The sequence below is a fragment of the Haliotis asinina genome, chromosome 6 (genome assembly GCF_037392515.1).
Source record: "Haliotis asinina isolate JCU_RB_2024 chromosome 6, JCU_Hal_asi_v2, whole genome shotgun sequence".
Taxonomy (NCBI): Eukaryota; Metazoa; Mollusca; class Gastropoda; order Lepetellida; family Haliotidae; genus Haliotis; species Haliotis asinina.
This window is the reverse complement of record NC_090285.1, coordinates 18,111,532-18,227,653: the sequence shown is the minus strand read 5'-3', so window position 1 is coordinate 18,227,653 and position 116,122 is coordinate 18,111,532. Positions and strand designations below refer to the sequence as shown.

Below are 116,122 nucleotides of genomic sequence, written 5' to 3'. Positions count from 1 at the left end.
GCTCGTTTCGCTCGCATATAAGAAGACAGGTCACAATCTCTATGCTGCGCAACCCTATTTGCGCTACATTTTACCTATGGTCCAACTGAGCATAATGTTCTGATGATCTTGCCGACATGTAGTAGTGATTGTATGTGCGCTTGAAACACTTTTAGGAAATCTAATCATAAATCGCTAGGAGTTTTAAAACAATAACATTACATCTGTATAACTAATCAACGTTAATTTTTAACATTGGGCGTATCTTTCACATTTCCGTGAATATTTTAGCCTGACCTTATTGGTCATTCGTATATTTTTCAGCGAATCAGTCAAAATTCCCATTTGGGTGTGACAGCAGGGTTGTACGAATGTCCAATATTTTAAAGTTATTCTTGAGTGTCTACTCTGGGATTTACTGTACTTTGTTTCTTAAAATAAGTTTTATTCACGTTTTCGATGAAACAAATTTCGGTTGTAATTATCAAACCCTTTTCAGGAATTTAGATGTAGGGATGTGGTAATGATAACGTCAGATTATATCTTATATTATAGCTATATTTTGTTCGTTCTTTCAGGTGTATCAAGTTAAGGAGGTTTATATCTTAGAAATAAATAAGCAAATAAAAAAAAAAAAAGAATAGGTTATCGTTCCTGTTTGAAGTAGTTCTGATGTTCCTACGCCAATATGAAATCCTTCGAGAGGGGCACGAGTTGATGTTCGGCCAGTCCCGTAATACTACGAGTTGGTCACGAATGGGAGTGGGGCTAAGGACAAGGAAAGGAGACGTCACATCCTGTTCTCTGACAACCCACGGACCGACTTAAAGCCGTTTAGGGAAAAACGAAGACACATGAATATATTAGTTTGTAAATTTATTTCTCAATATTACACCAAAAATACAAACACATTTCAAACCCATTATATGGGGATTTTCACTGTTACTGGCTTCGTTCAAAGACAAGCTTAAGCAGCGATATCTTCAAGAACATAAATACACCATTAAAGATGCAGCATTGGACGGTGTGCAAGGAGGCTTTAATGGTGTTTGTGTTCCATTTGAGTGTTAACTTGAATCGGGCGTTCTCCTAGGGTTGATTCCTGCATCACGGGCCATCTGATAGAACACACCTTGCTTCTGGATGAGTTTCTCGGGAGAATCAAACTCTTTCACCTCACCCAGATCAAGAACCAGAATCCTGAAGATGGAAAGCGGATTACAGCAATATTCGCGACCATTTATGTTCTTTTTAATCCAGACATGTTGAGCACAAGAAAAATACAGATGTTCTAATGGGTATATTATGGCCAAATCGGACGTTAAATTTCGTTTCGTGCGTCTGCGTTCAGAGAACAGACAGATTTAGAGATCCCCTTTCCTTTTACTAAATTGCTCACGAAAGATACTCAAAGGGGTTTAGGCATGCCCATACCAAATGTTGTTTTATCAAATGAACACACTTATCGGACATTTCTAGCTGCGATTACAAATGATTCTGCAGGTATTAACTGTGGCCTGGTTAAGTCACAAATGTGTAGGCAGAGAGCAGAGTTGCGCCCGGCACCAGCACAGTGATATTACCGCGGGTTCAAATCCCGTTCACTTAACTGCTAGTCCGTTATTCGACAACATAAGGTATACATATAAAATATAATTCTAGCGTCGTGAATATGTGTGACGTCATATCGTGTATCAACAAGGAAGCATTGAGACAACAAATATATTTAATGAATTTACCGGTCGTAATCCATGACCGTGTTGAGTCTATGGGCGATGGTCAGCACAGTGCAGTCCTTGAACTCTGACCTGATGGTCTGCTGAATCAGGTCATCAGTTTCCATGTCAACCGAAGCTGTGGCCTCGTCCAGAACAAGAACCTTGGCTTTTCGGAGCAGTGTTCTGGTCATACAGAATAACTGTCGCTGCCCAACACTGCCAATGCGTCAAAAATAAACCCATGAATGTTTACACTCCACACATTAAAAATAATTCCTTATTCGCAAATTCAACTGAAGCTCTACAAAACTACTGCGCAAACTCCCATCTCAAAGACGTGACGGAAATAATTCTCGTGGGTTCCAATCCCGGCTCTCCTTAAAATGTTTTAGGTTTTCTAGTACCATATACAATGGTCCTGGGATGCAACAAACCCCACCAAAACCTAACCTGAAGTTGCTCCCTCCTTCCCCACAGTCTGTGGCCAGTCCATCGGACAGAGATTCCACAAAACCGCGAAGATGGGTGTGGTCCAAAGCGGCCAAGATATCCTCATCTGTATACAGGTCCTCCGGGTCAAGGTTCATTCTCAACGGACCAGTGAAGAGGAAAGGGTCCTGAAAAGGAGTATGTTATCTGTTGTCTAAACGCTTTCTTCTATTGAACTATATTGAGGAAGCTTTTCGCTTACTCTGGGTTCATTGTAGTTTCGTGTTTGTGAAGAAGTAAAATTAGTTTTTATCGGTGGAGTATTCTCTCTTTTACAGGCAAGGATCTCCTTGTTATTAATTCAATTATTAGAGCAGTGTTTAAATTGACACAGATGCAAACCTGTCGGTCTATTTTTCAACAAGAAAAAACCCTAAAACAAACTAGGTTTTTGAACACTTTACTGTTTGTAGGCATCTTAGTGAAATACATGGCACAAACATGCAATACACCGAGTACAGGTAAACTGAAGGTACACGTGTTGTGTTTGGTTATGGTGCCTTAAATACCCAAACTGGCGACCAAACAACCTGTCTGATTTTATGAAATATTTTTTATTAGGGATAAAAATATCTCTCTACCAGACCACTTTTGAAATTGGACCTATCGGGCTGGTGGGAATTTTAAAGGCTCGTAGGAGTGGCCTTTTCTCTGATTGTGACACATCATTTTGAACTCAAGGTCTAGAGATAGACGCTAGTTTTACTTATTAATTACAGTTCTTGGTGATCAATAGCCCGTGTTTAATATTGTGTTGTCTTCTCTGATTACAGTGTTTTAGTTTTACATGCTAGTTTTATGTTCATATTTGTGATAGTCTAGTATTTTTACTGTCCATTGTCGACAGGTGTTTCCATTTTATCAAATGAATTGTTCTCATCACGATATGGCTACAATACTGAAGATGTGACGGTAAATATTAATTCACTCACTCATTTTGATATTCCACGTATTCGATTGCTGATGCGTTGTGATGTGCGCAAAACGCTATTGTTCAGGGCAAAGTTCTACTCAGTCACTCAAAGTTATACTCACTCAGTCCAGGTAGCATACCTGTGGTATGATAGCAAGCTTTTCCCTGAGATCATGAAGTCCGATGTCAGCAATGTCTACACCGTCTAACAAAATAGCGCCCTCTGCTGGCTCCACCAGACGGAAAAGGGAGAGCGTCAGGGAGGATTTACCCGCTCCTGTTCTGCCTACCACACCTATCTGTAATTATATCACTGTTGTTTTAGAGCACATACGTGATTCAATATAAAATTCTCGAAAAAGCAATTTACAAAATTATGAACTCTCCTCAAAGATTACATTTACTATGACGTGAACATGTTTAGATTCAACATTCCACCAACCTTCTCTCCTCCTCGTACAGAAAATGAAATGTTTCTCAGCACCAGGTCCCTGTCAGGCCGATAACGGAGGCTGTAGTTCAGAAATTCAAGCCTGCCTTTGTTAGGCCAGTTCATGGGGACTTGCCCCTTTCTCAAGGCTGCCTAAAATACAAGGGAGCGTTATTAGTCTCAACGATGATTCCATACCCACAGAAAAGGGGTCTATGAGTAAAGGATCAAAACCGACTCCGAGGTTTTGGAAAAGTAGGCCCGCGGCAGATGGAAGTTGGGGAGGCCGAGAGACCCGACCCGATTTCCAGAGGCCAATGGCATAATTTAAAAAAAAAACGAGGGGGGTGGGGGGAAGGGGGGGTGGGGGTGGGTTTGATCCAACCCGTGAACCGACCAAAGATATACTTGAGGTGTAATTTAAAATATTTGTTGCTTACTCTTGAAATCAGCTGCGATGCGACTGGCAGCCGACACCTTGCCTTGCACGCGTCTTGCACGTGCTCCGCCCAAAACGTTTAAAAACGCTGTAAAATTATCGGAATCACACACACGACGCAAGTAACACACTGATTTCAAAACATTGAGGAAAAGCTATCATAGGCACTTGATGGTTCATATGAACGATGTGAAAGACCCCTAATGTCAGGTTAGATCGTGACTTCATCCACAGGCGCACTGTAGCTCAAACAGGGTTGCGCAACAAGAAGAAAATAACCAGTCTTCTTATGAGCGAAGCGAGCAAAGGTTGGCAGCGTACTTTACATGTCAAAATAAAATATCGCCACCATCAATAGTACACACCCATTTCCTCCCTTGGAAAGGGAAGTACGTTGCCATCCTTTGCTCGTTTCGCTCGCATGTATGAAGATTGGTAATTTTCTCCCTGTTGCGCAACCATATTTGAGCTTCATGTAATTATACTCACACACACACACACGTCCACAGATGGCTTCAAGGATGAGCCATCCAGATTAACTCATCCCCGATCGTTTAATGTTGAAGCAAACTGGAGTCACCCAGCACATAGAACTGCCTGAGTTATCTCCATTGCGACACATGTCGCGTTTTTGGCAAGTCGTGTTTTTGAAAGATGACAGAGCTAACATCGTTTAGTCTTAAGGGCAACATAAATCATTGTTGATTGGTTGTCAATGTCAGGTGTATCATTTATGCCATTTATTTTGTATTGTGATGTGTGCTGGGAGTGACGACAAAATGGACAAGAACTCACTTCATTTGGCTTGCTGATATACTGCTGGACTCTGTCCATGGACATCAGATTGACCTCCACCTCACTCTGGGTAATGACCATGAACCCCAAGGAGGAGTTTATCTAGAAAAGGTTCATAATTTGTAAATGAGTACTAAGGCAAAGGTGGTCTTCGGTCTCATAAAAGGTTCGGAATGATGAAAAGAACAAAACGAAATAGCTAGAAATCTGTTAGGAGCTGTTTATCCTCAGGAAACGTTACTGGCAATACTAAATTAGCAGACCAGTCTGTGTGTATTAATTCTGGAATTAGCGACCATTTCGAATTTGCACTTGGCCTGCGTTTTGATACTAATATTACATATCATGAACGCACGAACAAATGTGAAATGCATTCTCAAAGTCAACACATAGCAGATATTTGCTGCAATACCAAGTTACCAAGTTACTACAAATATACAAACGTTTTCGAAATACAAAATGAAAATCAAAGAAATTACATCGAGTGAAAAAGCCGTCCCCAGTCCAACCAGAGCACCGGATTTGATACCCTTGGTCAGATTCCGTAGGAAGGATGTCGCACTACAGATGACGTTGCCAACAACCAAGAGGTGTATACCCATCCACCTGAGTACAATTGATTAAAACAATAGAAACACGAAAAAAAGTGTGAAACAGTAGCTGTGATTGTCAAAAAATTAGTCGAGGAGTGTTTCAGGCAATGTTTATACAGAGCGTTAATGCAGATGTTCCTAGATCTTTGTTCGTATTTACAGATTATGTCCAGTGACTACGTTCACTGCTACTGGTTGTGTGCACTGCTTCTGTCCAGGGATTGTGTTCACTGTTTGTGTCCAGGGTTTTTGTTCACTGCTTGTGTTATGTCTTATGGTGTGCATGTCTTGTCTATTCCCTCATTGTAAAACCGCTTTAATATATGAAACTTGGTTTCTGAAATCAAGATCCGTATCAACGCAAACCTTCGAATGAAGCATATAATTCAGGTTCTAGTCTGCTTCAGCTGCCCAAACGGCAAATAAAGCTTAAGGAGATCAGTACGTTTTAGTTTGACATGGTGTAGCTGCTGGAAACTCCTATCAAACCAATTGTTTTGCACTGAAAAAACCCGCGAAGGTCCGGGTTAGAATACTGGCCTTTAGTAACCTATGCTTATCGTAAGAGGTGACAAACGGGATTGGGTGGTCAGGCTCGCTGACTTGGTTGACAGGTCACATCAGTTCCCATTTGTGCAGATCGACGCTCATGCTGTTGATCACTGCCTTGTCTGTTCCAGACTAGATTGTTTATATACCACCGCCATATAGTTGGAATATTGCTGAGCGCGGCGTAAACTAAACTCACTCACTCACCTTACAAAAACAATTCTCACCTGTGGGACAACAGCTGGTAGAAGGCCACCCTGTTGAAGTTGTCTATACGGTTTTCAAGCTTACGGATAAATCTATCTTGAACCCCGTATGCCCTCACCACCTCCGCTCCCATTACCGATTCTGTGAAGTGGCTTTCAATGGGTGACCGTGTTTTGGATTCCAGATTCGTCAGCTGAGACGTGGACTTGGAATGGTACTTCTATAGAACAAAATAATCCACATACCCACTATGATATAGAAAATAACTGGTAGCGGAACACGTAGTAGAGAAAGAAGGACAAGTTGCAGTGAAGGTCCGGGTGTAGGTGGGATAAAAACATATGATTTAAATCATTAATTTCTGTGTTTACAGACATATGCATTTATCTAATTGTATGCTGAATACTTTCGATGCCCTGAAATTGTGGAGCATATTAGCCATCTTAAATGGTCGTCACCCTATTATTTATTCATTAATATGTAGCTACATTTCACTGTTAGTCCACATTGCCACTTCACATTTGTATATATCAATGTGAGATAGCTTCGTGGTTGGAGTGTTTCTGGTGTCCCCTGCAGTTTTGTTGCTGTAATATTGCTAAAAGCAGCGTAAAACAAAACTCGATCACTTACCTGTATATAGCAGTAGTAGTATGTCAGTGGTATGATGAGCACTATAACATGAGGAGAGCTGTACACAACAGCAACCAGAGACACTGCTACGATAGCCACTGAGTCAAACCAGAACTCAAGGCCAAATGGCAGGTCCCCGTCGATCTTGTCCATGTCACGTGAGAAGCGATTGGTTATTCTGCCGATTGGTGTTGTGTCGAAGAATGCCATTGGAGCTCTCAGGATGCTTGTCAGCAATTTGTGATGGAGGTCTCTCGAGGCCTTTACCACACCAATGGTTGTGACAGAAGTGTATATGAGGATGCAGAACGCTGTAAGATCATGTTGAGACGTAATTTTAGACGTGTCATTGGCATTCTAGAAGTTGACGACTATTAACATGATACTCTTATGAAAAACAACGTCTGTAATTTACTATGGTTCGTTTTGTTTGCTTGTAAACGCTACACTCAGCAATATTCCAGCTATATATCGCGGCGGTCTGGATCACTCAATCCAGTGATCAGAATCATGAACATCGGTTTACGCAAGTGGGATACGATGACATGTGTCAACCAAACAACCAAATCAGAAAGCCTGTCTACCCGATCCCGACAGTCGCAGAAAGCATGGTTTGCTGAAGACATGTCTACCCCGGATCTACTGGTTCAGGGGTAACAAACTACAACACAGACAATCATTAACCAAGCCATTAACAAACACAGCGTACTAGTAAGCATGGCAGGGTTTAAACAACCCCCTGTATGTTAACATTTGTTAGTCACCATTTTATCATTGACTCAGCGGCTATTCAGTTAACAGAGGCTTTCCCCATTCTCTCCATTACATTCAACTTTCTAAGGAGTTACTCCAGGCATAGTTTCATGACATGTGATTCCGAGGATTACAGACGCAACACTCCACAATCAAGCTTCCTTTGACAATACATTCGAAACAACCCTGTGCCGCTACCGCTACTCGTCAGCTGTGAATCAAGCACAGGGACACGCGTGACCATACGCTCAGCTCCCCAAACCAGGAACACGTGAAACCGGAAATTCTCATGTCAAAACATTCTCTCCACCTCATTTTCGCATTGCAAAACAGCAAACTTACACATGGCTAGTCCAAGTCCGCTGTAGACACTCAGATATTGCATGTTGGTCCTCCGAACGTCCTCCTTTGTTGTCCCATTGGTGAGGATACCGTCTCTGACACTCTTCAGCAGAGGGTCGTCCGTCCACTGAGTCAGCCAGATGTTGCCCTCCAACCAGAGGATGTAGTACAGACCGTAGGACGTCACTGTCAACAACATCTGCCAGTGGCCGTAAGCCCTTGCATAATCCAGAAACAGACTCCATGTCCGCTGTAGTGTAAAGGGATACTCGTATATAGACAGGGCGATGGACTTGAAGGTGAGAGTTTCTTTTTGCAAAACAAACAAACAAACAAACAAACCCACAAAACAAAACAAACAAATAAAAAACAAACCAAAAACAAAACAAACAGAAAAAAAGGAAAAAAATACATACCATTTGATAAGTATATATCTTAAAGGATTTTTTTCTCTGTTGTGATGAATAACAATAGGATAACTAATATAAGAAATAGGCTTGACACGTCTTTGTGTTACACTCAAAATCGTGTTTAAATCTTCAATCAATATGCTGCCCTACCCAAGACTGCCTGTGTGAGACTCTGTGATTCGTACTAATACCTTTCCGCTAACTTCCACCGACTCCTCTTCTACAATTATTTCCCCACCAGATTGCAGGTTATCGTCAGAGGTAGACAGATGTCTGGAGCTCTGTCTTGATGTCTTCATGTTGACCTCTTGAGATATTTTTGGACTGGCGTCAGTTGTTACTGGTACATCCTCGCTAAAACATCATGGTCAGGTACATCTGTTACCACGGTGTCGACAAAACGGTATTGGCGTTAAAATTTCGAACGGATACAAGATATAAACGTTCACAGGAACTTAAATTTGTGTCATTCGCCTCAGGGAAGACAAGGACGGACTAGTGTTACCCACTGTGGAGGGTAACTAAAACACCCCTCCAGATCTAGCTTACCTATTCAGACGAATCAGCTTTGTTTTCAGATCACTGTCTATGTCGTCGTCTTCGCTTTTCTCCAGATCTAAAACGAAGTATAGAATCACATTATAGAATAGGCCTTCAGCAACCCATGCTTGCCATAAAAGGCGACTATGCTTGTCGTAAGAGGCGAGTAACGGGATGGGATGGTCAGACTCGCTGACTTCGTTGACACATGGCATCGGTGCCCAATTGCGCAGATGAATGCTCATGCTTTTCATCACTGGATTGTCTGACCCAGATTCGATTATGTACAGACTCATATAGCTGAAACATTGCTGAGTGAGGGGTAATACTAAACTACATTTATATAAATGCTGAGAAGTTTAGAACCATTACTACTACAATTATTACAATAAGTGCTGCACAAGGTAGTCTTCAGATGATTTTACAGGTGCATCTACGACTACGGCTGTGACCACTATTTACTTCACCTTCGACACACGCCCTGTTGTCTTCATAGTCTGCAAGGTAAGATCGCAGCACACGCGTAAACACACCGTCACCGTTGAGGAGGTCGCTGAATGATCCCGTCTCTGCCACTGTGCCGTCTCCAAGAACGACGATGCTGTCAACGCCAGGCAGGTAACGGACGTTGTGTGTTACCAGGACTCTTGTCTGCAGAATCAATATGTTTGAATTTCTTCACTGATGTTTGAGCTGTATTAAAGCATGAATCCGCTGGTTTTTAGATTTACGGGTGACTTACTCATCACTTCATCATATTACTATCTTATTACCTTGTCTTTTAACATTCCCTTTGCACCTATGACACAGTCAAATATATGTTTCCCCACATGACTGTCGACAGCACTGAGTGGATCATCCAGCAGATAGACATCAGCATCGTTGTAGACAGCTCTGGCTAGTGAGACTCTCTGCTTCTGTCCTCCACTCAAGTTGATACCCTGGTGACAAGACAAGAAACAAAGTAAACCCCACTACACAGTAGACAATGCAAAGCTTTAGCTGGAGACATTCTCTTCTTCTGTCATCCCACTCAGGTTGATGTTGACAAGACAAGAAACAAGTACAAAACCCACTACACAGTAGACAGTTCTGGTCGCAGACACTCTCTGCTTCTGTCCTCCACTCAGGGTAATGCCCTTGGGACAAGATAGGAAACAAATACAAAACCCGCAACACATTTAACAACATAGGCTAGAGACGTTCTCTGCTTCTGTCCTCCATTCGTGTTGATATCCTGATGACAAGAAAGATAACAAACAAGACCTGGTGGACACAAATCAGAGCAGACGCCTCTGGCTAGAGACACTCTCTGCTTCTGTCCTCCAGTCAAGCTGATACACCGATGACAAGATCGGAAACAAATGTAATACCCATTGTGATAGTTACTTGGCTGGAGATGTTTTTAGATTCTTGGAATACCAACAATTAATCACAGGTTTTGAATTCACCGGATGTTTCGAAAACTGCGTTGTAAGTCACTCACCCTCTCCCCTATTTCCGTCAGGTCCCCTGCTGGAAGCATATCCAGGTCAGGTGTCAGGGCACAGCACTCCACCACCTTATCATACAGCTGCTTGTCCATCGGCTTCCCGAACAAGATGTTGTTCTGCAGGGTGTCGTTCTGGATCCAGGCTTGTTGGGACACATAGGCAACACGACCCTGTAAGTGTACAGTGCTTTGAATAGCGTTGACAACGTACAACCTATGACTACAAACAGACTGCAAATTCCAGAAATCAGGCTAGTGAAGCAGAACGCAGACCCATTAATTTTCTGCCTATGTGAGAATGCATATCTTGCAAAGCAGATGATTCAGACCGACCTAACAATGTATGATTCATTTACTTTCGTAAAATATTTCCTGTAAAATGTATGTTTTTTTCCTTTGAGTTCCAACACAAGAAAGAGAAATACCTTTCTCATTACTTCATGTCTTGGGTGTAATAATTACACCTCTCTGAATACGTACATGTTAAGTAGAAAGCATGTATATATAAGGTGAAACGTGAGGTAGTGTTTATCGATGGTTTCCTGAATGAAACGGCTCTCAAATGAATGTAGAAGGTTATAAGATTTGTGATTGATGTTGATGTAATCCATGACATGCATTGGCAAAACCAAAGGCCAGAACTGTGACGCTTACCTGGACATTGACCTGGCCTTCAACCTTCTGGATCTCGCCTAGGGCAGCTGCTATCAGTGAAGATTTTCCAGCCCCTACATGTCCAACCACAGCCACCAGGCTTCTCTCTGGGATGCTCAGATTCACACTGCGAAAGACATCAGTAATCATCACGACAAATATTGAGGGATACATGTTTATTGTATACGGGTGGAAGAGGTGGCGCTGAAAAGGTTCCTGGGAATTTGGGCACGAATAATACTTTTAGTAAATGAATAATTTTGGTCCTCATGTCATGTTTTCATTACAATAATCCATCAAGTTCAACTGAAAGTGGTTTACGTAAACATGCTAAACTTCTCATATTTTCCACCATAGTCAAAAAGAGAAAATTGCTTCTTGAAGAATCCAATGACACCCACCATGACCTTAACCCACATGTCAAAACCCTTTTCTTTCCTTGTAAATCTCTGACATCCTAAACGCTTGCAAATTAACAATTTCAAACTTATTTTTGTAGGATACGATAAAATAAGATATTTATTATTAGCACACATATCAAGGCAACAAGGCGCTTGTGTATTTCCTTGATCAACGTCTTTTTTTCTGGCATTCTTTTGACCAAGTCGACTCATTGGGGAGTATTCAACAAGTTCCCGTTAGGCGATGTGAGTTATCATACAGTCTCTTCCTCACAAGATACCCATGTACAGCTAGGTAAACTGGGACACATTGTCACAACATTTGGTTCAATGATACTGCACGTGTCTAAGTGTCTGCATGTGTTCGTGTGTACAGCACACGAGGGTTAGTGATATCACTTAAAGAGCGTGCAAGTAATGTTCGCTCCAAGGTTTTAACTGGTCTTAACAGGTCTCTTTCGGAAGGCATGCGTAGTGTTGTGCTCCCTCGAGCTACAAATACACTGGACAAAATAAGTTAGGAATATTGGATTATTATGACTGATGTTTTATCAGTGTGTCAATGAAAAATACATCATCATTCATAATTTGGAAATTTACATATGTCCCTAACTAGTTTTGACCAGTTTGCTTACTTTATCAGGCAGTCAGTCCATGCTTGTCGTAAGAGACGACTGGCGGGATCGGGTTATTAGGCTCGCTGACTTGGTTGGCATGTCACTCTATATAACGGTAATAATTAAAAATAATAGCGCTTACTATCCACCTGACCAGTTGCTCACTGGACGCTGTTATCAGAATTTGATGATTATTACCCCGCATAACCCAAGCTGCCAGTGAGTCACTAGACCGTTAATAGTCATATGACTTATCCCAGCGGGTACCCATTTTCCGATGGGTGAAGAGAGGCAATTTTGAAAACTTCCTTGGCCAATGTGAGACCAGGTGGATCACATATGCTTCGCTAACCCAATTTTGTAGATAGATGCTTATGCTGTTGATCACTGGATTGTCTGGTCCAGACTCGATTATATATAGACGCCATATAGGTGGAATACTTCTTATTTTAAACAACCAGCCAACCACGTATTTCAGGCACATTGTGTAAAGGGCGGGTAATAGCCGGAGAGCAGCACAAGCTTAAGCTTCTCTCAAGGAAGGGACACGTGAAGGTCCCGGGGTAGAATAGGCCTTCAGCAACCCATGCTTGCCACAAAAGGCGACTATGCTTGTCGTAAGAGGCGACAAACGGGATCGAGTGGTCAGGTTCGCTGACTTGGTTGACACAGGTCATCGGTTCCCAATTGCACAGATCGATGCTCATGTTCTTGATCACTGGATTGTCTGGTCCAGACTCGATTATTTACAGACCGCCGCCATATAGCTGGAATATTGCTCAGTGCGGCGTAAAACTAAACTTAAGCTTAAGCTTCTCTCAAGGAAGGGATCCGTGAAGGTCCCGGGGTAGAATAGGCCTTCAGCAACCCATGCTTGCCACAAAAGGCGACTATGCTTGTCGTAAGAGGCGACTAACGGGATCGAGTGGTCAGGTTCGCTGACTTGGTTGACACAGGTCATCGGTTCCCAATTGCACAGATCGATGCTCATGTTCTTGATCACTGGATTGTCTGGTCCATACTCGATTATTTACAGACCGCCGCCATATAGCTGGCATATTGCTGAGTGCGGCGTAAAACTAAACTCACTCACTCTCTCAAGGAAGGTCGATTCATATGAATGGCCCATTCATATACTTTTCACAATTGTTTTGCCCTTTCCCCCACATGGAATCTGTATCTGATGATAGTCATGACTCGACATGTATGTATTGCTGAATGAGTCGACAGAAATAATCAGCAGCTGCAGTTTACTTACGCTTTTAATGTTGGTTTGGAACTGTCGTCATCCCAAGAAAAGCTGGCATTCTCCATTTTAATAGCAATACCTACGGACATATGAAGTAGCGGTTAATATATATTAGATGCCTTTAGGTATGTATGTTGATAGTTAATATATGCAGTCTAGTTGGAGATGCTATTTGTATTTGGCCTACCATTGGAGTGAGAAGTTCGTTCCGAACTCGCATCAAACTCGTCCTCCTGTAGAAATGTCTGCAATCTGCTGACTGAAATACTGGCCTGAAAAATGAGGAATCAGGGATCAGTAGCCTGTCGTGAACATCATATGATGGATCAACATGGATGATCTGCGTGGTGCTGAGCATCCGATACTCATACTGTAAGCGACAAAACCAAAATAAGTGAGTGAGTAAGTGAGTTTAGCTTAAGGCCGCACTCAGCAATATTCTAGATACACGGCGGTATGTAAATAATCAGGTCTGGACCAGACAATCCAGTGTCAACACATCTGCGAACCGATGACGTATCAACCATTCAGCTTGCGTGACCACCCAATCCCGTTAGTCGCCTCTTACCACAAGCATGAGTGTTCTAGTTCGCTTCTAGCAATGTTTTAGCAATACGTGTATCCAGGTGAGTTAAACCAGAAATGGGGTTGGGGGGTGGGGCTTATTCTGTGATGCTGAGTCAGCAATATTTGACTTCACTAAAGCCACCTTAAAACTATCGGCCAGAACATCCAGTGATTGATGGTGTGACATCGGTGTCACGCCGTGAGGGTACGATGACACCCAGTCACCGAACCGACCACCCAATCCACAATGTCGCCTTGTAAAACAAGCAACGGTTGATGACGACCTTTATCCTTACAAACAAAACACACCAGGATACGACATGCATTATCACGTGGGCCATGATGCGATGCGGTGTAACTGTGGTAAACTTGTAGTTTACCTTTGTGATATCATACGCAACTTCGGGCGTCTGGCTAATTGCGAATCGGAGAAGATTTAGAAGTGACACAACGGCGAAGGCAGATTTCGGAGACAAAATACTGTCTCCGTTCATGTAGTAGAACCCGCAGAACATCACCACCGAGATCTGGCGACAAAGTCAATGTTAGCACAGGTTGAATACAATAATTACTGAATGAGTGAGTTAGTGAGTTAAAACTTAAAGTCACCCTGTCAGTATTTCAGCCATACCGTGACTAAAACAATAAATAGATTAACGATAATGAAAGGTAGATCATACAATCCTGTTAACGAAGGAAAAATAAGATAACTAGAATATCACAGATATACATGACTTTTTGTAAAACTAGTAATTAAATTTAAAATTAAACATTTTAGCTATAGGGGACAACACAATATAAAAATATATATGTTGGCTAGAGGAGGCAGATCACCATACTAGGGTAATATCTGTGAAGAAAATGCTTTTCTTTATGATTGTCTTTGTCTATAAGGGACAACACAAGGCCATAGATCGCCAATAACTGAAGATAGATCATCACCGGCCGAGGGACTTTGCGTCATGATTATTGAAGGAAAGTGAGTGAGTTTTACACCTAAATCAGCATTATTTCAGCTATATGGCGGCGGTCTCTACATAATCGAGTCTGGATCAGACAAGCCAAGGATCAACTGCATGAGCATCAATTAGGATACGATGACATGTGTCAGTCAATTCAGCGAGCCTGATCAACCGATCCCGTGAGTCGTCTCTTACATGACGCATGGGTTACTGAAGGTCAGTTCTAAACCGGATCCTCACGGGTATTGAAGGACACTGAACAATGAGAATATACATGTAACCCGGCTTTCTACGTAACAACACGTACATCACACAATACAGGAGCATGGTTTCGAGGGGCGGCGAACAGACCAACGAAAAAATATATGACATTCCTTCAACTTTGGTTTTAATCTTTATCATACTTAAAAAGCGATTTCCCATAAGATTGGCACACGCAGTGAGAGGCACCAAACGTTTACTAAAGCGACTATCGATAGCAACACTAGTATGCACTATGTACATGGAACCAAAGCACCCCTACTGAACACATTTCAGATACACCTAATATAAAACAAATGTAAAGGATAACAACTTCTTAATGTGTTTATTCCGACGTTTCTGGACTAGTTTTTGCCCCTTCTTCATGTGATTGGGAGATGTAACTGTCGATGATGATGATGATGATGGTGATGTCATTGTTGTGTGGCACATTTCAGTTGGTTGCAAAACTAGGGCCACCTGGGCTTTATTAAGTTCCAGGAACATACCACATAAGGGGATGCATTCCAGCAGAAGACTGTGAAGGCTCGGAAAATGTACAGACGTCTCAGAACCGACAGTTCCTTGTTCCTGATTGTATCAAGCTTGTCCCCGAAACACTTCTCCCAGGCAAGAAGCTTTAATACCTTAAATAACAGGCACATAGTTCCAATGCAAAACATGTTTTCGTATGTGATTGAACTTTAAACCATTTTTGAAAGTATCTCAGGGGATGCATATGCTTTAAAGAAGTTTTAAGCAGTTCTTTTTTATTTTTCCAATACTATTAGTACACGTGAAACTATTTGGTTGTAATAAAATGTAGACCTCGGAAAATGGACTGTGTCAATATTGTATATGTGCCAAGGGTGAGCATGTGTTATGACGTCGAGGCTCCTTGCCTACCTTCATCCCCGTAAGAACTTCATTCAACAGCTTTATCTTCTCGTCCTTGTTATCGGCGTTCTCGTCGAATAGAGCCCGCATTCTTACGGCGATGTACACGTTGATAGGCATGATGAGGACGACAGTGGCCAGTCCAAGCCCAGCTGCTGGACCAAGGATAAAGAACAGTTGGTAGAAGACCAGGAGGAAGTGGAGAGGAGTGTACATCACTTCTGTCAGGTGGGTGAGATGGTAGGCGATGGTGTCAGCGTCACTGGAGAGGTAGTTGGTCATCTCACCTATGGAATACTTCTTCCGTGACCTCCAATGGAGATTCATTGCCTTAAACAAAGTAATTCAGTATTATATATTATCTAATAATATTAAAACACAAAATTAAGGGAACCTGAACTTTCAGTCTGAATGGGAAGTAAAAGTGTTGACAAACTTTTCAAAGACACCTTATGAACGCATCGTATGGGATGGTTCCATGCGCATGCATGGAGTGTCACTCTTGGTTTTGACGGGTTTCAAGGTCGCAAAATCACTGTAGACCATCCTTGTGACAATCACTTTGCATCACACATTTGTTGGTGTTCGTTTCTAGCCGTTGTTTTTGAAAACGGAAACCGTACACGTACAAATTTTATGTCATACACCAATCACCAAGAACGATTTCAGTACAACTATGGTCATAAGGAAGTGCCAGTGGTGATGCATTCATTCATGATGGCCATATCAACATTCACTGACTCCGATATGTGTCCCAGTTGTTTGAGTCGTAAATTAGAAATGAAGTTCACTTACTTCTTCTTTTTTGTAAAAAAACCCCAATAAGAATAAGAATAAGTAAAAAAAAAACCCGGCACAGCTTTAATTTCATCACGCCCCTTCCATTCCCACTACTCTCGTTCTTGGATCCGCCAGTACAATACTATGTTTACAAATGCGTCCTACGGCAATTAAAACATGCTACCATGACGTTGTGAAACTGGTTACTCACGTTGAAAACGAAATATATCAGTATGTATCTTCGTATATCAAAGCATTTACGTTATGTGTGTTTTGAGTCTACATACATGGGTATTAAATGCTTTATTAGTAGACAGTAGATAGGTTTGTCTAAGCTATCACAATATACTTGAGCGCGTTTTTCTTGCAATTGTTTGACGTACCTTCTTATAAACAGAAGACATAAGGGATGAGCGTATATGGATCTCGAGGCTATGGTTGTTGAAGAAGGAGTGTTCAAACAATAGTCCCGCCGTCATCAGTAACAGCAGGAGAACCATGGACAGCAGCATCCCCATCCATGGACTGGAGTCGGGGTCATCGGTTGTGTCGATGAGGTAGCTAACATGGAAGTAGTTGTTATGCATTCATAATGACGTGACACAGTGGTTGAGTATCTGCTTGAGTTTGTTATATCTGTGAGCAGACTGTACATGAAGCTGCTTGGTTAAGTAGTTAGGTTATTTCGCGAGCAAGATTGATTTGGGAAAAATGCTCGAAGTTCAACATTTTTGAAATTCATACTAATACTAAAAACAATACTAATACTCCGAGCTCAAGCCTCACACGCTTGTAAAATAAATTTGGACTTGAAACGTTTGAGAAAATCTATGTTGGACAGTCGTGTGCCTTTATTGAAGACTGGGCGTTAATGTTCATAGTCCAAAACCAAAGCAATTGTGTTTCGATTTATGAAAATAAAATAGCAAGAAAAAAATGTATATTCAGGAATAAATGTCAATATTATTAATAGATATGAGCATAAAGTTTGACATGAGATTAGTGAATATATTACCTACCTCATGAAGAAAGGGTTTGTTGTCCAAATGATTATATACTGCAGGAATCTAAGGCCCATCGCTTTGAAGAACTCTTTCCAAAACGTTTTGATTATGACAATCCACAGAGAACGGGATTTGACTTTCGGACTCGGCTGGGTGATGACATCATGTGTTTTATGTTTGACGTGAACATGTTTGACTGTATGTTCTGTGGTTTCCTTTCTGTGGCGTATATCAGACCTGGGCCCCGTGGCGCTGTGATGACTTGATGGAATGTCTTCTGTATGAACTGGATGTCTGAAATACATGCTGAAATTGTTGTACTCTGTTTAAAGATCTCGAGGCTTCAACTAATATATAATACAAACTGAGGGGCAAAAGAAACTATTATACTTCCCAGTCATTTGTTTTCTTTAAAAACATAGCTGAAGATAAACAATACACTTTTACACGGATCTATTTTATAAAGCGTACGTACTTCCCTTAATACGCACCTGGACACTATTGTTTCAAGTGACTTCTAGACCCGGCGCTTATTAGACCTTTACTGTGTGTAATTACTATCATTGTTATTGAGCTTTTTTACGGGAAATAAGGTAACTTGCTTTATAATTACTAGTATTTAAGAGTTTTTTGGCTTCAGGTCCAATCGCCTCCATGCTTCTAATCTGGCTGATATTGTCCCTAAGGTGAAAAGTCTCCCCAGAATATACACTTGTATTATTCAAGATGAACTTTATGCCATTAATCTCTTTGTATTTTGGCAGTTCCAAATGACCAATGAACATAGCTGTATTAAGTTAGGAGATACGTCACCATGTGGATAATCCGAAATAATTGTACATGTAGTGCTTTACTTCATAGTTAATGCGGAAATCGAGCTTTCAATGAATCTTTAACTTAAACACATTCTATGTTGTCACCGATCAACGTTAATAAACTGAGATACTTTCAATTCAAAACATGTAAAAGAACACTCGTGTACTAACTAGTTCAGTGCACAGTTTTGAACTGCAGAGTCGGAAAATACATTCCATTAGTGGCAACCGTTAACGTTTCTTGGAATTTAGAGGTGTGGCCAGTCTCTCTAATGGTAAACAACCAAATTCAGGGGCCACTAAAGGACAACTCGTTAAGAAGGTGTGAACGTTGGAGCCAGTGTGGGACAACTTGCTAATCTGCTACTATGAGTAGAAGACAGTACAGACAGATGCTGGTGTGGACAGTTAGGTATTTTCAGGGTTTCAGGAATAACAAGAAGGGAAACAACAATGGCACAGTAGCGTGGCGCTGTCGCCACGCAGGTTGCCAGGAAACTATCACTACGCAGTTGGTAATTAAACTGACTGGATTAAGAGGGTATACGTTATACCGTCAGAGCCAGGCAGTGGCAATATATAGGAAATTAACATGGTCCTATATACTGTCATTGCCTGGCAAGCGTCTGTAAGCGCGCGTGGTTTCAAGAAGTATTGACTCATACGGTGTAGCGTATACACTGAGCGCTCAGAACCGACCCCGCCAGGCGGCCTTTCGCTAAACTGATTCATTGCGGTGTGACTTAAGTGTTCCCACACTGGCCTCTCTTAATCCATTGTGTACTTCATTTCCAGACATGGTTAGACATGATGTGAAATATCATATATTGGAGATGAGAGTACCGAATTTGCGATGTCATTACAGGAGCAAGTCTTATAGAAGCAAGTCTCTAACAGACGGAGGTATGATGAAATCGACCTCGACCCCAAATCATCTCACGTCCTTCTCTCTAAATTTCGGCACCCATGAAGAGCCACCTCCTCGTGGTGGGTGCTGGGTAACGCTAAGTGCTCTTCTCCCGTGTGGACCAGGGACAGAATGTGTCCACAGCACCCCATTGCTTATCGTAAGAGGCGACTAAATTGGGCAACCTGTTTGCCGTGGGTTGCGTCCCGTGTCGGTGGAGGACGGGATCCTGGTGGTTGAGGGCAGATGGGCTTTAAACTGCGTTCCATTTGCCCAACACACCACTTTGGCCCTTACTTCACCTAGACGGGTGGTAGAATCGGCCCGATTCTATCAATCGGCTGGTCACGCCAAGCCCTGTTTATGGACTTAATTTTTGTCAATACACTAATCTGTATGGAAAATGTGTTACTTTTGGTCTTGGCAGAATTGTTCTCTAAACATGTTTATGATTTTGATGCATGATGTTTTGCACTTTGCCTAGAGTCTTATGCCAGAAGGCGGTGGCTCATGGGCCAATCTGGTAGATGTGTTATTAATAACTCTTCTGCTGGAGTATATCATCCGAGTATCCTTGGTGCTGCAAGTTGGAGACCCACTTGTTTTTAGCATTGTCCTTGTGATACTCCGTGGTGGGTGGGGAGCTCGGATGACGAACTATTGGAAATTAACCATGGCTTATGAAAACCCTCCTAAAAAACCAAACGACAACTAGACACTGATCCAATTGATACTGATCAAAGACTGCCCACGTCAATTGAATACTGGCCACGATTTCTTGTAATTGAAACTGTTGACAAGACTCCATTAAAGTTGAACCCTTTTGCCATATCCAAGGGTATACAGGGCCTTGCAGGTGATGTCAAGAATATTAGACGTTTGCGTTCCGATGCTTTGTTGGTTGAATGTGGGAAAAGGCAACAAGCCACAAACCTTATGAACACAGAATTGTTTGTCGGCGTTCCAGTCACGTTTACGGCTCATAAAACACTGAATACGAGCAAGGGAATCATCAGAGATCGTGACCGATTGTTTGCGGATATGACAGAGCTTGACATCATCTTTGAGATGAAAGATCAGGCTGTACTCAATGTAAAACGTTTCACAATCCGGAAGAATGATGTTGTAACTAACACCAATACTTACCTGTTCTCCTTTTCCTCACCAACTGCTCCAAAATCTCTTAAAGCAGGTTATTGTAACATCAATGTGGACATGTACATTCCAAACCCTTTGCGGTGTTTTAAATGTCAAAAGTTCGGTCATGGCGTCAATACTTGCACATTGTCTGTTGTATGTGCTCACTGTGGCGAAAAGACACATACAACAGAAGATTGTGACAGTAATATTTAAAAAATGTACAAACTGTGCGGGTGACCACTCCTCCTACTCTAAAAGTTGTCCTGTTTGGAAACATCAAATGGAGATAAATAGGATAAAATTCACTCAAAACGTTAGTTTTGCGGAAGCTAAAAAGCTAGTTCAAAGCTCAGAACATAAGGAGAGCTATGCTTCTATCACCAGAACATCGTCAGAAACAGTAGCCGCTAAAACAACAACGTCATCTGTATGCTGTCAGACAAACCTGACCTGGGTTAAAACGGAACCTCCTCTGATATTCTCACCTGCAATATCGACCCAAACAACAGAATCAGTTCCTAGTACATCTCAAAGCCAATGTGAAACATCCTCTGATCTTAACGCATCATCTCAGCCTACAAAGTCTAAACAACTTTCTAAAAGCAAAGGTACAAAGCCAGATTCTTTGAAAAAACCTAGTGGTAGAGCACCCAAAGGGTCAGACAATAAAATCAATTTATACAACATATATGGATCCCTTGAGGACATGGACGTGACTGAAAACGTCCGCTCCAGGGCACACAGCTTGTCGCCCGCCAAAAAGGTACGGGGAAGATCCCCAATAAATCCTCCCAAACGATAGATTATATCCTATTATACAATGGAACTGTAGGGGACTAAGGAATAATTCCATGAATTACAACAGTTACTTTTAATCCAAGATTTATCACCCTCAGCGTTTTGTCTGCAGGAGACATTTGAAAGAGACAGATGTTCTTAACCTACGTTCGTTCAGTGCATACCATTGTTTTTCGCCTAAGGGTGACAGGGCCACTGGAGGGTCTTCCATTCTAGTTAAACAGAACGTTATCCATAGCCCAGTTACACTTACTACTAATCTTCAGGCTGTTGCAGTGCGACTAACTTTGCACGTTGCGTTTACATTATGTTCTCTGTATGTTTCTCCGTCTTCAACGTTTCACAAACTCGATCTTCAAGCTCTATATGATCAACTCCCAAAGCCCTGCATTATTATGGGAGATTTAAATGGACACAACCCACTCTGGGGTAGTGCAACAATAAATGGTAAAGGTAAAGTACTGGAGGAATTTTGTTCAGATAATGATTTATGTATTTATAATGATGGCTCCAATACATATTTACATCCTGGTACAGGAACTTATTCTGCTCTCGACCTGTCAGTCACAAATTCAGAACTACTAAATGAATTCGAATGGTCAGTCCACGATGACCTCTGTGGAAGTGACCATTTTCCTACTATACTAAAATCTGTAACTCCATCTGATGTTCCTCCATCATCAAGGCGGAATTTTAAAAAGGCTAACTGGGCTTTATATGAAACACTGTGTGCTGAAAAACTTAAAGCTGAACTTTTTATTGACGTTCCAGATGCTATTAAATGCTTTTCTGATGAACTGAACTCCATAGCTGATGAATGTATACCAAAGTCCTCTGCAGTTCCACATATACGGAAACCATGGTTCAGTGAAGAATGCAAACAAGCTAGGAAGGCAAGGAAAAAAGCAGAACATTATTTCCGTCGCCATCCTATGGTTCATAATTTAAATAAATTTAAAATTTTAAATGCTAAAGCACGGCGTACTTTTAAACAGAACAAACGCCAATCTTGGCAAAATTATGTATCCAAAATAAATTCTCGGACACCCATGTCCAAGGTATGGAACATGGTCCAGAAAATTAAGGGTAAAGGTACTAAATCTAGTGTCCATCATCTTAGACATGGAAACCAATTGCTTACTGATAAATCAGATATTGCTAATAAACTGGGTGAAACCCTCGCTAAACACTCTTCCTCTTCTAATTATGTACCTAAATTCCAAACGTATCAAAGACAACAAGAAAAAAGAAGTATTAATTTCAACTCAGATAATGGGGAAGATTATAATGAAACATTTTCTATTCATGAACTCCATTCTGCTCTTGATCAAGCTCATGACACTGCTACTGGAGCTGATAACATACATTATCAGCTCCTGAAGCACTTACCAGAGTCCTGTTTAGAGGCACTCTTATCTATTTTTGACGATATTTGGACTTCAGGTAAATTTCCGTCTTCATGGCGTGACGCTATAGTAGTACCAATACCTAAACCTGGACGTGATCATACTGATCCGTCTAATTATCGACCTATTTCACTGACTAGCTGTGTTTGCAAGACCATGGAACGCATGATAAATAATCGACTTGTTTGGTACTTGGAAACAAATAACCTTATCACTGATATACAATGTGGTTTCCGTAAAAACAGAAGCACTGTCGATCACTTAGTGCGTTTGGAATCATTTGTTAAAAACGCACTAATTAAAAAACAACATGCTGTGTCTATCTTTTTTGATTTAAAAAAAGCATATGACACAACCTGGAAACATGGTATTTTAAGAGACTTACATGACTTCGGTTTCCGAGGTCGTTTGCCGCAATTCATAGCCAACTTTTTAAATGATAGACAATTTCAGGTCCGCGTGGGATCTACCCTGTCTGATCATTACAATCAGGATCAAGGTGTTCCACAAGGCAGTATTTTATCTGTCACACTTTTTAGTATAAAGATAAATAGTTTATCTAAAGTTTTAAATGATTCCATTGATGGTTCGTTATTTGTGGATGATTTTAATATTTCTTGTCGTGGTGAAAATATGAATACCATAGAGCGGCAGTTGCAGTTGTGCTTAAACAAAATAAATAAATGGTGTCTTGAAAACGGCTTTAAATTTTCTAAATCCAAAACTAATTGCATACATTTTTGTCGTAAATATAAACCACATAAAGACCCTGAACTATCTCTAGATGGCACTCCCATTAAAGTTGTCAAGGAGGCCAAATTCTTGGGATTAATTTTTGACTCACACCTAACGTTTCTGCCTCATATTAAATCTCTGAAAACTAAATGCCTGAAAGCACTTGATTTGTTGAAAGTGGTATCAAATTCTAAATGGGGAGGTGATCAAGCTACCCTCCTCCATCTATATCGATCACTTGTCCGTTCTAAACTTGATTATGGCTCCATCGTATATGGTGGAGCCTGCAACAGCAACGTACAATTATTAGATTCTGTTCATCATCAAGGTCTAAGACTTTGTCTTGGGTCCTTTAGAACCTCTCCTGTTGACAGTCTGTATGTTGAATCCGATGAACCATCTCTTACACAACGCCGTATAAAATTATCTTTACAATATATAACAAAGCTATACTCTAACGAATCTAACCCTGCATATAACTGTGTTTTCAATCCTCTCTACGAGGACTTGTACAACAAAAAGTCTTCTCTTGTTCCGCATCTCGGGCACAGAATTAAACCCTTTGTTTCTTCGGCTGGCATTGAGCTGGAAAACATAGCTCCTTCCCGTCTTCTTTCTTCTCCTCCTTGGCAGATGGTTAAGTCGACCTAACATTAACTACATTTAAAAAATCAGAAACTAATGAATTACAATACAAACAAGAATATCATCAATTGAAACATAAATATAGCAATTATAAATAATCCTTATTTACAGATGGGTCCAAGGACGGTGGCGCAGTGGCTTGTGCCACTGTCATTGGATCCAGAACAATATCTTCCAGATTACCAGATAATAGTTCTATTTTTACAGCAGAAGCTAACGCCATATTAACAGCTCTTAAATATATTCAAAGACATCCTAAACATAAACAGTACATAATCTATTCCGACTCTCTTTCTTGCCTTCAGGCTATTAAACACCTAGCATGTAAACATCCACTTTTAATAGAAATTATTGAACTTTATAACTATCTTGCGACTGGCCAATACGACATCGTCTTCGGTTGGTTACCCAGCCATGTTGGAAGCTGTGGTAACACTTTGGCTGACCTTGCTGCTAAGGCAGCGCTCAACAAATCTGTGACACCACTTCATATTCCCTATACTGATTATAAAGCTACAATTAGATCTTACATCTGTGATCTGATGCAGAAGAAGTGGGACACCCAAGTAGGTATCAATAAATTACATGCAATAAAACCATATGTTGGTTACACCTACTTGGGTTGTCGGTCCAGATTTGAAGAGGTCATACTACGACGATGTCGTATTGGCCACACTAGGTATACGCATGAATATCTTTTGAAAGGTGAGGCTCCTCCGTTCTGCATCCCTTGTGATGAAATCATCACGGTCAAGCATGTCTTACTTGACTGTTTTGAATATTCCATCACAAGGGACAATTATTTTAAATCAAGAACTATGAAGGACCTTTTTAGTAACGTACGTTCTCATTTAATTATTGCATTTTTAAAAGAATTGAATTTATTGACTGACATGTAAATAAATAAGTATTTTATTATTGGAAGTTCAATTAGCAGCTACGATTGTTAGTGGCTGTATCCTCGAAGGGGGTTGAAGTACCGTAAAATTATTGTCCTCCTGAGAGGGTACGTAAGTCCCAAAACGGTTTAAGTCAGATTGAATCTTCCACTTTTTTTAATCGTAGAATATGTGTCATTTTAATTTGTGGCTAATCTTGCATACAGTCGCCAACAGCTGAGGGGATGGTGTAAATCCAGCCAGGGACCATGCAGGTAGCAGAGGTACTGTAAGTCCCCATGGTCCCTGGTATGGTGATCTACCCTTTGTTGTTGGCGATCTATAGCCTGTTTTATATTGTACTGTCCAAATAGTGATACTATCATGTTTTAAGTTTCCATGCTAGTTTTAATACTAACTGTGATAATCTAGTGGTTTTACTGTCCTTCGTAGACAGGTTCTTCATAATATCCATATGTATTCTTTTTGTCATGTATGTTCTCGTCACGATATGGCTGCGATATTGCCGATGTGACGTTAAATATTAACTCACTCACTCACTCACTCTCTAAATTTCTTTTTTACTCAGGTACTTCCAACGTGGCCTTTTAAATGTATTTTCTTGCTATAATACACAACAACTTATGGGCATTTCACACGTCTTAGATACAATGGAGGAAGCGGGGGCAGCTCTATACTTAAAGCTTCCGCTCGGGTACAATGAAAACTCGGGTTCGATTCTCCATATGTGTGCAGTCCATTTTAGGTGTCCTCCGCCTTGATATGGCTTGAATGTTGCTAAAAGCGGCGTAAAACCATATTCACTCACTCACATCCATTTAAACCCTGTGAAAATCACTACAGGCGTTTTATGCAAAAGGTACCCAGCTGTTTCAGGAATAAGCGTTGGTGAAGTCAAGATAATTAGTTTTTCAGTAACATAACGTAACATTAAAACATACAAAAGCAGAAAACAAGCTCGGTATAATTTAGTTTTTCCCCCTGTTTAAGAAAAAAAATCAAAGATGATTGAACAGACAAACAGAATTTTGTATACTTGAATAACGCTTGCTATAACTGCCAGATTGACCAATCCCAGTACCTATGATGTGTTTACCTTGAGGTTCTTGATGTTGACGTGCCTTCTGAAAGGATTCTTTCGAACTTTGGACATACATTCTGACACTTCTCTCTTGGGTTCATTCCCCAGAGGGTGTCCTCCGTTAGTGTTTCTGTATACGCTTTCTTTAATAAGCTGCAAATAAGATAACATAGTATTTTATGCACACATTTCTGAAGCTTTTACCATTTCTTTATGTAGGATTCACCCAATCAATAGTGATTCCCGTCTGACTTGGTTGATGCATGCTATCATATTCTAGTTGCGAGGAAGAATGTTCATGATATCAATCACTAGGATGTCTGACTCGATTTTGACAGACGTCCTCCATATTGCTCAGTACGACGTTAGTAAATATACAAACCTACGAATTTGATCAGTTCCGTAGAAATGTCTCACTGAATTTAGTTCTGTGCTGAAATTTCAGCAAGAATTACTTTTAAGCCAGACATTGCAGAAATTATGCTTTATTGCTGAAATAAGATTATTGCACTTGCCACAGTAGCTTGTCCTGAATTTCTACATGCTCTAATTTTTATGACATAATCATGATGATGAAAATATGATAAAATAAATCAACATGGAATTTGATGTTAGTGTTTTCCGGACTATTTATCGAAAAGTGATCAACAGCCAAGATATATAACCCTACTTTATTATCACTGCGAAATTTAATAGCTACATTTTAAGCAGATATGAAGATAAACCGTAAGCAGAAATTATCTAGTAGCCCACGGACAAGTAAGATGCCATTATTTGTTTGCCCGGAATGAAAAATGACTTGTCCCGGGCTTCGGGCGATGGATTTTCTGAACCACTGACTATACCTATATTAATTGCTAAAAATATCACTCATCTCAACATGTATAACAGTTATATATGTTTAATATATGTTGACATATTGACGTACCCGTTAGACCACAAGAAGAAGAGTCTGGACAACTTCGAGGCGTTGACCTCTGGACACGGTGTCGGCTGCAGGACAACAAATCTGACCATTATCATAACTACACACATGGTATATAAAATGTGTTCCATCTTAAAGAAATATGAAAGGAATTAGAGATGGGTTTGTATTCATACATGGATGGTGGGGGTAATATAGCCGCTAAAGCGTTTGTTTGTCACGAAGAAGATCTGCGTTCGATTTCTGATATGGGCACAGTGTGTGAGGCACATTTCTGGCGTCCCCCGCTGTGACATTGCAGAAATTGTACTTAAAGCGGCATCAAACGATACTCAATCACTCTTATAACCACGATATGAACGTAATAAATACAAAAATACTTTATCTGGATGTATTGTTTCAGTGTATATGAAACTACCCCCGAATCTTGTACCAGACCACAGGGTTGAAGAAATTCACCCCTTACAAGCCCCACTGGAAAGCCCCACATTTCTGGGATCCCCAACCATGATATTGCTGAAAAATAGATAAAACCAGGCTTACGATGGCTCGCAATAAACGGGAAGAAAATGTATGTTTTATGAGTTTACTTTAAATGAAGAACTTCTACAAACTGATAATCCTGGACATATTGGACCTACATCAAGTTCACAAAGAAACTCGCCATAGTGGCACAAAAGTCTAGCGATCGTATTGTGCAAGTTTTAATCTTTCAGATCATGTTCAACTTTTTTTTTCAGTCGTCACGTCCTGTCACATTAATTCCATCATTCTCAAAAGCCAGTTTAAAGTGAAATCGATTTCAAAGTACATTGCTTTGAAAATCCCCCACCCCTCCCGAAAATGTATTAAAACACAGTTGAAACTCTCAAGAAAATGTGTGAAAATATGACTGGGCACACCTTCTTTCTGGACTTGATATAGAAGTAGTATTTTTTTCATTGATTTCACTAATGATTCTTCCTGGATTCTGTTTATTCCAAATGTTATTGACAAATGTCAATAGCATGTGTAAAATATGAAAATGTGATTAGTTTAAACACTCAAGACACCAGGGAAGCTACAACAATGTTTTATGGAAAGATCTATGGAAGACAATTTCGTATCAGTGGCAAAAATTATTTTGGATGTCATTTGAACCACCTTGAAAACCATCTTTGTCCGTTCACGTTTACATCATCCTTGGAAACCTCGGTGGGGGTAGCCTAGTGGTTAAGTCGTCCGCTTGTCACTCCGAAGACCCGGGTTCGATTCCCCACATGGATTCAATGTGTGAAGCCGATTTCTGGCATCTCTCGTCGTGATATTGCTAGAATACTGCTACCAGCGGAGTAAAACAATATTCGCTCACTCACTCACTTCCTCACTCACTCACTCACTCACCAGGAAACCTCAACAAAGCCACCGGACTGTTTTATAGTTTTAATGAGGACTTGCTATTGTTCACGTACTCAGTTTATTTGAACTGGATATCTTAATTTGCTCAAAGAGATATCAATTTGAAAGTCGGCGTGCTCCTCTGCCATGCGGATATCAGATTCGTATCTCCGTTGTTTACGTTTGTAGATTCATAAAATGAAAACAAATAATTGGAGCCACATCCAAATTTGACGTTCTGCCCTAGAAAATGGACACAATGTTTGTGATGTTTAGATCAGTCAAAGTGTCTTCATCTTCTAATAGCTACATGGTGTATTTAGGTAGGTGTGACGATACGTATCGCGATATGTTCGAATGATACGATGCATTTCAATACACATCACGATATGCTATCTTCAGTTAGTTTCTGCAGAAACGAATATTTTGCTATCACGTAACAGACTGAGTGTATAAATACTGACATAACCGTCAATTTCTAGTGTCAGTTAACAATTTTGAGGTCAACGCTACGATACGAAAAAAAGTATCGATATATCTATCGTTCGATAAAGTAGCTTTAGTAATTATCTGGTTACATCACGATCGATCGATATTTCAGAATAGATCCCGTATAATTGTACGATTCGTTATTTCGAGGCCACCGTGCTATAGCGTGGGTTGTTTTGAATGAAACACCAGTTATTCATTTACACATTATTTCATCCTTGCCCTAGCAAATGCTTAAATGTCAGTCGCCATAGACACTAAACACAATCAGTTTAGCCAAGGTCGGAGTCCAGGAAAGACACGTACTATTTTTAGACAAAACTGCTATTAATAGAACGTTCGGAAATTCCCGAGTTAGAATGATACCATAACGGCTTGCCAATAACTGGTAGGGGTGTCATCATCGTTTCCACATATATTATATAAGTGAAATCGCTAGCTTAATGCAATGTTCTGTCTACACTGCAGCTTCCTAGAATGAAACTATAATAAACACTTGTTAAACAAAGCGTACCTCTGGTGGTGTATCTGTCATGTCAAAGCTCTACGGGAATCTCCCGTCAACATTCCTGTGTTAACAGCGGCTACAAATGAAGCTTCACGTATCTCATGAGCTGTTTATGGTGAACATCGATGTCCCGGTGTTGTGCAATGTGGGTCACCGAGTGAGCCAGACCCTGCTCGGAGGTGTGTTGACGGACGCTGATAACGACGGTGTCATGGGAAATTTGTTCCTCATAACATATCCTTCCGTTTAAAAAGACGTTTGTGGAAACGGCGACCTAAAATCTACATATTGTCCTGTTTCAGTGGGAATTCCAACTGAATTTCAACGCACTGCGATCTATTACACTACATGTGAATATTGATTTTCCAAGTTCCCTTTGTGAGACCCATCTCTGCTTAAACCACGTACATGCGCATTGCACATAACACGCCAACCGTTATAAATAGATTTGTAATAAATGAAGTTAACACTCTTGCCTTGCAACTTTCAACTAGGTATTTTTTAGTTGGGGCTGTTGTCTTATGTGTGTACGCATGTGATCACCAGTTCTAACGTAAAATAATAAATCTTCAAATTTATCAAGCATATTACTTTTTGCGATGTTTAATTACGTATTACTCCGATATCCGAATTTTGTTTTTACTGAGCTCTTTTTAATCCCGATCGACCTACCCATGTTCAGAATTTGGTGGCTACAGGAAACATAAAATAAGAAAAATGTGATCTTTATTAGCCCGATTCACAATCACCTAGCACGCTGACCGCGTCAACAACTATCACGTTAGGTTCACTGCTGGTGCGTCCTTCACATTACAGCTGGCGAAGGAAGATTGAATCGGCTTCTAGTAAATGAGATTCTTTAAAATGTACACCATCGATACAGGGGGCGAAACAAGCAAACAGTATCTTCTTTGTTATGTATGATACAGGGGTCACTTAATATGCGTTCGCACATTGCGACTTGTAGTAAGAACTTGTAGCATGCAACATAGTCGCAATTAAGAGAACGCCCAAAATCGTAACAATCTGACATCGCATACAATTAGTATCAGCTTAGTTGTAAGACTAATTCCTTCTGCAAGTCGCAAGATCTTGGCCATTCAAATCGCTTAGATCTTTGTTCACCTGAGAGTGATGTCCTTTTTGTTTATGCTGACATCATGTCGGAGACACAACCGAAAAATATTGACATTGCCAGAGAGAAAACCGAACCTATAGACTTTCACTTCATTTTTAGTGACTACGATATGTAGACTAGCATAAACGCTACCGTATCTATTTCACTCAACTGTTCCATGTTGCCGAGTCTTTTGCGAGAATCTCGCGAGATGCGAGTAATATGCGACTTACACAATATGCGGTCACGATCTTTGATGGCACTACAACTCGTATGCTACAAGTTGTTTCAGAAGTCCGCGGGAACGCACCTTTGAAGAGATTTGCGTTCAGAAAATGATGTGAGTGAGTGACTATTGTGTACGCCGTTTAGCAGTATAGCAGCTATATCACGGCGGGGGACTGCAGAAATGGGCTTCACACATTGCGCCCATGTGAGGAATCGAACCTGGGTCATCGGCGTGTCATACGAACACGTTAACCCTTAGGCTACCCGTCACCGCCTTCGAATATAGTATGATAAATTCCGGACTACATGACGGAAATAATCTTTTTGAAATCCGGGGATAGAAGCGTCTTCCACGCATCATATTGTCTGTGAATTGGTATTTGCAAGTGGGAATGCAAACTTACCTGGAATTTGGTCAAGGTGTTTCATCTAAAGTTTCGCGTATATCAATAATTAATATCGCGTAGTGGTTAACTGACAAATGTGCACGTCAATTAAAAGACACAAATAAAACTGCTTCATCCGTTTTCATATGATGATCTAGATTCAGTTTTAAGAAATCTTCAGATGACTGTATAATAAATTGGATTGCTCGACCTTTCCAATAGTCTTGTTCCCGTGTGAAGGTGAATATGTGGCATGTCTCCGCATGTATTTGGTGCAAGTGTTGCCCGGGAAAGGATCTGTTTAACTTTGCAGGGTCATCGGTACCGTGACCACCTGCAACATGAGCTTTTGACATAGTGGTTATCGCATACCGGGCTATGCTATTTGCTATTTGTCACTACGGACAGATTTCCCAGTATGCTTCTTGTTTAACGCCAAAACCAGCAATTTTCAAGCTACAGGCAGTGTTCCGTGAATAACCCAGTCTACAAGATCTATGCAATTGGGATTCGATAACATGTGTCAACTATGTCAGCGACCGGCACCACGCGATCCCTCCAGTCGCCTCGCACAACAAACACGGATTGCTGAAGATCAGTTTTATCCTGGATCTTCACTGGCTGATTATGAAACGATCTTGTGTTACAACTACTCGACTTTATATTAAGGACCCGTGAAGGCACCGCGGTAGAATAGACCTTCAGCAACCCATGCTTGCCATAAAAGGCGACTCAGCTGGTCGTAAGAGGCGACTAACGGGATCAGGTGGTCGGGCTCGCTGACTTGGTTGACACATGTCATCGGTTCCCAATTGCGCAGACCGATGCTCATGTTGCTGATCACTGGATTGTCTGGTTCAGACTCGATTATTTACAGACCGCCGCCGTATGGCTGGAATATTGCTGAGTGCGTCGTAAAACTAAACTAACTCACTAACTCACTTTATATTAAGATTGTCTGTGGACACACAATCTGTTAGCGTTTATGTCATTTTGATTAATATAAGTAATAGTTCTTGGTTAAAAAAACTAGAAGACAGTAAGTTGATGTTTCAGATTCGATACAAACAATATGTCGAGCACGCCGGGTTTCAGACAGATAAGCTTTATCCAGATAAACAGACGAAAAGAAGTGCTAGCTTCAACAAACAGGCGATGTTCTTCAGTGCCAATCTTTATTTCAAGCAATGAAGCACATGATGATTCAATAACGTAATTTATACTTGGGACAAAGTATTCAACAATGTACCATATCGCCTCTGCTGAGTCCGATGACAATAAGCATTCTAATGAACAACCAGTCCATGTATTCCTAGTGTTACTCTTGTGTATGGAACCTTGTTTTGTTCCTTTAATGGGCAGTGTTTTTGTATCACAAAAAAATCAAGCCTATAATGAGAGACCGTTTTTGTACTATGAGGCCAATCCTGCGGCTTTGGCCATGTTGAAGAAGATGCTGTCAGGCTGTTGCAGAAGGGAGGTGGGTGTGTCAAACTCACACACACAACCGTTGTCAAGGACCAGGATCCTAAAGACCAAAAATAATACATATATAATTACATAATGAAGTGGATACAAGAATAAATTCGTGTATGATCTCGACATGTTCGCAGGTCCTAAATAAACAAAAAAAAACCAAATAAATTAAATAAAGAATGATCATGGATTTGTTTTCCACCTAGTTTCCACTAGTGGTTCTCAACGGCGCTGTAGGGAAGAGTGTTGAAGATTAGAAAACTCACAGAACTGGAAATAATAGCAGTGTACACAGTTGTATTAGAGTAGCTTTGAGAAGGCAATTTGGAAAAGATGAGGTTTTAATGCTGTTTTGAATGCAGACATTGATGATAATAATCTCAAGAAAACTAGCGGGTTATTCCAAAGAGCTGGAGCTGTTACTGCCAAGGCTGTCTGTCCCACGTTATTTCATGTGCTTGGATCGAAGTGGGTGTGCTGTAACGTGTTAGCTGATAGGCTAACTCGGATGAAGCTGACCTGTTGTGTCCCAAGCCAAGTAGGGGCGAAACGTTCATTCTCCAGCGGCGAACACGCTGTCTTCCATCTCGCCGGTGTAGGAGAAATCGTGATACAGCACTGAACCACACTCGCCTCCAGTTTCTAAGTTTCAAGTTCGGGGCCCCGCTTCACAAAACTCTTGTAAAACCACGACTATCGTAAGTCAATGTTACGACACAGGAGGTACGATTAATACGAGAAATTGTATAAGATTTCGGCTTACGAGATCTTTGCGGGTCCCGGGTCCCGTTTCACAAAACTCTCGTGGGCGTAAGATCTCTCGTTTAAGTTTTCTCGTAGCCATTGTACCCACAATACTGTAACACAGGAGCTACGGATGCTACGAGAACGTTAGGCTTACGAGAGCTTTGTGGGTCCCGGACTCGACGGACCATAGAAAGCGACTGCGCCAATGGAGATCTCTCAAAACATGGGAGACAACTGGCTTTCTTGGCCGAATCCCCTCTTCATGCAATCCTTTGCTGACAGTTCTCAAACCAGGGATGCGTTGTGCTGTCTTCAGGACTGTGGCAAGACGACAACACAAGTGATAACACAGCCCCGATGTAGCGTCCTGGACTTGGATCGTTACTCTTCTTCAGCCATCTTTGGCATTATTGGTCTGCAGGAAACGATCCCAAAGACGATTTGATTGGTGGAACTCAGTCGTGGCATGATGGTTTTCTCTTTCCCAGACGTTAAGTCCAACACAACGTTAACTTTTTTGTGATTTTTCGCTTTCCATGTTTTTCTTCTTTGACGAATATTTCGTCAAACGCCTCTAAAACAATCGGAAAACTTAACATTGTCGTGTTTTGGCACTGAGGCTGATTAAAACGAGGCAAAGATGACGTTTTGGAAAGAAACAGTACTATTGCCTTCTTCCGTAGCTACATGAATCTAGTAATTCTCAAAATCACCTACACGTTTCTATTTTCGAAGACTGTACATGAGTAAACGAAATAAGATTTTCGTTTCACCTGTCGTAGTCCATGATGGTGTTGAGTCTGTGGGCGATGGTCAGCACCGTGCAGTCCTTGAACTCTGACCTGATGGTCTGCTGAATCAGGTCATCGGTTTCCATGTCAACAGCTGCTGTAGCCTCGTCCAGAATGAGAACCTTAGTCTTCTTTAAAAGCGCCCTGGCCAGACAGAGGAGTTGCCGTTGACCAACACTGGAAAACGTATAATAATTTAGAAACTACTGTTTGAATAACCAAAACTATTTCAATTCTACAGGCCTTGTGAACTAGCTGGTGAGAGTAGATTTGAGCCAAGGACACTTTGTACAGTTTTGCTAAAATGCCAACTTGATCCTGGAGTAAAGTTTGACGCGATGAAGATCTTGGAAGTTTACGTCTGTGGTGATACCATCAAGCAAACTTAGACAAACCTAGAAACATACTTCGGGCGAACACACAGCCATTGGTTCCAGGAGTTAGTAAGCGACACAACTCGACAGAACTAAGGTGCCTTAGGCGACTGGGCTAATATGTAGCATATCAAGCGACACGTGGCATCTATTTCAAATCTACATTGTGTTTTTCTGCGTGTAAGGTTGTTGTTGAGTAGTCCAGTTTCGATTCTTCAGATCGGTAGCCCATTGCTGGGGTCCCCCGCCATGATATTGTTTGAATATTGTTAAAAGCGACACGCAACGAAACATACTCTTTTGAAGAATCGAACCCGGTCTTTAACTGTAAGTCTCTGTCTGTCTCTAGTTAATCAGCAATGAAAATCGGTTCTGAAAATATCTGGTATTTCCAACCTCATATTGTCTCCGCCTTCGCTGCACTCGTGCTCTAACCCTTCAGGAAGCGTCTCCACAAACTTCTTGAGATGCGCGTGTTCCAATGCCTGCCAGATATCACTGTCCGAGTATTGGTTGAAAGGATCAACATTTCCTCTCAGACTCCCCGCAAACAATACAGGGTCCTGAAAACAAAGATGTCACGGTCAGAAAATGCTATGACGAATACATGATGTACTCTATTTTTCAAACTGATACCAAAAGAAAACATAGATGACAATCCATCTACGAAGACAGAAGTTTTGTCATGAATGATTTTCAGCAACATTCCATCTACGTGACAGCAGCCTGTAAATAATCTTCCGCGATTATTGGACCAGACAACCCAGTGCAATCCATCAGCGTGAACAACGATCTATGATGAGATACGATAACATCTGTCAACCACGTCCGCGAGTCTGACCATCGATTCCATTAGTCGGCTCATTCGACAAGCATCGGTTGCTGAAGACCAGTTCTAACCCGAATCTTTACGGGTCGTCTTTAATAACACAAAAAGACACCAGTAGCTGACTTCAACTGGGATGTTTCCTTTTATCAAGCAACATACCTGAGGAAGCAGTGTGGTGAGTTAGTTCCGGAAGTCATGCAGGTCTACCTGAGAAAGTCCGGTGAGGTCATGCAGACTTACATGAGAGAGTATGGTGAATTTGGTCAGAGGGCATCAAGACCTACCTGGGGTAGTGTGGTAAGTTTGCTCCTGAGGTCATGCAGACCTACCTGGGGTAGTATGGTGAGTTTGCTCCTGAGGTCATGCAGACCGAGTGTACTGACGTCAACGCCATCAATGTTGATCTCTCCTCCCGCAGCTTCTATCAGCCGGAACAGGGACAGAGTCAGGGAGGACTTCCCAGCTCCCGTCCTGCCTACGATGCCCACCTGGGATGCAACCCAATAAACATTACATCACTTACTTCAATTCTTGCAACACGGTTGTTATTATTATGTGACGCATGTGAAATCAAGCCAAGAAGCGATCACTATTAAAGGCATAACACACAGAGCCTATCAATTGTAAGATACTAGGTCAGAGACTGCCAGGAACATGAACAGAGACATAAAATGCTCCTCAAAATGTTTGTTAATAATTTGCCTACGTCGAGTAATACAAGATTGGTTGTTTGGGTGTTGTTTAGTGTGGCAATCAGCAGAATTCAAATGTTTTCAGCCTCCTGTAAATAACCGAGTCCAGATCAGACAATCAAGTAATCAATAGCATAGCCCTGAAACTACGCAGCTTGGGATATGATGACATGCGTCATTCAAGTCAGTGAGACGGGCTCCCAGATCCCGTTGGTCGCCTCTTACGGCAAGCATGGGTTGCTGAAGCCCTTTTTTGAGCACAATAATATAGGAACATTTTAAAGAGATTACAGTCCAACGAACGTCACCACACAGACCTGTAGTGTGGGCAGCGCTTTCCTGAGGATGTTCAAGTGTAACCGGTCGTTCTGTCATCCCACCCTTCCTTTGTTATCGTAATGTACTGGCTAGAATAAACAATGGGGCTATAAATAAGACCCACCTTCTCCCCGGAGTTGACAGTACAGGTTATCCCCTTGAGAACCAGGTCTAGTCCTTGTCTGTACCTGGTAGAGTAGTCCAGGAACTTTACAACACCCTGCTGGGGCCACTTGGGATCTGGCCGTCGGTCGGGTAGGCTCCACTCGGCCTTGTAAGGAGAAGGGATTTGATCATCGGCTTGCCTCTGAATTCTCAAATGAACTACTGGACAAGTTGAAGCAAAGGGGTCTATTATTTCAGTCAAAGAATACTTCTGAAGGGTGGAACAGCAGATATGCTGTGCAGTTACACATCACGGCTCGGAAATAGCTCACTATATCACATGATACTTGAATTTTCCATTGATTGTTTTGTGTATTTTATTATTGAAATTAACGACCATTAATCAACTAGAGCATGGTGTTGATAATGCAGTAAGATGAGATTAGAGGCAAAGGTAATCTAAACGACCAACGGCTCTTAGTACAGATTGTAAACCAAAAGTTACTGTGTTCTGTAATCTGATTGGTTGAAAAACATGATCAAATGGTATTAGATTCCCGGAAACTGCCAGACTATTGCACATCACTGACACGTAAACAATTGGTTTGTTGTGTCATCAACAGTGGTGACGTCATTCAAATCATATTGTGACGTAAAGTTAGAATGACGTCACAAATGACCAACTCCAGATGCTACCATGGGAACCAGCTGAAACGGGTAGCTGATGACTCTTCACTGCTGTACCCCTACTCGATGTAAACGAGTGCAGACAGTAAAACCCCTTTGGATTACTTTTTTGTTTACAATGTCGATAAACATCATGTGTTGGCCCATTTCCGGGTGTTATGGAGTATTTGAAGCACGGGAATATTTCTTTTATCTCCCAAATAGCGTCCCGGGGTCAGGGCTAGAAGCCTTGGGTTCTAGTCACGTACGTCCGGATAAATATCGCCCGTATGTCAGCTACATCGTAGCTTTCAGTGACTGAACTGCGTTTTTCAGACTTAACTCGTTCACCGGTAAAGTTTCTCAAAATCAAATGGAAAAAGTGAGATGATCTCAGTACGGAAAGAGAGCTGGGGTGACAGGGTTTTGTCCGCCAAGTAATTTCCTTGACAACGTGGGTTCGCAAATTGTTTACTCAATCTGAGGCCAAAGTCGAACTCGTGTTCTTTCGAGAAATCTATTTTGCTGCGTATTTCTCAAATTTGGGTAAAAACTGAGATTGAAGTTTCCATAGAGAAATCGATGCTGGCTAACCCAGGTTTTGCATACCTCCGATTCTATGTGACTGTACTGGTCCACCCTCTCTACCGACACCACTTGGGTCTCCACGTCCGATAACATCCGCACTAGCCAGTTGAGGTTGCTGGTTATCTAAGAACAGAAACATGTGTTGCTGTGTCATATATGTCCTCGTTAAAACCTACACATAATTTTTTTTACTAGTGGGTTTTGGGGGATTGCCACTTCAGGCTTCCTAGCATGCCAGGAATGGAACACCTTTGTATATAACAGAGACGCTAGACTAAACTTACTATATAATTGAAACATGGTTTGGAAATACAGTAATAGAGCTTTTCTCCACTCTTTTCACAATAACATTTCGTGAAGATCCGGGTTAGGATTGGTCTTCAGAGGGGTCTCCGAAGACCGCCTTTAATCCAGATCTGAACAGGTCCGTGTGCTATTTATGAAATCTTTATTACCATGCATAACAACCATAACTATCAATTAACAATGCTTCTGGAAATGCACCAGTCCATTTGAACTCAAAATTCAATCAATGTGCATCTATCAAACCCAAGACCCCAAAAATGAATTATCTTCACCTCTGAGTCATGTGTCATAATTTTGTGACGCAGTTGTAAAAATATATATGTGTAACACAGAGGCTCTTTGGTGCCTTTGATTTAATGACGTGTTTTATCCTCAAGTGAAAGTTTCATTTACTGAATAAGTTTTCAAGGTTTTATATTTTCACTCAATCAGCAGAAAAAATAACCAAAACAATAGTGTCATGTCAATGCTTTGGAGTTAGATATCAATTAATTGCGAGATAAAGATGGTATTCAAGTACAGAAGAAAAATATTGCTGTCTTGTGCAAATATTCCGGAGAGAAATGTTCAAACAATGAGAGAGTAGCCAAAATCCTTATTTCAATGTAACACGCTACATGTCATATTAGCGGTTGTGGTAAATGTAAACATAGATTTCATGTTTCGTGATTTTTGAAATTTGCATTAAATTATCAAATCTTCTTAACAAATTATGAGAACTCATGTTTCGAGACTGACATGTTTAATTTTAAAAGAAATATATATCGTTGAATTTGAACACCTGTAAAGCGTACGACACCGACAGACCCACGACGCCTCCCGAGAGAGAGTCACGTGACGACACAGCAAACATGGAGGCGGCGAGCACGATGACATTGCCCATCAGCTCCAGACGAAACGCAAGCCATCTGTTAAAAAAAATGCATACTAAAAAGTCAGTGTAGTTGAGAAACCCGAAGTTCCATGTCACGAAAACCACAACTACTGAATGTTTATGTATTAGCAATCGTTCAATTTCGGAAGCTTCTTCAGGGGATACAAATGACCTCATCGTAACACCATCAGTACGTAACCAGATGTGTACGATGATCGTGGGTTGGAATCAGTGATTTACCGTTCACACGCATCAGGAATTCTGTCCAGAAAGTAGCACTCCGTCATCAATAAGCCAATGACATAGTATAGTTTTGCTATAGGTCGTAACATTGCGAACACTTTATGGATTGGGGACTAAACTTGTGATCCACAAAGTGTTCGTAGCCTTACGATATTCGTAAGCCTATGAAAAACTATAGAGCTACGACAGGACGTAACTTTACGAACACAAGTGTTCATAGCCTTACAACATTCGTAAATCTATAATAAACTGCAGAGCTACGACAGGACGAAGGCTTGTGGATCGGGTCCCTGGTCAGTTACAAGCGTTTCTACACTTCTTTTGGCAGGGGCTAATAATGGGTATGTAATCTTGAAACCTATCAATAAACTATGTCATATCAGTGAAATAGTTATCACCATTGTGCTTGAGACTCAAGAAACCGACGTTCAGGTGTGCATGTTACGCTCACGTTTATTGAAACAACCTACCGTTGAGCTGAGAAAGAATAGGAGGAAAAGCACTGGTTCTTGTCTACTCTGTCCTCAGATGCCCTGATAAATCTGGACTGTGCTTGAAATGCCCGGATGACACTAGCCCCCGATAGTGTCTCCCCAAAATGGCTGTATATCGGGGAGCGGGTCTTAGACTCAATCCGTTTTAGCTGCCGTGACGTACCAATGTAGAACACCTGTTTATGTGTGTGTATAAGTTTGTGGTTACAAAGGGCTTTTATCCCACAATTAACTACATAGGAATGAATTAATACCTATTAACACTTATTGCAAACGAATCATCTAGATGAAGAAAAGTATGAGACTGAATTAAACGAAGAACTCGATCACTTCTTTCTTGCCCCTTGTCGCGCGTAACAACTTTCGGCAATGAATGATTTCAAAGTAGGTCAAATAGAGAAATGGAAAACACTGACAGAACTTTAAATCAAACAAAAATTCTTTATTTTATTTGACCTATAATATCTCATCAAGAGGTCTTTGTAGTTCCAACTGACAAATATTCCGAGAAAAGGACTAATCGATACGAAAGTAATATTGGCCCCAAAGTGCCAAGGATGCTCTGTACATACCAGAATGAAGTAGTAAAGAATGAAGAGCGGGATAACGACAGTCAGGAATATGGGCGTGCTGTAGCTGATGACAATCACACAGCTCAGTACCATCAAAAACGTGTTCATTCCAATTTCTATCAAGTGGGATATGCGTGTGTCAATAGCTTCAATGTCCTGAGAGAACCTGTTGGCGATTCGACCGGTTGGTGTTGTGTCAAAGAAGGACATGGGCGCTTTCAGTACATTCACCAACATTCCGCTGTGTAGAACACGTGCAGCGTGAACACATCGGAAACCCCACATGAAGGTGAAGGTCAGCATGGCAGCAGCTGGAAGTGGGACATACATATTACATGGAAATTCTACGATGGCCTAAATAAGAGAGAGATCATTACCAATATGATCCCTCTTCCACCACGGTGCAGTTTGTGTATTATCATAAGTCCGAACTTGATATTACTGATGGATTTTTCTGAGTGAGGATTTTCTGCCGCAGTGAATGAGATTAGTTTTATGCAGCTTTCAGTCATATCCCAGCAATGTCACGGCGGTGGGCACAAGAAATAGGCTTCGCCCATTGTACTCGTATGGGCAATCGAACCCGGTATCAAGCGAACACTTTAACCACGAAGCTATCCTTGTTACAGTAGCAACAGATGAACACTCATACTAGCCTCTTGGCAGCAGCAGCAACAATTACTGGAGCTGCTACCAAGAGGGTAGTATGAGTGTTGGAATCTTTCAACTAGTTCACATAGCCTTTGTCTCGAATGCATCTAGGGACCAGTTCGACATATTAGTTGAATCTAAAAGACGTTTCATAAAACGTTTCATCTGTCCACATCAATGAAGATGTCAGTGATGATCATATCTAATCATTTGCTCACCATTTTCTAGCGCTGAATTGTTAAGGTAGTCGATTATCGTCAGTCTGAGGTTTATGTTCTTGACTCTAACATTTGCTGTCACATGGCGACTGTTGGTCACTATCGCAGGGGTGTATACACCGCCGTATGTTTGACACTATATCTAGGACTCAAACCTAGCATGTGACATATCTGGGAGTTGTATGGAGAACAGGAGGTCAGATTGCCAGGGCAGTGGTTTCACTGACTGCCCTAGCCACTTAGACCATCGTATGCCTCTGAATATTATCTTTACTTGACCTATCAAGTGAGACAAATGAGGAATACTGTAGTTGGCAGGATGTATATTTACCTTGTAACGCACCGAACGCTCCGTAAATTCCAAGGTAATAGTTGTTCATGTCAAGCCTCTGGGAGCTGTTTGCAGGATAGAGCGTCAGGTTGTTGAGGTCAGGGCTGTCCGTCCACTGACTCAGCCATATGCTAGACGTTACAGACGCGGCTTGGAAGATGACGTATAGTAGGAAACAAAATATCAGGAAACCAACTCCAACTGCTCGGGCATAGAGACCATATACACGCCATGGTACCTGGACAAGGATCATCATCATCATCATCATCATCATCGTCATCATCATCATCATCATCATCATCATCCTTTAAAGACAAAGATCTAATATACAGGAAAGAAGATTCGGGTCATCCCGGTACAATCAGACTGGTTAGGCTCAAATTCAGCTCAGGACCATTGTCCAACATACTCACCTTGCCTTCCTCAACTTTCTCCTCCTCCACTAGTTTACTTTCTTGTATAACATCCTCCTTTATAGCCATTTTTCCTTTCTTCATTTCATGACTCTTCTCTAGTGATTCTGTCAGTGATTGGCTACAAATAGACAGTTATCCCAGATGTTCTACATCATTTTATCCCTATCTTAACTGATCTAGGCGTAATCGATATGTTTTCACATCCGCTTTATTGATATTTCTGGTCAAAATATAAAACACACAGGTTCTAAAAATATCGATCCCATTTCGCATATCTACTACAAGTAAAAACACCTAATATGAGGCCGTGTATACATCGAGTGGTTTCTACTATTACATTTGTGAGTATGTCTATTCAACGGGAAAGCTAATGGCAAGCCAACAGACTCATGGATCAGTGATAGAATGGATAAGAGAACCAAAGTGTGTTAAGAAATGTTTTACGAGGTACTGAAATGTGTATTAAAACTGTATTAAGTTCCTTCAAATTCGTTTTCTGGTTCCACGTCACTGATCTACTCACAGTCGAGCTCGTCTTGCTCCTCCTTCAGTGTCCTCTTCTGATGTCACTGACTCCAGTCTTTGAAGCACCTTGCGTTTCATCTCCAACTCTGAGCAGGAAGGTGTGTTTAGAAGACATTTTGCTTACAACCAACTAAATACTCGAATATAACCATCGACTTAACATATCAACCAATTTTGGAAACAGGAAAAAAGTGGATCGCGGTCTTAGCCAATGCTTGAGAGGTCCTAGAAAGAAAAAGATTCTTAAGGGAAAGAGTTATATCATATAATTTATGAATGACGAGTGAGCTCATATTACAGCAACACATGCTTTAGGTGCTGTAGTTCAAATGAGTGATGTGGCCTCACCTTCTGGGTCATCACCATTGTCATTCCAGCTGTCAAGAAGGTAATTTTGCAGGAACTGGGCAAAGGGTCCGTTATGCTGGAGAAGCTCCTCGTACGTCCCTGTCTCTGATATCTGACCACTTGTCATCACAAGGATGGAGTCTACCTCTGGGAGCCAGTGGATGCCATGAGTGACCAAGACACGAGTCTAAGCAAACCATACAAACCTTGTTTTACTAAGACACAAATATCCGTTCAGTAAATCTGATCGATGAAGACGTTTAATATGTTTACAGAAATGACAGGCTTTCTAAAAAATACCTTGTTTGCAAGAAGTCCCTTGCTACAAATGAGCTTATCAAATATGTGTTTCCCGACATGGCTGTCCACCGCACTGAGTGGATCATCCAGCAGGTAGATGTCAGCATCGTTGTAGACAGCTCTAGCTAAAGAGACTCTCTGCTTTTGTCCACCACTCAAATTGATACCCTGGTGACAAGATAGGGAACACACATAAACGCACAACGCAGAAGACGGTAGATAGGTTTGGTTATAGACATTCTCAAGATATTAAACGGATTAAACACAAAAGACATAGAAGATAACACTGGTTAGTGACGCTCTCTGTTTCTGTTCTCTACTTAAGTTGACACCAATGGCCTGTTTAGGAAAGAAGGATATTTTGTTTGTAATTGTTCCCATGCCGCCAACAGTCCTAATGTATCGGAATTAGTTTGGGCTAGTCATAAAATGAATGATCTATACTTTCACTGCCCAACTATTTCATACTAACTATCTGTCCCATATTTCCCCCTAGGCCTAATGCAAACATTACCTGGAACTATTGAATATCATTTGATTATCTATTCAACTTCCAAAGTGACAAAATTTCAACACATAATGATTATTTCTAATAAACTTTTACGATCTTAGTAGTGTTTGACTTACACATGTATACAGGCTAAACAGGCTGCAGGGCAGAATGTAAAAATACAATTGACCATTGAGGGCAGAATACACATTAAACATTAATAACACTTTTTTCTCAGTCATCCAATATCTCATCTCATTTGTGTTCTTCAAAGCCCGAGAAGGTTTTTGCTTCTTTTGGTTGGACTGAGGTTTATCATTTATACAAAATCGAAACGACTTCATGACACAGTTGACCACAGATGTACCAAAGGTTATACAGTAACCAAAGCACTTAAAGAAATGTGCAACAGGGTACTAAAATGTGTTTCATATACCCAGTCCCAACAAGTTCGTTTTCAACTGTACATCGACCTAGTGGATATAGAAAATAAGTATGAAAGAATCAGATACGATGTTCCAGTCGAGAAGGTGCATTAAATACAAGCTTAGAGCTCAGACTTTCGCTAATTGGTTTCCATTAGTTTATAAACGTGTAAATATAGAGTACCCTCTCTCCTATTTCAGTCAAGTCCCCGCCTGGCAACATCTCCAGGTCGGGAGTCAAGGCACAGCACTCAACCACCTCGTTGTAGCGCTGTCTGTTCATCGGCTTCCCAAACAGAATGTTGTTCTGCAAGGTGTCGTTCTGGATCCAGGCTTGTTGAGGTACATAGGCAATTGTTCCCTGTTGGTAGCGTAATGCTTCAATTGAACTTCATTCAGAAGTTCAGAATTCCAGCAGTTCAGTAAACAATGTTTGCAATGACATAGTATTCTGTAACACATCTGGAATCTCTGAGAATCTGTTATGAATGCAAACAAATCAAAATTGAATTTCCTTTGCTTCAAACGCTTCAATTACAGTTGTGACACCCTGGTCCCTTTTTGCAGGGGGTGGCACGGTAGTCTATTGGTCAAAGCGTTCGCTCGTTACTGGGTTGAAATTTTAGTATTCTTCCATCTTGATATTGCTAGAATATTGTTAAAAGCGGCATAAAACTGAACTGTCTTACTTACTATATGCAGGATATCATACCTCCAGACACACTCGTCCTTTGTGTTTGTGCATCTCACCAAACATTGCTGAGATGAGAGAAGATTTCCCCGCACCGACCTGACCGACAACGGCAACCAGACGCCCAGTTTTAATATTCAGGTTGATACTGTTAAAACATATATTGGATTGGAGGAAATGTCAGATTGTTTCAGGTGTTTAAGAAAAGATACAGACTGTTCTTTAAATATATCCATTATCTGAAATAGGGATAGGTGCCCATGGGGTCCTCGCACGTGACTTTCGGCGTCATCATAGTTTCACATTTAAATGATTTCATTGTATCTTGAACTTACAGACATTCTGAGTTGTTGTTTTCAACGGTCGTTAACGTTCATGTTGTAATGTGAATCTATCACAACATGCGTCTTTCCACGGCCTGACAACCACTTACGACGAGCACGTGTCCGAGAAGAAACAGTTTGAATCTCAATATCTTGAAGTAATATCATCTAGATATCAATGTGGAAGGACACATGGTTTTGAGGTCTTGTTACTTACTCTGTCAAAGCTGGTCCCATCTCTTGGTTCCATTCGAAAGTAGCATCGGTTATAGCCACTGCGGTACCTAAGGAGGAGTGAGTGAGTTTAGCTTTACGGCGCATTCAGCAATATTCCAGGCGGCTGTCAGTAAGTAATCGAGTCTGGAACAGACAATCCAGTGATCAACAGCATGAGCATCGATCTGCGCAACTGGGAACCGATGACATGCGTCAACCATGTGAACTAGCCTGACCACCCGATCCCGTTAGTCGCCTCTTACGACAAGCATATCGCCTTTCATGGCGAGCATGTGTTGCTGAAGGCCTATTCTACCCCGGGACCTTCACGGGTCTATCTAAGGAGGAAGAATAATGGGAACGATATTTCATATACAATTCATTCATGATTCTTTATGTATAAGCGGTATCCTACACAGGTGACAAAGAAACAAAGAGACGTGGTTTTGCTTCGACATGCGTTAGACTGCCGGCATACAAGGATAAGTTGTGGATCTGCACTGAGACCGCATTTATGAGAAGTAGTCTGTGTACGGTCATAACTTAAAGCAAATCCATTTCGTTTGTGAAAGGGAGAGCAGATGTAGGTTAGAGCACGTGCAGTGCATGAAAATGAAATTGATTCAGCGCCTAGCTTCGCCCATTGCACTACACTTGGTCGTGGGCAACCGTCAATATGACGGCGGGGGACACTAGAAATGGGCCTCACACATTGAACCAGTGTAGGGACTCAAACCCGGGTTTTCACCGTGACGAGCAACGATTTAACAACGACTACCCCATCGCTCCTAAAACGGTATGGCGAGACAGCACATGCGCACCTAAGCCACTCTTGTAGTCTGCACTGTTTTTTTATTTATTGTTTAGGACCACACCCAGCAAATATTCTAGCTATATGGTGACAGTTGATTAATAATCGATTTGGACAAGACAGTCCAGTAATCAACAGCACAAACGTTGATCATAGGTATGATGACATGTGTTAACCAAGTCAGCGAGACTGACCATCTGATTCTGTTAGTTGCCTCTTTTGACAAGTATGGGTTCTTCTAACCCGGATCTTCAGGGGCTCTGGGGATGGTGATCTTGACATTATGCTCACCGTACGTATATCTGACATAGCGTAGCAAAATAAAGCATTATGTGTACATTGTTGTTCTCACTTACTTACATCTTCTTTTGGGAGAAAAACAATACGGTTGACTATCTAAACAATAAATACAATAAGGTAAATACTCTTTTGATGAAGCAAAATATGATGGTAAAGTTTTTACCATGGCTGGTTGCTCTCTGGACACTGTTGACATCTAAATCGTCGTTGTTTAGATACTTTTCAATCCTCTTGACAGAAACATTCGCCTGAAACACAAGTTATGAAATGCATAGAACACGACTATTCAACAGGCAAATGAGGCTTGTTTGTTGTTTAACAAGCTTGTTTCAGCTATATGCCGAATCTGTGGTCAAAATCATGAGCATAGATCTGCGCAATTAAAATACGATGCCATGAGTGAAACAAGTGAGTGAGTCTAACCATCCGTTCCCGTCTGTCTCCTCTTACGAGCTGGTGAAGTGAGTGAATGAATATTTATCGTCACATCGGGAATATTTCAATGATATCGTAACGAGATGAAGTTACTAATAATTGCATTACAGAACAATAAATTTGTAAAATAAAAACCTGTTGACGGAGAAAAGTAAAACCAGCAGTATAACACGGATAATAAAGTAAAACCAGCAGTGTGTCACGGATAATAAAGTAAAACTAGCAGTGTGTCACGGATAATAAAGTAAAACTAGCAGTGTGTCACGGATAATAAAGTAAAATTAGCAGTGTGTCACGGATAATAGAGCAAAACTAGCAGTGTGTCACGGATAATAAAGTAAAATTAGCAGTGTGTCACGGACAATAAAGTAAAACCAGCAGTGTGTCACGGATAATAAAGTAAAACTAGCAGTGTGTCACGGATAATAAAGTAAAATTAGCAGTGTATCACGGATAATAAAGTAAAATTAGCAGTGTATCACAGATATTAAAAACAAATTAGCAAAGAGAGAGCAAGTTATACAAGGTCACAAGTCAATATTCACAATGCCGATTTCACATACATTACAAGTGAGACAAAATCTAAGGCATTGGTGTCAAAAAGTATAATGTAGCAAACTCACCAAAGACTTAGTGCGAGAGAGAAACAGTTATGCAGAGTGTAACACAACGAGTGGTCTGACGGCGGTTATGAAGATTCAGGCGTTGACGGATTTGTTGGCGATGATGTATATACTCCAGTAATGTGAATGTGAAGGTGTGAATATGTCCCCCCACAAAACGGCAACTAGCCGTTATATACACTTTCAGTCAGTTCCCGAAAGTTCGAGCACTTACGGCCAACGCTGTCGAATGCCCCAAGTATCATAAATAATAGTGAGTGAGTGAGTTTAGGTTTACGCCGCACTCAGCAATATTCCAGCTATATGGCGGAGGTCTGTAAATAATCGAGTCTGAACCAGACAATCCAGTGATCAACAGCATGTGTATCAATCGGCGCATGTGGGAACCCATGACATGTGCTAAGCAAGTCAGCAAGCCGGACCAATGGATCCCCTTAGTCGCCTCTTACGACAAGCATAGTCGCATTTGTGGCAAGCATGGGTTGCTGAAGGTCAATTCCACCCCGGGACCTTCACCGGTAGTATAAATAATAGCCAGGTGAATGTGTCCCGGAAGTCAAATAATGTACAGCCAACGGCAGCTAATTTCCGGAAAACCTGCTGCCAAAATCCTAAAAATGCACACACCAACACGCACCCACCCCCCCCCCCCCCCCACCCCCCCACACACACACACCAACCCACACATAGACCCACACCAACACCATACCACCAATATACATCCACATGCACCATATCCTATACGTGTTATCACATATGCAGTTACAGCTGCATAAATTGAATGTTTTTGTGATCAGTGTTAAAATAGGATAAGCACTACTTACCCTCACAAAGTCGGCTAATATTTCTGGTAGGACAAGCATCGCAAATCTAAGGTTGTTTAGGAGGGCCACAGCTACAAAAGCTGTCTTTGGGCTGAGGTAGTGACTTTCATCTGTGTAGATATACGTCAGGAAGGTTACCAAGGTCACCTGAAACACAAGACAATGATCCATGTTATTTAATCAGAATTTGATGGTGACTAGGCACCCGGTAATCCATACCTCTGCAGCGATCATAATATTACCCCAGTAAAAGAGGTCGCTTACAACGAACTCCTGAAACTCACAGCACATCATATCTGTTATGTCTTTAACGAACTATGGTTATTACGAACTAATATATATATATAGATGTACCCTTTGAGTTGATTATAACCGGAGTTTACTGTACATTTATAAGCTGTGGTCATGTTGCCAATATGGTCAAGAGAGATCGTTGGTAAAATCAACCATCTTTCCAAGTTTACTACATTGCATTGGAATTGCATCACAGTGTTTTAAACGCATCGACAACTGTGATGTCATCGACAGTCGTGGCCCATTTAAATGGCTTTGAAATCTCCACAGCCACAGGCTGTGCTTAGCTGTACTCAAGGCACTGAATATACTGCCTACAAAATAACAAATACAATAAGGATGTTGAATGAGAAAACCTCACCTTCCTGTATTTTGATATCAAATATATCAACAGTAGTTTATGCCATAGGCACCGAAACGTGGTTTCGATCCTCCTCGCTGCTGATATCTTTCAAGTGATGTAAAAAGTAACCAGAACGTGTATGTACTTACTAGATAAGGAGCCACCGTGAAACCAAACATCATTAGCGCATGTAGTATTGAGATCTTCCAAAGACCCTTAAGTTCTTTCTCTCGAACATCTGTGATTTTCTCTTGGAACGAGGGTTCCCAGGCGTACAGTTTGAGAATCTGTAAAACAATGATCGTTACGCATCGGTGAGTGATAGTATGAGATTAGCTGTACTTCGTTTTAGCGATATTTAATCCGGCTGCAGGGAAGACCAAAATAGCATAACGCATTTTACACACGTACGCACGTCGAACCTAGACTTTTGGTGTGATCAGCGTAGGTTCTTACCTACAAGGTTAGCAGCCATCGCTTATTCAAGGACACACCCGACATGGCAACTGTTCAAAACAAGTGGCATACATGCACCCTAAGACTCAACAAAACTTTCACATTTTTATCCGTCAGTGAGTCAGTGATTAGCACGATCCCCACGTAGAAGTGAATTTGTACCTATATCAAATCATGTTCCTGGGCCAGTCCGAGCTGTCAACAATGTTTGAAGGGTTGTCCAAGGCGATCGTCTGAGATCGGGCTTTAACGTTAAATCATAATGAAACGTGACAATGTAACTGGATGTCACTGTTTCATGTGCAAGGTAAATATGTGATATATTAAACATGTCATGTTGTGTCACCACTGACGTTATGCAGATTAATATATATGAAAGCAGGGTGGGGGTGAATCTGTACCCTGGTTCCAGGAACATTCAGACTGGTTGGGCACATCATCAGCTCAGGTTCATTGTCCCTACTACTGCTGCCCTGATAGTGGATGGGGCGTCTCCAATTCTTGCTGCCCACCATGAACCTTTCTGAGAATTTGTAGACTCCCAGTTACGTCGCCATCAACATGACCCAGAGAATCAGTAGGGTGTGATCTTGGCTGTGAAGCCGTTATTCACCTGACGTTGGCCAAGAGATGGGGAGGTTCCACACCTGGGCACCTAGCATAATGGGGAGGACGATTTAGATGTACCAAATCTGGGCTAGGATTGATCTTCAGCAACACTTGCTTGCCGTAAGAGGCGAACAATGGGATCCGGTGGTCAAGGTGTCTGGTTTGTTTGGCATGTCATGGCATCCTAATTGAGTAGATCGATGCTCGTGTTGTTTACGACTTGCATGAGTGAGCCAGGGAGTCAGAGAGTGATTGGGAAGAAGCGAAAAGATGAGTGAGAGTATTTGGTTCAGTTCCACAATGCAACAAATTTAGTTTATTTAACAAGTTTCGAAACTATCATAACAAAAGGGTTAAGGCACTGCCCAATATCCCGCCCATACAAGTGAAAAGGACCTTACGAACCTTAATGCCATTAAAGACTTCATTGATAATCTTCATCCTTTTGTCCTTGGACTCCATCACCTTAGCCTGGAGTTTATCCCAAAAGGACACATTGAAGTAGTTTAAAGGCATTATGATGACCATCAACCCCAGGCCCGCCAGCATGGACAACCCGATGGTGTCATACAGCAGAGACAAGCACACGACAATTTGGAGAAGACTTGACCAACTTGCCCAGAACCACTGGACCATGTCCTTGATATGCTCCGCATCTACCGACATCAAGTTTACTATCTCGCCAACAGTAGACTCACGCCGAGATTCGATATTCATTGTAAGAGCCTGAAAGACATTTCGACATGTTACACGTGCTGGCGCAATAAAAATGAATAACTTAAATGAATAATGAAGAATTAGTGCTAAAAATTGAAAATAATATAAACCATAAAACATAAATTTACAAAATAGTTTCAATATGCATATGATTCCGACCATATCGTAGGCGTGAATTCTGGAATCATGTGTCAAGTTTTAACGAAAAAAGCATTCGCAAAAAGGTGTGCAGATACTGGCTTACCATCTAAATGATCGTAATTATTGAACATTTCACAACGTTTCACAATGAAAGCTCAGATGAACAAAGAATAACATTTTACACTCTAGATGAACAGGGACATGTAAGAAAGGCTACGTTTGACACCTACTCGCATTACGTGTAGCTGTGTCAATTTTACCAGTGAAAAAAAATAAAATACCTTTCTATATATGGCTGAGATGACAATAGATCTGAACCGGAGAGACATGGAGACACATTGGTGCCATGTAGCTTGGAAGGTGAGTGACTGGAGAAGCATGGAACAGAAGAGGGTCACCCCAAGTGTGTAGCCCTTCCATGCGGGCGACGTCTTGTCCGTTGTGAAGTTTACCAACTCTCTGAGGGTTGAAAGTCATGGGCACGTTTTAAAACATGTTTTGGCTATTTGGTTGCTGGTCACCACCACAAAACAATGTTATATGTTGGTAGGCTACCTTTTAACACCACAAAACAATATTCCAGATTTATGTATGTGAATAGAGTGGACCAGACAGTCCAGTGATCAACAGCATGAGCATCGATCTACTCAACTTGGATGCGATGATAACTGGTAATCAAGTCAGCAAGCCTGACCCACCGGTCCAGTTATTTGCCTCTTATGACAACAATCGGTTACTGAAGATCAATTCTATCCCGGATCTTCACGGGTATACAGCGAGGAGGATAGTTTGCAGTGATAGGCTGCATTTGGGTGGTTAACATTATCAACAAAATGTAAGAAGTTGAGATTTGCTTATGAGAATCAGTGGTTCATAATCTGAGCTCCATGTCTTTCATTTCGGACATTATCGCTATCCTCTCTTCATCTTAGCTTGCTCTTTCGTTATGTATTGAGCATTAATAAATTCATTTGGAAGGATGTTTCAAGAAATATAAGTGAGAAAGGGATGGGATGATATGTGATGGGAAAGTTGAAGTTTTGGGTTTCGAGTTTTGGGTTTAGAGTTTTGGGTTTAGAATGTTTGGGTTTGGGATTCAGGGAGAGAGTCATTAGGATAAGGATATGCAGGGGAATGTGCCACAATAGGCGAGGAAGGGAACGCTTTAAAGTGGCCAGTTTTATGGGGAATAGCAACGCAGAAAATATTTACCCTAAAAGCAGCGGGTTTGCGATAAACAGGAAATCGTAGATCAGCTTCCAAAACTGAGCCTGAAGGAATTGGAATCCTATGGTTTTCCACATTACTTTAAAAAATGAAATCTTCGCTCTCAACTTCTTCTCAGCGGGTGGGTGTTTGATTTCTTTGATACTGGCCGATCTGGAAATCAATGGTGTCTTTTCATCGCAGTCTTCGGCACGAATTCCATTACTCGTGTTTGAATAAACAACTGTTTCCTCTACATACGCTTTTCTAGGACTGGAAAAGAAAAACAAATACAAATGATTATTATAATTATTCAGATGGGTTAAAACTATAAGCATAAGTTACGTAAAAATATATTTCAAGAGAAACACAATAATTTAACATTCTCTGCTTCCTATTCAAGGGTGTATGCTTCTATGCAAATAGTGTGTATGGGTATTTGGTATGATAGCCCAGTGATATAAGCTTGGCCCCTTATAGCAAAGACTAAGGTTCGATTCCCGTCGTGTGTGCAATGTTTGAAGGCATTTCCCATGTCTTTCGGCGTGATATTGCTGGAATAATGCTAAAAGTAGCATTACACTAACATCACCGACCCATTTGTTATGTTTGAACATATTTAATCTTTTGAGAACTCTTGGTGTCACTAATGTGACATGTCACATGTCATCGAGTCCCATCCAAGATCGATGCTCACGTTGTTGATCACTGGATCTTTAGTCTCCATCATTTACAGACCGTTGCGATATAGCTGTGATATTTGCTGTACTCGGCGTTATACAGCCACACCAAACCAATCACAAAAGATACCAGGCCACCAGCTTGGTGTCACCTATTACAAGCATCCATCAATGTCTCACCGGCTACTGTTCCTTGATACTTCCTTATCCCAAAAGTATAAGAACCGTGGTACGTTGTTGGCAGACAGGTCCCTCGGGTGAAGGTCGTCCACGTCATTCTCAGTCAAGGTTTTTCTGTATCCTCTCAATATGAGACTAAATTTGAAGGAAACCATCTCAAAATATGAATACGATTTCTTCCTGAAAAATACTAAATTCTCGTGGTTTTTAGTTGAAATAAGAAATTGCTGCTTACGACATGATACAAGTGAGTAAGTAATTAAGTAAGTGAGTGAGTGAGTGAGTGAGTGAGTGAGTAAGAATAATCATTGTAACTCACCTGTTCACCCACCAGAACGTTATTCTCGACAAGAACGAGGCCGACAATTCCGGGGAAGCTGTCTGCCGAAAAATACATAAAACAAAAATCCATTTAGCTTAGCTATCGTTCTTGCTGAAATGTTGGAATGACACCTGGATATTTAGCATGGCGAGAGAATGGTTTACCCAAACTGACGAGCAAAAAAAGTACAAAAAAGTGTAATAGTTGCTGCATTTCCATATTTGCGAGAACGACAAATTTTCGTACAGAGGGTATCACACCTGTTTGTCGTAAAAAACTGAACAATCACATGTCAAAAATGTGACGAGAAAATGTCAACATTTTCGTCAGCTCAACGAGCAGGGTCCACAGGAATGTGGCAAATTGGTGTTTAGAACAGCCATTTTGCAACGACATAACGTTGCATAGAGACATAGGGCTGCACAAGACAAAACATAATCTGTTTAACCGTTTCAATATGACGGGTTAGACATGTGATCGACCCATAATTAGACGTCCCAGAGTCACAACACCCCAAGACGTTCCCTGTCTGCGGTTATTCACCTACGTAACCGGGTGTTGACGGTGACGTCAACAGCACCCATATCATTGGGTCATCGCGTGAGCCGATTCACAGTGACATGACGACTTCGTACTGCTAGCGTAATTGCCCATCGACGTGGAATAGCCTTGAACTTCTGGCATTGTAGGAACCATCTGCAGGGGTCATCACTGCAACGTTGTCTATTCTTACAATGACTTTGATGGGTATTGCAGTGTGCTTCAACATACATTTTCAATTTCATCAAAACGTTTTGCTACTTTCATCTTACTGGAGGTAACAAAACATATGTACTTTCTTTTGCTCGTCAGTTTACTTTGACCAGCCCATCGCCTGTTAATCGTTGAGAATATATGTCATTGAAGTATCATCATGGTTCATGTACTTGCAATTTTTACAAATCTTACTGTAAATTGTAAATTTGCATGACATATCATAAGAGCAGAGCGTTCAAACCTGCGCAAGATAAAACGTGCAACTGTCACCATGACACCACTTTTACAACATGTTAAAGCTTATCCAAACTTTCACATGTGAGTTTCAAATGACCAAATGGGTCATAAACATGCATGCGCGTTTTTCATTAAGCACTAGTTTTTTCGGTTTTACGTCAGACTTAGTATTATTTCAAGTATAGGATGGCGGTCTGTAAATAATCGAATCTGGACCAGACAATCCAATGATGAATAGCACGCACACCGATCCGCGTTCATGGGATACGACGGTAACGCTAGCCATCCTGAACATTCGATTATGTAAGCAGCCTCGTACAACAAGCAAGGGTAGCTGAAGACCAATTCAAACAGGATCTTCACGGTGCTTTAAGAATCAGGTAACAATCTGAACACGAATGTTAGGAATGTATTAATACTATGTGTTTATTACAATATATTGGATGTACCTTGTCCTGAGGTGACGACTCAGCAAAACAACTTAGTATCAGTTCCACGATGACCAGAGCAAAATAGACGTAGAACATACAGAAGTTGAACATGTCTACATCATATTGCTGAAAGTAGAAGCCATGGTTTAAATTTGTTTGTCCAATGCATTTACAACATGAAACAAAAAGACGTTTTTGAAATGCCGTGAATCAAATACAAGTTGGATATATTTAACAGCTATGTCATTCAGTAGATGTAGGACGACTACCTTTACCCAATATGTGATCGTATTTTGACGGGTTGCACTTGTATGGTCTGTTGCCATATTATGCTACAGCTGTGCAGAAATGCATCCTTTCTTTCGATTCAGATATGCAAAATGTGGGTTCGAATCCAACACTATATCCGTTTCTGTGGAATGGTTCCTTTGCACCGTACCCGAAGTCATAAGTAAAAAATGTTCCATCTTGGACGTTCCTGGCAAATCACAAAAGAAGGGAGATCATTGAAAAACTGTTCAAATCCAGCTCGCTGACTACAGTCTGCCTCGTGAACACTGTACCTCTTGTTTGATGTTGGTGTAGAAAGGCACTATAGCAGCAACAGTCAGAAGGCCCCAGAAAGTGAAGAACACTCCTGATGTGGTGAGACCCTTTCTCCTTTCCAGGAAGAGCAGGACGATGGAGTATATCTGAGGGAACAGAAAATTATTTTTTGAAATTCACTCTGAGCGTTTAAGAGACACTAGCTAGCTATATTTCATCAATAACGGATGTATTGTGTTTGGATGGATAGACAGCATATACAAAATTCTTTCAACGACATAATTATCAAAAGTTTAGACCCACTTAAAGTACTCACCATATGCTATGCATATATATGTACATGATGTCATCGAAGATGAATTTCTCCACTACCTTTGGGTAAAGCAAACTGTATGCAGATGAACTGCATGAGGATCAGGCATCAAATTGCGGAAATTCGTGTGCTAATATCTTGCATGTGATAGCTAGGTTTTGCTGTAAAGTTTTCCTAAGAATTCGCCAATTTCAACCGATTTTCATCATTTACTGAACTTGTGATAATAATCTTGACGTTACGAATGTGTTTAACAATGCATTAGTTCACATGTAAACAGTACCTTTAAAACGTGTGGACTATTTTGGCAAAATCTATTTTGAACAGTTGACTGAAGTAATTGGCCTCATGTGCACTAGTGAGTCTAAACGTTTGATCCGTAGTACTATATCAGGTGACCGGGAAATAAATTAGATACATATTTCACAGAGATGAAGCTGAATGCTGTGTATTAATTCATGTTCGACACACCCGTATGTTAGAAACTGATATAAGGTGTACACGAATTACATGAGACACGTGGCATGTTTTGAGGAGATGAACCTTAGTTAACATATTTAGAATGCTGTTAAACCATCCCGCTAAAGAGGCGTTGCTGCTTAAAGTCATACATACAAACGTCAATGTCTTTATTATGGGTGCAATATAGATTGCTGAGAAATTCCTAGACTTCTCTTCAGATGATCCACGAATAATCTCCACAACCGACACAAGCACAAGCAGTCCACACACCATCTGGAATATGATACATAGAACAAAGTGTACAGTCCGTCAAATATGACATACGCTGGCGATCTAAGACTGATGCTAGTCGTTGACCTTAAACTTGTTATGATTCATGAAGAGGTAAACAACCGTGAACTTGCAGCAGAAGGATGGAGGTTGAAAATGAACAGGTTGACTTGTTATCAACATTGTGGTTCCACAGACAGAGGAGCGGTGGGGTAGCCTGGTGGGTAAGGCGTTAACACAACATGGGTATGGTTCCCCACGTGGGTACTATGTGTGAAGTCCATTTCCTATGTTCCGCGATGTGATATTGTTGGAATATTGTTAAAAGTGGCGTAAAACTAAACTCAGCCAAAACAAAAACAGATGGACCTATTTTGACGAATTGACGAACTGAGACAGAAGGACTTTCAAATAAATACATTTTTTTTTGCATAAATACATTCATCAACAAATGTAATGTCAAACGCGTATTTTTTCACATGCGCGGTATCATAAATAAACCTGTATACCTGAGGTTGTTCCGCATAGTGAACTAAACGATTTCTTAACCTGTTTCAAGTAATATTTCCAATGTGATGACAACGACGTCGGTGTGACGTTCAGGAGGTAGTAGAAGTAGAACGGCGACGTCAGCCACAGCCAGCCACACGGCACCCACACCAACACCGTGGACTGGAAGCAGTCTGTGAACTGCGGCCATGTGTCGTACCAGGTCAGATTTGTGTCCTGGAACACAAATATCCATAGTAGACATACAGCAATAAGTCGTCAACATATGCAGCATAGGCCTAGAACAGGGTAGTTACACGCTCAGCATAAACTGGACACCAGGAAGCTTCACGAACACATGCAGCATAACCCGAGAGGCTACATACAGTATAGTCGGGAACACAGACGTCACATGCAGCGTAAGCCAGGAAGAAAGCAGCTACACGTGCAGCGTAAGCCGGAAATAGGTGCTACACATGCAGCGTAAGCCGTAAATAGGTGCTACATATGAGCCATAAGCCGTAAATAGGTGCTACATATGCAGCGGGTAAAAGTGAGGAGTTCGTTGGATGAAAGATATTTGGCACTGACGGCAGAATGTCAAATAACGTCACTTGTACTCTGCTGTGCAGTGGTAATAGTAGTTGTTGTAATAGCTATAGTTGTTGTTGTTGTTGTCGTTATTGTAGTTGTAGTAGGTCTGAGTGGGTGAATATTACTTAATTGCGTGCTATATTGTAGTAGCAGAAGTACTGTTTGTTGTCGTAATAGAAGTGGTAGCAATTGCAATATTTGTAGTAGTCAGTAGTGGTAGTGGTAGTAGTAGTAGTAGTGGTAGTGGTAGTATTAGTAATAATAGTAGTAGTACTAGTAGTAGTGGTAGCAGCGGTGGTAGTGGTAGTGGTAGTGGTAGTGGCAGTTTCAGTGGTAGTGGTAGTGGTAGTGGTGGTAGCAGTAGCAGTGGTAGTGGTACACGGTGGTAGCAGTAGCAGTGGTAGCAGTAGTAGTGGTAGCAGTAGTAGTATTCTTAGTAGTAGTAGTATTCTTAGTAGTAGTAGTAGTAGTAGTCATAGTCATTTTAGTCATTTAGTTATATTTATTTTAACAATGCACACGTTTGGGAACCGATTTCTCACTGCACATTATCCTCGCTCAGGGTTATCTCCCTTAGTTCAGCAAGCTGTGACTCATTGAAATGGATATTACAACGAGTGGTGCAATCGAAAGCTTATCTTTGTCTGCGACAGACCTCTCTGACCATGCCCTGTTACAAATGTTTGACTAATGGTTTCAACGTACAAGCTACTTAACAAATGAAGCCGTCGTGCATATATAACATTGCCGATTGACTACATCCATCGGCATGAAACAACATTCATCGTCATGAAAAAACTCACGATTGCCAGATTCTGGTTATATAGACCCAAATAATATGCGTCCACATCGTGGGGTTCCGGATTAACTAAAAGTCACTATACAGAAATACAATGAAATCGACATCACCACATACAGGTTACCATAAAACCCCCGAGTTTCTACATACATATCTGTGTGTATATTCTAATCTGTACACAAAGAACACGATGGAAATACGTATGAGTCCAAAGTGGTGCTGCCCAGAAAGTGAGGTTTACGGATTGACGAGAGCTCGCTATACAAAAATTCAATCACATCGACAACATCATCATCATACACAACTTGCCATGAAAGACTAGATCTTTTACATACTTTTCTGTATGTGGATGCCCTACATTATATATTAAATACACATATAATATGTATCAAAACTGATAATGCTAAAAGAAGTGAGGTTTATTGATCAGTGCAGTTTAGACTTCATAAATGTCCACTAAGTACACACTATATTATAAATCTATATATCTTGGAGAAATATAGTTAGGGGCATATGTAAATTTTGAAAATCTGAATAATTATCTATTTGTTCATTGACACGCTGATAAAATATCAACCCTAAAAATACCAACATCCCTTACTTATTTTGTTCAGTATAACACTGTGGAGAATTTGGGGTTTAAAGGAGCTTAGACTGCCTTTGACAAAACCATGCAGAAACATCATTTCCCTGACTCGCCGAAATATTACGTGCATGTCAATGTGAAATTTCATTACAGTGTATACATGCTCATTGTTCATCCTGTATACACAATACACATACGCGTTATAAGAATAAGACAGCGAACAATGGATATGTACACAGAAACAGGCCGCTTACTCACCCATACCGGTGTACCATTACACAGAGCGGCCATTGTGAGTGGTTGTGAAATGGTAGGAACTTCATTGAAGATAGAGCTATTGTGCTAGTATATGTGCTTATCAGCGTATGACCTGATTTCCTTTCTCTCGGGTCTCTTTCATCATGTGACCTACTGCTGCCAATTGTGAGGTATCTCCACATCACAGGCACGTCACACACAATACGCCTGTGTACATCGGTTGGTGTCGCCATGGAGTGGGGATGGGTAGATGGGCACTGGGGGCCGGGAGGGGGGTGGGGGTGGGGTGGTATGGGTTTGGTGGATAGTAGGGGTTGGGGGTGAAGTGTGGGTTTCACGTGGTGGAGATTGGGATTAGCACTGCTTTGAATACTACGTCGGTATATATTGACCAGGTGGTTTTGACCGGTTCGAATCTCTCCGCCTATGTTTACACTTATACCTGCAGCAACAGCTTTAAAATGTACTTCTTACCATTGCTGAGTGAGTGAGTTTAGTTTTACGCCGCACTCAGCAACATTCCAGCTAGACGGCGGTCTGTATATAATCGAGTCAGTATAACATGACTGATCTAGGGTAGTAGTGTGTTTATTAGGACGTACATAACTGCCAACGGTAGAAAAGTGAAACAATTTGAAGCGAATCACCTCAGTGAGTGAGGGAGTGAGGGAGCTTAGTTTTACGCCGCAATTAGCAATATTCCAGCTATGTGGCTGCGGTCTGTAAATAATCGAGTCTGAACCAGACAATCCAGTGATCAACAGCATGGGCATTGATCTGCGCTGTTGGGAACCGATGACACGTGTCAACCAGGCCTGGCTAGCTATTCTCGAAACGTTCGTAGCCCTTCCAACTTCTTAAACCCATTCTTAACACATTGGCTACAATGACACGTGTCATCCAGGCCTGGCTAGCTATTCTCGAAACGTTCGTAGCCCTTCCAACTTCTTAAACCCATTCTTAACACATTGGCTACAATAACACGTGTCACCCAGGCCTGGCTAGCTATTCTCGAAACGTTCGTTGCCCTACCAACTTCTTAAACCCATTCTTAACACATTGGTTACGATCAAAGTTAAGAATTCTTAGGGCTACGAACGTTTCGAGAATAAGGGCCCTAACCACCCGATCCCGTTAGTCGCCTCTTCCGACAAGCATAGTCGCATTTTATGGCAAGCATGGGTTGCTAAAGGACTGTTCTACCCCGGACCTTCACGGGTCTTACCATTACTGAGATTACATTTAGAACATGTGAGCATAATTTCCCTTACTGGCAACAGATTATCTTTAGAACATGTAACCATAATTTACCTTTTGAGACGCTGGTGTAATAATATTCCAAGAGATGAAAGAACATTTCATTTATGCATTTCGAAAATCATCGCAGATGAATGCCATTATATTATTAATTGCAAAAGCAGAACACGCATGGAGGAAACAATACTTCCTCACACATCTAACCTCTTTTCCCGATGTAGCAAAGTTTACAAAAACGTACCAGCAAAAATCTATCTATCCTCTTTTTGTCAAAAAAATTGTTCATATGTTGTTTTCTTTTGTTTGCCATCTTGAATTTGCATTTGCATATATATTCGCGAGTACCCGTGAAGGTCCCGGGGTAGAATAGGCCTTCAGCAACCCATGCTTGCTTTAAAAGGCGACTATGCTTGTCGTAAGAGGCGACTAAAGGGATCGGGTGGTCAGGCTCGCTGACTTGGTCGACACGTCATCGGTTCCCAATTGTGCAGATCGATGCTCATGTTGTTGATCACTAGATTGTCTATATAGCTGGAATACTGCAGAAACTGAAACTGTACACAGGTGGTGCTTCAGTTTTGTAGTTCTCCCTGATAGGCAGCATCTATAATGTCAACAAATCCAGTGGGTGAGTATTGTTTTACGCCCCTTTAAGCAATATTCCAACAGTATCAGGGGACACTAGAGATGGGATTTACGCATTGCACCCAAGTAGGCAATCGAAACGAGGGAGACGAGCGGACGCTTGAATCATTGGGCCACCCTAAAGCCTGTGTCAACAAAGGCACTGTTGAAAGGTTTGTTTAAAATAATTGTGAATGTATACTTCAAACAGATGGATCAACTCTACCTGAAGTGCGAATTGGCGACATGAGAAAAGCATGGTCTGTATTCGTTTGCTCTGTTTATTTTCAATGCAGCCAAAAATAAGAATTAACCTTTATCATAATATAAACCTGTTTGTATGGTCTTCCATGCTTTAGCTTCATGCTGAGATGAACGACACATATTGGACTGAACCGGTCACTGAAGATCGTCTCCCCTACATCAGTGATGAGTATAAACATGGAATGAAGAGAATCCCTTGCCTTACTTTTCTGATGTGCGTGTAAAGTCCAGTAAAACTATTTGTTACAATGAACATAATTAGGATCTAAGAGGGTTTAGTCTCTAATCGCCTATGTCACCAATCGCCAACAAAAACAAAGCTGACGAATTAGGATAAAAACCCCTACTATTATCATGAAACCTCCTGACCAGGGCAATAGTCATCTGGATTTGGAATATTCAGTGGGGCAGGAAGATAAGTATATCCAATTTGAATTCCATTATTTATTTAGATAAAAAGCTTGGGCGAATGACCGTTCTTCTTTCAGTAGTTGATTATTTTTATACATCACCTATCATGTCAAAATATAAGCAAATTTTTATTCAAGTTGTCATTACCAAGAGATACGTGTTAGCGTGGCCGCCGTGTACAAAGGCAATAAATTTACAGAAGTATTTTATTTTTATATTTTATTTTATTTTTTATATCACTTTTGAAATGGTGAAAATTTGGTGTAACTTATTTTCTGTTCATAGTGCAATATTCCTCTTTACTTTTGGGTAGATAATGTTTACAAGGTTGTTAGTTTTTCCTTTAAAACCAAATAATATATTTTCTAATGTTTACTAAATTTGTCCTTCGCCCAGTATCCCGAGCCATGAGGACAATTCGGTAAACACCCCCTTTACAAATGTACACTCAAACAGTAGATGCCATACAAACTCTCGCGGATGTTTCCAAAATGTGTATAATGGATATTCTATAATTTCAATCTTGTGTAAATAAGTATTAGTTGTTAAAATATTCTGAGTAAATTTTTATTGGAAAGTGTTGTTTTAAGAATGTAAGCGAATAGAGAACAACCCTCCAAACGCAATTGTGTGTTATGACACGTAAATAAGCTAAGTTTAGTTTTGACGTGGGAGATTTGCTTGTGTATAGCCTGAGTGTTATTACCCTTATGTTTGCTATTAAAATGTGCAGGTATGCTTGTGTATGCATAATGAACGTCATAATACGTAGGTATGTTGGTTAAATATGGCACCTTTGCTTCTGCATGGCGAATTGACGGCCATTATGCGAACTCATAACTGGACATGCAGTATGGCTAATTGAAGGTCATGGTGTGTAAGTATGCTTCTTAGAATGTGTCAGGCATGCTTGGGTATGGCTAATTGAAGGTCATTATACGGAGGTATGCTTGTTAGAATGAGTCAAGTTCACTTGTGTATGGCTAATTGAGTATTCATAGACCCAGGTGCAGCTCACGAAAAAACATATTTTTAACAGGTTATAAAAAGTAGGCAGCCGTAATGAACCTTCATGAGAGTGAGGACCACAATAGGAAACATTGCGAGAATGAGCTGATGAGCTGCTGTCTATCAGGGTGAGCTACAAAAGTGTCTGTCATTCTTTGTTACAATAAATTATTAGGATAGCAACAGGAAACGTTGCGAGGATGAGTTAATGAGCTGCTGTCTATCAGGGTGAGCTACAAAAGTGTCTGTCATTCTTTGTTACAATAAATTATTAGGAGAGCAACAGGGCGAATCGGTTATGGTGAGTACAACTCAACACAACAAGCACTTGGTGCTGTGTAAGGTTCCTGTACAACATACACACCACATTATTATTATGTTTATTCAGCAGTGACAATAACCATCACACAGTACATAAAGCCATCATGCTATTAATCCTGCTGTCTTGGCCATGGCGTAGAAGATGCTGTCGGGCTGTTGCAGCAGGGAAGTGGGTGTGTCAAACTCACACACACGGCCGTTGTCAAGGACCAAGATTCTGAAAGATACTTTCCGCGTTTTTATTCATAATTACTGATTCTTGTATTGCAGAGTTGTGAGGGCAAAGAACTTTGATCCAATGTCATGTAATGCGATTAAGCATAGGAGCGTTGGACTTTAGCCTTGTCATGGCTTAGAATGAAACCGAAAGTGGGCACTTGAGTTTTTGTTAGTAGATTGTACTGGATTTCAATGAATGTTATTACGAGTGGTGCTTCATGAAGGATCACCAGAATGTCCAGAGGCCACACTGTAGATAAAACCTACACTGAATCATTACTGTTTTTTCTGCTGAGAAATTTTATGGGTTTGTGCCCTGCAACACACTTAGCCTAGTCTGCATTTATTGGTTGGAGCAAATTACAACATGGGCACAACACAACTGAGTCAAAATGACATTACTTATAGACTAGCCTAGACTAGTCTAGGATAACAATGCTACAGGTAAATGGGCATCCTGTGTAGGATGAAATGGAAATATGACCGTTTACATTCTCTAGCACCAAATAAGGCAGTTTCTTTTTGGTGTGCTGTTTAAAGGAAGGCACAGTGGAGGTTTGAGTCGCACAGACGACTGGACCGGGTATTACATTTTCCTGAAACTCAATATAGAGTAGTGCGTGAGAAAATATACCTGGCATAGTCCATGACCGTGTTGAGTCTGTGTGCGATGGTCAGGACCGTGCAGTCCTTGAACTCTGACCTGATTGTCTGCTGGATCAATTCATCTGTTTCCATGTCAACAGCTGATGTAGCTTCGTCCAGGACGAGAACTTTGGTCTTCTTTAAAAGCGCCCTGGCGAGACAGAGGAGTTGCCTCTGACCAATACTGGAACACGAGAGTAGTATATTTCAGAAACAATTGCACTAATACCTGGACATGCACTCGACACGCATTAGACAAAAGCACCCTTTACACACCAAATTACAGACAATTGATTTACTATAGTAAAACAAGAAGTGAAAAGAGCTTACATTTCAATTGTTTCTTGGTCAGTCGACTGTAATGACATTTAAATTATATGTGCATGGATGTCAGACATACCATGGCAAAGAAGAAATATTCTTATAGTAAGAACAAAAGTAACTCATGTCTGTAATACTGCAATATGTCACATCATGACACGAAAGTAATCGAATGTAGGTAGAGATTAGTGACGCAACACCTCAACTCCTGACCAGTCACAACATGCATCACAAGTGTATGTTTAAATTAAGCATTGAATATATACCCAGGGAGAAGAGTCCAAATGAAATGTGGAATTTTGAAACATAATGATTATACTGAACCTTATATTCCCACCTCCTTCGCTGCACTCATGTTCCAGTCCGTCGGGAAGTACCTCTACGAATGTCTTCAGATGAGCCTGTTCCAGTGCCCGCCAGATCTGATTGTCTGAATACTGGTTGAAGGGGTCAACATTGAATCGCAGACTTCCGGCAAACAATACAGGATCCTGCAAGTGAACCTCGCAGCATTTCTTCATATTTCCCATTCAATTGTCTAAGATAGTTTGTTTATTATGAGAAATAATATTACTTGAAAAGACCTTGATAGGCCTACCTGAGGTAGTATGGTGAGTTTGCTCCTGAGGTCATGCAGCCCGAGTGTACTGATGTCAACGCCATCAATGTTGATCTCCCCTCCTGCAGCTTCTATCAGCCGGAACAGGGACAGAGTCAGAGAGGACTTCCCAGCTCCCGTCCTGCCCACGATGCCTACCTGATAACCAATAACAAGACAAACCTCATGTTAATTCATGTATAAATGCAGATCCAACGCTTTGTTCCATGGTTTCATCGAAGGTACATTTGGGTAAGCTAATGTTAAAAGCGTCAGTTATATAACAAGTGCTCGTTTGCTGGTTGACTATATTTTATCAATGTCCATTGCCATCCTGTGCTTTAGGTGAAAGAACCAAACTAGGATGGGGGATTACAGTAAAGATTCCTAGAAGTTGAACTGGTGGTGTTATAAGCACTGGTTGCTGTAAAATTCTGAACTATTTTATGAATTATGGTTTGAATTTACTGAGTTCATTTACTGAGTTCGGCTCATTTAAGACTATAATGATAATGATTAATATGTTTCCTCAATCATTGCCATACAATACACTTACATATATTAGATAATATATAAATACCATTACGTTACTAGATCTGTTGTATGATTTTCACAATGGCTCATGAACAGTTTTGAGAGTTTGATTAAAAGTTCCGACTTGGTGGTGGTAGGCACTTGTGTGCTGAAGGTTGCATGTAGCGTAAACAAGAGAAAGCGCACGAAAAGATTTACTGGAGATGTGTCCCCAATGCTTGTACTGCTACAATGTCAACCATTAATGATGTATCAAATTATCCTTCAGCACCCAACCATCAGCGAATGCAGAATGATACTATAATGTACTATGATAATGTTTCACAAAACGTGGTGTATAATGTTTACTATGCTAGGTCGAGAGACACCGAAGAGCTTGAAGTAAAAGGCCACATCCACCCTCAGACCAATGACGTCCTTGCAATGAAGAAGTGACGACCTTGAGAGATTGAGCATGGTCAGGCGACAACAGATGCCTGGTCAAGACAATGACTACAACTATAAAAGGGGAGACGACCCATCTTCCCTGCCATTCCCAAATGCAGGGAGGGCATCACCATCCCAGATTTTTACCAGAAGACAAACTCGGGAAGACGGTTCCTGATGATCACGACCAGAACCAGTTTGGAACGTCTCTGAGCTGCCAAAGCTATGTACGGGGATCCTACATGCTACGTCTTGTCAAATCTCTTTCTTTGACTGTACTGTATTGTAATGCTTGCTGGCATGCTTGTACATTTCATACGATATGTTCCATCTTATTAACTGAGACGACACCAAATAAATTATGTCATGAAATGTCTAACATCAGTTGACTTTTTTCAGTTTTCTACCACTCCAACTATTCGTACCAACCATGTCCCTGTGAAAACATAGAATGACCTTTGTTCGAGATCACCAGGTCTAGAAGGTGATGCCTCCAAGCGCACACTTGTGTTTCTACAACACCACTTCACGGGAACTAAACACTTCGTTGTACCTTTTCCCTGGGATGAATCGTACAGGTGATTCCCTTGAGTACAAGGTCCAGGCCCTCTCTGTACCGAGTTGAGTAGTTGAGAAACTTCACCATTCCCGAGCCTGGCCAGTCATGATTTGGACGTCTATCCGGTATGTCCCATGCAGGCTAAATAAACATACATAAGCATTTTTCTGTTGGTTTAAAGACATGAAAGCATATGGTTATTATTAACATAAACTGTTGTCAGAAAATGACGGAAACAGGTCGTTATAGGTGTATTAAGAAGAGTTTCTATGTCCGTCATTGATAGCTATTACTTCACAGTCAACTTCACGGTTATCTGGAATATTGGTGTCAAATGGCGCACTTGATGCACTTTCATCCTCACCTCTGACGTGATCTCTGTATACTGTTTGATCCTTTCCACGGACACAACCTGTGTCTGAACTTCAGCCATCAGTTGAACCAACCAGTTTAGGTTGGCCGTTATCTGAATGCCATGTAAACAAAGCATTGATTTCTAATATCCGAACATCCGGAGGGTTTATTCATTTGTGTATTAGATCATGACAAATGTAAGTGTTCCTAAAACGCTGTTTCGTTTCGCACCATCATTAACCTGTGCCGGCAAGTCACGTTCGGACGTTAGATATGATTTTGACATCCAATGGAGAAATAAAGGTGGGATGAAGGTCATAATAGGTTCAGTGTCAACAAGTATTGATCATTTTTAAATTGCCAAATTCAAAGATGTCATGATTGTGTCTGTTAAACATAACACAAGACGAACCACATACCTCAATGGCATATGATATTGACAAACCAACAAGACCCCCTGAAAGTGTGTCTCTTGATATGACTGCAAACAAGGAGGCTGCCAGAACGATGATATTTCCTATAATCTCAAGGCGGACTCCCTGCCACCTAAACAGTGAATATTAAAATGTTAACATTTAAAGTCACATCGAAAGTATTTCAGTCATATCTTCACAAAAATATTCACGATTTGTAATGATAAGTTATTACAACTTGTTCATTAGTGTCAGTAAAACTAATAGAAAATCACAGTTGGACATGAGAAACTAACATGTAACGTTAAAAGGTAACACTATTTGGACAATGCACAACATAAAAATGGGATACGTATCGCTCGCAACTGAAGTTAGATCAGTATGCATGAATCACAGGGACCTGCAGTCACCTAAACAGAAAGAAGCGTGACACAAACATACAAGCATAGTCTAAGTACATTCAAGACAGAGACGCATATTCAGACACACGAATGCATACACATTCACAAGACACAGGTGCAAATGCAAAGGCAACTTCCACAAAGTACACATTCACGGAATCCGAGCCAAGTACGGGTAAATTAGTACACAAGTGCACAAACAGAGCTACAAACATGTATACATTGACGGGTCCGCCAAGGATATAGTGTTACACTGGTATATGTGTATTGACACCCGCACCTGCACAGTCATGGACTCACTTCACGGATTCCACAGATGCAGCAAAGCAGACAGGATTGCTTCTAGTGCCCGTTTTTCATACTGCTTGTACTTTGTTTGCATTGTCTATGGTCTATGCATCTATCCGACAGTACAGCCGAAACAGATAGTAGACGGTTGCAAACTAGACATGATGTTTATAAGTCGCCTCTCACGACCAGCAATGATGGGAATATATTCCAATCGACGACTCACGGGTATTTTTCTTCCTATGTGAATTATAGTGACGTTAAACATAAATGTGAACATTTGAAGTAGTCTGAGCCTCAAGTGTAAACACGTTGATATTTACCTGAGAGCGCAAAATGCGTAAAAAGAGAACCTCTGGTTTGTGTCTACCCGGTCTTCTGATTCCTTGATGAATCTCGACTGCGCTTGGAACGATCTGATAACACTGGCCCCTGATAACGTCTCGCCGAAATGGCTGTATATTGGAGAGCGAGCTTTGGACTCTAACCGTTTGAGCTGGCGTGAGGTTGTGACGTAGAATCCCTGAAAGTATGCGCATGCTGCAGAACCCTCTTTAGGTGATATGATAACGCATCATTTAAACATGTCCTGACTGATAATGTCAGATGCGTCTAAAAGGATCGGTGGTCAGGCTTGCTGACTTGGTTGACCATCGGTTCTAAAATACATAGATCATTGATCCTAAGGATGTTGATCACTTCATTGTCTGGTCCAGACTCGATTATGTACAGATCGCAGCGATAGAGTTAGAATGCTGCTGAGTGCGGCGTACAACTAACATTCTCACGCACCCATGATAATGAGTGAGTGAGTATGATTTTACGCCGCTTTAATCAATATTCCAAACCCAAACCCAGTCTTCTGCATAACAGGCAAAAGCTTTAACCACCGCTGGATGCATGATAAGGATTACCATGTCTTGCTTTTGAAATAAAATTTATTTTCAAGAGCTAAGTACCTTCTATCCTCAGGTTGAATCACAAACGTTTGTACATTTAAAGATAATGAATGTTCTCTCACCTGTATAAAGTGATAAATTATGATCAAAGGAAAGACAACTGCGAGGAAGACAGGCGTGGTGTATGAGATGACAACGATGCTGCTGAGGACTTGAAAAGAGGTGCTGATGGCTTGCTGTACCAGTGTAGGCATCATCGTGTCAACTGAGTCAATATCCTGGGCGAATCTGTTGACGATTCTTCCGATGGGTGTGGTGTCAAAGAAGGACATTGGTGCCTTAAGAACCCTCCTCAGCATTTGGGAATGCAGAATTCTCGACGCCTTGACTGTCCTCATGTTCCACGCAAAGGAAAATATTATGACCGTTCCAGCTGAAAAATACATAAGACAGCCAGATCCTTGTTTAGTGTAATGTTACAAAAAATTCAAGGTGAACGTTTCACTTGCTTTTGTGACTCTACCAAGCAAAGGCAACAATGATACTCTGTCTCAGTGTTTACATTTGTGTCTTAAAATCCTAAATTTACATTTGAATCATGCTGACAAGAATTGATACAGATATAAGAAGATATGTATAAGTTTCAAGGTTAGATGAATTGAAAATCACAAACGTGCCGGTAGACAAGAAGGTACCCCTGTCAAAATTTGTTCATTTTGTAAGTAAAAGTCAGATGACAAGTTACATTATGTACCAGAATGTCTGATCTATAATATAATTATCAATGTTACCCAACCCTGTTAATAAAGTTGAAGGGGGTGATAACCATTATTGGCAAGATTATGGCTTATGTCTGAAAGATATGATAAATGTTGAACATGTTAATAACGATTGTCATGTTACTTTGTTCATAACTGTAAATGCATCTGTACACGTATATATTCACTTCAACGTATATGATGTTATACATCTATATACATATCCTATGCAATCCATTTGTACTTGGGTCGGTGGCCTTTATATGGAACACATTCTTCTGCTTCTCCTCGACCAGAGTCACAACGACACGCAGTTGAGCTATTACTTATACGCAACTGAAAGCTCCAAATCTTACCTTGAGCTAGACCAAAGGTGCCATAAATTCCCAGATAATAGATGTTTCTTGTCATCCGCGCTGAACCATTGAATGGAAGAAGTGTCAGATTGTTCAGGAGACCATCATCAGTCCATTGGCTGAGCCATGTGTTAGCTATCACTGATGTTACTTGAAATAGTGCGTACATTAACAGAGCGAAGGCCACAGACAATAGGCCTATAGCCCGCCCGTATGCCAGAAACACACTGATTGTTACCTGGAACGAGAGATAATTAACCTGATGGGCAAGGTAAAGTAGATTTCACCAACAAGAAAAAAATATTTTCCCAATCACTGAAGCACATCTGCTCGGGGGGGACTTTGGAAGTAGAACAGAGGTTAAAGAGTTCGCTCGTTACACTGATGACCCGTGTTCGATTCCCCGCTGTGGTATTGGTGGAAAGTGTAAAAAATTGCAAATTGTAAAAAAATACTCATTCTGCTAAGCAAACGCTGATCAGGAGATCGCAGCACTAACTGTTACTTAAGAGAAAAGAAACGGATGTGATTCAGACATGCGACCATTACAAACCTTTCCTTTCTCCACAGCCTCATCTTCTATCAGTCTACTCTTCTGATTTACAGTGTGCTCCCTTACATCTTCCTTCTGCTCTGGGTTAGTTTGGACTATGTCAGTACTCTGGATGAGGGAGGTGCTGCAACAGGTCACCATTGTCATACTATCAAGCATTGACTCATACATATTATGTAAAATGTTATTCAGCATTTTGGACCCCCAGCTCATGCATCGTATCCCAAATGAAATATTCAAGCACCTACAAATGAAGACACATCAATGTAAACATCGTAAAATACTTAGTTATCAACCAATCAAAACAACAGCACACACGTCTACCTTTCATCTAGAAATAACAAGTATATGTGCCTATACCTATCTGATATTTGACTGTAATTATTAATTAAAAAAATAAAAATCAATTAAAAAATAAAAATATGTCAAAATATGCTTCAAAATATGTGTTGAATGTATACGTAACGTACACTAGTGCTGCACTGTCATGGATTTCCTGTTCCGTTTCTTCACCTGATGTCATCACTTCCAGACTTTGGAGAAGTTGTTTCTTCAATTCATTCACTGCATGAACCGATGTCAAAGTTGACAGAAACATTCACAAAACCGAAAGTATATATTAATCCTGAAGAGATTCCGATTAACGACTAAGGAGGTTTTGGTGATCAGACTCGCTGTTTAGACTCGGCTGATGAAAGTCAACGTAACCCAATAATATTATCAGTCGCTGGATTTTCTGTTTAGGGATGCTGTTCAGTGACTAATAAACAAACAATCAGAAACAGAAAGTATTAATTTTACTTTACTGCCACATCACAATCGAAATACTGAAAACAAAGATTAGTATCGTACCATCAGCATTTTTGTCATCACCATCCATGTTCTCGAGAATGTAGTTCTGTAAGAACTGAGCAAAAGGTCCATTATGGTGCAGAAGATCCTTATATGTGCCTGTCTCTGATATCTGACCAGTAGACATCACTATGATAGAGTCCACCTTGGGTAGCCAGTGGATGCCGTGCGTGACCAGTACTCGAGCCTGGAGGGCAAAATTAACATGGCTGCGGACAGTTTCAATGTAATACGCCATATATTTTGTAATTATCCAACAAATATAGTAAAGATGTTCTTACTTTGCCTGCGAGGAGCCCCTTTCTACCGATGACCCTGTCAAAGATGTGTTTCCCTACGTGACTGTCGACAGCGCTCAGCGGATCATCCAGTATATAGATGTCAGCATTGTTGTAGACAGCTCTGGCTAGAGACACTCTCTGCTTCTGTCCTCCACTCAAGTTGATACCCTGGTGACAAAATAGACACACAAGACATAACGTTAAGGGAAGTTCAGTATATATAGCTGTATGTTATTGTGCTGCACCAAACGCAATTCCATCAAACGGTGTTGGGTATGGTGTTATGCTTCTTTTAGTAATATTCCACTAATATCACGTCGGATACCAGGAATGGGCTTCACACATTGCAGTCACGAGGCGCATCTATCCCAGGTCTATCTTACTACCACAAGGCGACATAATGAAAATACACACACAAGAGTTACACCCACAAACCTGCATTATAGAACTTCTAATATCGGTTGCACCGGTTGTGACTATAAACACTTTGTATAAACTTCACGATACAAAGTTTCAGCCTATGCGCTCATACTCACTCTCTCCCCTATCTCGGTCATATCGCCAGCAGGTAACATCTCCAGGTCTGGGGTCAGAGCACAGCACTCTACCACTTTGTTGTACCAGTGTCTGTCCATGGGCTTCCCGAACAGTATGTTGTTCTGCAGAGTGTCGTTCTGGATCCACGCAACTTGGGGCACGTAGGCAATGTGACTCTGGCATTAATATAATGCACATTTAACACAATTAAAGTAGTCCAATTTGTTGTATCCGTTTCCGGAAAAAGAAATTGGTAAAAATATATAATATAGAGTATAACAACAAGATTAGGTACCTTCACGATGATTTGACCTTGAAGTTTCTCCATCTCTCCCAGGATGGCAGACACGAGTGACGATTTACCTGATCCTACCTGACCTACAATAGCAACAAGCTGCCTCTCTTCAACGGTTAGGTTGATGCTGAAAGACAATTCGATTGCATTACATGTTCATTTAAATAATCACATTGTCGACTTATAACAGACGGTGATTGTGTCTTGCACAAGTAACGTGATATGATGCCATGTCCGCCAATAGAAAGTTCATGTTATCTAAGGAAAAGGAAGTGATAATATTTCTGCAAACTACAGGCAATTACTTTTTGAGGTTTGGACCCTGTTCTGAATTCCACTGAAAAGTTCCATCTGTAATCCTCAGAGCAGAACCTGCAAGAGAACCGACGTAATTATCCTTTGCAATTAAAAAAACAGGAACAGAAACATATTTATTTTAACGTTCCAATGCTAAAATGTTCTTGTAAGGCATTGGAGTAAATATAATTCTTGCCTCTAAATGGTTAAATAGTATAGACACTAGAAATTATATCCGAGTTTTAATACGAGAAGGTATATCATTTAAAACTACTTCTTTCAACTGATTGTATTTTACCAATACATACATTGTGTTGAGTCCAAGAAGATATGGTCATCATTCAAATCTTCAGCATTAAGGAACTTGTTGATTCTTTTAATTGATACGATTGTCTGAAAAGAAGTTGTCATGATTTTCACCCGGTAAATATGGATCTATATGTCGATGTGTATATGGTTCCTTTGCTATTGATTTGATGTCACAGGAAATGTACTGTGTTTTCTACTATATTTCGAACACCTGAAACTGTTGAAACGTCTTCAGAACGACCATATTCTGAGCACATAGTCAATGTGGTGGCTCTGATGTCCTTGTATTCTGTGAGATACTGATCGTAAAGTAGTTTTAAAGAACGTGTTCTTGGCGATAACACAAACAATTCAACGGAACGCTTGAAAGTAATGTGACGATGTTTCTCAACAAAGTCTCTGATCACCATCCCCGTAAATATTTTATGGAACATCAAGGCAGCATGATGCAAAGTTGCATAGAAGAGCACAAACTATGGTGCAACAAGGTAACATTGGCATGGTCGGATACAAAAATCACATATTCATTAATGTATTTTTAGTTAATATTATGAGCAGAACAGAGTTTGTAATGTGTCCTCTACCTGTACTAAACTTGTGCAAAGCGGCTGGATACTTGCAACAGCCAGACGAATTACACCTAGTAGGGAGATGGAGGTGAAGACAACCTCGGGTCTGAGGTAGTGGTCCACGGAAGTGTAGATGTATGTCGTAAACATTGACAGCGATATCTGCAACAAGGATAGTCTTTCATTACATGTAACAAATACATATCCTTAATGATCACAAATTCACGCATCTCTTGTTAATTTAATGGATATAAGTCCTTACACATTTTTCAAACATTTTTCATCAGATATGCAAGATTCTCTGGTCCTGACTAGAGAAGATGCCGGTCATTTCATTTTCATTTCTGAGAAGGATGTGGAAGTGTAACTTAATGTCTTCTCTGGTGAATGTTTGTGTATTCTAAATAATTGTATGACGAATTTAAATGTATTCTGACAGTTATTGATGACCATTGAAGATGCGTTCAACCATATACAGTGGAAGCTGTCTAAACCAGCACTCACTGGGACCTGTGTCTAATCTGGCTTGGACAATGTGCCGGATTATTGAGCTGATAATAAATGTCATCAATGGGACTGGGATTTTATGCCAGTGTTGGCAACCTGCCGGATTAGACACATGCCGGTTTCGGCAGCTTCCACTGTATTCCTGAACGTACAAGGTAAGGAACCAAAGTCCATGTGAAGGTAGTTATACTCTTCAGCAGCGAGATCGTCCACAATGTGTGAATCTCCTTCTTCCGAATCTGAAGGATCTTCTCTTGGAACGAAGGCTCCCAGGCATATAGTTTTAAAATCTGAATCAAATAGAAAAATATTTTCTGTGAGTAAACCGCAACAGTCTTGAGAAGAATTCCCTTATAATGTGAAACATTTGATTATTGTTCATTTAATAAACCATTTGTATAATCACGTGTGGAAAATAACGACCCATACCATATGCGAATAGTGTATATTGAAGAACATCTGCAAGCTTAATATACAAGTATGAGTTGCGATGTGATTCCAGTCTCATCAGGTTTAGGTATCGGTTGGTAAACTTACAGGCATGACTTCATATGGTATGACTCTAAAAGGAAGCAGTATGACCTAACTGATCACACTGGGACGTATATAATTGCAGACGGTAGAAAAGTCAAAAGTGAGGCCAGTTACCTTGGTGAGTAAGTAGGTGAGTGAGTTTATTTTTTCGCCGCATTTAGCAATAGTCCATCTTAATGGCGGCGGTCTGTAAATACTCGAGTCTGGACCAGACAATCCACTGATCAATGCGGCGTTTAACAACCAACCAACCTTGATTCCATTGAGGATTTCATTCATCATCTTCATCCTCTTATCCTTCCATTTCATCAGGTCAGTCTGATGCTTCTTGAGTCGGAACGTCACATATGTATTAACTGGTATAAAGAACAGCAACACTGCCATACCAGCAAACATGGACAATCCCAGAGATTCATAGAGCAGGTAGAGGCCAATGGAGATCTTCATGGGATTTCCCCAAATTCCCCACAGACCCATTGTAAACCCACGGAGATGTTCCACATCCACTGACATCAGGTTGACAATCTCTCCCACTGTAGATTCCTTCCTGGCATTGTTGCTCATTCTCAAGGACTGGAAAAACCAAACTACACGTATTAAAAATGCATGTATACATATGAAAATCAGAAAGTAGCAATGATAGAAAATTCTGAAATAATCATGTCCTCTCGGACATGATACACGGATTGGATTATTTTGAAGCTCACAATGTCTGAGCTTATGTCCTCTATACCACCACGCCACCTATAAGAACCGTCAGCATTTAACCGAAAATTGATTTAGTTTAGGTACTTTCTTAACTTTCTTGAAATACTGGGTTGTAATCCAGCAGGAAATAGTTGAATGTGAACAGCTTCGTCCACGTAAAACAAACCCCGACAATTTGCGATCGTCCTGTCCAAAATATGTATCTGAAAACTTCTATTGAATGCATGTAGACTTTTCGACATTCCGCGTTCTAAGGTTCTGTATTAGTGGTACTCTGGCTCCCTCAGTTATCAACTGCGTAATCTGTTCATACTTTCCGAAAGATAGCAGATATGATAGCACCGGAAATCCGCACTGCCACTTTCTTCCCCTGGTGCCAGTTCGCATGGGCAAAGACTGTTTGGGTCAATGTAGAGAGACTAAGAACAGCGCACAAAACAAATCCCTTCCATGTTGGCATGGTCCTGTCAGTTGTAAAGGCTATAAGCTCTCTGAAACAGACCGGTATACATGGTGAATATCTATATTATTTAACCAATATGCATTACAAGGATTTCCCCTTTTCCATGTTTGTTGCATCTAAAGGAACCATGGAGTAGCCAGATGGTTAAACCTTCTTCTTCCCCGATGGATGAAACGGTGCCATTGCTGTTAAATCACGGAAAAATAGACTTTGGATATTGCTCAAATTAGTGAGCTGATTGTCATATGTATACATATTTGTGTACGGTGTTGTATGTGTACTAATCCGATACTGAATTATTAATATAGGATATTGCAAAATATCTTGTGAAACACTGACAAAAGACAATAATTTATCTCAACATCTTTCTTCAGAACAATATCTTTCATGTTTAACACAAATACAGTTTTAATTTCAGTGAATTTTACGGCTGAATTATATTTCCCCTGAATATCAGTTTTGAACTAGTTTTACAACAAACATGTACAAAACAAACCACAACCGGTGGGATGTTGTGATGCCTACCGAAGCAACAGTGGACTAGCAAATCTTAGCAATTCGCTAACAACTTTCCACAGTTGGAACTGTATCAAGTCAAACCAGAACGTCTTCCACAATATCACAACTAAAGAAATAGATTTTCTTGGGACAGCCACCTCTATCTTCTCTTGTGTCAGTTTGGTGTTGGTCAAGAGAGGTGATCTTTCATCAGTGGTATCAGAACAGGAAGATTCCTTTCGTTCTTTGGAAAACGATACTTTGATGTAATCTTCTCGCACTTTACGTCTGAAACTACAACAGCCTGCGTTACATGTCTGAGAACATCATGAATAAGAAATATAAGTGACGTATTGGCATGCAAGTGTGTCTGATTTATTCCGTAGTGGAAATGCGATGCTCATTAAGGGACCTTACTCTAGTTTTGTCCAACAACTACGCAAATATGTCATGTTTTGATAAATGTGAGTGGGGTTTAACGCCTGTCAACGGCGTGTCAAATTAAACTACTGGCAAATCTAGAGGCAAAGGAGGTCTCAGGCGTTTATCACAAGACCCATGAGCACCGGCATGATGCCAACAAACCCAACAACAGAAACCAAGATTCGAAGCACCTATCTCAGGTTTCTGATTTACCCAAGTGAAGGTTAGCATTGTGACTGTGTACCACCCGTGACTTTGTAAGGAACTGTAAACGATCGTTTGAGAAACAATGTATATATTACCTTTCTACGCTTATCCTTTCCATCTGTTTATTCCAGTGAACAGAAAAACGTTGGACGTTGTGGGCAGATGATTCCTCAGGATGAAGAGCATAGACATCAGTTTCTGTTAAAGCCTTTGTGTAGCCTTTCCGTATTAAACTGCAACAGGGTGCACAGCCAGCAGTGAATGTGAGAGGCTGCTTATGGATGAATGTTTATTTAGACCACGGTTAATCCACTGTACATTATGCAGAAATAGTTTAACATGCGCACCGCCTGTGTTTAAATGCATGTAGGCTTTGACAAACCATGATACCATTATGTTAAACATACATAATAATACAATGTTGGACAAATGAAGTGTACACTTAAACCGTGGATTAAAAAAACATAAAACGTCATAACGTTAATATCACATATTTATTAACAACATAAATGTGTTTTCTAATTGTTTTTGTTTTATATATCGCCTCCTCCCTCAGCAATATTGCAACTGTATGACGGCGGTCTGAAAGCACTCGAATCTGGACCATACAATCCAGTGATCAACATGCTGAGCATCGATTTGAGCGATTTGGATGCGGTGATATTTGCCATCCACGTTATGGTGTATGTACTATAGATCCAATAAAACACCGCCATGGAATAACCTCTGTTTGTTTGTTTCATTTGTACAACCATCACACAAAGGTGTAAGCCGTGAAGGTCCGGGGTAGAATAGGCCTTCAGCAACCCATGCTTGCCATAACAGGCGACCATGCTGGTCGTAAGAGACGACTATCGGGAGGATGGGGTGGTCAGCCACGCTGACTTCGCTGATACATGTCATCGGTTCCCACCAGATTGTCTGGTTCAGACTCGATTATTTACATGCTTGCGCTATATTAAATACTGAAATATTGCTAAGTGCGGCGTAAAACTAAACTCACTCACAAGGATGTAGATGTAAAGTGTCTTATACATCGTGGGACAAACATTATTTTATAATCAAGGTTAACTTTACTTTCTGGTACCATTGTTCATGAGGGTGTAGATAAGTATTGACATGTTTTTTTGTAAGGCAGACAAAGGATAATTCCAAGTCAGGGGTGTACCTGTTCTATCTCATGGTGATAAGACTGTTATTATTTAAGTTATTTGTCACCAAGCTTTAGATGACGGCACACGATAGTTACCTGTTCTATCTCATGGTGATAAGACTGTTATTATTTAAGTTATTTGTCACCAAGCTTTAGATGACGGCACACGATAGTTACCTGTTCTATCTCATGGTGATAAGACTGTTATTATTTAAAGTTATTTGTCACCAAGCTTTAGATGACGGCACACGATAGTTACCTGTTCATCCACCAAAAACTGATCCTTGACAGAAAGGAAGCTTGTGCTTCAGGACATGATGACTGAAAGTGCATAAGTTTTGTATCTTTACATAGAGTTCTCAAATACAGGTCATTCACACCGACGGTAGTATATTGATCCTTAACAATGTGTGTTTCAACTGTAAAGGTATATTTTGGAATGGTCAGTACTGATGGGTATATGATTTAGTTTGTTTTTAGGGTTTTTGCGTCATTTTTCTTAACCGTGCCCCCCTTTGTATCGGTTCTATCAATGGGAAAATACATACTATTTTATTTGTTGACCTTTCCACTGATGATTCCACAAAGCAGCTCAGGAAGAGCTCCAGAACCACCAGAGCAAAATAGGAGTAGAATGTCACGGCTTGAAATACATTATACTGGTATTCCTGAAACATGTCGATCTTTCACACATGGAATTCCGAAAATTATTTTATCACCTGGAACATGATATGATGGTTTACTTCCTTGACAATTCACACGACTGTTCGGACGTATGATCATTATTCATTCCTAATACTTCACATACTTCCTTTAGTGAGATCGGGTAACTTCCTTTAGTGTTCTATGTAGGTACAACTGAAATATCTGACTCATACTATGATGACTATGTGATACAGTGTCGTCCAATTCATTTCTCACTGTCCATAAAGGAAACACGTTGATTTAGGAAAGACCTGTTCACAACAATGTGTGCAATGAGAGGTCGGTGCTACTATTAGAAATTCGTGAGAAGTACATCTCGGATACCTCCTGCATGATGATGGAGTAGAAGGGGATGATGCCGGTCAGAGTGAGCAGCAGCCAGAAGGTGAACATCACCCCGGAAGTGATGAGGCCTTTCTTCCTCTCCAGAAGCAGCAGCAGGATAGCAAGCAGCTGCAAGCCGTCACATATACTTGAAGGGACAAGTTGTGCGAAACAACAGGAAATATCGGTTTTAAGATCAAATTTGGAAACTAATTTAGTGTTTACTGATGACTGTTGTTCTACTTCGAAAATGTACGCTTACATAGTACGGGATACTCGGAAGTCAGAGTTTCTAAAGCTATAAATGATATTAGTCTCCAGTAATGGTTGTTAAAAAATAGTGCACGTTGTGGGAAGACATTAAAAAATTGATGTGAAGTATGAACACCAACAATCTTGAAAAAGGACAAACGTTTCTGGATTAGTTACTGTAAGTACGACGTTTATTGGCAATATGATGCTTTGTAAGAGGGCTGTGCAATACGTGTCAATCCTGCATGGAGATGAACTGCCTGTAGAAGGTGTATAAATCATCTACTTTGCACGCATACGTCAGTTCCCTGATGAAACGTTGTAGCACTCTAGTTTAACCTCGATTTCGTAGAATCTGGTTTGGAATCAATCGTTCCCGTGCTCTTCATTCACAACTAAAAACGGTCACAGACACTTTGTTTTATAACTGGATGGCATAGACATATCGGCTTACGAAAGTGACTGCTTGGATCGCGGGAGCGACGAATGCAGCTCTGAAGTCGGCGCTTGTGGGACCCTCTGAGTCAACCGTCAGCTGTATGACCGACAGTATGACAAGGAATGAACACGCTATCTGAAAGGCCAAGATTGTGGGATGAAGTCTAGATACAACCCCGCTTCATTTTCTATTTAAATTGTGTTCATGAACCCAGCCGGACTGGAATCATCGGATCCTGTCTCGATCAAGGGAGACACCTGTACACTACGAAATAGAGGCGACTTAAGTGGCAGTGTGTACATTCATCCTTTTAACACTCTTTTTAGAGAATATTATGAATATTATTGTGAAGTGGTAATAATTGTAAATGCCACTGAAATATTAAAGCACGAGTTACTATATAACTTTGAATGCTTAGTTCATTGACGGGATTATTTGCTCAAGATGTCATCTTACGAGTTTCGCTATATAGTTATATCGTGATGACAATGACGTCGGTGTGACGTTCACGAGGTAGTAGAAGTAGAACGGTGACGACAGCCACAGCCATCCACACGGCACCCACACTAACACCGTGGACTGGAAGCAGTCTGTGAAGTGCGGCCATGTGTTGTACCATGTCAAGTTTGTATCCTGGAAGAATAATATAAACAAGTCCAATAATATAAACAAGAACATTATACGTGATTCACTGGTCATAAGGGGAGCATGGGTTGTTGTACCCTCACCCTCCGGGCTCTGGGATCATAAACAAAGAGGGTACATCAATGCACACACAGACCCGGAGGGACCAGTGAACTGCGTAATTATCTCACCGAACACCTCAACGTTAATTTGAGACACAGGTGTGGCATCATAATTAGCAGTGTCAAAGTAAATACACACAATGACAGACATGTAGAGCGATTTAAGTTATTTCCCTTCCATAGGTTTGCATTCAGAAAAAAAATCAGTAATTTCCGTAATCAATTATGCGAAGTAAACAATTACCAATTCGAAGTACCAAATAAATTCTAACACTTCTGCATTTCCAGCATGTAACATACATAATGTTACTCTCTTGGAAGCGGGGTACATTGTAAATAATAGCCGAGTGCTTAACCGCTTCACTTATGTGTGAGATAAATAAATGTGTTCTAATGTTGGTGACCATCACGATTTCGATTATATATATTCGTGAAACAAACATGACAACACAAAAATATCACTGAGTGAAGCATAGAAATAGTCCGTTTTTCTGTAAATGCTATGAACATGCAAAATGCATACAATGCAATATTGTCCATTGTCACACATCGCCATACATACTGATTATTTTGTGCAAGTGTTCTGTAAATGGTGTATAATGTCATTTTATACAATCTTATTGCACAGACACTTCTGTTTATAATTTGAAAGACTTTCACGATTACAGTTGTTCCAGATATGGCAAACACGTGTTTTACATTTAAACGCTCTTATCCAAGGGCTGTCATCATGACAAGTGTAGTGATGTTTTGGGGTAAGACACCGTAAGGAGCTAAAGTGTCAAAGTCATTCCCTCGATAATACTGACAAGTATTAATATTCTTAATATTCTGTGTGCATCAATTGGCTCAATTAAACATTCTGCTCCATAACCGCTGGGAAATATGACGAGAAAAAACATATAGTTTATACAGAATATCATGACAAATGAAGTTCATACAACTTACCCACAATGTCGTTCCATTGCACAAGGAGGACATAGTAAGGGTTAACTAATCTTTTACAACAACTGACTCAGATATCTTTTGTGTGCCGACCTGACCTATCCCAGTTTGGACGATAAGGAGGCTTTTTCACACACATGACCCCTGGAGACATTAGCAGCTGGACAGCTGTCTCACGACAATATTTCCACACTTTACACCCTTATGCTTGATTGTAGGCACGTACTTTTGTTTAATATTTAGAGAGCTGCAGTGGTGCTCACAGAAGAGATATGACCTTCAAGAGAAAGGAGAGTTTCGTTTTACGCCGCTGACAGAAATATTTCAACCATACCACGACGGGGAACACCAGAAATGGGCATCAAACATTGTACCCATGTGTGGAAACCTGGTCTTTAGCGTGACGCTTTAATCGATGGATGTGAACGAACATCTTGCACTAGCCCTCTGTAACCTAACGGCATTTCCACATACCAGGAACTTGCTATCTCAGATGTTTTAACTTAAAGAAAAGAACACGTGTGGCTTTAAAAGCAGTCGTTTACATTTATAGTCAAAGTGACGTCACTGAAGTAATCAAAATAAAGCATATGAAATCTAATGGTTTCGTATTGTGTTGTTAATCCCGCAGTTTTGGCCATGTTATAGAAGATGCTGTCAGGCTGCTGTAGCAGGGCGGAAGGTGTGTCAAACTCACACACGCAGCCGTTGTCAAGGACTAGGATTCTGAAAGTACACGTATTACCAAAATAGTTGGATTACTATTTTCATGAATAAGTCATTTGGAAATCGATACATTTTTTTTCTCAATAATTGCCGGAAACTGAAAAACACAAACCTGTCGTAGTCCATTTCAATTTGTGGGCGATGGTCAGCACCGTGCAGTTATTGAACTCGGACCTGATGGTGTGCTGAATCAGGTCATCTGTTTCCACGTCAACGGCCGCAGTAGCCTCATCTAGTATTAGGATCCAGGTCTTCATTCATCAGGAGCTCTAGCCAGACATAAGAGCTACCGCTGACCCACACAGGAATATGTCAGAACGTTAACCGACATGTTGACTAGTAATATAATTTTTATGTGCAGGTATTCACTTAGGATAGACACTAAGGATATTTCAGAAGCAGGGATATTTCAGAAGGAAGGGAAAGGATTAGGTAGCAAGAGAGAATGTTATATCTAGTACCTCATATTTTCTCCTCCTTCGCTGCAGTCGTGTTCAAGTCCCAATGAAAGCGTATCAACAAATGTCTTCAGGTGAGCCTGTTCCAGAGCCCTCCAAATCTCACTGTCTGAATACTGGTTGAAGGGGTCAACATTGCCTCGCAACGATGCCCACCTGACAACAGATTTGTGAGTGTGCCTCTAAACCCCTTGTTTGCCCTTGTGAAAAAATGATGAGTTAATGAATCTCTGAAATGCGTTTGTTTGTCATGATCTAAAGTTTATACATTAGAGACAAAGTGTCTACTCGCCATAGTATATCGCTGACAGATCTAACGCTCCTGCTAGCACTAGTACCAAAATATATGGGCGTATCGTGGCAGAGACGTTATGCCGCAGACAGTATATTGATGATTAAGAGTTTCTCTCTACTGGCTTCAGACTTCATAACACAAGCTCTCCAACTTCAGTCACTGTCCATGCAGTGACCAGTAACATTAACACAAGGACATTTCGTTACATCTGCCATTTGTAAGGCAGAGTCCCTTAAAAGATATTGTCAGTTATTAACAGTTATACATTACTCTTTCTCCCGAATACTCAATGCACGTGATTCCCTTGAAAACAAGGTCAAGGCCTTCACGGTGCCGAGTTGAGTAGTCAAGGAACTTCACCACCCCCTCGTCTTGCCAGTCATGAGTTGGACTTCTCTCTGGTATGTTCCTTGCTGGCTAGTATAATTTTTGCAAACATATTCACTCTCTGCGTCAGCTTTGATTAGAAAAAGAAAGATCAGGTTTCGTTTATGTGTTTGTTTAAAAAATATAACAGAATACTTGAAGATGGACCTTATTTCATCCAGGCATATCGCTTATTTCAAGTGTTATAGATTTTACCTCTGAGTCTACATCTGTATTTTCATTGACTCTGTCAACAGAAACGAGCTGTGTCTCTACGCCGGAAACCAGCTGCATCATCCAGCGGAGGTTAGCGGTTACCTGAAGTCAATATACGACCCTGCATAAATCCATGCATACACAATGAAGTCGGCCGAATAAGAAACAAACAATGTGGTTTCACCGGTCTCCTCTTTTTCAAATTCAGCGGAGCAAACCACTGAAAGAAAACTTTCGACTTGAAAAGACATCAAGCGTCGATGTACCTGAGGATGACGTACCTCTTTGTCAAAGTGAGCAGACATTCCTGTTCATCAATAAATCCGGTGCATTATTTCAGCCATATACCAACTCTTATGCAAGAACCAGATCAACATTAAGGAAGCCCAACTGGAGCCCTTAGAGTTGAGTTATACATGGCATGCATATGGCATATATATTATCTATGAGTACGTCAAAGTTGCCGCGAGTATCTTCCTGACAGGATATTTATTTTTCATATTTACTTACTTACATTTCAAAACGTTTTTATTGACTTAGCTAAGAAACAGGTATATGCTACCTCAATAGCATAGGAGATTGACAAGGCTACGAGTCTTCCTGACAGAGTGTCACGCGACATGACAGCAAACAAGGAAGCGGCAAGAACGATGATGTTTGAGATAATCTCCAGGCGAACAGCTTGCCATCTGTCAGATACATTCATATATATTGTAAAACATTTTAAAACAGCTGATAGAGGTGGCTAAAGCCCCTATGGACAGTTAAGTAACGCTAGCACGCCATGGGCACATCACTTGCACCTCACTGAAATCCACCTGCAAAGGTATGACAAAGGTATGGCAAAGGTATGACAAAGGTATGGCAAACTATATATCACAATCAGGGCAAACCTGGGTCCAGATTCATCAAAAGCTTTTCCATACAGGCAACAACAGAGTGTCATAGCCGTTGCGATTGTACTCAATCTCTACCAGGTCAACAACTAGTCCAGGTCAAGTACTAGTAGAGTGCCATGATATAAGCCCAGTGGCTCAAACATATGACAGTATTCTATCTCACCTGTATGAGAAAAAACAACAATTTATGAGAAGACAAAAGTTGCGTAATAATACTATTCTTGCGTGAATGATTGTTGGCATACAAGACAAAAGAAAGACACGAATGCTGAGCCATGATAACTTTCTGAAATGTTCCTATTGGTACTGATGCCCAACTAAATATTCAGAGTATCGTAACCAAATAAAACGTAGCACAGTTGTCTCGTGTTACAAACACATTGTTAAAATGTCTCAAAGTGTCAATACGTTATCCAGGTTGTCAGTGATGCGATTGTCTATTCCACTGACATGCTGGCATTTGAATGGAAACCGCGGTGGCTGAGCATGTTACGCGACTAGCCTTAATTTCTGGAGGTTAGGTGTCTGACTTCAAGGGTGTGTATGTTCGAATTCCGAATGGAGAAAGTGTAATCCCCAAGATAGCATGAGCTATATTATATCCGGATGTGTGGAGAATTTGTCTTCAGCAGTTTAGTCAGCATTAAATGTATTTATTAGTTACAATTCAATGAAAATTGTTTTCATGGCCCTTGTGTGGGAAGTTGTGTACTGAGTGGTCCTTTGTAAATTGGCATTTATACTGAATCAAAAAAGAAACTTCACATTCTTTCTTCAGTGCACTATAAAAGAACAAGAGATGATAAGATTATTAAAATGTTATTATTTCATTGCTGAGATCTGTGTGATGTACTCGATACACTGACAGTACCACAATCAGTTCCATTGGGCAACACCGTCGATCCAAATCGTGTGTATGCAGAATATAAAGTCACAAAAATAGAGATTCGAAATTTCTCAGTTCAGTATTGTGTATGGTCGCCCCGAGCATTCACCACAGCCAAACTACGTCTCCTCATCGACTACCTGATGCTGGTGAACACGTGGTTGGGGATTCTGCGCCATTGCTCTTGCAAGGCAGCCCCAAATTCTTGCAATTTATGAGGTTGGTTCCTAAGACCACGAAACCTTCTCCCAAGTGCATCCCAAACGTGCTCTATTGGATTAAGGTCAGGGGACCTCGACGGCCAGTCCATGACATTGATTCCAGCGTTTTGAAGGAAATTGCGCGTCAACATCGCGGTATGCGGCCGAACATTATCATGCCTGAACAGTAGATAGGGGCCATGAGCCGCCATGAAAGGAACGAGTTCAGGGGTGAGCACCTGGTCGCGGTAAGCAGCAGCTGTGAGGTTTCCACGGATGACCAGAAGTCGGGAACGGTTGTTCTCACAGAAAGCACCCCACACCATGCAACTTCCGCCCCCGAATCTGTACACAACATTGGGCATGCTGTTCACAACGTTGTCTCCAGACTCTATGCCTGACGTCCACGAATCTGAGGGTAAACCTGGATTCATCGCTAAAGACGACTCGATTGCAGTCTCTCTGGGTCCATCGGAGGTGACGTTAGGCCAACAGCAGACGCTGACCTTGATGAAACGGTGTCACTATTGGCACACGACATGGACGTCGAGAATGGAGATTGGCAGTCCGCAAACTATTTCGAATGGTCTGTGAGGACAGTCGACCTCTAAACATCTCAGCCCTAGTTCGTGCAGCCGGCAGAAATCTGTCAAGTAGGTGACGTAGGACGATTTGACGGTCTTCTGCTCGTGACGTCACACGTGGAAGCCCCGACCTTGGGCGATCAGAAGTGGTGCCAGTTTGTTGCCACATTTGACAAGTACCGTTAGAACTGTGGTTTAAAACCTTTTTTTTTCAATTCCTGAGGCCAATGCAAGTGAAGAAAACTTCGATGCGAAGACCATGTGATCGACTGCAGGTGCAAAACCTGATTTAGCACTTACGCCATTTGCACGACGAATGGATGGGTTTGACTGAGTTTTGCTCACTATGTAGGAATCCTGCTGCTTAGCGTACTGTATCAAATCAGACGGCTTGACCGTCCCATACCGTTAGTCATCTCTAACTACAACCATGGGTTGTTGGGGAAGATCACATCCAAATCTCCACGATGGTTGATACAGTTAATACTGTAAAGCCTGATTTGGTGGTATTTGGTGCACTGGCTGGTACTGATATTATGGGACGTTCTCTATTGACAATTGTATAGCTCCAGAATCCAGGAAGGAGGAATATGCAGGTGTGTTGACAGTACAGACGCATAACTGTGCACGATAACGTCCTTGGTTAACATACGGGACAGGATTGCTTACATGTACAATACACCTTCTGTTGTTTCATGTTAGAATTGAATTGGTTGGGGTTGTAACTACTAAATACCTTTGTTATGACAACTGAGTAAAAGGGAACAACGCCAGCCACTGTGAGCAGCAGCCAGAAGGTGAACATAACCCCGAAAGTTATGAGGCCTTTCTTCCTCTCCAGGAGCAGAAGCAACATCGAAAGAACAGCTGAAAGAGTACACCATGTAGATGTTCATTTCCTCGGGGTATAGTTTTTGTTTTTAAACAGAGATAACTGCGCCAAGGTTTTTCTATATTATAGGTATCGTTTGGTTCAGTGGCGAAGATGCGATGCCATCATCAGCTGGACTAATGCTTCGATAAAACTACCCCTCACAGTGAGAAAGATTCTGGACAGAACGTCTGGTCAGAACGTCTAGTTAGAACAATTGTTGGTGTCATAAGCATCTGAACTCTACCATGTCCTCTCTCCCCACGTGTTTTGCAAAATCTGAGGAACTCTATCAGCATATGTGAGTGAGTTTGTTTGAGAGCTTGAGGTAATGTTTGAATGATGTTTAGCCTCTTTCTTGGACTTATCACCTCTTTGATTCTAAAAGAATCCTAGGTATCTTCAGGATAAACTTGGATTCGAACATACTATTTTAAGCGCCGAAGGGTTGCGGCTCCGTTAAACAATGATATGGTATCATTGTCAAAGTACTTCTACTTCACGTTCTCTAATCTTACAACGGTAACTGTCTGGCACAATGAAGAAGGCAGGGAATGTGCTGGAGTTGTCTGCAGTGTCGATGAGTTGTATGACAGAGAGTATAGCGAGGCATGAACACAATATCTGAAACACAACAATACCAATCGTTTCCGAAGACCTATGACCAAGAAAGGAATGTTATGTCACTGATACCAGTCACATCAACAACACATTGGCATACGAAGGACGGCCAAAACCTCATCATACCGAAGTTGTAAAGACAGTAGAACAGTGAAGTTCAGAGAACAATGTCTTCTATTGTGATTTAATTTGACAGTGAACGTATTTTTCTATAGCACTGTTATATATTTTTTGGAAATCTCGTCACGTACCAGTGATACATTTTTACTTACAGATACTTGTTAAGCTGTCAAAGAAGTGCAGTTTGGCATTTTATGATGAAATCGATAAGGGAACATATTCTTATTCCATAAGAGGTGTCCAAACCTAATGGAAACGTTCCTGGCCGATCATGTACTGTTCTTCAGTCATGACAAGAAAGATTCGGAATACAATCGGTCTTCAGCAACCTATGCTTGTCGTAAAGGCGAGTAACGCGATCGGGTGGTCAGACTCGCTGTCTTGGTTGACACATGTCATCGTATGGCAAATGCATAGGTACATGCTCATGCTGTTGACCATTGGATTATCTGGTCCAGAGTCGATTACTGACAGACCGACATATAGCTGGAATATTATTGATGACTGCCTCTCACGACAAGCATAGGTTACTGAAGGCCATTTTTCTAACACGGACCTTCACGAGAAACACAAACAGATCGATGAACGTAGACTCCACAGCTGTCTACTTACCCATACCGGTGTCCCATTACATAACGATGCCATTGTAAGTGTGTTTAATGGTTACTGTCCGACTGAAGTTATCCATTGAGTACATGTGCGTATCTGCTTCTGACCTGACGTGACCTAATGTGTCCTCGAGGTACAATGTGGTTGGTTCGTATCAAACTCCCCACAGTTTGTCGGCGCGAGTTACGAGGCAGTTTTGTCACTGGTCGTAAAGTCAGAGCACACTGGTCTTGTTTAAAATCAGCATATAACTCTATCCGCAGCAAATCATATATTCATAAGCTTTTCTTGGGGTCTTGTGATTTAAGAAGTCGTTGCGTTGATGTTTGTTCGTTCGCTGGTCAGCACTACCCCAACAGTATCGAACCTAGACCAGACAATCCAGTGGTCATCAGCATGGGCACCGACTCACATTTCTACGCAATGACGTCAGCCGTAAATATTCCCCGTGAAATGTAATTTCCATGTTTAAAGCTTATATGCAACCACAAACATCAACATAATTAATCTAATCTAAGTTCACTGCATCAACAGCGAATGACACCGACACCATGGTGAAAGATGAGCACAATCATGAAACTGTCACGACTGATGATAAGGTAAGAGTTTTAATTCTTACATATGTAGAAATAACATTCAGTGATTGCCACAGGTTTGTCGAATTAGAGTATTTATTTGATTTCAGTGATTCTTTGCTTGTTCGTCGGAACCAAATGGTTAATGAGTCTTTGTAGGCGAATCAGACGCTAGAAAAGCTGAAGGTCAAGACAGCCTCAAACCCCCAGCCCATGCCGTCCCTCTAAGCCAAGGCCTCATCGCCATGAGAGATGGAAGTTGCAAGGATGAGACTGGAAGCATCCGTCCAAGATGAAGAAATAGAGGGACTGCTCATCAGCTCGGACAAGGAAGATTGTATGTGAGACAGTTTTCCTGATTCAGCATCCCAGCTGCAACGTTTGGGTTAAAACATTAGGATGAGTCTCTATGAATAAATGAGTGCTATATATCACGAACACGCATCGGATGTTAACTTGCGTCATGCAATACTTATGTGATTCGTTGTAAAAATCATTGTAAAGAACGTAAAAATCTGTCCTCTGAGCACAGAAAAAAACTGACAAAATTATAAACAGTTGTCGTCTTCTCATTAGGAGTGGTCTCATCCGCGTAACCCTGATTATCCTCTTCAAAAAACTCGTTGATGACTCATTGTCCTCTTAATGCTTTATTAATTGGCAACATGAGTGAGTGAGTGAGTCACATTGGCAATATTTCAGCCATATCGTGACTAAAACAGTATATAGATTAACAATAATGAAAGATAAATTATACAATCCTGTCAACAAAGGAAAGTAAAATGACTAGAATATCATAGATATACATGTAAAACTAGTAATTAATTCTAAAATATTTAGCTATAGGGGACAACGCGATATAAAAATAGGCTATAGATTGCCAATAACTGAAGGTAGATCACCACACTAGGGACCATGGGGACTTACAGTACCTTTGCTACCTGCATGGACCCTAGTTGGATTTACGTCATCCCTTCAGATGCTGGCGATTGTAGGAAATTTTAACCAAAATTAAAATAACAAAAATAATACGTTTAAAAATCCTGGTATGTTTACATTGACTTTCAACGTTTTGGGACTTACGTACAATTGGTAACATGAAACTAGTCTCAGGACGCCGATATACATTAACAATCTGGAAGATGGTGTGATGATGGACAGTGTATGTCTCTCTATAGTACTCTACGCTTATGAAGTAGTACTTGTAACCCCGACAAGGGACAAGTTACAATGGATGTCCAACATTGTATTAGACTGGTGTTCGAAATGGGCCTCTGTATCAACCAAAAGAACTAAAGTTGTTCAGTTCAGGAACACAGATCAACGTTCATATTCTTGTAAGATGATAAACATTTAGACTATGCAAATGCTTAAAAATACGTAGGTCTATGGTTTGAAGTACACTACTCGTGAAATAGCAAAGAGTGCTGGACGTGCTTAATCGCTTCTTATCCCGAACTAAGAGTGTGTGGTGCCATGACGTACATGGTATTTACCAAATTGTACGAAGCGAGTGAGTGAGTGAGTTTTACGCCGCACTCAGCAATATTCCAGCTATATGCCGGCGGTCTGTAAATAATCGAGTCTGAACCAGACAACCCAGTGATCAACAACATTAGCATCGATCTGCGCAATTGGGAACCGATGACATGTGTCAACCAAGTCAGCGAGCCTGACCACTCGATCCCGTTAGTCGCCTCTTATGACAAGCATAGTCACCTTTAATGGCAAGCATTGGTTGCTGAAGGCCTATTCTACCCCGGGACCTTCACGGGTCTGTACGAAGTTATGGTTCAAACGATTTAACTGTACGGAGCACCGATCTGGGGACTGTATGACCACAGTGAAATCAACACTCTTCAGAATAAAGCGTGTATGTTCTTCCTTGGTGTCTAACGACCAACATTCATTTGTGCAGCGAGGGGTGAAATGATCCGGTACACATATCTACCAAACTGAGGCTGGAATGCTTTCGTTGCCACATATATCTCAACAAAATCAAAGATGGCAGACTGCTTCATGATGTAATATACAGTACACAAAGAACAAGTCCTTCTCTATAAATCTCTAAATATTCATGATGTCATTGTATCACAGTCAGACGGGTTACATCTACGATATTTAAAGAGTCTTAAGAAAATCGACGAATCCGGCTGGTTTGCAGAACTCTGGAACGATACCAGAGTTCAATTTTCCTCTGAATGCAAATTTTATGATGACCCGTGTAATAACCTCTGCCTTAATCTTTGCAATGCATGGGATCCTACGGATTTTGTTAACTGATAATAATTCAAAGATATTTCAATGTATTAGTACTTTTATTAGAAGCATGTGTTTTAGACGTCAATTATATCTGTGATTCTATGATAGCATCTATTAAGCCAGAAGGGCTAGTTACTTATGCTTTCATATTGTATTCTTAACTTGTGACACCTTACTAAACTAGTTCTGTCTGTCTGTCTGTCTGTCTAACTTGCTGGTTCTGTTTATTTTTTTCACTCGACCGTGTCGGAAGGTCAGCTTTATGAGCCTGAAACAAATCCAAAAGTAAATCCAGCCAATGAAGGTCTTCGTGCACTTGAACTCTGACCCTGCTTTGTTTGGTGCAGGCTCATAACACCGACCTTTCGATCAAATTTCACGGTCGAGTGAGAAAGATATTGAAGCCAGCCAGACAGACAGACAGAATGGGAGGAATTACCATTCACCAGTTCTTTGTTTGGGGATTAATTAAAACTTGAACGACGCAACAAGGATGGATTGATTAGGATTAATTAAGGATTAACAAAGGATTAAAACAGTTCACGTAAAGAACTTCATTTCAATATTTTATTCCATTTGACATTCCCATTTCGATATAATGTACAAGTACTAACTCTTATATTTATGATCCGGAGGCGCTTATGGCGACAGCTCGCCATGCAGAACCCCCAAATCAAGATCCGCAATTAAATTTGAAACCCAACCAGCAGCTAAGCAAAAGAAGCTTAAGATGTATCGTAGCTACCTCGACACAGGAAAATGTATGGATCGTAATGGTAATGTATGGTAAGCATTATCGATGAATTTGAATCTTTCATTAGAGACTCATTACAGACACACAAAAAAGTGAAAATTGATAAAGTGAACGTAGCAAAATTACAATCCAAAACTGATTATATTCTCCGATCAGTTGAGTGTAACTCGGAGCAGGTTGATGTAAACAAAACCGAGATTCGAAAGCCCAGAGACGAAATGGACAAGATACGAAAACACATTGAAACTAAATTATTAACACAATAACTACTTTCGCAAGAATAACCCGTTGATTTTTGGCATACCTGATGAACGAGATCCAGAGTCAAGTGCAGAGATCTTTTCAAGGATTTAGGAATACCGCATGCTCACGACATAAACAATATGAATATTCACATTCTGGCGCGCTAGAGTTCAAATCTCCGCACAGCTCCTTCACCAATACATATTCTGGCCAAATTTGTCAACATGTGTGACAAACAAGCTATTGTTGAAGCCAGTAAAACTGTCATACTGCCAAGACATGTCTATCCGATCTGACCTCCAAGTTCCCTTGAAGATTCATGGAAAACTAGCAACAAAGCATACGAATTGATAAGAAATGCATGGTCCAAACGTGTACTCAGGAAAAGGGAACTGAAATGATCTTACAGTCTAGAAAAAAAACAACAATTCTGATCGACCATGGAAAACAATGAAACTTGAAGATGACATTGATCAAGCATTTTTGTAAGAGCGTGTCGCATTACCATAAAAGAAGTTGCTATCCATAAAGAATCTTACTTTCTTAATACTCACCATACGTCTTAAATGCCAAACAAACAGGTCGTCTCTACATACCTACAATGAGCCCTCAGCTTCATACTTCTAAAATGCCAGTCAAACAGATCATCTCCACATACCTACATTGAGCCCTCAGCTTAATACTTCTAAAATGCCAATCAAACAGATCATCTCCACATACCTACATTGAGCCCTCAGCTTAATACTTCTAAAATGCCAATCAAACAGATCATCTCTACATACTTACAATGAGCCCCCAGCTTATCGACATATGAACCAGCCAACGAAGGACTTCGTGCGGTGGAGAGCCACCCGCTCTGACTCGGTTCGAGTACAAAATATTGCACTTTTTGATTCGCGATTATTTGCTCATAATTTGTGAAAGGAACATGTGTTTTACTGCTACGAAACACAACATGAACAAATAGTTCCCTGCACACCCAATACTCAGTACCTGACTTTTATTAATCTGGCCGTGTTCTTTTATCTCTTTTCATGTACATGTATGTAACATGCATACGGCCACAATACGTATGTGTCAGCTTGCTTTACTGAAACCGACATATTAATAACTGACTATAACAATGGGAAGGAACAAAACAACTATGGTCGCATGACATGAACAATGATCATTATCACGATTCTCGAAAACAATCCTTCAGAAATCACATAAGTGCGGATAACCGGGAACAATATCGGTATCTGCATCTGCCCATTGGATTAACGTCCCTGACTTTCCTTATTGACTGTATCTGACGTCGACTTTGCTGAAGCATGATGGAAGGATGTCGATCTATCATGTCCCAAATGTGCTCTAGGAGATCTGATCCCGCGGCCTAGGTAGAGGTGTTAACCTGTTGACGTTAGAAGTTACTAACAGCACAGATAACATGTAACCTAGCATTGTTCTCCATGAATATTAGCCTTGTGCTTTGAATATTACGATCGAAATGTGGCACAACAAAACTGTCCAAGATGTCAACGGTGCACCGTTGTCCGTTCAGATTTTGTCACACTGTCAAAAGGTGAACACCCCACTCTCCGCATCAATCACTCACCACCAGTCACGGACAAAAGAAATTATATCAAATTACAGTGACATCCAGCTTAAAATCAAACTAGTCGTTCTACTTTGTGCTCTGAGTGTAACGTCTGATACGTCGCATGGTTCTATACCATTCTGTTGGAGAATGGATTTGGATTGTTTGCTGTATCTTCCATAGCAGTTGTCAGTTGTGGTCGACCTGATCCTTGATGGTGTTTAAGATCGAAATGTAGCTGATGTTTTTTGGCAGGTCGGCTATCAATCGATGGATGGCAACGAATGTATCTTGCACTAGCCCTCAATGACATAACAGTATTTTGGCATACAGGGAATTTGTCATCTCAGATCATGTTCCATATTTTTATGTGATTTATGTGTTGTTTTAAGGCAGTTCAAGTGAAGTCGCTGAAATAATCAAGATAAAGTATATGAAATCTAATTTAAAAGGTTTCGTATCATGTTGTTAATCCTGCAGTTTTGGCCATGCTGTAGAAGATGCTGTCAGGCTGCTGTAGCAGGGATGAAGGTGTGTCAAACTCACACACGCAGCCGTTGTCAAGGACTAGGATTCTGAAAGCACATGCATTACCAAAAATAGTTGGATTATTATTTTCGTGAATAAGTCAGTCGTAAATCGATCCATTTTTTATATTTTTTTCTCAATAATTACCGAAAAGTGGAAAACACAAACCTGTCATAGTCCATGACAGTGTTGAGTCTGTGGGCGATGGTCAGCACCGTGCAGTCCTTGAACTCGGACCTGATGGTCTGCTGAATCAGGTCATCTGTTTCCATGTCAACGGCTGCAGTAGCCTCATCTAGTATTAGGATCCTGGTCTTCTTCAGGAGAGCTCTAGCCAGACATAAGAGCTGCCGCTGACCCACACTGAAATATGTTAATCGACATGTTCTCAAGCAATATCATTTTTATTATGTACAGATATGCACTTACTACGCAGAGATTAAAATATACAGGAATATTTCAGAGGGAAAAGACTTAAGTCCCAAGTATTATGTTTGTTACCTCATATTTTCTCCTCCTTCGCTGCAGTCGTGTTCAAGTCCCTCTGAAAGCGTATCGACGAATGTCTTCAGGTGAGCCTGTTCCAGTGCCTGCCAGATCTGACTGTCTGAATACTGGTTGAAGGGGTCAACATTGCCTCGCAGACTTCCGGCAAACAATACAGGATCCTACATTTCAAAGTACATCTTCATAATAAATCAACCTATAATTCAAACTTGTTTTTATTATTAATCATATATTATTGTGAAAGAAAGACCCTCATGAATCAAATGGTTACAGACAGGAAAGGTCTACCTGAGGCAATATGTTGCGTTTGCTGGGGCCACGCAGACCTACCTCAGGGAGTATAGTGAGTTAGCTCCCGAGGTCATGCAGACCTACCTGAGGTAGTATGGTGAGTTTGCTCCTGAGGTCATGCAGCCCGAGTGTACTGATGTCAACGCCATCAATGTTGATCTCCCCTCCTGCAGCTTCTATCAGTCGGAACAGGGACAGAGTCAGAGAGGACTTCCCAGCTCCCGTCCTGCCTACGATGCCCACCTGAAAGCAGAATTGTGAGTGTCTCTTAAACCTTTTGTTTGGTCTTGTGAAAATAATGATCACCCGTTACATACCTGTCACATATTATACACCTAGAAGAGCAGATGCCCAAATGATAAGATATTTTACCAGAAAAATATGCATATACGATCCTACCTGCATCAGCGGAAAGTATCAAACAACATTATATCTCATCATATCGTCTATCTCACCGTCCCTGAACCACATTATTCTCCCTACTGCAGAACCATAATTGCAGTGCACAAGTCCCGAATGAAGCAAGTCTAGATTTCCTCTCAGATCCTGAATCTCTGGTCTCCCAGGGGCTCCTTTTCAATTTAAATGGGTTTGTTTGTAATGATAAAAAATCTTTATGTTCAGAGACCATACGTTAGCCAACTCGCCATAGTATATCGATGAGGGGCCTAACGACCCCGTTATCACTAGATAGCTGCGAATAGTACCAGCATTTATAGGTGCATTGTGGCAGAAACGTTATGTCGCAGACAGTATATTTATGAAAGGGATTAGTACTGACAAGATTATCTCCCAATTGGCTTCAGACTTCATAGCACTAACTCTCCAACTCCAATCAGTTATTGCCCATGCAATCACCAATAAGTGCGAGGCAAGGGCGTTTCGATACACGTGCCATTTGTAAAGCAGGGCCCATTAAAAGAGATTGGCAGTTATTAACAATTAGACTTTACCTTCTCTCTCGAATGCACTGTGCACGTGATTCCCTTGAGAACAAGGTCAAGGCCTTCCCTATACCGCGTAGAGTATTCAAGGAACTTCACCACCCCCGCGTCTGGCCAGTCATGATTTGGACGTCTCTCCGGTATGTTCCATGCTGGCTAGAATAATTATTACGGAAATATTCACTCTCTGTGTCAGCTTTGATTCGAAAAAAAGATCAAGCGTTGTTTATGTGTTTTGTTTAAGAAATTTATAACAATACTTGAAGATGAACCTTATTTTATACGAGCACATGGATGATTTCAAGGCTTGAAGTGAATTTAGATTTTACCTCTGAATCTACATCTGTATATTCTTTGACTCTCTCGACTGAGACGAGTTGTGTCTCTACTTCTGAAACCAGCTGCACCATCCAGTTGAGGTTAGCTGTTACCTGGAATCATTGTACGACCCAACATACATCCATACATACACAATGAACACGGCTGAATAAGAAACAGACAATGTGGTTTCACCGGTCTCCTCTTTTTTCAGCGGAGCAAACCACTGAAAGAAAACTTTCGACTTGAAAAGACATCAAGCGTCGATGTCGATGAGGATGACGTACCTCTTTGTCAAAGTGAGCAGACATTCCTGTTCATCAATAAATCCGGTGCATTATTTCAGCCATATACCAACTCTTATGCAAGAACCAGATCAACATTAAGGAAGCCCAACTGGAGCCCTTAGAGTTGAGTTATACATGGCATGCATATGGCATATATATTATCTATGAGCACGTCAATGTTGCCGCGAGTATCTTCCTGACAGGATATTTATTTTTCATATTTACTTACTTACATTTCAAAACGTACATAAATCCATACATACACAATGAACACGGCTGAATAAGAAACAAAAGATCCATACAAACACAAATAATAAGAAACAAACGTTGTAAGAAACAAACAAACATCAAACCTCGATGACCTCTTGGTCAAAGTGACTCTGATGTAAGAACCAGATCAACATTAAGGAAACAAACTTGGAGCCCCTAGAGTTGACTTATACATGGCATGTTTATGGCATATCTGTTATCCATGAGGATGTCAACGTTGTCACATGTAGCTTTCTCAGTAAACTTATATTTTGACACCCGATAGTCATGTTTCTAGGATATGCATCATATCAAAGCATTTTGATTGACTTCGCCAAGAAACAGGCATATCCTACCTCAATAGCATAGGAGATTGACAAGCCTACAAGTCCTCCTGACAGAGTGTCACGTGACATGACAGCAAACAAGGAGGCGGCAAGAACGATGATATTTCCGATGATCTCCAGACGAACACCTTGCCATCTGTCAAACATTTACATGTATATTGTAAAACATTTTAAAACAGCTGATAGAGTTGGCTAAAACTACTATGGACAGTTGAGTAAAGGTAGCACGCCATGGACACATCACGTACACGTCACTTAAACCCACCTGCAAAGGTATGGCAAAGGTATGACAAAGGTATGACAAACTATGCATCACAATCAGCGCAAACTTGAGTCCAGGTTTATCGAAAGGTTTTCAATAAAAGTATCGATAGGAACGTATCATGACTCAGCTTTCGTGTTCTTCTCATGTCTTGAATGCCCAGACTCGTATATATATATATATCCGGATGTGTGGGGAATCTCTGAATTATCTTCAGCAGCTTAGCCACCATTAAGTGTATTTACTAGCTAATCATACTTGAAAATATTTTTGATGGCCATTGTGAGGTAGATAGTGTATTTAGTGGCCTTTTCTAAACTGTCATCGGACTATGTTGTCACAAACCTGAGAGCTCCAAAGGCGTAAGAGGAAAACCTCTGGTTGGTGTCTACCCGATCTTCTGATTCCTTGATGAACCTTGACTGGGCTTGGAACGATCTGATAACACTGGCTCCCGATAATGTCTCGCCGAAATGGTTGTATATTGGAGAGCGAGCTTTGGACTCCAATCGTTTGAGCTGGCGTGAGGTGGTGACATAGAAGCGCTTCCCACAACAGATGTAAGTCATTAACTATCCTTGTTTGGTTAAACATTATATAATTTCTTAGACATGTACTTGTTGATAATATAATTTGGAACAACGATATTTTTTTAATTTTATTTCAAAATCACATAGGTATGAATATGTCTGTGGTTCCTTTGTGACAATGGAATCAAATGACAAATATAATATCTTCATAAGACACAAAAACATATACCTACTGTGTTACGTTATTCACTGAATCCTGCTTGATGGCATGACCTAAACCAGAAAGAAACTGTTTTGGCTTTACCAAAGTAAGGGCAGCATCCAATGGTATCAGTACTTACCTGAATAAAGGAGTACAGAATGATCAAGGGGATGACTACCACGAGAAATATGGGCGTGGTGTAAGAGATGACGATGATACTGCTAAGAACTTGGAACATGGTGTTTCCAGCGTATTCAACCAAATTCGGCATTCTGGTGTCGATGGTGTCCATATCCTGAGAGAACCGATTGACAATCCTGCCCGTAGGTGTGGTGTCAAAGAAGGACATAGGTGCCCTCAGGACATTCCTCAGCATGTTCAAATGAAGAATACCGGCAGCCTTGACCGTCCTTAGGTTCCACAGACAGGAAAATGTCATGATGAAAATAGCTGTAAATATAAACTTGTTCATGAAATGTTGACGATATTTAGAGCGGTAACGTCGACCCGAGCAGAAATAACATTGACATTAAAACATTTACATTTGAGGAGACAATCTAAATGCTTCTTGTAATTACCTCAGAAAATTAGCCGCCATGAAACAACACATTCATAATTTAAACAATAAATAATAACATGATATTAGCCTGTTGAATCATGTTAGTAACAGAACTTTAATACAAACTTTGCTGCCAAGTCTTACTCTGAGCTACTCCAAAAACACCATATATGCCTAGATAGTAATTGTTCTTCTCTATTCGCTCTGAGCTGTTGGACGGGAGAAGGGTCAGGTTGTTGAGGGAACTGTCGTCAGTCCATTCACTGAGCCATGTTGTTGACGTTACCGACATTGCTTGAAATGACGCATACATGACGAGAGAAAATAGAACAATCCACAGGCCGATAGCTTTGCCGTATGCCAGAACCACTTTCGCTGTGACCTGTAACAAGATCATGGTTGCGTAAAGAAACTTGCTTATTTGTATCATTATATCATTGCTACCAAACTTGATTTTTTATATCAGAGAAAACTAAGTTCTAAGTTCAACATGGAGAATATATACACAACTGCAAATGTTTATATACAATTGACAAGGTTGATATACATAGGATTGCTGATAGTTGATTTGAGCAGAGTAGGTAGATGTACAGAGTAATAGTCGCATTCATTGCAATCAATAAGTTGTCTGTCCAAAGAACTTGGTTTTCCTTCATCTTTGCCATAACTTCTAAAATGCTGTTCACACATGTTGATCATTTATATCATTATATCAAAGCTATAAAATAATCAGTAATGATATCGGGTGTTTACGTCCTGCCCTACTTGTTCAACCTGCCAATCACACAGTTTAAATGAAGAAATAAATGTCTACAACATGGTGCCGCAAAACAGAAATGGTAGGCTCAAAGTAAAACATCTTATGAATGCACCACCATTTCACTTTACAACTGCCCCTAAACACCTTGCGTCTGAAGCACGTGAACAACGCATAGCCCCATACACGTAAATGTAAGGGACAGTATAACCATCAACAAACAGTAATTATGGACAAAGCACCATTTCTCTTTATCGCCACCCCTAAATACAACGCATGGTCTGCATGTGAACAACGCAATAGGCAAACACATGAATGGTGCGTCATTCTTGCTTTTGATGGTTTTAAAGAAGGCCGATACACCACTGCAGACCATTAATTTTGACCATCATCATGCATCAGACACTTGTTAGTGTTTGTTTCTAGCTGTTTTGTTTCGTAAATCCTAAATTGAAAATGAAATTCCCTACATTTGTGAAGATTATATATGTGTAAAACGTCAGGGTAAAAACATATTGGCCACATTTCTTATAGAAAGTACATGACCACTAAAACCAGATATGACACCAGGTGTCTGCAAAAAAGTAAATATGTCTTCAAATGGCAGTAGCATCCACCATTCACATAATGTTTGCTTGAAAAGGAATGTACTTATTTCTACAAGGCCAAAACAAACAAATTATTTAGGCCATATGAGGATAAAACGAGATCTTTACACGACCTTGCCAGTCTCAACTTGTTCTTCTTCAATCAGTTTGCTGCTCTCGCCAACGGGTTCTTTCTCTTTCGTAACTTTGACTTCTTTCACCTCAACGCTCTTCATCAGGGACTTCCTGTAACACTTGTATGTTAAACACGCCAACACAATACATATGGTTAAGTGGAACTAGCGGTAAATGCTTGGATTCGCATACATCACATACATTCGCAATGACTATTACTCTATCCACCTACCCTGCGATTATGCTGTAGTTGATAAATGTATGAAAATCTACCTTAAATTTTGCAACCTCTGAAAATAGGATTATAGTTTTCACGAGGAGCTTCATTCCTTGCTTCATTGTGATGGCCATGGGAATAGTTAACGTGTAAGATTAATAGTGCAATGAACTGGTGCACGTCCATCTAGCTACAATAAATTGGCGACTCTACATTTGAGCCAGACGTAGGGGTTGCTGTTCCCTTCTCTCAATAATCTGGATCTCACAGACCATACCAGAATAATTCTTCCTGGAGTCCTAGAGTATCGTTTAATAATGTTAAAACAATGAAAGTGATTTCATGGATTACGGCAGAAATAGTTACAAATGTTGTTTAATTGGGGTTTAGCATTCACTGTTCAAGCAAAACATTCCAAAAGTTAAATGTTTAACAATTCATGCTCATTCCACATTTGACCCGTGAAGGTCCCGGGGTAGAATAGGCCTTCAGCAACCCATGCTTGCCATAAAAGGTGACTATGCTTGTCGTAAGAGACGACTAACGGGATCGGGTGGTCAGACTAGCTGACTTGGTTGACACATATCATCGGTTCCCCATTGCGCAGATCGATGCTCATGTTGTTGATCACTGGATTGTCTGGTCCAGACTCGATTATTTACAGACCGTCGCCATATAGCTGGAATATTGCTAAGTGCGACGTAAAACTAAACTCACTCACTCACTCATTCCACATTTGACAAATCGGTGACAAAACGTCACCGATTTTAATCTCTAGAGAGACCAGGACCTATGTTTGTTAAAGTTTAATTTGGTATGCCTGTGACGGGTGCCAAGGATATTCAAGTAAGGTCGTTGGTCACTGTTTCATCAAATTAAAAATAGTTAGAGCTGTCATGATTGATGACAGTATGTTGTTATTTTCAAGTAGTGTTACAGTTAAAAATTCTGGTATGTAGGAAATAGAAGTTCGGATATTGCTTCTGGAAAATGAGGCACAAACTTACATGAGAAATACACTCTCTTCATCTGTCTCTTCGCCAGACTTCACCGATTCCATTCTCTGGAGAACTTTCTTCTTCATTTCTGATACTGTTTAAATAGCAGTGTCAAAATCAGGAACGTGTAATTTAGGAATCACCTTCTAGTTGATATTATTAGATGCACACAATGCTGTAATATTGTGTAAATTGTAATTTCCACTCAGTTTTGGCAAACAAACAGAATATCTGAGGGACGTCAAACTTACATTCGGGATCGGTGACATCGGAATCATTGCTCTCAAGAAGATACTTCTGAAGGAATTCAGAAAAGGGTCCGTTATGCTGGAGAAGCTCCTCGTACGTCCCTGTCTCTGATATCTGACCACTGGTCATCACAAGGATGGAGTCTACCTCTGGGAGCCAGTGGATGCCGTGAGTGACCAAGACACGAGTCTGGATGGGACAGGTGAACATTATTCGTGCATCAAACATATAACAGATTATTGTGGTTGGGCAAGGAATGGGCTACTGCGTTTTGTTTTGTTAGCATTATTCCTCAAATATCAAGGCAGATTATACTAGGATCAGGCTTCCTAGTGTTCTGGAGTATACATTTCATATTCTAAATAAATGAAGGTTAGATTATTAGTTTTACAAGTACAAATCAAACTTCAGGTTATATTGTCGACATCTTGTGATATAAGCCTAATAAATGGACCAAATGGGGTTTTCAGTTTGCAAGTATTTTAGTCAGTCACATTGTATTCATCCACTGAAACGACACACGTAGTGTAATACGTTCATACCCTGCCAGCAAGCAATCCTTTTCTACTAAGGACTTTGTCAAAGATATGTTTCCCCACATGACTGTCTACAGCACTGAGTGGATCGTCCAGCAGATAGATGTCAGCATTGTTGTAGACAGCTCTGGCTAGTGAGACTCTCTGCTTCTGTCCTCCACTCAAGTTGATACCCTGGTGACAAGATAGAAAACAAATACAAGATCCACAACGCAATATGCTTCAGAACGCTCTGGTCTAAGCCACTCTCTGCCTCCGTCCCCACTCAAGAGTTGATACTGTGATGACAAAGCAAGAAAAAAAACCCCCCAAAACCCCAACAAAACAAACCACAATGCCTATCCAACTCCGGAATACACACCACCACGAGATACTCACTCTCTCTCCAATCTCTGTCATGTCGCCAGCTGGTAACATCTCCAGGTCTGCAGTCAGCGCACAGCACTCTATCACTTTCTTATACCACCTTCTGTCCATGGGCTTCCCGAACAGAATGTTGTTCTGTAGGGTGTCGTTCTGGATCCAAGCAACTTGTGGCACGTAGGCAATGTGACTCTGACGGGAAACACTAAAGTGTTAGCATGTGTACAAATAGGTGAGGGTAAATACATCTGACTTGTATGGATTTGATTTTTACCCCAACAGAAAAGGAGATATGAAAGAAAAAAGAAACCTTCAGGCTGACACATCCCTTGACTTTGCTCATCTCGCCTAATATTGCAGATACAAGAGAAGATTTTCCAGATCCAACTTGACCCACGATTGCTACAAGCTGGTCCTCATTAACTGTTAAGTTGATGCTGAAAACAAAATGTTTGACGTTCAGATTGAAGTTTCAGATTGTTGTAATATGGTTGATTAAATTCCAAATAGAAAAACAAAACATATTTGAGAAGCTTATGAGCACGAAATTGAGAAACGTATTGCAGTTGACAGAGAACGTTATATGTACTATTTACTTTCTGAGAGCTGGTCCTGTTTCAGAAGACCATTGGAAACTTCCGTCTGTGATCTTCAGTGCGGGATCTGTTTGAGATAGGGAATGGACATGTGAACATATGGAGAATATATTTTTCATCACTTCTCATAGAACATACTCATAATATGTTTGTGGTACAAGATGAGAATGATGCCAAAAGAATAGCTCATTGAAAACGTCATGCATTTATTCTTCTGGGTTTTCTAGATTATGACAAGTCCATTAATATATTTTAATGGGTGTCGTTAAACTGTTTCAATGCATACCTAAATTCGGGTCCCTAAGGATCCTATTCATCATATCATCAGGTTGAATAACCAGACAAGGTAAGGTTGTTCTATTTTCTATTCCAATTTCCTCATCTCAAGCCATCCGCGAACATCACACACTTGCTTTTGAAGATAATATCATAATATCATATCACGTATGTAGTAAACCATTACAGACCCTGTGTGGAGTTCCACTGGATCTGGGTCTCGTCCAAATTGTCTGCATTGAGGAACTTTGATATTCTCTTCAGCGACACAATCGCCTGAAATTGGAAAATGAAAACTGATCATGAAGCGTTGATTTGTCCATAGGCGTCTGCTGATTTGACCAATTTATACAAAGTTTTCAAAAGTACGACAGAACTATATTACAAAGGAGCCATATGGACAAAATACCTGAACCATATCAGAGAAGAAAGACGGTAAACTGACGACTGAAAGTCGGACGATGCTTAAAAGGGACATGGCGGGAAAGACGACATCGGATCCTAGATAGTGATCTTCAGATGTGAAGATATATGTCGCAAAAGTAGCTAACGATACCTGCAAAATATACCAAACGTTATCACAAGCATACTGACGATTACAAAATTGGAGCAGTTCAGTAATAACGATCAAACATGCAGTTTAGCAAATGTGATCGGAAATTGAACAATTTTATCTACAGGGACTTACCTCTGTGAAGAATGATAGACACTATCAGCGTAAGTGAGCAACGGACGTGAGGCCTTGGTTTAATATGGCCAACACAGGTCTTGACAATCACATCTGAATAATTTCAACACCTTATTCCCATTTACGATGGTATCATTTTCAATCAGGAAAGAACACGAGAAAATTAGTATTAGATACAGCCACGAAAACTGTTTTTGTTTTATTTTTATACAGTGAATTATGAAGTTTTACTAAATCCACATGCTAGCATCTACCATCTGTGTTTCACACAGCATCAGAGAACCTTGTGTTGTAATGATAGTTCATAGACTTACCAAATAGAACTTTCGTTAATAACACCACCCATGAAGCATTAGACTCGTGAGCTATAATGATAGTTAATAGACACGTTAGATCGGGATTTCTATAATACTATCCCGCATTAGCATCAGACTAGTGTTTTGTAATGATAGTTGGTTAACGTACGAGATAGGGAGTTAGGGTCCAGGAGAAGGTGGTGAAAACCTGCATTAGGGAGATCTTCCAGAGAATGTGCAGCTCTTGCTTCCGGACTTCAAGAATTTTCTTTTGGAAAGATGGTTCCCAGGCGTATAGTTTTAGAATCTGGTTAATAAAGCATTTATGGAATTTCATTAATCAAGAAGCAGTTCGTGAAATACGACATGGCATTCACACAATGGCCTATTAGAAATAAAGCTGAGCATCTTTGAATCATTTGGGTACGGTCGAGGCTACTTCGTGACTCTGATTTGTGACAGACCATTTTATGTCCTAATTCTACCTTTATTCCACTGAGTACTTCATTCATAATCTTCATCCTCTTGTCCTTCTGCTTCATCAGATCAGCCTGGTACTTCTTCCACAGCAAAGTGGCGACAACGTTGACGGGCAACAAAACTAGCAAAACCGCCATCCCAGCGAACATGGAGGCTCCCAGAGACTGATACAGGAGGTACAGGGCAATGGAAATTTTCAGAGGGTGTGACCAAGATTCCCAGGCCCAGAATATAAATGTTCGCAAATGTTCCACGTCAACAGACATGAGGTTAACAATTTCACCAGTTGTCGACTCTTTCTTGGCCGTGTTGCTCATCTTCAAGGACTGGAAAACCATAAATATGGTTTTACACTTAGGTCAGTGAGTTATGTTAAATGTCCTTTCAGCAGTGTTCTAGTTAGGCCATGACTTCGGTTAGCCGTCCCTTTAGCAGTGTTTTAGTTAGGTCATGACTTCGGTTGGACGTCCTTTAACAGTGTTTTAAACATGTCCTGTGAGATCCCCATCAGAAAAAGCAATCTGTAATTCTTATGAGAAACAAGTGACGATTGTATACTTTAGTTTTGTGAGGGTACATAATAGTTATACCTTTCTGTAGATTGCAGATATGGTGACAGCAGCAATACGCAGTGCCACCTTTCTCCCTTGATGCCAGTTGGCTTGAGAAAAGGCTGTCTGAGCCAATGTGGTGATAGAGAGAATGGCACACAACACATATCCTTTCCAGGTAGGTATAGACCTGTCCGTTGTGAAGGTAACAAGTAGGCTGTAACAAACAGTTATCAATGCCATTATATTTCTCTATAGACAAACCATTTGATGGTCTGTCATTATATTGAGAAGAACAATGTGTACTTGAAAACAGTTTTCAGAGAAATTCGCTTGCTGACAATACCCGATGTTTTAACACAACGTTGCTATGTTTCCAATAAATTGGTTGAGTCGTTCGGACCAAGATAAATCGTGTGTTTAAAGCTGTAGGTTCTTGACAGTTATATTCGATATTTTGGGGAAAACTGTTAACGAAACAAAGTAGATTTATGGTGGTAACCGTACCGCGTCACCAGCGCATGCTTCAGAACATGCGTTGCAATTTTTCATTTGTTTATTTTAGGGTCTTACAGGTTGTGCAGCTTGACCTGATCAGGTTTATACTGCTGCATTGCGTGACCTCGTCAGAACTGGCTGGGTCCTATTATCGTGAAGGAATGTATGCAGCTTTGTCAGCTGATTGTCATCATGTCCAAACAGCCGAGACAAGGTCACCCTTTGACATTTCAGTGTCGTGAAATCGTGAGCAATGTTTCTTTAAAACGAAGCTACAGATTGTTTAATGTTTCGTATTTGGGCTTTTCGGCAGCGAGCAGCAGTAACTGGGACAGGTTCCGTAACGATTCTGGATATGCATGTTTAGTGCGAACCCAAGAATAACAGCATTCTCCGGTCCCCTATTTAATGTTTTTTAACCAGCCGTTTGTGCCATTTGACCTCCCGGGTGGTGGATACACGTACAGTAGCTCAGGCCAAGCTGTGCAATCTGTACATATGTTTCATTTTATGGAATCAAATCTAAATTTGACACAATAAAGCGCTTTTTTGCGTGTGAATCGTTCACTTTCCTGTTCTCCAAATCGAAAACCAAAGTAAAGGTTTACTGAGTAAGACACAGAACAGCAATACGTACCCAAGTATCAAAGGGCTGCCAAACCTAATCAGACTGCTCACAAGTCGCCATAGCTGAGACTGGATTATGTCGAACCAGAAAGTGGCCCACAGTGTCCTTGTTAGGGACAATTCGTTTTTATTGGAAGTCAAATCCGCTTCTTTCATTCCCTTCGGTTTATCTTTCATCAACAAAGGAGACTTCTCATTAACACCATCCAGCCTGAGAGAGTCGTTGAGTGTTTTAGAATATAACACTTTGCTGTTTCCTCTTTCACTTATATTAGCTCTGTAAAACAACATATAATCACAGTTTGTAATCCTTGTAAAGCAATGTGTGTGAAAGTAGGGCACGGTCACGACTGAGTCTTCAAAGTTCATCCAGTTTATGGACGATCCTTTGCTGCACCGTTTGCCATGTAGTTCTTCACAAGTAGACCATTACGTGTGGGTTATTAATCTTCTAATTATCGTTGGTGTTGCTACACAGGGCATTCTTGTGCCATACATGATGATGGCGTGCATTTTCTGAACGCCTTTGAATGGTTACGTGAAGGCACGATAACTGTAGTGTCAATTATAACATTTCTGACCTGATATGCCTGGTATTTTAACACCATGTGAAAGAACTACCCAAACGTTTTCATGTGACGTTTGGGATTTTCAGTATGTTAAGGTTAGATCGCCTGCTTGAACCAACATCTTACAAAAAATGACGTTGTATGCTGGTGGTTCTTAATGGATACTTAATTATTACTTTGAACACTTGTCACAGATGCTGATATTGTTCCTTTGTTTTCACTGTTTTTAAAAGGACCCATTGTAACAGATAATCATACGGACGTTTTGGTGCTAAAAAGTGAAGAAGACGTACTCATTTGTTCTTGGCGTCATGATTTTATGAACAAAACTTAATGTCGCAGTTATTTGTTTTCTGATCTCGCGGTAAATCCTAGGATGGATTCCTCTATGACAGTAAATTCATAATTCAGGGCTATATGTCATTCTGAACATAGTTTAAAGGTCACATGCAACAAAAAAATCAAACATAATTAAAACACATTTATCACTTATTCATGACATACAATATACACTGCTGCTTTTAAAAAACAAATAAACAAAATTATAAGCATACAATCGCGATTCTAAAGTGCAATATTTTGTACTTGGGCTTACTTCCCCCGAAACGAAGCCCTCGGGAGACCGAACACAGTCATAGCGGGTGGATATGCACTCAAGTGTAACGACGGCTTCCGATTGGCTGTTTCATTTGCTGATATGCTGAGGGTTCATTGTGTGTACAGAAAGATGATCTGTTTGATGGACATTTCAGAAGTATAGCCAGTCACAAGAAAGTAAGATTCTTTATGGGTAGCAACTTCTTTTGTTGTGCTTGATGCGTCGTTTCAGTATGGATTCATATATCGTTGTCAAACAAAATCATATGCACTAGAAGTGGTTGTTATCCATGAAGAATGCATATAGAGATGTTGGGTTTTGAAAATACATGTTCTCAGAATTTGCGCTCGATCCAATCAGAAATCATCTGTCATTCGTCCAAGTATAAAGCAGGACTTGAAACTGACAAGAGTTTGCACCAGTTTCCGACAGATCCAGTCATCCGAAAAAAATGAATGTACTTTTTTTGCAACCAACAGACATAAAAGCATGTCATGTGTTTCACACATGCCTATTACATAATGTGGCAGACACGGGACTCGGGTGCACGAGCCATAAATCAACTTATTTTCTTTATGTCGTGTAGTCAGATAGGTGTTAAGTTCAAATTGCACGTGGTCAATGATTGCGGCTGTGTATTGCAAGTTGTCTTTAGCAGACAGGCAGACAGACATACAGGTGTGAATAAACCAGACACTGAGCTTTCTCTGTGACAGAGACTGCTTACCACAATCAACAAGTTTTTTACGTAACGTGTAGATTATTTACTTGTTTGTGTACACAACCAAGATTAGACTACTGCTCACGACCTCAGGCGCTGGGCATGCATACTGTTTCAAGCTCCGCGAAACTATTCACTGCGCATGCGTTATGGACGCAGCGCAGCACAGCTGCTGAAACCAGTTTTCCCCCCAGCGCTGGGGGGAATTTAGTGAAACGTTTGAACTCCGATTTCGCGGGCTTTTTTTCATCGCGTTTCTTTCAACTTTATAGGTTGAATTGGCATTTTTTATGATTTGTTTCGGTAAGTGCATACCGAAAGGTACCAGAATCTGCAAAGTTGTGTTTTACGTTGCATGTGACCTTTAAGTTTGGTTGTCATACTCAACATATAACACGCAGTCGGCAGAATGAAATAAAAGGAGTCTATTACCTTCTTTTGGACTTGTTTATCTCTTTCATCCAACGCGGCAGAAAACGAGAAACGGTGTGGGCGGAAGATTCATCGGGATGAATATCACAGATGTCTGTTTCTGTCAAAGCCTTCCGGTATCCTTTCATTAATAAACTAATTGAAAAAAGACAAATATCAGAATTCCAGTTTTGCTTGATTGTTTTGCAATACTCCGGCTACATAGTGGTAAGCCACATAGTCACCCTTTACATTGACATAGGGGCCTAGTGGTTAAAGGGTTCGTGAGTACAATGTATAGACCCATTTCTTGCTTTCCACACTGTGACATAAAGCTGGAATATTGCTAAAATATTTCTAAAGCTCATCCACTCACTTCTGCAGACACATTTCACAGTCTATAAACAAATATTGTTTAACCTCTACGAGGGGATGTCAATAAGTTTTCAGTCTTGAGCATTTTTCATACCCATATGCCCCAGCCTATGGTACGACATTGAACCTTGGGGTGTAGCTGATGTGATATATAAGTTTTGGTATCCTGCTCTCAGAAGTGTATTGAACAGCTCACATTGACAGAAAGAGACCCCCCTCACGGCAGTGAAAATGAACAAAATTGAGTATAGAGCAGTAATATAGTTTTTAGTTCTTGAAGGAAACAAGAACATTGAAGAAAGGCTTTCAGCAGTTTATGGGAAGTCTTCCCCTTCATCTGCTACCATCAAACGATGGGTCAATGAATTTAAGCATGGTAGAGAGAGTCTTGAAGATGACCCCCGTCCAACAACAAGCACTAGTCAGGAAAACATTGACAGAGTGCATAGACTTGTGCTGGAAAATCGTCGAATCACACTACACGAGTTAGAGGAGAGCACGGGCATTTCACACGGATCCATCGAGACAATCTTCATGAACATCTCGTCATGTCTAAGGTGTGCGCAAGATGGGTGCCAGGAATGCTTACAGATGAAATGAAGCAAACAAGGGTCACCATAAGCAACTCCATGCTAACCAGATGCAACAAGAATCCAGAAGATTTTCACTTTAGGCTAGTAACCTGTGATGAAACCTGGATCCACCACTATGATCCTGAGAGCAAACAAGAATCCATGGAATGGAAACATGTCACTTCTCCCAGGACCAATAAGTTCAAAGCCTCCGGATCAGTGCAGAAGGTAATGGCGACAGTCTTCTGGGATAGCAAAGGCGTCAGCCACATAGATTACCAAAAGGAAGAACAATGAATGGGGAATATTACGCTAACTTGTTGAGGCAAGTGTGACAGTCAATCAAGGAGAAGCGCCGGGGCAAGATCAGACGTGGTATTCTTCTACATCAAGACAATGCTCCAGTACACACCTCTCGCGTTGCAGCCGCTGCTGTCCAGGAATGCGGGTACGAAATCTTGCCGCATCCCCCCTACTCTCCAGACCTGGCACCAAGTGATTACCATCTGTTCCCAAATATCAAGAAACACTTGCGTGGTCGTAGATTTCAGGATGATAATGAGCTTATTGTTGCTACTGAGGCTTGGTTTGAGGACCAAAATGGCGCCTTCTACAGAGATGGCATCAGCGAGTGGCAGAAGAGATGGAACAAGTGTCTTGACTTACAAGGGGACTATGTTGAAAAATAAATGTGGTTCATACCAATATTTTGTGTTTTTCTATGCAAGGCTCAAAACGTATTGACATCCCCTCGTACAAGTTTAGTATGTTTGGCTTCCTTCTTTCTTTCCTAAGCAAAACAACTTCACAAGGCATATATTATCCCATACACAGTCAGTTGTGATCAGAGAGGTTTGTCTAGTCACAGCATGTATTATGTTATTTTGTGTCACCTGTTCATCCACCAAAAGGTGACCCTCGAAAGAAAGGAAGCACTCAGCTCAGGACATGGTTCCTGGAAGTAGCAAGAAAGATAGGTACTGTTTCAGATGAAAATCTGAATACACTGATATATTTGTTGTTATACACACTGCATGCAGCAATATTCTAGCTGTATATGGGTGGTCTGTCAATAAACGATCCTGAAGCAGATAACACAGATATTACCTGTCTACCTACATGGTACATCAAGGGATACTTCAGCCAATCAGTGATCGTTAGTCGTATGGTATGAAATTAATTGTTGATGTCTGTGTGTGTGTGCTCGTTATGGCAAGCATTGGTTGCTGAAGGCCTATTCTACCCCGGGACCTTCACGGGTATAATTGCTGATGACGTATTTGAAGCTAACAGCGGTAATATCATCGATAAGCACTTTATCTTCACATGCCTTTCATATTACTTAGCTGTTCAGCGAAGGACACTGCTATGTGTTAGGTTGAAGGATTGATCAAAATACCTATATTCAACATAGCTTGACCTATAGGTGTCTTGTGTGTATGGCAAGGTATTTGTCTCAGTTTTTGTAGTAGGACTCAGATGTCAAGAGGAACCCAGATTACAGCGTCCCCGTGAGGATACGCACGCGTATATAGTACCCAATATTTCAGGTCATACCTTGTCCTGGATAGTCAATTCTGAAGACGTCTCAGCACAACAGCTCAGGATCAGCTCTAACAACACCAGCCCATAGTAAATGTAGAAGGTTACAACTTTGAGTATGTTTTGCTCGTATTGCTGAAAAACAGTGGCAGTTTAGATGTTAAACCACGATTAAGAAATGTTTGAAATCTTATTAGAAAGTCCTGACCGATTGTACATCAATAATTGTGAAACCAAAGTCTAAATGTGTTATATTAATATTTCTTGTCAATTTGGCAGAGTGGACCGTTGGAATCGTTGGTCTTTTCGATCAATATCAGATAATAAATATAAATTCTTTGCCAGAGGGCAGGATATAATTCTTTCTGAGATTTCCGGTTTCGAGTTTTATTACAGTTCGTGTTTGTCACTATGACGTAAAGCCAGGCTCTTGGCGACCAATGATGTCCTTGCCTGCTCCTCGCTGTCTGACTTTCGGTACAACCTGGCTTCATGATGCTCATTACAGCTTTAATATGGAGTTTGTTGTCACCAGTATCACTCAATAATTGTAAAATTGCACTGTTTCACCATACTGCTGCTCAGGATGTTTGTATCCTAGAAAACACGAGTCTGGTTACATACTAGAGCTTTTAGGGACCTTGCTACCTAGCTTACTGGGGCAGACTGTATCAAATCAGAAAGCTTGACCACCCAATCCCGTTATTAACTTCCTTGTGACAAGCACAGGATGCTGAAGAAGATCATATCCATATAGTCATGAAGGGTAATATCGTTAACACTGTACAACATTAGTTATTTGGTATGCTGGTCGGTATTGGCACATTGTATTTGAATCCATGAAGGAGGAAAAAGCAAGTATTCTGATAGTACAGGTGTTTGATTTTGCCACATAACGTCCTCGGTTGACATACTGGAGAGGGTTGCTTACATGTTCAATAATCCATTAATGTATCGGGTCAGACATTGACTTGTTCTTATTGTGATTGTCTCTACTGGTTACCTTTGTTATGATGATAGAGTAAAAGGGAACAACGCCAGCCACTGTGAGCATCAGCCAAAAGGTGAACATCACCCCGGAAGTGATGAGGCCTTTCTTCCTCTCCAAGAGCAGAAGCAACATCGCAAACAGCTGAAAGAGTACATCACGTAGATGTTCATTTCCTCGGGATATAATTTGGTAACCTTGCAAATAGAGACAAAGCCTCAAGGCTTCTCTGTATCATAGCCATTGTTTGGTTCAGTGGTGAGGATGCGATGCGATCATCAACTGGACTAATTCTTTGATAACGCTACCCTTCACAGTGAGAAAGATTCTGGACTGAACGTCCAATCACAACGTCTAGATAGAACATGTGTTGGTGTTATCTGCATTTGAGATAACCAAACACAACCACGTCCTCTCCCTCTTGTTTTGCAACATCTTAACAAGTCTGAGAGTTTGAGTGATGTTTAGCCTCGTTCGTGGACGCTTTGATTCTAAAAACCCAGGTATCTTCAGGATAAACATGGATTCGAACACACTATTATAAGCGTTTTGGGCGCCGAAGTGACGCGACTCTGCGAACCAACAGTATGATATCATTATCAAAGTACTTCTACTTCACGTTTTCTAGTCTTACAAAGGTAACTGTCTGGACAGCAGGAGCGATGAAGAAGGCAGAAAATGTGCTAGTGTTGTAACTCTCCGCAGCGTCGATGAGTTGTGTGACAGAGAGTATAACGAGGCATGAACACAGTATCTGAAAATAAAAAAAAGTTTCTGAACTGTTACCAAGGAAAGAATGTCATCTCACTGATAACAGTCATATCAGAACAATTCCCCTGTTGTGATTTGTTATGATAGTAAACGTATTTTTCTGTTACACTATTATATATTGTCTGGAAAGGTTTGTTTACGTACACGCCACTGTTAAGCTGTCCAAGAAGATGCCATTTGGCAGTTTTTATATTGAAATCGATAAGGGTACATTTTCATATTCCATTCAGTGTCTACCTGCAAGGGGTGTCCATAACTAATGGAAGCGTTCGTAACCTTTCATGAACTGTTCCTCAGTAATGCCAAGAAATGTTGACTTGTAAGACGATGAAATATGTAGCTAATATTTTGAACACTTTGTGGTTAGCAGCGTTTGGTGAGGAGTGCCCCTCTCATGTGCGTTTTCAAGCTAAGACACAATCACACAGGAGCAAGCAAGTTTGAGAGCATTTGCACAGCTTTCGTAATACTTACAAAACTCGTTTAAAATGTAAAATGAGTGTTTCAACGAAAAAACGTCAACGTGAAGCAATAACCCCTATCGATTATCTTCCGACTTGATGCTATGATTATATATATGATTAAATCACTGAAAATCAGTTAGGATACCAGATGTTTGCGCCTTGCGGCAAAGTTATGCGTGACCTGTCCAGTACCATTATATTTGCATAAAAATATATATACACTCGTACGCTGCTACACAGCAGTACTCAGGCAGTATAGACTTCATTGACCAGTGACTCAGTAGCACGTATATTTTAGAAACAATTTTCAGTTATGTGACCAGAACGGCTTGAGAAACATTTTATATTCTGTACCTACCAACCCTGGAATGTTATGGACTGTGCCATTCATGCATATTCATTGTTTAAAGAGTTGGGCCTTTCAAGTGTGCGGTCACCATGAGTCGCGTGAAAGCGCATAAATTGGTAACATGATAGAAATGATGAGCGTCAAGAGAGTAACAGGATATATGTGTGTCCCTCCAAGTGATTCCGGTTTTGAATAGGTCTCTAGCAACGGGCGCTGGCCGAAGGGGACGGTTGAGTGGATGAGGTGGGTCATGCTCGGTGATTTGGTTGATCATGAATAGCTTGTCATAAAATCAGTCATGGGGCTTCACACCATACTTAATGCTGGTTTATCATGAAGCACTGACCGATGAGTTCAACTGCTGTGTTAAACAATCTAACGGGGAACAATATTTGATATCTTAATATATTGAATATTCATCTTTGTTCTTCATGGTTATTATCAGGGTAGGGCTCACCATCTTTACTAAATATTTATATCGTGATGACAACGACGTCGGTGTGACGTTCAGGAGGTAGTAGAAGTAGAACGGCGCCGATAGCCACAGCCATCCACATGGCACCCACACCAACACCGTGGATTGGAAGCAGTCTGTGAACTGCGGCCATGTGTTGTACCAGGTCAGGTTGATGTCCTGAAGAATAAGGAAGTATAACCCAGGGACCGAGAAGCTAAACATGCAGCACAGCCCGGAGACTGCAAGCTACATATACAACTCAAAACGCGAACTCTAGATCTACACACTCAACATGAACCAGAAACCAAGAAGCTGCAGACACCTGGGCCAGGAATAAAAACCTACATGTGCAGTACAAACCGGGAACGGAGAAACTATACATGCAGTATAAGTCGGGAACAGGGGCTACACATGCAGCATAACCCGAGAACCGAGGATCTACACATGCACCATAACTCGGGAACAGAAAAGCTACAAATGCAACATGTCCCGGCGGCAGATATGCGGGGAGCAGAGGAGCTATACATGCAGCATATCCTCGGAAAAGAAAAGTTACACATCCAACATAAACCGGAAGCAGAGGAGCTACACATTCAGCATAAGCGGGAGCAGAGGAGCTACACATGCAGCATATCCTCGGAAAAGAAAAGTTACACATGCAACATAAACCGGAAGCAGAGGAGCTACACATGCAGAATAACTTGGTAGCAGAGGAACTACACATGTAGCATAAGCCGGAAGCAGAGGAACTACACATTCAGCATAAGCGGGAGCAGAGGAGCTACACACAGAGCAAAAGTCGGAAGCAGAGGAGCTACACACGCATCGTAAGCCGGAAACAGTGGAGCTATACATACACCGTGAGTGTGAACAGAGGAGTTACACAGGAAGAATAAGTCGGAAACTGAGAAGCCACACATGAGTCAAAAGCTGGGTGACACGTCACAGTATGCCAGTTGCATAGATAGATGCTTATGCTGTTAATCATTGGATTGTCTGGTGAAGACTATTATTCACAGACCGCCGCCTTATAGCTGAAACATTACTGTGAGTGTGGCGTTAAATGGATCATGGGTATATTGTTATCAAACAATACGATAATTAAGCACTAGAACTGATTTTCTCAGGAACGTGCTGTATCTGGATTGGAAATTCAAAATGCAGTGATATCAAACACATACATTGTACAAGAACTCACTTCCAGATACAACGGTCGCCTATCAACGTTAAATAACACCTTAATGTGTAACTGTTGATGGAACACCGCCCGAACATAAAACTTGTTGTAAGTGAGTGAGTTTAGTTTTACGCCGCACACATTAATACTCCAGCGGCTGTCTGTAAATACTTGAGTATGAAACAGACAATCCAGTGATCAACAGCATGAACATCAATCTGCGCTATTATGAACCGATGACGTGTCAACCAAGTCAACAAGTCTGACCACTCGATCCCGTTAGTCGCATCTAACGACAAGTATGGGTTACTGAAGGCCAGTATTCTAACCCGGACCTTCACGGGTGAAAACGTTGTAACATAGGGATCGATGAGTGTAGACTGCACACGTGCACAAGTAATACGTATCGTCTACTTACCCATACCGGCGTCCCGTTACACAGCGATGCCATTGTACATGTGTTTGAATGGTAGCTGACTGAAGTTATTTAGCCGATGAGTACATGTGCTTATCTGCTTGTGACCTGACGTGGCCCAATTTCTCCTCGTGGTGAAAGAGCAATGTGGTTGGTTCGTATCAAGCTCCCCACAGCGATAGCACGCCGCAGAGTTCCCATGTTATTTTTAAGGAATGACCTGGATAGCTTGTGGACTATACTGACGTGTGTTACGAGACGTTGTGCAATAGTAGCCAGACATAAGAGCTGCCGCTGACCCACACTAAATAGTCGGAGCACAACGACCTTGTTAAAAAGCAGGATATAACTGCAACAAAATCCTCAGCAATCATATTCAGAAGCCTCTCTTTGGGTTGAAACCAGGGCGAATATTTATTATGTCGTCGCGTTGATGTTTGTTTGTTGGATAACGCCGCATTACTCCATCTTTATGACGGCTGTCTGTAAATACTCAAGTGTGGACCAGACAACCCGGT

General features: G+C 40.9%; 4 protein-coding genes across 4 annotated transcripts; all 4 read right to left on the bottom strand.

Annotated features, from left to right (window-relative positions):
• Positions 1–840: 840 nt before the first annotated feature.
• On the bottom strand, positions 841–17,799 carry LOC137286934 (ATP-binding cassette sub-family C member 2-like). The gene is made up of 23 exons (XM_067818975.1): positions 17,669–17,799; positions 17,033–17,210; positions 15,879–16,199; positions 15,482–15,619; positions 14,151–14,297; positions 13,391–13,475; positions 13,213–13,282; positions 10,937–11,063; positions 10,277–10,453; positions 9,564–9,731; positions 9,258–9,441; positions 8,800–8,866; positions 8,442–8,604; positions 7,841–8,090; positions 6,746–7,056; positions 6,133–6,332; positions 5,243–5,369; positions 4,764–4,865; positions 3,542–3,682; positions 3,240–3,398; positions 2,148–2,314; positions 1,719–1,913; positions 841–1,179 (listed from the first exon to the last, which is right to left on the bottom strand). The coding sequence occupies exons 1-23, from the start codon at positions 17,725–17,727 to the stop codon at positions 1,047–1,049; spliced, it is 3,669 nt and encodes a 1,222-aa protein (XP_067675076.1). The 5' UTR covers positions 17,728–17,799; the 3' UTR covers positions 841–1,046.
• A 14,464-nt stretch (positions 17,800–32,263) lies between these two features.
• Positions 32,264–58,899, bottom strand: LOC137286932 (multidrug resistance-associated protein 1-like). The gene is made up of 30 exons (XM_067818972.1): positions 58,801–58,899; positions 56,624–56,800; positions 55,958–56,077; positions 55,047–55,175; positions 54,502–54,609; positions 53,057–53,118; positions 52,738–52,872; positions 51,884–52,150; positions 50,953–51,130; positions 50,219–50,539; positions 48,898–49,035; positions 48,112–48,258; positions 46,393–46,477; positions 45,120–45,186; positions 44,601–44,727; positions 44,073–44,249; positions 42,974–43,141; positions 42,674–42,860; positions 42,324–42,411; positions 41,798–41,918; positions 41,385–41,622; positions 40,185–40,495; positions 39,589–39,788; positions 38,783–38,909; positions 37,717–37,818; positions 36,461–36,607; positions 35,656–35,814; positions 34,894–35,060; positions 34,106–34,300; positions 32,264–32,637 (listed from the first exon to the last, which is right to left on the bottom strand). The coding sequence occupies exons 1-30, from the start codon at positions 58,831–58,833 to the stop codon at positions 32,523–32,525; spliced, it is 4,596 nt and encodes a 1,531-aa protein (XP_067675073.1). The 5' UTR covers positions 58,834–58,899; the 3' UTR covers positions 32,264–32,522.
• A 3,833-nt stretch (positions 58,900–62,732) lies between these two features.
• LOC137286937 (multidrug resistance-associated protein 1-like) lies at positions 62,733–81,097 on the bottom strand. The gene is made up of 30 exons (XM_067818977.1): positions 81,057–81,097; positions 79,819–79,995; positions 79,378–79,497; positions 78,672–78,800; positions 78,191–78,310; positions 77,902–77,963; positions 76,585–76,722; positions 75,887–76,147; positions 75,212–75,389; positions 74,443–74,763; positions 73,809–73,946; positions 73,165–73,311; positions 72,580–72,664; positions 72,280–72,346; positions 71,975–72,101; positions 71,679–71,855; positions 71,143–71,310; positions 70,862–71,048; positions 70,480–70,573; positions 70,010–70,133; positions 69,457–69,694; positions 68,465–68,775; positions 67,767–67,966; positions 66,761–66,887; positions 66,352–66,453; positions 65,982–66,128; positions 64,469–64,627; positions 64,195–64,361; positions 63,539–63,733; positions 62,733–62,902 (listed from the first exon to the last, which is right to left on the bottom strand). The coding sequence occupies exons 1-30, from the start codon at positions 81,087–81,089 to the stop codon at positions 62,788–62,790; spliced, it is 4,614 nt and encodes a 1,537-aa protein (XP_067675078.1). The 5' UTR covers positions 81,090–81,097; the 3' UTR covers positions 62,733–62,787.
• A 10,200-nt stretch (positions 81,098–91,297) lies between these two features.
• On the bottom strand, positions 91,298–115,672 carry LOC137286233 (multidrug resistance-associated protein 1-like). Its single transcript, XM_067817961.1, has 30 exons — positions 115,608–115,672; positions 114,013–114,189; positions 112,606–112,725; positions 111,987–112,115; positions 110,999–111,118; positions 110,335–110,396; positions 108,516–108,650; positions 106,206–106,472; positions 105,110–105,287; positions 104,525–104,845; positions 104,209–104,346; positions 103,465–103,611; positions 103,247–103,331; positions 102,780–102,846; positions 102,494–102,620; positions 102,199–102,375; positions 101,827–101,994; positions 101,287–101,473; positions 101,045–101,129; positions 99,820–99,931; positions 98,486–98,723; positions 97,922–98,232; positions 97,396–97,595; positions 96,798–96,924; positions 95,917–96,018; positions 95,597–95,743; positions 94,728–94,886; positions 94,347–94,513; positions 94,014–94,208; positions 91,298–93,892 (listed from the first exon to the last, which is right to left on the bottom strand). Exons 1-30 carry the CDS (start codon positions 115,638–115,640, stop codon positions 93,778–93,780), a joined length of 4,596 nt encoding a protein of 1,531 aa, XP_067674062.1. The 5' UTR covers positions 115,641–115,672; the 3' UTR covers positions 91,298–93,777.
• Positions 115,673–116,122: the final 450 nt, after the last annotated feature.

What these genes read in the sequence shown, in the direction of transcription:
- LOC137286937 (XM_067818977.1), bottom strand. Translation starts at nt 81,089, where the DNA reads ATGTCCTCCTTGTGCAATGGAACGACATTGTGG. An exon ending in AAATCCTCAATGGAATCAAG is followed by an intron (nt 73,947 to 74,442) that starts GTTGGTTGGTTG and finishes TATTTGATTCAG; the next exon opens with ATTTTAAAACTATATGCCTG. An exon ending in TACGCATTTTGCGCTCTCAG is followed by an intron (nt 66,888 to 67,766) that starts GTAAATATCAAC and finishes TTCACTGTTTAG; the next exon opens with GTGGCAGGGAGTCCGCCTTG.
- LOC137286233 (XM_067817961.1), bottom strand. Translation starts at nt 115,640, where the DNA reads ATGGCATCGCTGTGTAACGGGACGCCGGTATGG. An exon ending in GTAACGGGACGCCGGTATGG is followed by an intron (nt 114,190 to 115,607) that starts GTAAGTAGACGA and finishes CTTATTCTTCAG; the next exon opens with GACATCAACCTGACCTGGTA. An exon ending in GAAGAGAGTGTATTTCTCAT is followed by an intron (nt 99,932 to 101,044) that starts GTAAGTTTGTGC and finishes CAAGTGTTACAG; the next exon opens with GAAGTCCCTGATGAAGAGCG.
- LOC137286932 (XM_067818972.1), bottom strand. Translation starts at nt 58,833, where the DNA reads ATGGCCGCTCTGTGTAATGGTACACCGGTATGG. An exon ending in TGACTGAAATAGGAGAGAGG is followed by an intron (nt 43,142 to 44,072) that starts GTACTCTATATT and finishes TCTTGTCACCAG; the next exon opens with GGTATCAATTTGAGTGGTGG. An exon ending in CGGTGTCGTACGCTTTACAG is followed by an intron (nt 37,819 to 38,782) that starts GTGTTCAAATTC and finishes TTCTGTTCTTAG; the next exon opens with ATAACCAGCAACCTCAACTG.
- LOC137286934 (XM_067818975.1), bottom strand. Translation starts at nt 17,727, where the DNA reads ATGGGCCTTAGATTCCTGCAGTATATAATCATTTGGACAACAAACCCT. An exon ending in AAGTTCTTACGGGGATGAAG is followed by an intron (nt 15,620 to 15,878) that starts GTAGGCAAGGAG and finishes CTGTTATTTAAG; the next exon opens with GTATTAAAGCTTCTTGCCTG. An exon ending in CTGTACGAGGAGGAGAGAAG is followed by an intron (nt 3,399 to 3,541) that starts GTTGGTGGAATG and finishes ATATAATTACAG; the next exon opens with ATAGGTGTGGTAGGCAGAAC.